The sequence below is a fragment of the Eubalaena glacialis genome, chromosome 4, assembly GCF_028564815.1.
Source record: "Eubalaena glacialis isolate mEubGla1 chromosome 4, mEubGla1.1.hap2.+ XY, whole genome shotgun sequence".
NCBI lineage: Eukaryota > Metazoa > Chordata > Mammalia > Artiodactyla > Balaenidae > Eubalaena > Eubalaena glacialis.
The window spans coordinates 101,786,735-101,908,630 of record NC_083719.1 but is presented as its reverse complement, the minus strand read 5'-3'; the positions used below and the strand labels follow the sequence as shown (position 1 = coordinate 101,908,630).

The 121,896-nt window shown below is 36.6% G+C and overlaps 1 protein-coding gene across 1 annotated transcript; it reads right to left on the bottom strand.

The window, feature by feature from the left end:
- Positions 1-212: 212 nt before the first annotated feature.
- On the bottom strand, positions 213-54,214 carry SNX2 (sorting nexin 2). Its single transcript, XM_061188088.1, has 15 exons — positions 54,045-54,214; positions 31,450-31,567; positions 26,535-26,698; positions 25,107-25,173; positions 24,729-24,772; positions 23,105-23,246; positions 19,233-19,311; positions 13,389-13,464; positions 12,324-12,437; positions 11,974-12,067; positions 10,421-10,626; positions 3,870-4,013; positions 2,582-2,662; positions 2,384-2,455; positions 213-648 (listed from the first exon to the last, which is right to left on the bottom strand). The coding sequence occupies exons 1-15, from the start codon at positions 54,150-54,152 to the stop codon at positions 598-600; spliced, it is 1,560 nt and encodes a 519-aa protein (XP_061044071.1). The 5' UTR covers positions 54,153-54,214; the 3' UTR covers positions 213-597.
- Between the last annotated feature and the right edge of the window lie 67,682 nt (positions 54,215-121,896).

Below are 121,896 nucleotides of genomic sequence, written 5' to 3'. Positions count from 1 at the left end.
TTGAGTCATTTAATAATGAAAGAGCTGTTTTTTCTGTGAATTAAAAAAATTAGTCATCATAGCATCACCTATATACATCTAAAAGAAAAAGTTTCTTCCTATTAAAATGCTTTTAAAAGATCCCTAATATGTTTACATACCCAAATAATCTGTTACTAATACTTCAGAAGAAATATCATTTTATTACTGTAATGACAAAATCATCATTTCCGTACAGGAATGTATAAGTGAACATTAATCAATGCACTGATAATTCACTTCATAAAGAGGGCGAACACACTACAGAACATATTGTGAAGAAAAAAGTATTGTAAAATTTTCTGGCCTTGCAGTGCACTTTTTAGTGCAAGTATTTAAGACACAGTAGTGTTCAATTCAGCAAAGTATTGCAGAACGTCATGCCACAGTCCACTTAATGCAAAGAGGGTCAGGACATGCAGCTTGTAATAAAATGTCAGAATATATACTTATAAAAAACCACATGTAATTCATAAAATATATAGTGGTTTATTTAGATGGTTTTAGATGATTTCACTATGGAATTCTGCATAACTGGAACAAGCATCCAAGATCTTCTTAACAGGAATAATCTTCTTGCTAGGCAATGGCTTTGGCCTCAGGTAGAAATGCCTCCCAGTATTTTATCAGCTGTGGATGATAACAAAAAATAAAAGACATTCTCATAATCTTTTTGTCGTTTATATAATATATCCTGTGAAGCATTTAAAAAAAAATCTATACAAATAACTAACAATGATTAACATTTACTAAAGTCTGGTTCTTAAAGGGATCATCTAAATTCCCTTATATTAAGTCTGTCAATATAATTCATATATAAATTATTTAAAAATATTAATTACTCCTGGGTAATTTTAGTTTTTGATGTAAGAAAAAAAATTTTTAAATACCAAAAAACTTAAGATTTCTTTAATTTATGAATTGTATATACAGAAACAGTTTGTTAGTGTAAGTTAAATAAGATTACCTTAAATAATAAAACTGCAATGAGCTTTTCCAATATAAAGTGATAACATCTCCTAATTCAGAGGATATTCACATTTTATGTTATTGCTAGCCAAAAAGAATGAGAAAAGGAGGAAGAAAAGAAAATATCCAAGCAAGAATGGGAAAAGAGACTGGAAGGAATTAGCTGCCAGTCTTTCCTGGATAGTCCAGAGTCCAGAGAACAGAATAGACTGACATATAAACTAACATTAAGTTTAAAACAATTCCTTTAAAAACAAGCTTATATAACCTTTTTTTTTTTTTTTTTTACAGATAGTTGCTTCATTTATTTAAAATTTATTTTTTTTAAAATTTATTTTATTTTTGGCTGCGTTGGGTCTTTGCTCTGCGCGCGGGCCCTCTCCAGTTGCAGCGAGTGGGGCCGCTCCTTGTTGCGGTGCGTGGGCCTCTCATTGCCGTGGCTTCTCTTGTTGCAGAACACGGGCTCTAGGTGCACAGGCTTCAGTAGCTGTGGCTCGCGGGCTCTAGAGCGCAGGCTCAGCAGCTGTGGTGCATGGGCCCAGTTGCTCCGCAGCGTGTGGGATCTTCCCGGAGCAGGGCTCAAACCCATGCCCCCTGCATTGGCAGGCGGATTCTTAACCACTGCATCACCAGGGAAGCCCCCGATTTCTTTTTATATTTAAAGAATCTGACTTTATGAACTAAGTATTTAAAATAAAAAACAAATATAATTTGAAGATATAATGTTATCACCTAATTTAAAAATTTAATCTATTGATATTATATAGTTTAAAAAAAATTGGAGGAAGAAATCCTTCTATTCAAGATATTAAATAATTTGATCTATTACTCGAATTTATATTAAAATACACAGGAACAAACCTCTGATATTATCTTGTTACAGACTTTTCTTTAATATAACATTAAAATCCATGGTTTTCTCTATTTAAGGAGACAAATGCCACTTGCAGTATACAATCAACACCAAACCCACACAAACTAAAGGAAAAATCAAAACAATATTTTTAAAAAAAACCTTTAAAATTTACTTTTTAGTTTAAGTTCTATCTGGTATGGAAGAGAAGAACTTACTACAAGAATGTACTCAAACAGCTATGATCAATAGGGAAGTAAAACTGGGAAGACTGAGAAAAAGGGAAAAGTAGTCCAGAGTGTTTCTCATAGTCTAAAACTGGGAAAAGTATCTCTCTCCTAGAGGTTAGCAGTAGAGGCAAAAAGGACCCGAGAATTTCCAATTATTTTTACTACCATTCTTCCTTTGCTGTCTTTGGTTTTCTCTACTCCATTTATTACTTCTCAAGTAAAGCTCATTTCATTGATTATCATCTTTAAAATAAAAAAGCATATCAAAAACAAATTCTAGAAGAAGTTTGTAAGTTATAAAAAATTACCTTACCTGTTGTTGTGTTTGTACTAATGATTCTAAGTACTTGATAATAACAGTTTTAAAATCTTTCACTCGTTGTTTCTGTTAAAGTACAATACATGGAAAAAATAAAACGTCCATTAGTACAAAACCAAATTTGATTTTACAATGATATTGTGGCAAAATGTGACCAAGTTGTTAAGAAAAGTGTGAAATTATTATACTTGCCTCAAATCTTCCCACTTCTTTTCGAATTGTTTTAGAGATCTGTTCAAAATCTCTTTCTCCTTGTTGCACTTTTGCCTCCCACTGACAAAAACAAACAAAAACATACAAATTTTTTAATCTTGTCTGGGAAAAATTTATAGAACTAGCTGTCATGACCACTCATTTGATTTATAATGCAGTGTCTAAAAATTCTGAAAGTTCAATATTGGCAAAGCCCAGTTTGGCATCATTCAAACGTGTATGTAACTTTCCAGTAGCGGAAATGCACACCAGCTTAATTTCCATTAATATTTTACTGTCAGACTTACGATTAGGATATTCTAGTGCTTAATGAACTACAGTCTCCACACCTTAATTTAGATGAAAAGATTTTGAGTATAAAATTCACTATCAAATAATTTAGCAGTGTTAGAGTGTAATTTTCTCATTTCTTTATATACCTTTAAATTATTTCAAAATATATCAATAATACTGGCTAATTTCAAGAATACATGTTCATCACAATTTATATGCCCATGGAAATAATTAATTAGAAAAATTATATGACAAACATTTAAAAAACATTTTTGTAATGGTGAAATGTACAGATTAAAAAAAAAATGTGCAATTACGGTCTACTGAACACCTATCGGTAAACATTAAATTCACTACAGAAACAATAAACGTTGTGATTAGTGACCAATGGAACAGCTAAAATAAAATAAATGAAGACTTAAGCAATGAAATGATATTTTCCCACTATGTAACCAAAACACTGGTACATACTCTTCAAAGAGCAGGTACATTTACTTTAAGTAATATAAAGGTTGTCCTACCTCTTCAATTTCCTTATTGAAGCATGGCAAAAAAAGTGTATAAATTATAATAAACTTATACAAATTTACTAAAATACCATATATAATACATATATATGGGGGATAATGTCGCCTGGACAGCTACATGTGGGACAAGTCTATCTCTAAAACCAATTTTAGACACAAAATAAGTAATTATCTGAAATCAAGTTAACCATCTCAAAAGAAATGTGTGATTATTAATTCAAGGTTAATTTAAATCTTTTCCTTGTACGCTTCTTTATCCATTCCATAAGTATGTGAAAGTAACAAAGGGATCTGGAGATTTTAATGATGATCAAAATGTTAAAGTAATTATAAAACAGTTCGTAAGTTATGAACAAATAGCTAAGTGTTGAATGGTTCAGAAAAAAATTTATGAAAAATTATGCATATATGAATGAGTCATGGAAAATTTGGGTAAAGAGATAAATAGAGCATTTTGTATTAATCACCTCTCTTATTTCATTTTTAGCTTGCTGTATTTTATCTGGTTTGTTAGCAACCATCATTTTTGCTTCAGTTTCACGTTTTTTGAGCAAAGTAATTTGAGCGTCTTCCCATTTCTGCCAGCACTTCATTCGATGGTCAAATACACCCTATAAGTGAATGACATAATATTACTAACTGGGAATTAACACTGAAATACTTTCAAAATACTAGAAGTGCTATAGTACTAAAAACAATAAAACCAAGTACTTATATACTACTCTAATATAATGAGATACTGAAAATAAACATGCCAATATCAAAGAAAACAGAGTTCTATATTCATTTGCTTAAAAACAAAAACCCGGTAATTGGATGAAATATAAGAGCTCAGAATAAAAAAACAAAAAACAAAACTATATATAAAATCCATTTCACTAGCCTTTGGGGTTTTTTTCTTTTTCTTAGTTCTCAGACCAGGGGGATCAAACCCATGCCCCCTGCACTGGGAATGCAGAGTCTTAACCACTGGACCACCAGGGAAGTCCCACCTTTAGAGTTTAAAATGTGGCTTATAATAAGATTTCTAACAGAGTTTTAAGCTTTGAAGAAAGATTTAATAGGAAAATGCTGGTGTCATATTTACAATTGAAAGTTTTCCTACTAAAATATCAAAAGCAGATTTAAGTGTTGGAAATATGCCAAAAAATTAGGAAATGTGAAAAGCCATAAGATAACAGAAAGTAAAGTAAAAATGTGGTGGAAGAGATTACCAATAGCAAATAAAAGAACAGGCAAAACAATGTAAAGATATAACAAAATGCGGGGGGCGGGGAGAGAGGTAGTCCTATACAAGATAAAAAGCGCAAATGGATGTATGTATCTAGTATGCAGAATTAAATGAAGAAACAGACAAAAAGACCGTAACAGAACAATTCAACCAACTCCATGACTTCTTTCAAGCGGTTTGGTAGAGCAAGAGCAAGAGCAAGTGAATGGAGGAAAGAAATGAAATATGAAGGTAAGACAGTAATTAGAAATTTCATTAAAAAAAAACTGATGGACAGACTGGAATACAACAATAATCCCTTTTCTAGCTTGATGTTGGGGATATATTCATTTTTTTTAGTATTTATTAATTGAACAAATGAAGCAAGCATTAATAACATGGGTGAAACAGAGTTATTTTCATTTATTCCAAATAGAGAGCTTTTGGGTCAAGAAACAGTAAATTAATACACGCTGTTATAGGAACCTGATGAAGAAGAAAGCACGTAGATAGTGTATTTTCAAAATGTAGGCTTTGGAACAAATCCAATTTGGATTCAAATACTAGTTTTGTCACTGTATGATCTTGGGGAAATTCATTTAATTTCTATAACCCACAGTTCTTCCAAATATAAAAGAGTGAAATGAGATCTAGATTTATGGACTAGAAATAAAATGAAAAGTATATAGCACGCAGGGTGACTTAACCTAGTGGATGTTTAATAATTAGTAAGTACTATTATGGATTATTTCTAGATAACATACACATATAAACGTAGTTGATTAACTCTAAGATTTCTACCGGAAGTGCAAATAATAATAAGTAATCGGAAAAAACCATAATTGGACTGTATTTACAGCATACAGCATATTTTGAAAATGTGGGCAATAATATTAAAAACTCTAAATTCACAGAGTTCTTAAAGACCGTACACATTTTAATTAGCCAGGACAAGAGACATCCTAGGCAAACTGGTAAGTTAAATGCACTCTATAGGCATTTAAATCCATTTTACTAGATTTGTCATCTCATATAATTTCTCTTCTCTCAGTAGTGAGTCTTACTGTTCTCTTTGTTTGCTTTTCTTATATTTAAAAGACTACATTCTCCCTAAAACATTTCTCATTATGAATTGATTTTGCTTCAGCCAAATTAATTTGGGCCAAAATCACAAAAGTAATACATCTAACACAAATACATTCAAAAAGTCACTATCATTTAAAACAAATAAACAATCCCTGTGCCTCACCCCCTACACATACACAAATTTTAAAAGTAATTTAAGACTTTAGGCCTAGTTTTCCTTTAAAGGAACATGGTCATATCAGCTCTTCATTTATAAATTCCTCTGTACAATTTGATTATTTAAAATATGTACCAATACAGTGCAACAGCGAACCAAAATGCCCTTTAATTTCACTATTTTGCTTAAGTTCTTAGTATATATCAACTGGCCTTTTCAGTGATACACCAACGTAAACTAATTTGGTCTCTGCCCGGTTTATTATCTCATAATATTCCAGAAATCACATGTTCACTGTGGTACAGATATAGGAGCTATGGTAAAGGCAAAGTTACTAAAGTCAGATTATTTTAGATAAAAAAATTAATCTTAACTCCATAAGAATTAACTTTTTCTTCATTTGGTTTCCTACCCTTGTAACACCAGAATATAAAAGAAAAAAAGAATCAGAACCATACCTGATCTTCTAAAAACGCTATCTCTTTTTTTTCCCATTGGGTATAGCTGTTTTACAATGTTGTGTTAGTTTCTACTGTACAGCGAAGTGGAGTTCCCTGAGCTATACAGCAGGTTGTCATTAGTTATCTATTTTATATGTATTAGTGTATATATGCCAATCCCAAAATATCAAATCATAACTTAATGTATGCCTCTGCATGTCAAGATACTAATCCACTCTGGTACAACCAGCTTCTTCTACAAGAGGGATACATTTACACTGGTGATTCACTTTAGACACCCCCCATCCCCCACCAATTTATGGTACACAATTGTATGCAAGCCTGTCTAGGTTAGACAAGGTTGCAGTTGTGGAGCAGTTTTCCTGGCCAACCAGGAAATTTGAGGCTGCAATTTTAATTTAATTAATACCATATTCTAATTCAGTGAATCTGAAAGTATGCTGCCTAGATTCCTGGAGTCCTGAAAGGATGCTGATTACTTACAGCCAAACGATGAAGATGTTAAACTCCTTGGGGAATCCATCTACTGGTTTTTAAAAAAATTATTTTATATATTTTATAAATTTGCATTCTCTGTAAGAATTCCTTATGAAGATTCTAGTGCTGAAAACACTGAAAGCTATTACCCTCAATCCCTGACCCCACTCTAGTGGCTCACAGAAGGCCAATACATGAAAATGCATCTAACGAGTTTACCACTTCATACACGTGAGCTAACTAACTGTATTACCCAAAATATGGAGTCCCAGATGTCAGAGCCTGTACAAAAGAGGGAAACAGGAGTTCCCTGGCTACAAGGCCAGGCCTGGGCAGTATTCTGAGTGGATGAACTTCATCACTTTCTTTAAGGCCCCAATTTCTCATGTTCTCAGTACCCCCACTTTGGCCCTAAATTCTAATTCCCAAAGTACTCCTAGTTTCAAAATTACCATCATTTTAAAAAGTACTCTCAATACGGATAAAACAAAGAGCTAAGTATTGAACAGTATTAAACAGGTATTAGAAATCAGTAAGACAAAAAATAAAACTGGGCATAAACATAAACAGTTCATAGAAAAAAGAAATGCAAATGGCTTATCATTTGTAAAAATGCTTAAATTCACAATAACTAAAGAAATTAAAACTTACACACACACACAAAAAACCATCATTGGGTGGGAGAAGAAGCAACACATATATTGGTGTGGGAGTATAAAGAGGTATAACCTCTTCAGACAGTAATATGGCAATGTTTATTGAAATTTAAACTTCATATACCCTTTGGCCAAGTAATTCTACTTCTAGGAATTTTATGCCCAAAGAATTATTATCAAAATACTTAATATTTAATATCGGACTCATCAAATAATTCCAGGTCCATCTATATACTAAATGATGGAATATGATACAACCATTTAAAAGAATGCAACACATATTTACGTAAGTTGATAAAGAGACCTTCTTAAAATAGAGTGGGTAAAAAAAGCAGGCAAAGAATCGTGTATATAGTATGTGCCTTTTTGAAGAAGGAAGGAAGAGATGAAGGGAGGGAGAAGGGGGTTGAGAAAAAGAAACACAGAAAGAAAGAAGGAAAGAAAAACAAAGAGAAAATTAGCTTCATAAGTGTGCACAGCTAATTCTGTAAAGACATCTAACAGAATTTCACCAAGGGAAGAGAAACTAGAGGTTTTAGTAAAAAGAAATTTTACCTTTTAGGGTTGTTAGAATTATTCTGTGCATGTATTATTTTTTCAAATACAAATGAATTAGTTTAAAATAAAAAACAAACAACAAATAAAGACCATAAAAATTGCCTTGTCATCTTACTCCATAATTTCTCAACTCCTTTATGAAGTTGACCTGGGCTAGGTTTCAGTAGAAAATCAATCTGAAAGAGCTTAATTCATCTTAAGGTATAACTTGACCATAGCTCTTTAACTCTTCTTTTAGTCAATGAATCACTAATTCAGTATTTCCCAAAGTGTGTTGCATATGTGTAAAAATATATTAAGTGGAAAAGAATTCCTGTTCATATGAATTTTGAAGCCTCTGGATTAAATAAAGTTAAATGTCTTTTTTTACTGCTAGACAGTCCTGAGCTTTTTAAATGCACTCTGAATCTGCAAGACAGGGATATTGCATACATCATCTCCAAAACTCAGCTGACTGTGGCACATCTTTCGGTGTCAGTGTTATGTAGAAAACATTCCGGGAAACACTGATATAACTGTAATTTCATGGAATGTAAAAAAACAGTAAGAAGGTAGAGGCAGTATGAGAAAAGCTGTTTTTGAGGGATGAGCATCCAACACACAGGGAGGCCAACCCTGTCAGGGAGCCTTGTCCCAGGTTAGCTCTTCTCAGCAGGTACTACTTCTCACAGACAGTGCCTAGTGTCCCTTTTTGAACCCACAGGTTTTCTGCAGGTGTTATACTTTTTAATAATAGCTCTCATGCTAGCGGGAGCTCTGGAATGAGGTGAGAGCAGGTGAGAAACAGGAACCATGATCCGTAAACTGAATTTCTGTATATCACAAGTTGCCTATATAAAATGAACTGATAACTATCTATATTAATATATTTAAATAGGTGAAAAGAAAAACTAACCACCAGGAATATAAAGAGTAACATCTAACAACATAAATGTCCATCAACAGAGGAATAGATAAAGAAGATGTAGAATATTACTCAGCCATAAAAAAGAAGATATGGAATATTACTCAGCCATAAAATAATCCATTTGTAGCAACATGGATGGACCTAGAGATTGTCATTCTGAGTGAAGTAAGTCAGACACAGAAAGACAAATATCATATGATATCGCTTATATGTGGAATCTAAAAAAAAAGGGTACAAATGAACTTATTTACAAAACAGCAGTAGAGTCATGGATGTAGCAAACAAACTTATGGTTACCAGGGGATAAGGGAGGTGGAGGGATAATCTGGGAGATTGGGACTGACATATACACACTACTATATATAAAATAGATAAGTAGTAAGAACCTGCTGTATAGTACAGGGAACTCTATCAATACTCTGTAATGGCCTATATGGGAAAAGAATCTAAAAAAGAAAAGAGTGGATATAAGTATATGTATAACGGATTCACTTTGCTGTTCACCTGAAACTAACACAACATTGTAAATCAACTACACTCCAATAAAAACTAAAAGAGTAACACCTAAGAATAAATACAAACAAAATTGGTAATGTAGACAAACCTAAACCTAAGAAAGTACCACTCTGAAATGCTAAGAACCCTCTAGTAATAACTGTCATCATTAGCCTGAGAACAGAATTGTCTATGATATGCAATGCATCAATGTTCTGATTATAAATACTAATTTAACTTTCTAGATGTTTGAATCCAAGGTAAACTTCCAGCTCCCCCCGACTCTCCATGAGAACTAATGTTCCTAACAGTAATTCAAAGACACCATAAGATCTTAAAAAGTATATTCCATAACATGTAACATAAAATAACAGTCAGTTCAGTTTCATTATCTGAATATTGGAGTTATCTATAAAATACTAATTTTCATTCATTAATGGGATTACTTTCTTAACTATTCAGAAACTTAAGACTGTTCATCCTTAAACATTACCACTAGATAACACAATTTTTTTATCTAATCCAGTCCCATCTCGTCTATAATTAGTTGGTGACATATACACAGAATGTTTGCTTACAGTCCAAATTCATGCCAAAGCCACCGTTAAACATATTTGTGCAATAATCAGTTCTGGTTTTTTCCTGCTTCTTATTATAACTTTACTAATGATAACAGAATCCAGTGGGTAGTTTCAGCTTATGCTAGAAGGAGTAAACAAATGCTATCAGTTAGCTGCAAACTTCTATATATAAATATATAAGTAAGTGTGTAATGGTTTTATTTTATTTGGCATCCTTAGATCTCTTAAAAACATCAATTCTGTCTATTGTACTGTCTAAGTCATAGGGGAGGAGAATATTAAGCTATAAATAATCATCTTGAAGCCATTTTATACTTACTAGTATGTAATTTACACACTTAAATGCATGCCTAATAGGATACCATATTCTTCTTATAAGCAAAACACTGAAGTATGAAGAATTCAAGGAAGATTACAAAATGAGGCTTACTTTCACTGCAGCAATAAGACGAATGTAGTCACTAAGTAGTTCTGAAAACATATAAAAGTCAGCAAAAGCTTGTTCTTGATGTAACTGGTCTATCTTCTCCTCAACCTCTGCAAGCTGAGACAAAGCTCTAGACAGTGCAGTATGATCTTCAGAATTACCTAACATGGCAGCACTTTTAGCAAAGGCAGCTGTGTTGGCTGAAAGTTCTGAAATAAAAAAGTATTCACTTTTAGTGTTCACTAGTGAAATTTTTCAATATTGCATTGATTTTTTTACTGTCGCTCTAAATTTTATCTATTCACAAACTGCTCAAATATTTTAAAATAATTAACATGCAACAATCAGTCATTAAAATGCCTTGGGCATATAAATGTTAACTGCTCAGAGCTCTACTGAAAATTTAAAAGAACCACTGCCTATATTCCCAGGGGATGAACTATGTTTAATAATATAATAATCTCCCTTCCCCTTCTCCCCTAAAGTGCTCACTGTTTCTCTGTCTAGTCCTAAAAAAGACAAAAAATATATTTTTCATATGGAAAGCACTGGGAACACTCACAATTGATTTATACTACATTATTTGGCCTTTAAACATTTACTATTGAAAATAATGTCTATAATTTTTGATAAGAATATTATTTAGCTCACAGGAGGAAAGCAAAGTAAAACTGTACATGCAGTTCACATAAATCTTATTCTTTTCTTCTTTGTGTGCAACAATGCATAGTGAAATATTAAGAATTTTTGAAAAGATTTTTCAATGTGATTATTTCAGATACATCAAATAAAGAAAAACAGATGTCAAGGACTAACAATTACATTGCTTGGATTGCTCTGTTGCTCTGCATTACGTAAAGTTCTCTTAAAGAACCATAAAATGTTCCCTAAGAGAAAGAATACAAATAGCAAAAACTGTTTTAAGTTACTTTCAATAATAAATGTACCAGTAGATTTTCTGTAATTATTTTTTGCAATGTATTGCTGGGAATGGCACATACTAAATTACTTATTAAGTGTTTTAGAAAGATGATTGTAAAAGCCATGTAATCTTCAAAAATAAAACCAAAAAACCTCACCATGGAATCAAAAAATTACAACTAAAATTTTCTATGAATTTTTAACACCCCCTTCCAGGTTTTTAAATATGGTGGTTGAAAAATGAAGAAAATACTCCAGAGTTCTCTAGGAAATATAGGTACAAAACTAACATTTTAAAGAAAAATTTCATCATTCATTTTTTGAATTTCATTCTTTAATTATATAAGAGTTACCAATAAGACATCTTCATTCATTCATTAAATATGTTTAACGAAGAGTTAATCATTCAGTTTTAATCCAAAATTCAAAATATACTTTTACAAGTCCAAGATTTTTCTCCTTCTAAACTAGAAGTTACATAAAATGAAACAGAAAATATTAAATAACAAAGTTGAAACAGAAAACATCCTCTTTAAAATATTCATAACTTTAAAATGTTCATTTTTAATAAAATTTAAATAAAATATCTAAATTAACTTACAGCGTTAAACATATAAATAACAAGACAAACAAACCTTTTCTATGACAGACCAAGGCTTCAACACTGGCATGAAGTTTCCTAAGTTGCTGATCCAGATTTTCAAATTGCTGCTGCTTTTCTTCGAACCACTAAGAAAAAAATGAAAAATGGAGCTAATTTAGCCAGAACAAACCACTTTAAATTAGGTTACCAATAAATAGCAAGCTACATTCCTTGTTTTAAAGCAACAAATTAACCATGTATAACCATGGTGGTCAACTGATGTGCTGAGAACTAAACTCAATAAGCAAATTAATATCCTATTTTCTACTTGTACAGCTTTAAAATGCAATTGTTGGGCTCATTAATTCATCTCATTATTCAAGTCAAAAAATCAGCTCTTACGGCATCCGATTCATTCATCTTGATTGTCATTTTGTTGACAGCGTCGGCAGCCTTGTTCACCATCCTCAATATTCCTGCTCCACTCAGAGCCTGTGTATTAACTGCTCGAGGCAGCTGGAATTGAATGACAAATAAGGGCAAACAAACCGGTTAAAAGCCTGGAGGTTTAACTGGCCACAGAAGGGACTGCCCCCACACACAGCCCCGAAAAACAAAAAAGAAAAAAGAAAAAAGAAAAAAGAAAAAAAGGAGGTTGTATTTTCTTCACTCTCATACATTTCAATAGTGAGATCTAATTTCTCAAATACACTACTTCTCAAAGGAAAACTTAAAAAATAGACTTTCCATTTGTTTTTCTTCTGCACGTTTACATTTAGATGGAACAACACTCTGTTTGTCAAAATATATTAAGAAATTGCCAAGCACTTTAACACTGGCCACCTGTTTGCCAGCAGAAATAAACTGTTTATAAGGAAAAAAGAAGAAAGTCTTGAGAAAAATCTCCTTATGCTTAGTTAGGACTGTGTGATTTTGAATTTTTTAAAAATTCTGGGGTTCAAGTAAATTTAAAAACAAATCTCAAACAGTAACAATTAGAGGATAAAATGTGCCAAATATAAAGAACAGCATGGTTATAATTAAAGCTCTTTCAAATCATAAATTTGCACTTCAAAACCTTAATAAGACTATTAGAATGTAGACACACAAATACACATTATTCAACAATCTCTAAAATGAGGTCTGAATAAACTTATTTCAACACAATGCCTAAGCAACAACTTAGGGCATTCAGAATTAGACTATTAATAAGCCATTCTTTTAAATCTGGTTTTAATTTTTCAAGAAAGGGAATGATCATCCTACAATTATCAATGCAAAGAAGATATTTTGCTAGTAATTTAAAGTAATTAAAGCTAATTAAAGCACTAAGCAAAAAAAAAAATCTTTGCCTTATTCCATCTATTAATGCAACTGTTTACTGAACACCTATTCTTATACAAATTATTACACTGATAATCATCAATGAGAACATTTACATATAAAAATTTAAAGTAGAAATAATACCTCTGAACTTTCCAAGAACTGCCTTAAATCAGGATCCTGTAGTAAAGTCGGATGCTTTACTGTTCTTTGAAGATACCTAGATTTAAGAATAAAATGCTCCTTTATTTATCAGTACCATCTGATTTTAAATCTTATTTCAACAAAATAAAAATTAAAAAATAAAAAAAAAGATGTCCTCTGTTTGCCTCCTATCATATCAGTTTGCCTTCACCCTAATTATGTAGAATCTTATAGTAATTTAATGATTAAAAAGCTTTTTGTTCATCTTTTGAAAATTCATAATTATGTAAAAAGAGACATGGTAGGGGGTGGGGGTAGGAATGGGGAGAGGTTAAATAACTTACCAAACTTCTCACTGTGAAGTATTAGAGTTATAAAAGGGTATATAGGTAAGTTTATCAAATAACGCTACCTTTTGGTGGGTCAGTATGTTTCCAGTTATTACTATATATATTCTAGTAATATATATATTACTATATAGTCCAGTCAAACTTTTTTTTTTTTTTAAATTGTCATCATTACCAAAATGGAGAACAGCCTACCAATTTCTTTTTCCTTGGCAGCGGATTTTAATTATCAAGTAAGTTTTGGTCCTTATTTGACAAGGATTAAATTTTCTTCAATATTTTTATTTTTAAGGTTTTGCTATTTTTGATGTCTTCCTTATATGACACCACATAAAATAAAAAGTAAAGAGAAACATCATTACTAAATCACTATTAGCCTAACTTTAGTAATTTTCCTTTACTAGAAAAGGTCCAGCCCTGACATTCATAATAAATTACCAATCTTTCATAAAAAAAAAGGTTCACTATTTGATGATCACTGATTACTTATCTAATCCCATTTTTAAAAAACTGCTCTTTCCCCGGATTAATAACACGCAGTAATATTTCAATTATAATATTTTGCCTAACAGTTAATATACCTTTATTTCTGCAGCATAAATGTAGTCAGTGATGACTTCTATCTCTATACAAGATTATAAAGTATGCCTAAAATAGTTTCTAAAAAAAGTGATAATCTTTTCTAAAGTCAAACACTATATATAATGGTTAAAATGACTAATCGCTGCTTAAATGTTAACTTCTGTTTTTGTATATTTAAATAAAATACACACCATATTAAACTTCACTTTAAGTCAAGAGACCACACAAGAAGTCATTATAACAGAAACAGAGCATTTAATAGATATGTACAATGCAATCTACACTGTGGTTTTAGAAAGTATTTGCGGCTTACTTTATAAAGGTAAAAAAGAGATGCAGTAGGAACACTAATCCTGTAAGTTTAAGAAATGTTGGTATTTTCCCACTGGAATTTTACTTACAATTTTAACACTGAAGTTCTCCAGCACTACTCTAGGTGAGTTATTTAGTTACTTAGACTGTGTACTACTTAAAGCAGTTTGTGTAAGTTGTTCATCTGAGTGCACACAACAGCTGATAAATAGCAAGCACTCAGACGTTCGTAAAATGAACAAGCAGGAAGACAAAACATCTAGTACCCAACCTTTAAGAAATATTCTAATATTTCAACCTAAATGGAAATACCTAATACTATTTATATTCTAAAATAGTTTTGTAAAGTGAGTTCTGCAGAATACTAGTCTCATACAATATTCCATGAAAAAGACTGGCTCTACAATCAAGAAAGTGTGAAATATATTACATACACATTCCTTTCTTTAAGACTTATAATGAACAGCAGCATATTAAATGCTGTGAGAAGTACTGCAGGAAAAAAACCTGGTTTAACTTTGTTACACCCTACATTTATAAACCTCAATTGACAACAGATTTCCTTTTGTCACCCTACCACATACTAGCAATCTGAGGAATCCATATTGGAAAATGGTATTCTAGAAAAAGATGGTAAAACTTTTCTTCTTAAGGGTTACATGAAAATAAAGAGCAATTAACCATTAAAAATAGGTATTAAACTTACATAATGTTAAAATTAAGAAAAGAAACATAAAATGGATTTTAAATTGATGACTATTTGTAAATAGTCATCAATTCAGAATTAAGGTCAGAGAGGGTTGGAGATATATAAAGGAAGGATACAGAACAAAAAGGAAAAGAATGTAAGAAAAATACATGAAAAGAGGTATGGAGAGAAGCAGAAACACTGAAGGAAGACAGAAGTGGAAGATGCAATGGAACTGATGAAAAATAAGTATCAGATTCAACAAGAGGTGGTCAGTAGTTGTTCTTGAGATTTGTGCTAAGGAAAAGTTACTGGTACATTTAGAATCACTTAGCGCTTTCAAATTCCTTACTTACCAAAACAAAATAAAGCAGGTTATACAAAATGCTTGAGAGGAACAGAGTTAAAGATATTTCTCTCGCTTAAGACTCAGACATGTGTGCTAAGAATGAGAGAATAGACAGGTAGAAAGAGCCTGGGTCCTTGATGACATTCATTTGTTCATTCAACATTTATTGAGCATTTACTACACATCAGTTACTGTTCTGAGTACTCAGAATGTATCAGTGAACAAAAGAGAACAAGATTCCTTCTCTAGTGGAGTTTTAATTTAATTTAATTAATTTATTTTTTAAGTGATTTATTTACTATTTATTTATTTATTTAATTTATTTTTGGCTGCGTCGGGTCTTAGTTGCGGCACGCGGGTTCTTCGTTGAGGCATGCGGGATCCTTCGTTGCAGCACATGGGTTTCTTTCTAGTTGTGGCGTGCAGGCTGCAGGGCATGTGGGCTCGGTAGTTGTGGCTTGTGGGTTCCAGAGCGCGTGGGCTCTGTAGTTTGTGGCACGTGGGCTCTCTCTAGTTGAGGCGCATGAGCTCAGTAGTTGTGGCGCGTGGGCTTGGTTGCCCCGTGGCATGTGGGATCTCAGTTCCCTGACCAGGGATTGAACCCACGTCCCCTGCATTATAAGGCGGATTCTTTACCACTGGACCACCAGGGAAGTCCCTGGAGCTTTAATTTTAGTAATAGAAGACAGACAATAAATCATAAACATAAAAATTATGTAGTATGTGATAAGGTGGCAAATGCTGTGGAAAAATGAAAGGACAAGTGGAGAAAGGACAAGTAAATGGGATCAAGGGTGTAAGGTGGTTGATGGCGATGTAAATAGAATAGGTCAGAATGAAACCAATAATCAAAATAGGCTTCACTGGCAAGGTGACATCTGAATGTTTGAATTTGAAAGAGGTAAGGGAATTAGCCACGCAGATACCTGGGAACAAAAGCTTTCTAGGCAGTGGGGACAGGGTAGGGGGTAGAACCCTAAGGTGGGAAGATGCCTGGGATCTTTGAGGAGCAGCAAAAAGGTGAGTGTGGCCTAGAGCAAAGTGATCAAGGAGGATATGAGATCAAGTAGGTAACAGAGTGAGCAGTGCAAGTCATGTAAGAATTTATAGGTCATTATAAGGACTCTGGCTTTTATTGACTGAAACTGGGTGGGTGGACGAATAGGAGTGGGCATATGATCTGATTCATGTTTTAAAAGGATGACCCTGGCTGCTATATTAGGAAAAAGAGTAGAGGTACAAGGATGGAAACAGGGAGACCAATGAGGAGTCTACCGCAGTTAATTCAGACATTTGGACTAGTAGTGAATGGGTGAAAAAATGGTTGTCCTGATATCAGAAGGAAGCCATAGGATTTCCTGATGGATTTGATAATACTGAACATCTGCCTACCTCCAAACTTCCTGATATGAACGAATGGATTAATCAACCGACACTAACTGTTTAGGCTTTGCCAGTTGGGTTTTCAGGTGCTTGTTATGATACACTTAACATTTTAGAGAAAAGGAACAATGAATTTAAGTTAAATAACTTGTCCAAGGCCTCACAGATAGTGTGTAGTGTGTAATGGAGTGCAGGCTTCAACAGAGAAAGGATTCTAAAACGCTACACACTGTATAATGCTACTTTACATTTCTTAGTTTATGTTTACAGAAGTGTATCCTTACTATAAAATAAATTCAATATGCTTGTAGGTAAGATATGAAGCACTCTTTAGAAAATCAAGTGAGCGATCTTCGGGATACTTAGAAGTAATTTCTGCTTACTTTACTGAGTGTGGCACAGGGGAATTACTTGGGTTCTTAACCACTCCCTTTCTCTTCTCATATTTCAATACCAGATGTTTATCCTTTTGTTCAAGATAGTTATCTGGATTCTCTAAGTTGTACAAACAAATAAATATGTAAATGAATACCAGAGTGTAAACAAAGAAATACTTCCTTGACCCGCCAGATCCAACTAGGTTATACATCCACAGATATGCCTACTCTAACGTTTAAATTTTAAGAAATGCCACAGAAAAATCACTTGAGAAAAATCATTCCAGTTCCTTTGCTTCTGTACCTTTACACCTATATTTTCTTTAGTTATCTTTTCTAATGCAAAATAAACTCACAGTACACTGTTTCCTTTTTTTTTTTCCCCACTACTGCAAATTCCACTAAGGCAGTATTTAACAAGTAACATTTATCAGTAAGAAACTATCTTCACATATGCACTAGGTCAAGCTTCAATATTTCCTTAAAACTCTCCTCAGTGTTACACAGTGAATGAAGATATGGTTTAAGTACTATGCAATGCATTCAAGTTAAAAGAAAGATGAATGTAGAATCAAATTATATGCCCTTGGTACAATAAATCTTCATTAAGTTCCTTATCAAGAATGCCATCCAAAATATTTCAAATTTACTCATAGAAAAATAGGACTGGAAAGGCTTCTCAAAAGGTCATGGTTATACTTTCAGGAAGGACTAAGCAAAATCAAGGCAGCACATTATCTACCTTTACTCTTAAAAACACTCATTCTATGCCCTCTTTCACAAGAGAATCAATTCTAATGCCTAAATTAAACTTCTTTCGATGCAGTTTAAATCCTTTTCCTCAGTAACTGCTGAGACTCGTAGACATAATCTCATCTTTTAAGTCTTTAAGATTTTAAGCTGCACACTAGCTTTTATTGCAAATTGTTCAAACCTGACTTTACTGTGGTATTTTTCTTAAAATTGAAACAATTTATTACTAAAACCCAGAAATACACTGCCTCAAAAAGAGTTTTACAAAATACTTTGTACCCTATAGATACATATACTATTTCCTAAAATCTGTCCTATCTATGCCAACCACTAATTTTAAGCCAAGAGAGAAAAAAAGACAGAGAATAAGCAAATTCCATTAAAATAACAAACAAAAACTACGAAATTAGAAAATGTATTAAGTCCAGGTAATTATCAACTTATGTACTATAAGTTGGGCTTTAAGATAGTTTTGAACTTGTTTTCTCACATTTTCGGCATAGCAAGGAAGAAATGTTAAGATTCTGGGAGTGGGATTCCTCCCATCCATTTCCCGTTTAGTCGGCCACAATGAACACAAGTCTTCAAAGCCATAGGAAATGTGTCAGGTCAAGAAGTCTAAAGCAAGGCACAGCATATGTATCTATCAGCCTTTAACTATACAGTCAACTCGAGCAATGACTAATACTTCTGTACACTCAAGTCAAAATCAATTATAAAGAATTGAAGGAGGGAGCACAAACCTAATTTTTCATTGTATTTAATAATATTTCAGTATCACTAAGTAATAATTCAAAGGAAAAATTAATTCAGATGAAAATAGGTATTACTTTGTTAGACTACTAATGAGAATAAAAATGGAACAAGTATACAGTACTGTGTTTCTGAATGAATCAATTTTCTTAATAAAAGCTTATAGCACTTACTAAGAGTAATCAAGTGGTACTTTGAGAATTTTAATACTTAAAATATACTTGTGCCATTTAATAGAATTAGACTTACATTAGTGAAGTAAAAACATGAGAGCAATAAAACACAGCTAATTAGAATTACCTTTCAAGAGCTGCTCTTCGTTTTTCTACAAATTCTGTGGATGATGAATCTTCTTTACCCACTTTGACCTTGGTCATGCCTTTGAAAAAATTGAAAGACTCATGATTTTTTATTACTGAGCAACATTCTTTTATAATCATTTCTGCATAATTTAAAATATATTTTAAATTTGAACTTGAAAAAAAGCTCCTAAAATTATAACTAGTATCATAGTTTTGAGAAATTAATATCTGTATATGGCAAGTACTTATAATGTAAGTTTTAAAAGAGTACAGCTAAAGCAGAGGTTGAGCTGTGTCTGTAGTTTTCTAACCTATAACTGTTGGGACTCTTTATCTGACATACATTAAACCCTTGGTAAGTTAAAATGTATTTGCATTTCAATATGCATAATGGAGTTCAAATTAGTAAATTTAAGCACATTTGATATTTTCATCTCTTATGAGCAATAATTAACGTTCTTTACTTTGGGGACTAGAAAAATAAAAATAAGTGTAATCCATTAATACGCTAAGTATTTCCTCTGTCGCAGATTCTAAGAACATGTTCTTGTTTATTTATCATAGCTGGTTTTATAACAGTTTGAAAAAATGAGCTCTTTCATAGAGACATTTAGAACTCTTCAAATTTAGAGAATAAAAATCATGCTAATCATTTCTGTATTAGCAATTTCAATTTTAACACTACTATCAGACTGCAGATTTTTCTTCTTTTCCCTGTTCTTTTTACTCTCAAAATTCGATTCTGTAGAAATGAAGTAATGACATATGTACAACATGGATGAACCTTAAAAATATTATGCTACGTTGACAGAAGCTTGTCACAAAGGACCATGTATTATATGATTCCCTGTTTTTTGAAATGTCCAGAATTGGAAAATCTATAGAGAAAGAAAGAAAATTAGTGATTGCCTAGGACTGGGGGTGGATGAGGAAATTAGAGGATGATGGCTAAGGGGTAATAGAAATATTCTAAAACTGACTGTGGTGAGGTATGCACAAGTCTGAATATACGAAAAGCTAATAATGAATTATACACTTTAAATGGATAAATTGTATGGCATGTGAATTATATCTCAATAAAGCCATTTAAAAATAGATCATGTAAAACCATGTAATTCTTATTCAGGTTGGTACACCTGGTGAAAAACCTTATATCACCTATGAATGTTTTAACATAATTCCTCTGAAATACAATAGTTTGAAAAGGAAAACTCATTCAAACACTTAAAATTACCTACCTTGAGTGGACTACTAGGTGTGGGATGTTAATTATTTCACATATTCTGTTTTTGTGAAAAAAAAAACCTTACCACTATATAATTTTTTGCTTTTTTTAATTCTGTGATCTTCTGCTCATGCTACTTCCTAGAGGTAAGTAACAATTACGGGTCACTGCGGTAAATAAAAACTTACTGTAAGCAGTTACTCCTTAACACTTTTCAACTTCTTTGTTGCTCTTTTTTAAAAGCTTCACGAAAATAGTGTTTTTAAGTCAACTAAGGTTCTATAAAAGCAGTAACAGTTATATGCTAATGAAAAGACCCCTCTTCCTTCAGTGGCAGTTACAGCTTCCCAGGAAAGAGAAGTTACTATTCTTATTACACCACTGTGTTTGTTACTTGAAAACCACTGGGTATGTAATTAAAAGGGCCTCTCATATTTAAAATTTCTCTTAGACAATATATTCATTTTTATTTTTAAAAATTGATGGACAATATGAAATTTTTTAAATGACTGCTTCTCTACTTGATTTTCTGCCAGGAACTTCACAGAACAACTTGTTACCCACCTTCAATAATTGTTCAGACTTTATGCACACATTTAGAGGAAACTTTAACTTGGCTTCATCTTTTATTTAACTACAATTATTTTTCCTGCTAATTTCTTTATTTATACTTTTTTTTTTTTAAACTGCATTTTATGTGGTTGCCTCAAATTCTTTCAATCTCCTTTTAATTCAATAATTTGTGGAAGGTTGAAGATTATTAGGGCAAAACATTAGTTTGAAACACAACAAACTTGGGCATAAAAATTTAGTTAAAAAAATTTTTTTTTTCTGGCTCAATGTTTAAGGACTAGTGTATCTAGCCATCAAAATGAGAAAAACTATTTTTTGTTTTTTTCTCTTTTGATATATAAAAATAGTTGTACAACTTAAAGAAAAAAGGATATTAATAACAAATAATTTATGATAAATGAAACTTAAGCTCACTACACAGATAATGGGAGGCCAAAAGATACCACTGCAACAGTTTAGAGGAGAGAGAAATAACATTATTAACTAGACCAGCAGTTCTCAGAGTATGGTTAGCATATTCGGAAGGTTTCTGAGACCCTTTGGGCTGGTGGGGGATATGTACAAAAATCGACCTTCATAATACTAAGCTGCTATTTGTGTCTTTTTTGCTCCCATTCTTTCATGAGAGCTCAGTGGAGTTTTACAAAAGTTATATGATGTGTTTTATCACAACAGGTAGAGTGTAGAAACAGATACGAAAATACAGCTATTTTCTATTAAGCCACAATTTAAAGAGATTTTGCGAAAATGTAAAAAACAAAAAATCAAAAGCAAGCCACTCTTATTAAATTTTTTTGTCTTATAAAAATTATTTTTCACAAAAATTTTTTTATTTGTTAACAGGTAATGAGTTTATTATTTTTAAGTGCATTAATAAATACAATTTAAAAATTCTCATATAATAGGGACTTCCCTGGTGGTGCAGTGGTTAAGAATCCGCCTGCCAATGCAGGGGACACGGGTTCGAGCCCCGGTCTGGGAATATCCCACATGCCGCGGAGCAACTAAGCCCGTGCGCCACAACTACTGAGCCTGCGCTCTACAGCCCACGAGCCACAACTACTGAGCCCACATGCCACAACTACTGAAGCCCGAGTGCCTAGAGCCTGTGCTCTACAACCAGAAGCCACCGCAATGAGAAGCCCACGCACTGCAATGAAGAGTAACCCCCGCTCGCCGCAACTAGAGAAAGCCCACGCACAGCAACAAAGACCCAAAGCTGTCAGAAATAAATAAATAAAATAAATTTATTAAAAAAAAAAAAATTTAAAAAAGAGAAAGAATATAATAAATACATTTAAATATATCAGGTTTCAAAAATCATAAAAGATATGGATAAAACTGCTTTTCAAATCAAATGTTTAAAAAAGTAAAAATAACTTAAAGATAAGTAAAATTCATTTTGAATATTTTTCAGAATAATAATCATGTATATAAAAAAAATAGAGATAAATAAAAACCTATGACTGAAAAGCTTGGAAAAAATACTACACAATTTTAAGACATGACAGATGTTTTTTAATGATGGGACAATGGAGGTTCTCCTCCTCTTTTGTAATATTCTGCATATTCTTAACTAAGTAAGCCTTTATTACCTGTAAAAGTAGAAATGTTTTTAAATGTTAAATTGAAGTACGTAATAAACTAAGATGAGTTTAAATAGCTCCTGTGTGAGCAAGGCTAGATCAAATCTTTTTGTACAATGTATAGCTAAGCACAACACCTCCAAACCCTTAGAAAAATGTTAATATACTAATAATATTGAATATTCTCTAAGTGTTACTCAGTAATAAGGTACTCTGATGACCCTAAAAGGGTTTTTAGTTGCTTTCACCTTGTCAAATATTTAACATCATTACATTATACAAATCAAATCCTCAAGTGTTAGAAAATAAAACTTAGCTATACACTCTTCAGTTGATGAATGACTATCATAAACAGAATACTTAAATTCAGTATCTCTAGATATTGAGATGTCATGATGGTGAATGATCATGGAATATACACATCTATACAGTTAAAACTGAACTAGTAAGAGTAACAACAATAAATTTTTTAAAATTCATACTTACCTACTATACTCTTTTCTGGAGCTGGTGGCACAATATAACCGACATGTAAATACTTGCTTGCTAACTTGCTATGCAAACCGAGAAAGTCACTAAATCTTCTTTTAACTGAAAATTCACTCTTACTGAACATGGAAAGAGAAGTCTACAAGTGAAGAAGAGGTATTTCAAATTTTGAATACTAAACAATTTTTTAGAAGTTAATGTAATACATAATTGCGAACATGCATATATACATATCACACACACTGATCTACTCTGAAAAAAATGCAGAGTAGCTAACTAATGTGATGTAAAGATTTCTAACAACTGAAAAAAACCCAAACCATAGATTTTTTTTTTTTTTTTTACAGAAACTTAAGAGGACAGAAAATGTTTGCTTTATTCTACCCTTAACTCATCTCATTGACTCTACCTGTATTTATGCTAATGATTCTTAAATCTTTACCTCTGGTCCAGATCTCCTCTGAGCTTCAGTCCAATAACACATAGCCCAAGGGAAACCTCCACTTAAATCTCACTGCCACCTCAATTTCACCATATTTTTCCCTGCTCGAACATAAGTTCCATGAGTGAAGGGCATTTTTTTGTGTTGTTTACTACTATACTATAGTCCTTGGAAAAGAGCCTGACCCCAAGGTATTTAATAAATAAGTATCTGTTCAATGAATTAACAAATCTGACTCCATACTGTGTTCCTCCCCTTGTGTTGCCTCTTCTCCAGGATCACTCCAACAATCACAAAGTTCCTCTAGACAAAAACTCAGGCATGGGAGGGAGGCTCAAGAGTGAGGGAATATGGGGATATATGTATACTTAACAGCTGATTCACTTTGTTGTACAACAGAAACTAACACAACATTGTAAAGCAATTATACTCCAAAAAAGATTAAAAAAAAAACACACACACTTAGGCACCCCCTTCCTCACTCCTTACATCCAAGCCCTACTGATTCTACCTCCTATACATCACAAGAAGCCATTTATTTCACTCATCCCTAAAACTAATTCCTTAGTATTAAGAATCACTGCTCACAGCTAGGACTGTTTCAGATCCTCTCTCTTTAAGATTTGAAGGCCTACAATCCCCTTTAAGGATTGCAACCGCCTCTTAACTCGAAATCCAGACCTTTACTTTGATCCTCCCAAACCATACTGAGTCAGAAAGAGCTTTCTAGAACAAAAATCAATTGTACCACATTCTTGTTTGAACCTCTTCAATGGCTCTCCATTATATATACTAAGCATGAAGGCCAAATTCCTAATGTGGCTGTTCATAATATAGGAAGGCTTACTGCCAAACAATTTAATCTGGCACCACTTCCTGCAGATCCTAGAAAGAACAATGCTTTCTTGATTTCTGGCTTTTACATAAGCAAATCCCTTTGCCCCTCTCCCACCCAAATCACTTCTCCTACCTTTGCCTAGATTAGATCCCTTCCCGCATGCTCTCCCAGAATACTTTACCTACCAAACCACTCAGAACTCATTGTAGCTATTTATATGCAACTTTTACTGGATGATAACCTTTGTAAAGACAGTGATCACTTACACTTTAATCACTGTAGTATCCTCATACTACACACGGTGAGGGCTCAGCATTTTTTTAAAGGAGCAAAAGGCTTACCTTTGTTGTTACTCTATAAGCCATGTAAGCATTCATGCCATCACCTACAAGAAAAGTCAAACTATTAAAAATCATAAGCTTAACCACATGCACACACACAAGGTAACTATGTGAGGTAATACATTAACTTGATTGTGGTAATCATTTTATAACATATATTAAATCATCACATTGTACATCCTAAATACACACAATTTTTATTTGTCAATTATACCTCAATAAAGCTGGGAAAAAAACAAAACAAGCTGCCACGAGTTTAAAAATAAAAGCACCATTTTAATATTGTAACAATGCACTTAGTTAAGAAAAACAGCACATTAACAACCAAGCTAATTATCAAAAAGGAGCAAGTACAAAATATAACAAATATTAACTTACCAACTTTCTCTGGATCTGATACACCAATTTCTATATCAAAAACATCTCCATTTGTTTCTTCCTCAATCTAGAAAAATTTTTTTTGTTATTAAAGATTCCAGTTTATATTATTGTCATAATACTAATAACTATAATTCTTTTATTAGGGTCACTGTCACATCAATTTGAAAAGTCACTCAGCACTCCATTTATGAAAAACAGTAAAAGCTTTCACATTTCCTGACTATGTAAAAAATACACACACACAAAGACAACAGGAAAAGGATCACTGGGAGAAGGAACAGAAAATCTTGTTTTCCTCCAACTCCTCAGATGTAGAGAAAATGTTGTAGTCTTCTGTAGGAATATTGTGGAATGTTTTTGTTCTATATACTCAATCTTCAGATTCAGATTATGAAAATAATTAATTCCTTGATTTTTTTTAATATTAGTATTTTTCAAAGTTGTATCTCTCCTCTTTAAAAACCAGGAGGTAGCCATTACTTTTGCCAGTAGAATCCTACATACTTGCAGGAATTATAAGCAACTTGAGCATCATGATTTCACCAATTACCTAGTAAACACATGTTCTTCTTGAAGCCAATGAAAGCACTATAAAGCTCACTGAAAAAAGAAGTAGGAAAAATGATAAACCTACGGGACTACAGAGAAGCACTTTTTATCCATTATAAATAAGCAATCCTTATTAATAGCAGTTCTGAGGGAAAGTTTTGTTACTTTCAAGAAGAAAACACAGAAACTTAAATCTTGCAAATTTTAAAAGCAATATTAATAGTCTAAGGCTACCAAAAATAAAAAGGCTGTTTTTCTAATGATAACTTTTTTCAAAGTTGCCCTCCTGTACAGATTTTTTAAAAGTAAGCCTTATTTGAACTGTAACACACATAAAGTATATAAATCCTAGGTAAACAGCTCAATAATTTTTACAAAGTAAACACATCTTCGTAACCAGAATGTAGATTAAGAAAAAACACCAGCATTACACCTTAGAAGGTCCGCATGCTTCCTCTCCACTCACAACACATCTCTTACTCTGCCGACATAACCATTAACATTTATTACATACTTTTATCAAATAAAATTACTCAAGATACCACTTTATTGTGATTAAGTTTTCAAAGCACTTTCAGACATTACCTTATTTGACCAAGAGAGGAAGGAACACTGAGAGGCACACATTACCATCATGAGATCACAAATGACAAACTGCTTGACTTGAGAAGGAAAGTGATGTGCCCAAGTTACTGGATGAAAAAGGGGTGGGATAAAATTAGAAGCCAAATCACCTGACCTCTTTAGTTCAGTGTTCTTTTCCAAACATTTCTAAAAGGCTTTGATTACAAATGACTAACAGTAAAGAAATGTTGGGTGGGGGACAAAAAATGTATTATTTACATATTAACTTAGAATATAAACATTTTTCCATACCTCCTCCCTGGATCTGTCAAAGATCACAGGAGCAGACATACTCTTTGATTCAATTCTGGGAGCAATGAGTGTCGTGGGGGTCACAGGTGTGACTGCAGGAGAAGGTTCTGAGGAGAGTATAGGTTCCCTTTCTGGACTGTCCAGAGAAACTTCTTCTGTAGCTTCTAGATAAAAATTAAACAAGTTAGTTGAGGACACTGGTAACAAACTCCCAATAGTCTACAGAGCAGTCAATAAATTATGAAAAATATTTTTATATGATCCACAATATCAAAATATTATTTTAAAATACTTGTTATAAATAATTTATGAATCCTTCCTTAATTGTTTATCAAAACTTTAAAACCAACAGTGACTTTGTTGATTTTAGGAAGAATTCCAGTAAGTCAGCATAATTATCTATACTAGTGGTAGGGATAAAGCCAGTAGGAAAGCAATGATGTGGATAATTCCACATTCATTTGTGTTTGGATCTGTAATATATCTAATACTTGTGGTAACTTACCTTCCAAAATCTTGTATTCAGGCCAACATTACTATTCTTTTATACATATGAACACAAATTTCATGGCAGAAAACTGCCCAGAACTATCCCAACTGGGATTAAAAATTTGTTATGGAAAGTCCACAATGTTAGTAATCTAAAGCAATTAACCGCTAAAGATTACTGGATATTAGCTGAATACACAAATACGACGCAAAACAAATAGGTGCTTAGGTTTTCATTTAAAGTGTTTGTTCATTTGAAAAATCTAAAATTAACTATATTTAAAAACAAATCAAATCAATAAACTGAATGTCTACAAGCTATGTAACATTGTGCTAAATGCAATGGAGAACCATAAAGAAATGTAAAATATCATACCTGCCCTCAGGGAGTTTATAATCTAGTTGGGAAAACAAGACATAAGCATGTGGAATGTTAAATAATAATAAAAGAAAAATAACAGCCAAGAGAACAATAAAAAGAAAATTACAAGACATTTAATTGCTGTACGAACTAAAGAATAAACGCTATCATTTGAGTTGAAGTGGGACAGAATAATTTAGGCTGGGGAAAATAAGGAATATTTTACGAAACTGAATTGAGAAGATCTGAATGAGTTTAGAGAAAAAATGAGGGAAGCATTCCATGAAAATGAAATACAGTTGACCCTTGAACAACACGGGGGTTAGGGCCACCAACCCTCCACACAGTCAAAAATCTGAGTATAACTTATAGTTGGGCCCTCCATATATGTGGCTCCTCTGTATTCGAGGTTCCACATCTTTGGATTCAATCAACGTCAGATCAAGTTGTACTGTAGTATCTGCTAATTAAAAAAAATTCATATTAGTGGACCCGAGCAGTTCAAACTCATACTGTTCAGGAGTCAACCATAATAGCATAAGCTAAAAGCAAAGCCAGAAAAGTGAAAATTACAATCAGTGGCCAAAATGATAATCTGTTGGTTTATAGAATGCTACCAGGAAAAGGCAGGCAGGACTATAAAGGAAACAGGATCAGATCAGCTGTTTCTAACCTGAGTTTCCTACATTCCTTGAGGTTTGGGAAGGTAGTAATGATAGTCAGTGAGTCATTTTAATACGTCAAAAAGTATATCCCTAGTAACATGTTATTTACCTGAAGTGGTATCTTACCTCTTGGATTAGGAGGTACAAACTACTATGCATAAAATAAATAAGCTACAAGGGTATACTGCACAGCACAAGGAATACAGCCAATATTTTATAACTATAAATGGAGTATAAACTTTAAAAATTGTGAATCACTATGTCGTAACGTGAAACTTATACAATATTGTACATCAACTATACCTCAATAAAAAAATAAGTAAAAATTTTTTAAAAAAGAAAATAAAATGGATATTTAGGTTCAGCATACCAATGTACAATTTGCTTTAAATTCTTCCCAAGAAAAATTATTATTTTAGTAAAAGTGATCTAACATACTACAAATTAATAAAAATTAATTAAAACCAGACCTAAAGATTCCATAAAATGCCCCATATGTAAGTACAAAGATTAGCATTTCCTTGGAAGAGATACTTCACAGATAAGTATAAATTGATTATGTCAATGTCATAATCTAAGTAATATTTCACTCATACCATAGACACCAGAGAATTTTTTAAACAAAGGAATACTCATTAAACTTAGATTTGGTATCATTTGCTGAAAAGCGTAAGTGAAATAAGCTAAATACCCTGGCAGAAACAAGTTCTAAAAGTCTAGGACAATTTCAATATTGGCAATTTGCTCACCCTCCCTTATTCTTCTAGGACAGTTTCCTAGTATGTTCAGTGTAGCTTAGTGCAGGATGTAAGTAACGGTGGAAAGGGGCTCTGTAGTCACCCATATTTGGTGAACACTCTTAAGTAAGCTAATAACAGTAACAAAAGTCACGCTTGAACTTTTTCTAATACCACTTCTCACATAATAGTATTTGAAATGCTACCCAAAATACATGAGCATACATACCAATTACAATCTAATCTTCTTATGGTTTTAAAACCAAATGGCTAAATCACTAGAGCAATATCTATAGTTTCTCCTCTGATACATGTCTTAGAACACCTAATGATGTCATTATGAAATGCAGCTGAGTTTAAGATAAAAGATAAAGCATAAAAAAGAGTCTGTAGGTAACAAAAGAAACAACTATTTTTACTGCTTAGTCCATGTCTCTCCTTAAAAACAAAGACAAACAAAACAAACACTGACATTGACCATATTTGTATCATTATATTTAGTATAGGCTGCACTAGGTAGACTAAAACCCAAAAAAAGATTTTTCTAATCAAGCTTAGTGGGCAAATATCACTGTATAATCCTCATGTGACAAACTGTTTGATCAGCTGGGTACACTGTAAACAAGAAAACCCTCTTTCCTTACACAAACACACACACACACAGTTCTGTTTTTAGAGTTTCAGCACACTCATTAACAGAATTCTGAGACTTAAAGGTGAAAGATCCTTTAATAAAACGGATAATCCAAGTGTTCTATGTATGACCCTCTACTATTAGAGGAATAGGCACAATTTTAGATTAGCACCTACTCAGCAGAGAAAGAACTTGTGTCATCTTTCAGATTGAAATATAAATGCCATGAAAAAGCTTTTAAGGACTGCCTGGAAAAAAGTCCATGAAAGGAAAGAAAAGGGAATATTACAACTTTGGTTAACTGTCATTATACTCTAAGTTGTAAGGTAGCTACAAAAAAGGGGGGGGGGGTAAGAAAATGATTGATATTTGGTATCACATTTTTAACTTTCTGACATGAATTCATAAAATACATGAATTCATCTGCAGTGAAAACTTTTCATATAACAAGCAGGAAATTATATAGACCTCTGTGATGGAGGACTGTATCTTTAAACATATTTGTAGGGGACTTCCCTGGTGGCGCAGTGCTTAAGAATCTGCCTGCCAGGACATCCCTGGTGGCACAGTGTTTAAAAATCCGCCTGCCAATGCAGGGGACACGGGTTCGATCCCTGGTCCGGGAAGATCCCACATGCCGCGGAGCAACTAAGCCCACGCACCACAACTACTGAGCCTCTGCACTGCAACTACTGAAGCCCACGCACTCTAGGGCCCGTATGCCGCAACTACTGAAGCCCGTGCGCCTAGAGCCCATGCTCCACAAGAGAAGCCACAGCACCACAACAAGGAGTAGCCCCCACTTGCCACAACTAGAGAAAGCCCTCGCACGGCAACGAAGACCCAACGCAGCCAAAAAAAAGAAAAAAAAGAAAAATTTGTAAAAAAAATATAGGATGGTTTGAATATTCAACCACTATAAAAGCTGAGGATGTATTATTAAGTTTTAACTCATAAAAGCCAGTTTAGGTAAATTAAGCTCTTAAACACACAAAGATTTACTATTTTAATTATTTGTGTCACTAATTCTAAGGAAGATTTTTCTTTTTAATATCCAAACATTAATTTGTACCTAAATTTTAATCTTAAAACAGATAACTGTTTTGAAGAGTCTAATTTTTTAAAAGGTAGACTGGACTACACCAAATCCTGCCCCCATATCAAAAATAAATTCCTGAAGCATCAATTTACTCACCTAAAATTCAATCAAAATGGAACATGTGGTAAATACTGAAGCATTTTATTAAAACAAATTTCAAATATATACAGACTATAAATTAAGTGATTGTTTTAAATTATTTTTTTATTTAAAAAAATTTATTTATTTTATTTATTTTTGGCTGCATTGGGTCTTCATTGCTGCGTGCAGGCTTTCTCTAGTTGTGGAGAGCGGGGGCTACTTTCTCTTGTGGTGCACGGGCTTCTCATTGCGGTGGCTTCTCTTGTTGGAGAGCATGGGCTCTAGGCATGCAAGCTTCAGTAGTTGTGGCTTGCAGGCTCTAGAGCGCAGGCTCAGTAGTTGTGGTGCACGGGCTTAGATGCTCCACAACATGTGGGATCCTCCCGGACCAGGGATCGAACCCATGTCCCCTGCATTGGCAGGCGGATTCTTAACCACTGCGCCACCAGGGAAGTCCCTAAATTAAGTGATTTTTAAATCCAGAGTTTAATTTTGCTTTGTGACAACTTGTAAGTAATAAGAAAATATAATCACTTGCTATTTCTCAAAGTATGGATGCCACAACCATTAGTTTGAGTCCAAGTACTGATCAAAATAATCAAATTATTAGTGTGACTTATTTTCACATGCTTAAAACCAGAAAGGATCACATTCGTGCTTCTTTCAACAGTCTTTATTTTTCACAAAGCAAATTAACTGAAATTTCCTATCCTCCTAAGTTGGTAACAAGAAGAGCTACCACTAATACTTTACACAAAATGTCAGTTTTGCTTTAGAGAATATTTTCTAACAGGATATATGCTATAATTGACAATTATTTATTTAAAAAATAAAGGTATTTATAATTACCTGCAAAAAGGTCTTCTCTGTCATCATCCAGCACAACTTCTGCAGGTTTTGGACCGTTGGAGTTCGTACTAATATCTTCTGTAATAAGACTAGCTGGATCTGGAGATGATGGACTTGACTGTTAAAAAAACAATAATTGACAATGGATTGCCATGTTTGTCTGTTATATCTCTATACACTACAGAAATAGAATATTCTCTTGATAAGAAAAGAGAAGACAAACAGCTATTTATAGTTCCTCCTTTGAGGGTAAGAATGAATCAAAAACATACTTTTACTCACTTTCTCCTTTCTTAACAAGAAGTCACTGAAGATTTAAAAATAAAATCTTTTCTAGTCACCCAGTTAGATATACTAATTTGCCATGTTGAGTTATAATTAACAAAAACAAATTTTAATGATTTACATAGTATACAATATTATGACATAATAATAAATATCAGATCTTGAAAACATGTTGCATGAGTAAGAAGTACAAACTGCTACTTTACTGTAAGAGGAAGCTTTAACAGTAGTTGAATTAAGACTACAAATATTCTAAAATTTCTATAGTTTCAAACTAAAAATATGCCCTCCCCCAAATATTTACATTTCAACTAAGCTAAGGGACTATTTTTGTACTTTTTAAAGTACAAAGTTCAGCAAAATGGAATGAAGATTGTAAAGCTTTCAGTTTTATCAGTTTTCTTATAGTAATAGTTAAAACCAATACTATTTCTTAAAAAAATAACAAAAAGGAAGTTGTATACATCAAAAGTGCACAGATAGATATTTACACAAACCCAACATCCCTGTGTAATCAGCACCCAGATCAAGAAAGAGAACATTATTGTCAACTCTAGAAGCTCCACTCATGCTCCCTCCCATTCTTTACCCTCTCTCCACCCAGGCTTCTACCAACATGAATTTGTTTTTCCTGTTTTCGCTCTTCATGGAACTGGAATCATACAAAATATATTCTTGTGTATTTGGTTTTTGATCTTAATGTTACGTATACGAGATTCTTCTATATTACTGTATGTAATAATAGGACACTCACTTTCGTTTCTGTAAATATTTCACTGTGTAAATACATCACAATTGATCCATTCTACCGTTTATGGGCATTTGGGTTTTCAAATTTCATTATCAGTTTTATACCACTACCAATAGTACTGTATAAACTTTCTAGTACATGTATCTTTTAGCTAACAGTGAACAAATGTCTGTTTGGTACGTACCTAGGAGTGGAATACCTAGATCACAGGGTAGGTGAATGTTCTGCTTTAGAAGATATCACTAAACATTCTTCTAAAGTGGTTATTTAATTTATATTCCCACCAGTAATATATGAAAATTTCAGTTGTTCCATACCCTTGTCAACACTTTACTATATTCCATCTTTTTCGTTTTAGCTATTATGGAGGGTGTAGAGTGTATCTTTTGTGGTTTGAATTTGCATTTCCCAGATGAATAATGAGGCTGAGCAATTTTTCATATGATTAACGGACATTTGGATATCTTCTTTTGGGAAGGGTCTCTTCAAGTATTTTCCCTATTTTTTTCTATTGTTCCTATTGATTTGTAATTCTTTACATATTCTAGATACAGGTTCTTTGTGAGATATGTATCACAAATATTTTTCTCCCAGTCCGTACTTAATGCCTTTCCACTTAATGGCAGGTATTGATGAATAGAAGTTCTTAATTTTAGTAAGAGTAAATTATCAACTTTGTTTTATGATTAGTAAATTTTTTGTAGGATGAATAATTTTTCTTTTTTTAAACACTGTCCAGGGAACACTGAGACATGTTTCTTCTTCTTCTTTTTTTTTTTTAAATATTTACTTATTTATTTGGTTGCACCAGGTCTTAGCTGTGGCATGCGAACTCTTAGTTGCAGCATGCCTGTGGGATCTAGTTCCCTGACCAGGGATCAAATCTGGGCCCCCTGCACTGGGAGTGTGGAGTCTAATCCATTGCACCGCCAGGGAAGTCCCTAAGGAGGAATAATCTTTTAAGGCCACTCCTAATTCATAAGATTTTCTGATCAGCTTTTTGAGTAAACTATCCTCTACAGCATGAGGACATTTCTTAAGAGCTTTCAAAAACAGTTTAAATTCCTTATGGGAAAATTTTAAAAAGCGGTTTTCCTTTCTCTCAGGAGCTCATGCTTATAGACCAAACTCTCACAAAGGTAGGCCTCTATTTACCTTAGCATTTTTTCTTGAAGAACTCTGGAAACAAATAAGCTTTTATTATAAGCTTCTTCTAGAAGATGTTCCTGACAACCTCAATCTCATCTGTAGCTGAGTCTGGTTAGGTGAGTGATATATATGCTTCCACAGCATATCTATTTCTTTTGCCATAATTTCTCTTACCACACTATATTATAATTATTATCTGTTTATAGACTACAAATTCTATAAGGAAAGAAGAATGTCTTATTTTGCTTATTACTTTTTCTCAGGTTCCTGGCCGCAAACACTCAATGACTATCTGTTAACTGAATTCTAAGAAAATAATTACAAATATGTGTAAGAATTGGCCACAAGTTTGTCAACCAGATTGTCTATAATACTGAAAGGTTTGAAATACCCTAAAGCACAGCTACATAAAAATAGCAGAGTGGCTCCAACACCCATTCATGATAAAAGCGCTCAGTAAACTAGGAATACAGGGGAACCTCCTCAATTTGAGAAATAGCTACAAAAAACCTAGAGCTAACATCACACTTAATGAGAAACTCAGAGCTATCTCACTAAGATCAGGAACAAGGCAAGGATTTCCCCTGTCACTACTGCTTTTCAACATCATATTGCAAGTCCAAGCTAATGCAGTAAGACAAAAAAAGGAAATAAAAGGTGTATAGATTGGGAAGAAATAAAACTCTGTGTTCACAGATGACATGATCCTCTAAGTAGAAAATCCAGAAGAACTGACAAAAAAGGCTCCCAGAACTAATAAGCAATTACAGCAAAGCTGTAGGATACAGGTTAACATACAAAAGTTAATCACTTCTATATACCAGCAACAAACAAACAGAATTTGAAATAAAAAAAAAAAAAAAACCCATTTACATCAGCACCCAAAACAACTGAATACTTAGGAATAAAACTAACAAAATATGTATCAATACAATATCCATATGAGGAAAACTAAAAAACTCTAATGAACAAAATTAAAGAACTAAATAAATGAAGAGATATTCTATATTCATGAATAGGAAGATTCAATATTGTCAAGATGTCAGTTCTTCCTGACTTGATCCACAGATTCAATGCAATACCAATCAAAATCCCGGCAAGTTATTTTGTGATTATCAATAAAATGATGCTAAAGTTTACACGGAGAAGCAAAAAACCCAGAAGAGACATTACTGAAGGAGAAGAACAAAATGGGAGAACTGAAGCTACCTGACTTCAAGACTTACCATAGGCTACAATAATCAACACAGTGTGGTAGTGGTGAAAGAATAGATTAATGGGACAGAATAGAGAGCCCAGACATAGATCCACATAATATGGCCAACTGATTTTTTGACAAATGAGCAAAGGCAATACAATGGAGAAAAATTAGTCTCTTCAACAAATAGTGCTGGAACAACTGGAAATCTACATGTAAAAAAAGAATCTAGACACAGACCTTACACCCTTCAGAAAAATCAACTCAAAATGGATCACAGACCTAAACGTAAAGCACAAAAGTATAAAGTTTCTAGAAGATAACATAGGAGAAAATCCAGATGACCTTGGGTTTCATAATGAGTTTTTAGATACAACAGAGGCACAATCCATGAAAGAAAGACTTGATAAGACAGACTCCACTAAAATTAAAATGAAAACTTCTGCTCTGCAAAAGACAGTGTCAAGAAAATGGAAAAACAAGCTGTAGACTGGGAGAAAATATCTGCAAAACACACAGCTGATAAAGCACTGTTATCCAAAATATACAAAATATACTCTTAAAATTCAACAATTAGAAAATGCACAACTCAGTTTAAAAATAGGACAAAAACCTTCAAGATACTTCACCAAAGATAAAAGCATGGCAAATAAGCATATGAAAACATGCCCCACATCATATATCATCAGATAAATGCAAATCAAAACAACAATGAGACACCACTATACCTCATAGTGGTACATTCTATATACCTATTAAAGTGGTCAAAATTTGGAACACTGACAACACCAAATGCTGATGAGGATGTGGAGCAACAGGAACTCTCATTCATTGCTGGTGGGAATGCAAAGTGGTACAGCCACTATGGAAGACAATTTGGCAGTACATTTGTAAGATGAGCATACTCTTATCATACGTTCCAGCAACCGTGATCTTTAGTATTCATCCAGAGGAGCTGAAAACTTATGCCCATACAAAAACATGCACATAATGTTTACAGCAGCTTTATTCATAATTGCAAAAACTTGGAAGCAATGAAGATGTTCTTCAGTAGGTGAATAGGTAAATAAACTACAGTACATCCAGACAATGGAATATTATTCAAACTAAAAGGAAATGAGCTTTCTAACCATGAAAAAATACAGAAGAAACTTAAATATTACTAAGTGAAAGAAGCCAGTCTGAAAAAGCTACATATTGTATAATTACAACTATAAGACACTGTGGAAAAGGCAAAACTATGGAGATAGTAAAAAGATCAGTGGGTTGGGGGAAGGAAGGGATGAATAGGCAGAGCAGAGAGGATTTTTAGGACAGTGAAACTACTCTGTATGATATTATAACAGTGAACACATGTCATTATACATTCGTCCAAACCCAGAGAATGTACAATACTAAGAGTGAACCTTAATGTAAACTATGGATCTTGGGTGATTATGATGTGTCAAAGTGGTTTCACCAATTGAAGCAAATGTACCACTATGGTGGAGGATGTTGATAATGAAGGAAAATGCATGTGTAAGGGCATTATATGGGAAATCTCTATACCTTCCATTCAATTTTGCTGTGAACTTAAAACTGCTCTAAAAAGTAATCTATTTTTCAAACAATGTAGTAGCAGAGTGGCATTTACTGACACAGAAAGATGCTTTTAATATGCCATTATATAAGAGAAATAGTTACACATGTGATCCAGTTTCCTGACACTACTCATTAAAAATAAATGTTTTCAGCAGTTGGCCCTCTGTTTCTGGAGGTTCCAACAGATTCAACCAACTGAAGATTGAAAATATTAAAAACGTAAATTCCAGAAAGTTCCAAAAAGCAAAACTGGAATTTGCCACACACCAGCAACCACTTACACAGCATTTACCTTGTACTTACAACTATTTACAAGCATTTACACTGACATAGGTATTATAAATAATCTAGAGATGATTTAAAGTATATGGGAGAAGATGTATGTAGATTATATGCAAATACTATGGCATTTTATATAAGAGACTTCCATAAAAGGGATTTTGGTATCAGTGGGATGTCCTGGAACCAATCCCCTGTGGATACTGAGGGAGAACTGTACTTGTTTTTAATGAGATACAGGCATTAAGGACCTACATATAATATACCTGTACCCTCAACTTCATTTTGAACAAAGATTTTATTTTTGAATACCAAAATTTCCTGGGGATCAAAACTCTGGATTCTAGTTCTGCCTGCACACTAACTTGTCTATGGTTACATAAATTTCCTTGAGTACCATTTTTTGTCTATTTAATGAGAATAAATAGATAAATAAATACATCAGAATTGCTATAAGTCTTTTTTTTTACCTACACATTTTACTATTTCACAATTTCTAAATCTAAAATCACCTAATTTGATTTCTTTTTGCATTTCTTAACCTTCCTTGATAATAACTTTGAAAAAACAAAGCAACAAAATTTGTAAAAATTAAATGCAACTTTAAAAATAGTCAGTCTCAACTCACTGCTATAATTTAATGCCTGTGTAATGAACCTGTGACCAAATCTCAAGAGAAAAGACAATCAACAGATCCCAACCCCAAAACAGCTCAGATGTTGGAAGTATTAATCAAACAAACTTTTAAAAGCTTTTCTAACTATGCTCCATGAGATCAAGATAAATACTTATGAAGTGAATGAAAAGAAAGATGTTCACAGCAAAGAAACAGAAACTACCAAAAAAAAAAAGAAAAGGAAAAAAAAAAGGAAAATTTCACAACTGAAAAAAATTATCTAAAGTAAAAAGTTCGCAGAATGGGTTCAATAAAAGAATGAAGATGACAGAAAAAAGTGTCAGTGAACTTGAAAATAAATCCACATAAGGTATCCAATCTGAATAATAGTGAAACAAAAGTTGAATAAAATGAACAAGGGGGACTCCCTTGGTGGTCCAGTGGTTAAGAATCCGCCTTCCAATGCAGGGGACACGGGTTCGATCCCTGGTTGGGGAACTAAGACCCCACATGCTGCAGGGCAACTAAGCCCACGTACCACAACTAGAGAGCCCTTGTGCCGCAACTACTGAGCCCATGCGCCACAACAAAAGATCCCGCATGTTGCAACTAAGACCTGACGCAGCCAAATAAATAAAAAAGTAAATATTAAAAAAAAATGAACAAAGCCTCAGGAGTCTGTAAGATAATATCAAAAAGTCTAACACTCATATCACTGAAGTTCCTGGACAGATGAAAAATTTTTGCAGAAATATTTACAGAAGAAATGGTTGAAAATTCCTGAAGTTGAAGGACATAAATTTATAGGAGCAAACCTCAAAGAGGATAAAACCAGAGAAAACTATGTTTACACACATCATCACACAACTAAAAATAAAAGTATTAGAAAAACAAATGAAAGTAGTGAGAGAAAAAACCCATTTTTACAGGGGGACACCAATTAAAATGACCGTAGATTTCTCATCAGAAATCACAAAGACTAAGAAAACAGTCTAAGAATACTTTCAAAGTGATGGAAGAAAGAACTGTCTACCCACAAATCTATAAACAGCAAAAATACCCTTCAGGAATAAAGGTAAAATAGTTTTCAGATGAAGTACAAATAAGATAATTCATCATCAATAAACCAGGTCTAAGAAAAACACTAAAGGAAATTCTTTACGCTTAAGAAAAATGATACAAGAGGAAACAATGAATGAAGAAAAAGCAACAGAAATGCTAAATATGTGAACAAAAAGAAACTACGTTTTCCCTCTTCAATTCTCTAAAATAGATGTGTATTCAAAGTAAAAATTGTAATACAGTCCATAATTATAATACATGTAGACTATTAACAACCTATAACGTATTCTTATCATAACTGAATGTTTATACTACTCTAATAGCTTGGGTATTCATTGTTCTCTGACAGCAAAGTCAGAGAATGAAAAACTGGCATGTTTATGTAACAAAAAGGACTCTTTTATATCATAGTTCAGTGCCTGAGAGTGGAGAACAAGATGGGAATGGTGTGGACAGGTGAGCAACGCCAGTAATGGCTGTGGTGGCAGCAGTCACCCCACTGTGGGGAGACTATGAGGCATGCACTTTCTATTGGTGCCCATCCATCAGCAGCATGGAGTGCCCTGCTCCACTGCTCACAGAGCAGTCATGGAGCAGTCACTCACTAAAGGCTCTCAGGACTCACTTATCTCTGCCCCTGCCTCTCCATGTCTCTTTCAGTTTCCTAGTGAGTGCAGGAAGAGTTGTTCTCCACTGGATGGAAAGGAGTAAGGAGAGAGTGGTCCATCAAACAAGGAAGTGATGGTGGAAGGGTACAGTGACAACTTCTGGGTGATGAGAATTATAGTTGTCTGAGACAGGCAATGAGGAAACATCACTGTTTTTAATAAATATATATTCTTTTCTTCCTCTATATCATCATTTAGTAGCTTGCTAGAGATTATTTTTATTAAAAGTTTCAAGGTTGCTAATATCTCTTCAAAAAAAACAAAACCAAAACAAAAAAACAAAAACAAACCAAAACAACTAGTGCTTTGGACTGCAACGAAGACTAAAGAAGCCCACCTAAGCCTCTTTCTCCCACTGATTAACACTAAAAGCTCTGGATAGAATACAGAAACAATGATCTAAAAGTAAAAAATAGGCAGGTTGGGGAGGGAGCCAAAAATGTGAAAAATGATCCTTATGGGGATGAATTTTATGATTTTGTTTCTTTTTCTTCTCTCTCCCACCTTTTCCTGAGGATGGCCCCAACTGCAGAACTACACTAGGAGTATGTGAAGAGACTCAAAACAACAACAACAACACACCACACAAAACAAAAAAACTTTGTCTATCTAGCTATAACACCAGGGCCCCTACAACCTGGAGAACGTAGGTGGAAAATTCTTTTTTCTCCCCCTTGCTTCCCAAACCTTTCCTCTCCTGTCCCTGCCCTAAGGCCACACCTAGTTGCTTAGCTGCATGACAAAGCATCTAAAACCCCAAAAGAAAATCTACTTTCCAGCCAGCTGAACCAGGAAAAGGGGGCCCAGTAGCCTGAAGAGCAGGAGACAGAAATCTTCATTAGTATTTTCTCTCCCTTCTTTCATTGCTTTGCTACAAGGGTAGCCCAAGCTGAGCTCCAGTCCACTATGTGACAGTGCAGACAGCTAAAACTCTGAGAGAAGCCTATGTTTCTGGGAAACAGCCTTGGAAGAAAGACATCAGCATCTCTTTCCCCCCAAAAGACCAGGTCTGTTTACTGTCCAGTATAAGTATCCTCTGGAGCAAAGATCAAGCAGACATTGCCTATTATAAATGATTTGGGTTCCCTAAGCTCAGGTTCCTCAGCTGTGACACAAACCAAAGGCTGGTGCAACACTGGCTTGGGCCCCTCCATTTATCATCCTGGCAAGAGAGGGGCAAGGGAAATGGTCACAAACATATTCATGCTATTGGGTTGGCCAAAAGGTTCATTCGTTTTTTCCCGCAAGATGGCTGTCATAGCACTTAGTTGTCTTTAACTTCATTCAAAACAATTTTGTTAGATGATATGTGACAGCTGTCATATCAGCGTGCATTTGAAAAAAGACATCAAAATTGGTGAATTTTTGTGTAGCCATTTTAATACTGAAGACGGAAAAAAAAAGTAACGTTTTCGGCATATTTTGCTTTATTATTTCAAGAAAAGTAAAAATGCAACTGAAACGCAAAAAAAGATTGGTGCAGTGTATGGAGAAGGTTCTGTGACTGATCAAATGTGTCAAAAGTGGTTTGCGAAGTTTCATGCTGGAGATTTCTCACTGGACGATGCTCCACGGTGGGGTAGACCAGGTGAAGTTGATAGCGATCAAATCAAGACATTAATTGAGAACAATCAACATTATACCACATGGGAGATAGCCGACATACTCAAAATATCCAAATCAAGTGGTGAAAATCATTTGCACCAGCTTGGTTATGCTCATCACTTTGATGTTTGGGTTCCACATAAGTTAAGCAGAAAAAACCTTCTTGACCGTATTTCTGCATGTGATTCTCTACTTAAACGTAATGAAAACATTCCATTTTTAAAAACAAATTGTGACAGGTGATGAAAACTGGATACTGTACAATAATGTGGAACGGAACAGATTGTGGGGCAAGTGAAATGAACCACCACCAACCACACCAAAGGCTGGTCGTCATTCAAAGAAGGTGATGTTGTGTATATGGTGGAATTGGAAGGGAGTCCTCTATTATGAGCTCCCTCCGGAAAACCAAACGATTAATTCCAACAAGTACTGCTCCTATTTAGACCAACAGAAAGCAGCACTCGATGAAAAGCATCCAGAATTAGTCAACAGAAAGCGCATAATCTTCCATCAGGATAACGTAAGACTGCATGTTCCTTTGATGACCAGGCAAAAACTGTTACAGCTCGGCTGGGAAGTTCTGATTCATCCGTTGTATTCACCACACATTGCACCTTCGGATTTCCATTTATTTTGGTCTTTACAAAATTCTCTTAATGGAAAAAATTTCAATTCCCTGGAAGACTGTAAAAAGCACCTAGAACAGTTCTTTGCTCAAAAACACAAAAAGTTTTGGGAAGATGGAATTATGAAGTTGCCTGAAAAATGGCAGAAGGTAGTGGAACAAAAGGGTGAATACGTTGCTCAATAAAGTTCTTGGTGAAAATGAAAAGCGTGTCTTTTATTTTTACTTAAAAACCGAAGGCACTTTTTGGCTAACCCAATACTTGCTATGCTTTGAGTAAGAAAGTCCTTTATCGTGTCAACTTCCAGCAACCATAAAACAAGTTAATCTGTTAGCTTACCAGGAGGGTAAAGTTTACCCTTTACAGTTCTTGAAAGAAAAAATTAGTGACCTTGAAGATAAATCATTAGGAAATCTCCAATCTGAGTAATAGACAGGAAAAAAGAAATGAAGAAAATGAACAGAACCCCAAGGATCTGTGAAACAGTATAAAAAGGTCTAACATTCATGTTACTGAAGTCCTAGAAAAGGAGCAACGCAAAACAATATTTCAAGAAATAATGGCTAAAAGCTCTCCAAATTTGGTGCAAGACATTAATTTACAGATCCAAAAAAATGAAAACTCCAAACAGGACAACTTCAGAGAAAACTAGATGCAGCCTCATTATTAAAAATGGCTGCAATCTGGGACTTCCCTGGTGGTCCTGTGGTTAAGAATCCACCTTTCAATGCAGGGGACACGGGTTCAATCCCTGGTCAGGGAACTAAGATCCCACATGCTGTGGGGCAACTAAACCCGTGCACTCTAGACCCCCCACGCCACAACTAGAGAGCCCTTGTGCCCACGTGCCACAACTAGAGAGCCCGTGTGCTGCAACTACTGAGCCCAGGTTCTGGAGCCCGTGCGCCACAACTAGAGAGCCAACGTGCCACAACTACTGAGCCTGTGCTCTGGAGCCTGCGTACCACAACAACAGAGCCCATGTGCTGCAATTACTGAGCCCACACGCTCTGGAGCTCACACATTGCATCTAGAGAGAAGCCCACGTGCCACAACGAAGAGCCCACATGACACAACTGAGACCCTATGCAGCCAAATAAATACATAAATAAAAATGTTAAAAAAAATAAAAAATAAAAGAAGAACCAAAGAAATGGTAACTGGGGAAATAAAACAGACCATTTTTCTTTTCTTAAGTTATTTAAAATGTGTATAACTACGAAAGCAAAAATTATAACAATGGTAAAGTTTTCAATGAACGGAGATGTAATACACATGAGAAACATAACATGAAAGGAGGAAGATAAATGGACCTATATGGTTGTAAGGCTCTGAATTTTGTTTGTCAAAGTACAATATTAACTCTAATTGGACTGTAAATGTTTAGGTATATATTTCCCTCTGTTTTCAGAGGGAAAAACAGAAGAGAAAAACAGTAATCAAATAAAACGCTAGATCTAATGCAATCACACCAATAATCACATTAAATGTAAATATTCAAACACACCAATTAAAAGACAGAAGTGGCCATATTGTGTACAAAAATAACAATGCACAACAATATGCTGCCTACAAAACCCTACTTTAAAGACATAGGTAAGTTAAAAGTAAAAGAATGGAAAAAACATGTCATGCTACCAAAGAAGAGCTGGAGTGTTACATTAACATCAGATAAAATAAACTTAAGAATAAGGAGTATTATCAGCAATAAAGAGGGGTATCATGTGATAAAAGGATCAATTTACCAAAAATTTATAATAATACTAAATTACAGTAATTGATACAATAAACAGATAATAAGGGAAGATAGAGAAGACCTGGAAAATACTATCAATCAACTTGACTTAACAGTTAGAGAACACTTCAACAATAACATTAGACTATATACATGTTTTTCAAGTGTACACAGACTGTTCACCATAACAGATCACATTCTGGGCCATCAGACAAACCTTAACAAATGTAAAAGAACTGGAATCATAAAACATTCTCTGACACTAATAAAAGAAACCTGTATGAGTAACAGAAAACTATCTGGAAAATCCTCAAATTTTGGAAATTAGCACACTTCTAAATAACCTATAAGTCAAACAGGAAGTCACAAGGGAAACTAGAAAATAGTTTAAATTGAATAAAAACAAAAACACAGTATCAAAATTTGTGGGATGCAGCTAAAGCAGTGCTTACAGAGAAATACATAGCTAAATACTAGCACTCAAAAAAAAAGTCTTAAACCAATGATCAAAGCTTGACAAAACAGAAGAGCAAACTAAACAGACAGCAAGCAGAAGGAAATTAATGAAATTAAAAAACAAAATAAAAAAGAAACCAAGAAACCAAAAACTGATTCTTTGGAAAGATTCCAATAAAATGACAAACCTTTAGCAACATTAAAATGAATGAATAAATAAGCAAACAAAGAGATGACATAAATCACCAATATAAGCAATGAAAAAGGAGGGGCATTACCCAGACTACACAGACACGGTAATAGGATAATGGAGTATTATGAAAAACCTATGCCCATGAATTTCACAGCTTACACTGAATGGACAAAATTCCTTGAAAGTCACATACCATCGAAGTTCAACAAGAAGAAATACTTCTGTATCTATCAGGTACACTGAATTTGAAGTTAAAAATCGTCCAGCAAACAAAACAACATGTTCAGATGATTTTACTAGCAAGTTCTGTCAACACTTAAGGCAGACATATGACTAATTCCACACAACCTCTTCAAGAATATAGAAGAGGGGGAAACACTCTCCAACTCATTTAATGAGGTAAGCATTTCTGATACCAAAATCAGACATTACGAGTAAAAGAAAACGACACACAAATATCTGTCACAAACACAGACACAATAGCAGCAAAACACTAGCAAATTGGATGCAGCAATATATAAAAAGGATAAATACATTATGACTGTGTGGGGTTTATGCCAGGAATTCAAGGTTTAGTCAACATTTGAAAATCAATCAATATAATCCAGTTTATCAATAAACTAAAGAGAATTATATGAACATCTTATTAGATGCAGAAAAATCATTTGCCAACATCAACATCATTCAGAGATACAAAAGTCAGAAAACAAGAAACAGAAGGAAACTTCTTTAACCCAATAAAGGTCATCTACCAAAAAAATCATATTTAAGGGAGAAAAAAATGAATATTTTCCTCCTATTAGCACGAAAGGGGAAAAGATACCCACTCTCACCATTTCTGTTCAGTATTACAATATTGGTTCTAGCTAGTGCATTAAGACAAGAAAAAGAAAGACATACAGATTGGAAAGAAAGAAAACTCTAATCAGAGACAACATGATTGTTTACATAGAAAATCCCAAAGGTTCTACAAAAAAACCTACTAGAACTAGAATGTTTAGCAACAGTTGCAGAAAACAGGGTAAATATGCCACCAATGAGCAAATGTAAAAGATATAAAGGCACCAAAAAAACATAAAATAGGTATAAACTAATAAAATATGTACTAGATCTGTATGCTGAGAACTATGAACACTGATGAAAAAAATCAAGACAGACCTAAAAGAAAAAAAAAAGGAGAGAAATAGTATACTTATGGCTTAAAGGCTCAATATTGTTAATATGTTAATTCTCCCACAAACTAATCAAAGGATTCATTACAATCTCAATTAAAATCTCAGCAGGAATTTTTGGTAGAAATCAATAAATAGATTCTAAAATTATATAGACAGGCAAAAGAACTAGAATAGCCAAAACTATTTTGAAAAGAACAAAGTCACTGGATTCACACTACCTGATTTCAAGACTCAGTTAATCAAGGTAATCAAGACCGCATAGAACTGGCAAAAAGAAAGTCAAAATATCAATGAAACAGAGTCCAGAAATAGACCCACACATATATGCTCTACTGATTTTTGACCAAGATGCAAAGACAACCCAATGAAGGAACTTTTAAAGTCTAGCTTCTCTAACTTAATATAAAACATCTGAAATTCACTGATGTTTGTTGCATGTACTGAAAAATACTATCAACTAACTTAATATTTATAGACCATTCCACCCAATATCAGACTAAATACATTCTTTTCAAGTGCACATATAATATTTACCACAGAAGACCATATTCTGAGCCATAAAACAAACTGTAAAATGATTATCTTTCAATAAATGGTGGTTGAACAAGATATTTATATTCAAAAAAATGAATCTCAACTCATAAGAAAATTAACTCAAAATCAATCTGAAGTCCAAATATAAAAGCTAAAACTATAAAACTTATAGAAAAAACATAAGCAAAACCTTTGTGACCTTGCGTTAATGTTAGCCAAGGATTTCATATGTAACATATGAAGTACTATCAATTAAAAAAGGATAAAACAAGCCACAGATTGGGAAAAAATATCTTCAAAACACACATCTGGCAAAGGATGTGTATTCAGAATACATGAAGAATTCTCAAAACTCAATAAGGAAACCCATTTTAAAATGGCTAAAAGATACGAAAGAACACTTCACCAAAGAAGACAATTTTCAGATAGTAAACACGTATGTGAAAAGATACGCACCATCATTAACCATTAAGGAATGTATAAAACCACAATTAGATAACACTACACACCTTGTAGAATGGCTAAAAATCACTGGTATGCTGGTATATGTTTAGCAATCAGGTCTTTGGGAGAGAAGACCCTGAATTTTAGCTTTTGCTGATTTCTGTGGCATAAACATACCCTCTGTGGCTGATTTCTCCTGACTGAATGTGGAGCTAGGAAGATATGTTACTTTCCACCATACGGATACAACAGACATATATAGAAACTAGTAAAACATAGTAAAAGAATTAGGAAGCCACAAGTTTTATATATTTATTACCTTTGTTTTTTTAATGTAATTTATTTATGTTTATATAATTTAATTTTTAACAATGGCTGTTTACTAACCAGCTTACAAAATTCCTGAAAATTTAAAGATCAGTTCTTTCAAGCCAGTATAAGCCAGCCCCAAGTGTGCCACTGCCTGAAATAAAACTGACACTAACAAGTGCTGACAAGGATGTGGAACAACTGAATTCTCAATCATTGAAGAAAACAGTCTGGCAGTTATCTTTTTCTTCTTTCTCTTTCTTTCTTAGAATCTTTTACACTTTTTTTAGATTTCAGAGATAAAATGAATGAGAACCTGACCAGAGACTAAAACAGGCAAATCAGATGCACTGAAGTTTCCTTCGGACTAGCCTTCAGGATTCAAACACTCAATAATACATACAAAGTGTGACTCTTTGAATAGGAATAAAGTTTCAATATATATATTTTTAAAGAAATTTATTTATTTATTTTATTTTTGGCTGCATTGGGTCTTTGTTGTTGCAGGCAGGCTTCCTCTAGTTGTGGTGAGCGGGGGCTACCCTTCGTTGCAGTGCACGGGCTTCCCATTGCGGTGGCTTCTCTTGTTGCGGAGCATGGGCTCTAGGCGTGCGGCTTCAGCAGTTGTGGCATGCCAGCTCAGTAGCTGTGTCTTGCAGGCTCTAGAGTGCAGGCTCAGTAGTTGTGGCGCGTGGGCTTAGCTGCTCCGCGGCATGTGGAATCTTCCCAGACCAGGGCTCGAACCTGTGTCCCCTGCATTGGTAGGCGGATTCTTAACCACTGTACCACCAGGGAAGTCCCTAAAACTTCAATATTAAAATAACTTTTATGATAGGAGGAAATACCATAACATACTTTTGTCTTGAAACATCATGCTTTCATTTTAATGAAACCATATATTATCAATTCTCAGACTTGGAGAACACTGTCCTAATGGACATGGTCTTGAGTTACATTACTAGTTATTATTATAACTTGAGTTATATTATTACTAGAGCCATTAACTTGCAAGACTAAAAGTAATTAACTTCATATCCCTATGCTTTATCTCCCTTGAACCTTTCTGGCAAAAAGTTTGGCAGTCTCTTAGAAAGTTAAACATGTATTTACCACACAACCAGCAATCCTACTTCTAAGTACTTTCCCAAAGGAGATGAAAACTGTTCATACAAAAATCTGTACATAGATGTTTACGTCGTCTCTAGTCATTAATGCCCAAAACTGTAAACAACATAAACATTCTTCAACAACAGTGATTCACAATACAATGGAATACTAAATTCAGCAACAAAAAGGAATGAATTACTGACACATGCAACAACATCAATAAATATTAGATACTTTAGGTTAAGTTAAAGAAGCTACATTCAGGAAGTTTCATACTGTTTTATTTATAAAAAATATAATTCCATTTATATGAGTCCATTTATATGAAATTCTGGAAAAGACAAAACTATAGGCAAAAAACAGATCAGTGGGTGCCAGAGGCTGGGAGTGGGAGGCGTTAACTACATGAGAGAATTTTTAGGAGGTGATGGAAGTGTCCTATATCTTGATTGAGGTGGTAGTGAACTTTACTGAGGTAAATTTTAACACAACTAAAAACTATCATTACAGGAAAAAAACACCAGAGTTCAATTTTATAGGAAAGTGGGCATTTGAAAAGTAACATTAAGGACAAATCTGGGGAGTTCCCTGGCAGTCCAGTGGTTAGGACTCCAAGCTTTCACTGCTGAGGGCCTGGGTTCAATCCCTGGTCAGGGAACTAAGATCCCACAAGCCGTGCAGCATGGCCAAAAAAAAAAACACAAAATTATTCTTTTTAAGAAAAAAACTGAAAAAAATTGAGCACCTCTGCCTCAAGCAACTACATAGAATAACATTTTTTACAGGCACTAAAAATAGTTCATTCCAAAACCCTTATATTTAATGGCTTCCAGGGAAAGTAGTCAATTAGAGTTATACCTCGTCATAAATCTCTTTCTAGTATTTTCCATGCTGTTGCCTTTAAATACCTGGTCACGAAATGTCTTTCCTCTTAAACATAGGTAATTCATAACGAAATTTTCAAAAAAATTAAAACATTTAAAGTTGGATGCCAACCCAAAGATTAGAAGACAGAATTAGGAAAACATGATATATGCTTTTACTACCTGTTGTGTTAGAACAATAGACACTAAACTTCAGTTCTTTATCAAAAGACTCTTTAGTCTTACTCTACTTGCTCTCTTGATAATGTCACCCACTTTTCAGGGTTTCAAAGATCATCTCTATGCCATTAAGTCACTCCAGTTTTCTATACTATTTCTGTACCATGTGCATATTTCAATTACACAGATATCACCTGGTATTGCAGGTGCTTGTTCACACAGGTGTGTTTATTATGTTGACTCCTGTTGGTTCATATACTCCATAAGGGCAAGGACTAGATTTCTACTAAACTAGTTTGGTTTAGTGTCACCATTCAATAAATTGTATTGAATCTGTATCTCTAGTCCATCAGTATTTCTAGCTGTCTGATAGTATCTGCACTGGTGTAACTTATTCCCAAATGAAATAAACTTATAATTCCTTCCCCTAGACATTGTAAGTCTTAAGATGTCTATCTTTTAATGTGCTATTGTGTCAACTTCCTTCTCTCCTTTATTATTTGCACTTTTTTTCTTGAGGCTTTTAACCTCAGATTTAAAATAACCTCTGGCTCATCAACCTACCAATGATACCTCGCACTCAAATCAGCTACCTAGGTGATCATGTTACTGCCCTGAAAATCTTCCAGACCTCTCACGTGCCTACAAAACAAATTTCAAAGCTGTTCACAATCTCACCACATTAACCTGTAACATCCTATATTCAGCCACTCAGAATTATTTATGGTTCCCTAAAATATGGACTGAACCTTAAGTGACACGTGCCATTCTCCCACGTCGAAATTTCATTCCACCCTTCAAAGTCTCTCTTAAATATTACCATCTCAATGGCTTTTCCTAGCCAACAGAAACACTTACTGTTCATCTACTTAAGATTTGAGGTTAGTACAAGAACCAGGTGTAAACATCTATAGTCAACCAATTTTCAGAAAGGATGCCAAGACCATTCAATGGAGAAACAGTCTTTTCATCAAATGGTGCTGTGACAACTGGATTGCCACATGCAAAACGATGAAGTTGGACTTTACCTCATACTATATACAAAAGTTAACTCAAAACAAATCAAACCCCTAAATGTAAGAGCCAAAACTATAAAACTCTTAGAAGAAAACACATATTCATGGAATTCATGGAAAAGACTCTGACAAGTACAGGTTTCTGGTAACTGACTATACTGCTGAACTGAATGAATAAGCATTTTCAGAACTCTAATGGAAAACTGATGAATTCATAAAAGTGCTAACAAAAGATCAAGATGAAAAAAATAATTAATTACATGGGACTGAGTGAACTGATGAGGATGATTATAATTTTTGTGACTTTCTTTTTGAATAAAAAAATGTGATGTAAATTTATGTAAAAAGAACTTAATGTAAAACAATGCCACTCTTCTCACATATTTTCTCTTGTTTTGGAAAATATAGATATTTTCTGTTAAAAACGTGATTTATGCTGACACGTAATAGGTTGATCATTGTTATTATAAATGAATTAATAAATTTAAAAAAAAACAGATATAAATCTTCATGACCTTGGATTGGGTAGGGGATTCTTATATATGATGTTGAAAGCATGACCAACAAAATAAAAAACAGATAAACTGGACTTCATCAAATTTTTTAAAAATTTGTGCTTCAGAGAACACTGTCAAGAACATGAAAAGACAATCCACAGAATGGGGGAAAAATTTTTGCAAATCATGTATCTGGTAAAGAACTTGTATCTATGATATACAAAAAATTCTTATAAATAAAAAGACAGGGCTTCCCTGGTGGCGCAGTGGTTAAGAATCCGCCTGCCAATGCAGGGGACACCGGTTTGAGCCCTGGTCCGGGAAGATCCCACATGCCACAGAACCACTAAGCCCGTGCGCCACAACTACTGAGCCTGTGCTCTAGAGCCCGCGAGCCACAACTACTGAGCCCGCACGCCACAACTACTGAAGCCTGCGCACCTAGGGCCCGTGCTCCGCAACAAGAGAAGCCGCCGCAATGAGAAGCCCGCGCCCTGCAACGAAGAGTAGCCCCCGCTCGCTGCAACTAGAGGAAGCCTGCGCGCAGCAACGAAGACCCAATGCAGCCAAAACTAAAATAAATAAATTTATAAAAAACAAAAATAAAAAATAAAAAGACAACCCAACTGAAAAATGAGCAAAGGCTCTGAACAGACATTTCACCAAAGATGTACAAACGGCCAATAAGCACATGCAAAGATGTCTTCAAGAAAATATAACCAAAACCACACTTAGATACCATTTCACATGCATTATGATGGATAGAATAAAAAAGTCGAATAATAACAAGTGTTGGTGAGGATGTGAAAAAACTGGTTCCCTCATACATGGCTGGTGGGAATGTAAAATGGTGTGGCCATTTTGGGAAACCACTCCAGCAATTCTTCAAATGATTAAATGTAGAGTCACCATATAATCCAGCAATTCTACTTGTACACAAATGTTTATTGCAGCATTATTTATAATAGTCAAAATGTGGAAACAACGCAAATGTCCAATGAATGACAAAATGGATAAACAAAATGTGGTATAGCCATACAATGAATTATTATTCAGGCATAAAAAAGAATTAAGTATAGACTTTGAAAACATTATGCCAAGTGAAAGAAGTCAGTCACAAAAGACCACGTTACATGATTTCATTCATATGAAGTCTAGAATAGGGACGTCTATAGAGACAGAAAATGAATTAGTAGTTGCCTAAGGTTGGGGGCAGAGGAGTTTAGGGAATGGGGACGGGGGTGAGAGGGTACGAGGTTTCTTTCTGAGGTGATGAAAATGTTGTAGTATCTGTGAATATACTAAAACCCATAAAATTGTACATATTAAATGCGTGAGTTATATGGTATGTGAACTATAACTCAATAAGGCTGCTTAAAAAAAGAACAGGTGAAACTAACACAACATTGTAAATCAACTATAATCCAATAAAGAAAAAAAAAAGAACAGGCATATAATATAAATTTCCTGACCTTTTTAAGGTGTTGTCTTACTACTTCATGCTGCCTTAGGGCAAGCACCTTTTAAGCTTAGGACTATATCATTAAAAAAAAAAAAAAAAAAAAAGGCAGTAAAAGTGGTATTCCTAAACAATGTAAAGCCTCTCAGGTACAAAAAAAGAACAAGCTTTTGCCAGATTTTTTCCCTTCTCATTCCCTTCCCTGCCCCCATGCCAGCCCTTCTCCACTCTGTTCCATAGTCACAACAGAAACATACACTAGGGGTTTTAAATATGCTTTAGCTACTGAACATAGCTTTATGTGACTGTTCTTAATTTTGAAAGGAAAGGAGTCTAATATTGGGATAAAAACATACTCATAGCATACATATACACTAAGTTGTATAGTCATTACAAGCTTAACAATTATGACATGGAAGCTGTGTATAATTTGATTTTCACTTACATGGATTTCAACTGATTTTTTTCCTCCAAATGCCCTCAAATGAAAAAGTTTCTACATGAATAATATTTTTAAAACTCTTACTTTTTTTAAAAATAGAAAGACATTAATTTGTACACCTTTCTTACAATTTACGGCTTAGGTAATAACTATTCAAAGCAGATGACCTGTGTCAGAATCACCTGGGGCTTTGCAACTCATTGTTGTCCTCGGACTAGAAGCAATGTCATGAGGAGAGTTTGTTAAAAATGCAGAATTTGGCTTATCCCAGACCTATAGAATCAGAATTTGCTTTAACAAGATCTCTAGGTTAACTTACGTATAATGTTTGAAAAACAATGATCTAGAACACTTATAAAACATGCAGACTCTAGTGAGGCAAAGGCATCTGCATTTTAAACAAGAATCCTATGGTTTCTCCTACACACTGAAGTTTGAGAAGCACTATTCAAAAGAAAAGGGGCATACTGAAAAAACATTCCTCTAGAGAAGCTTTGGTATACTAATAAATGCTGCTATATATCCTTCCCCAAATAGTTTGAAAAGCCAAAAAAAATTTCTGAATTTGTAAGTCTCACAGTTATACTACCTTAAAATTAATACCCTGAATGAGTCTCATGAAATAAGGGGTTTAGATGAACAATCAAAACCAACTTTTTAAAAAGTTTTCATAACGCAGTAACCAAAATAAATTTATTCATACTCAAAATTTTGTAGACTTTTACTGAAAAAAGTCAAATACCTTATTAAAAAGTCCCATCCAAATGCGAAATATAAATGATAGTTCCTTTTACTCAACTTTAAAAGACTTCAATTAAACAGAATGCTTAGTGTTCACAATATTCTAGTTTACACTATGTTAATTAAGTTTATTCTGATCCTTGCTGGTGGAAAACCTTTGTAGCCCTCACAGGGAATACAGGTCTTAGGATCATGCATAGTCACTAACTTTCAATACGTGTTAAGGCAGCTGTAGAGTATACATAAAGGACTACAAGGATATTGGCCCCAAAAGGTAATTTGCTGTGCAAGATAATTTTTACTAATTCTTAGGGGATGCTGGTTTTGACAATTAATTCAGCAAACATTTGCTAAATACAATCAATGGTCAAGATTCTGTGAGGAAACAAAGATGATCAAGGCACTATCCCTAGCCCCAAGAAGCATATAATCCTGAGGACAGGTGGGGTTTGGGCAGGAACCTGCATATACAATTAGCAGAATGTGGTCAGTACTGAAAACGGGTGCCGCAAGTTCCCAGTTTCAGCTAAGTGAATGCCAAATAATGGTTATTTTACAGTAATTTCCAATTGATTTGCTGCAGAGTTCAACAAGTTAGGAAAGCTTACTAAAAAGCAGTTTATAAGGAAGTACAGCCCAAGATAAACAATTCTCTGGGAAATTTGCTTATATTTTAATACACATATACACACTGAAAGTTGGGCTATGAAGTGTGTGTGCGCTCATCAAAGGCAAAGCAATTCAAATATGAACTGGATACAGGAGGCCCAGTACAGTTAAGTTCATAGAGGGCGTTTCCTTTGACAAAAACAGGAACAGTTAGCTTCAGAGACCGCTGATCATGCGAGAAAAGAGGAAAAAGGAGTGAGGATCTGTTTTTATTTCTCCCCTGGTAACTTAAAAAAAAACCCAAAAACCTCCCCCACCGCCCAGCAGTTTCCTGAACTATTCCCTCCCTTCAACTTTATATTTTATCAACACTACGATCCTTAAAAAGCTTAGGAACTAAGGAAGACAAGCAAAACCGGTCAAATGCATTTACCTATTTAACAGTCCGAAACAGGTACCTCCCTCAAGGGGAACTAGCAGTCCATGAAGGGCCAGGACCGGGAAAAGTGCATTCACACGCTCCCTCCAGCGCCTCGGCCACTGAGCACTCTCTTCACTGCTCTCCCCTTTCGGAGGCACACCCTCCCTTGGGAAGGGAAAAGCAAGCACCTCTTAAAAGGGGCTGCGGAGGTCGCCCGGCAGCGCGGTGAGCTTTGCGGGGACCCAGGGCAAAACCTTCTCTGCTCTGGAAGAAGAGGTGCAAGTGACACTGACGAGGGCCAGCTGAACGGGGAAAGGGCACTGCGATGCTCTGTCCGGTCCCGGCCCCTCAGGGGATCAGGTCGGCCCCCCGGCCCGCAGTTTGCTCTCTTAAGCAGGCCTAGCCGCCCAGGCCAACTCCAGCCCAATGACAGGTCCCCGAGGTGGGGCCCGCGTCACAGGTGTCGCCCCAACCAGGTCCTTGCAAACCTGGGGGGGGGTGGGGAGGGACAAGTCGGGGTACGGCAAAGGCACCGAAAGGTGAGACGCGCGGCAGCGACGGAGCGCAGCACCCACGGCGACGCGGTCTCACCTCTAAGGTGGAGACAGTGCTGGTGAACAGGTCCTCTCCGTCCTCCAGCTCCTCAAAGTCGGTGGGTTTCCCGACCCCCAGCGGAGGAGGTTCCCTCTCAGCCGCCATCTTCGCTCGCCCAGACTACTGCGCGAGCGGGACCTCGCGGACCCGTCACGTGAGCACGCACGGCTAGGCTGGCGCGCGGGCCGCTGGGCTCCCCCGCCTCCCCGGCCCGCCGCGCGCGGCCCCGCCCCCGGCCTCGAGACTGCGCCCGCCCGGCGCGCGCCGCGCTCAGCCCCGCCCGTTCGCTCCTCTTTCCACCTCCACGTCTGGGTCGCGGCCACCTTTTCACCGCCCACTTGCTGTACTGACTTTTGTGGAAGAAACTTGGACTTTTATTGCCACGTCCCTTTCTTAGCAGGACTAGGCCAAACGATTTCTGTTGTCGTTACCAGTTTTAAAATCTCCTTTAGGAAGTGGGAGAGCTTGGGGACCAGTCTTTGGGCTTGGATTATGCACAGACTGAGGGCAAGATTGAGGATTGGCGGAAGAGAGACGCGTCTCTTAGATCTCTAGGCTGTCCCATAGAACTTTCTGACATGATGGAAATGTTCTATATCAGTAGCATCCAGTAGAGTAGCCGGTGGCCGAGCACTTGAAATGAGACTAGTGTGACTGAGAACTGAGTTTTAAGTTGTACTTAATTTTAATTAATTTAAATCTAAATAGTCTGCATGTGGATAGAGGCTACCTATTGGACAATGCAGCTCCAAATAACAGAAACCACCCTGAATAACTTGTCTGAGATTTACTCCAATTTCATCACAAGGCAGCACACAATATTTTTCCTCAATAAAGTAAGAGTCAGAAAGGCTGGAAAAATGACAATTAGGAAAATTAGTGGATGATTGGTAAGAGCATCATACGCAATTCCCTCTGCCAATTAATAGATCTTCATTGTCGGAGGGTCTCTTGAAGACTTTCAGCTTCAATTTCCTCACCTCACTGCATAGGATTACTGTCAGGATCAAACGAGAAAAAATGTGAAATTATTCTGAAAACTAAAGATTGCTATGCCAATGCAAGGTTTGTTCGTGGAAAAATAAAAGGGCATTGCAGGTAGCAACCTGAAGTTACAATTTTGCTGGAGAAGAAATCTTCACAGGGATTCTTTATAAATTAAGTATATAGAAGCCCTCAGCCCTCACTGGCCTGGGAGTTAGAAGGCCTGGGTTCTACTGGTTATGTGCCAGACTTACTGAGCATCACTGTAATTATTATTTTTTTAAGGGTATTGGAGCAGAAGGTTTTCTAGTCGCTAGGATTTCTTCCACCCCTAAATTTCTGAATTTCTATGATTATTGTCAAGAAGTATCAACCCAAACCATAACTAATTTAAGTAAGTATACCAAGTCATTGCTTGGTATCAAATGTTGCCTGGGTGAGTTGGATGCATGGGCCAGTTGTCACTGTCATGCTCCCATCACCATTGCCACTGCCGTCGGCCTGTCTGGAATCAGATGTTGAGGCACATTCCCTGGCCTGCATTCCACCACCTATGGACAGTCTGTAGCCTGTCACTGATCAGAAACTTTCATCTCTTTTGAAAGCTCACATTGTGGCTTGAGGTGATTCTTCTCTGTATCCTTTTTACCTGTGCCTCTGTTTATTGCTTACTACTTTCTGTCTTATGCTATGGTCATTTATATTCCCAGCATATCTTTTTTATTGGACATTTGAATTAGTTGAAATATAGGTCCAGCCGCTTGTGACAGAGAACCACATTCAAAGTGGCTTTAGAAAAATGCAGTGTAATTATCCCTCATGTGGGAGGATGAAGGCTCCATGAGCTCATCCAGGGATTGCAGGCTCCTTCTTTGGTCCTCCTCTCCCTAGGGTGGAATCTCTTCCTCATGGTCCACGTTGGCTAACCACCACAAACCACATTCCAGCAGGCAGAAAAGGAGTAAAGGGTAATGCAATGACATCCCCTTTCCTTTAAGGGCGTAGTCCAGAAATTGCACGCACCACTTCTCTCCACGTCCCTTTGATCAGCTCCTTAGTTACGTGGCCATCCCTAGCTACAGGAGACTAGAAAATGCCATCATTATGCCACCCCCTAAAAACTAGGGGTTCCCTTACTCTGGAAGAAATGAAGACTATTGTAGGAAACCAGCAGTCTCTGTTATAAAGCATCTATTCACTCTTTTTATAGTAGCATACCTGAATTTCCTTCTGGGTAACCATTCTTTCCTACTCTAGCCTGGAAGTCTCCTCCAGCTCAGGAATGGAGTGTATGACCTAGGCTTAAGCCAAACCTAGCATTGACTCCCTTGGCCCTAGTGATTGGTGGGAGGTCAGATTCAGCCTCATTTCCCCAAGCTCTTAGCAGCTTTGATTGTCTTTCTTTCCCTATTCAAGCTAAATTCTACCAGGACTTTAAGAATTGTCTTGCTCTTTTTCTTGGCTCTTTTTCTTCCTTGGTCCTTTGCTTTTCTGTTTTTTCTTTTCTGAAATCCCAAATTCAGTCATCAGCTTCTCTAATCTTATATCCATATTGCTAAGAGCATTTGAAAAGTAAACCCCAACCTCAACTGGAGAGCCTGTAAGTCCATGATTTCTAACACCAACTCCCCACTGCCTAGATACCACCATTTGTTTCTTTTCCAAATCCTTCAACTATTCTTTCCAGTAAAGGTTCTCTTTTCTCCTCAAGTATCCCATCACCTTTTCTCCTCATTTTCATCAAATGACTTAGCCTGCTCATTCAATGACAAAATAAAATCTGCCAGTTGAATCCTTCAGCCTTCAAGTAGGATGGAAATTCTCTTCTCTCTGTGCTCCCATCACTCACTGTGTATGTTTCTATAACACCTATTATATTGTACTGTGATCATGGCCACTTTTCTATCACCCCTGAAAGTCTGCAGGATCGTTGCATTCCAGGGCTATTTCTTATTTGACTTTGGATCCTGGGTAGCCCTCAGCTAGTGATCTATAACTGTAAAACAAATTATAGCAAACTTAGCAGCTTAAAAACACAAATATTTATTTTCTCATGATTTCGGTGGGTCAGAAATCCAGGTGCAATTTACCTGAGTGCCTCTGATTCAGAGTCTCTCACAAGGCTTCAGTAAAGATATCTAGCAGAGCTGCAGTCAATTCAAGCAAGACTCACCTGGGAGAGGATCTGCTTCCATGCTCACTCACGTGACTGGTGGCAGGTCTCAGGTCCTTGCTGGCTGTTGCCTGGAGATTGAGTTCCTTGGCACACAAGCCTCTCCATAAGGCTTTTCAAACAACATGTCACTTGCTTCCCCTAGAGTAGGAACTCTAAGAAAGACAGAGTAAGCCCAGAAAGGACAGAGAGGGTGAAGAAGACAGAAGCCAGAGTCTTTCTGTAACCTAATCTCAGAAGTGGCATCTCATCACTTTTGCTGTATTCTGTTCATTAGAAGCTCACACTCAAGGAGAGGGATAAAACTGGGGTGTGACTAACAGGAGGCAGGGATCTTGGGGGCCATTTTAGAGGTTGCCACAAACCACAATAGTATTTATTGCTCAATAAAATAGTATGCTATTAACACCTTCAATGAATAGATGAATGAATATGAAACTCAAAAGAGAGGGCTAAGTGGAAGATATAGATTTGGTAGTTTAAGCCACTAGTATATGATAGGACCCAGGAAGTCTGGGAAACACAACCCTTAGGATCATTAAAGAAGCAGGTAAAGGAAGAGGTGCCATAAAGAAAACTAAAAAGCAACGAAGAGATAGGAAGCAATGTAGGAGAGAGGGCAAAAGGAAGAACAAAGAAGAAGTGTTTATCAGTATTCATTGCCTTGGGTATGTTAATAAGATGGTAACTGAAAAGGTGAATGAGATGTTAATAAGATGGTAACTGAAAAGGTGAATGATTAATGAGTACAAAAAATGAATACAACAAGTTGTGATGGTTAATTTTATGTGTTGCCTTGGCTGGACCATGGTGCCCAGATATTTGGTCAAGTATTATACTGGATGTTTCTGTGAAAGTGTTTTTGGGATGAGATGAACATGTAGATCAGTGGCCTTTTAGTAACACAGATTACCCACCATAAAGTGGGTGGGTCTCATCCAATCTGTTGAAGGCCTTAACAGAACAAAGACTGACCTCCCCACAAGCAAGAAGGAATTTTAGCAGACTACTGCCTTTGGACTTGAACTGCAACCCTTTGCTGAGTCTCCAGCCTGCTGGCCTACCTCATCAGATTTTGGACTCACTAAGCCTCTACAGTTGCATGAGCCAATTCCTTAAAATAAATCTCTCTCTATATATGTAACACATCCTGTTGTCTGTTTCTATGGCAGATCCAGACAAATACACACGTACAGACTGTTCTTTTAAAATATATAAATGGAAGCAACGACAGAATAGGTCAGTAACTTGCTGAAGACACAGGTTTATTTTTTTTTTGCATGTTTTAATTAGATTTAAACATGTTTATATATTAGGGAAAAAGGTGAAAAGAGAACAATAGGTTGAGAATATAATATAGAGAAATAATCAGAATGGATAAGGTCTAAAAGCATACAGGCAGGAATGGGATAAAAAGCAAGCAGAGGAATGTGCCTTAAAAAAGAGAAGGTATACTTCTTCCTTTGTGAATGGAGAAAGGGCCATTTAGAGCCTGTTTTAGCTATTGTGCATAACAAACCATTCCAAAACTTAGTCATTGAAAATGACAACCATTTCTTATTTCTCATGAGTCTGCAGGTCGGCAGCGTAGTTCTGCTGGACCAGATTTGGCAAATCTTCTTGTAGGGTTTGTTCATGTATCTGTGGTCAGCTGAGGGATTGACTGGGGGCTGGCTGGACAAGGCTGGTTTGGGGTAGGACAGTTTAGCTCTGCTGCATGTGCTCTCATTCTCCTAGACTGGGCTTCCTTTCAAGGCTATGGCAGGGTTCCAAAAAAGAAGGTGGACCCATACAAGTACTTTTTCAAGATTTCACAAAAGAAAGTCACATAACCTAGCCCAGGATCAGAATGGGAAGGGGCTATAAAATTGTAGGGCAAAGAGTGTATAAAAAGGAAGCCATTAATTTGGGCCATTAGTGCAGTCAGTTTACCACAGGGGGATGCACTTACAGACCTGTTTATAAATATAGGCGCAGGAAACGCAAAAGTCCACACCCAAGATATCTATATATTTATATATACATATAGGTACATAGATATTTATACGTATATTTAAATTCATAGTTTATTTATTTATTTATTTATTGGGGTAGGAAAGGTTAATTTCTAAGAGAAAAGAAGTCAGTACCAGCACAGGTGGCAATTCAAAGTATTTTCAGTAGATCTTTTGAAGATTTGGTGAGGACATTCACCAGGGACATGTAAGGAACTGGCAGATAGTACTGGAAGCCTATAGAGGTGGAAGCCATATGTTTCTGGTAGCAATAATCCCAACACTTGTGTGATTTTCTCCTGTAGTCTGGAATTGGAGGTGTAGGAGTGCAAGAGGATGATAGGATTGATTCGAGGCTAGATATTTTGAGGATGAGCTTGGTGGAGGGAAAAGGCAGCTAAGAATTTTGGGGCCCCCTCAACAGCGAGCAGTGACCAAAAATAGATGGTATCCAATGACAAGGAGGGATAGCAGGTGGAGTGTATTCCAAAGAAGAAGAGATTTTTTTCCAAGGGGATTAAAAAGTGATAGTATTTAAGTGATATTTAGAACCCAGTATGAGCTATATTTTTGGTGAAAAGTGACATATTAGTCAAGGCAAGGAGGTTGAAGGAACTTTCTGGGCAGAAATTCACAATGTAAGAACATTTGGACGGGAATTGGGCATCTAGGAGGCATAGTGAGAGTGAAGACAGCAGTCAGGCATAGATGGAAGGATGTGTGTGAGGTGAGGGGAACAAGTCGAGAAGACCCTGGAGAGACCTTGTCCTTGAACATAGCTTCTGGTGAGTGACGTGACATACAGGGTAGCAGCTATGAAAAAATAAGATTCATTATGATCTTCTTTGCAATTATATTGGGAGAGTAATCATTTGGTTGCTTAACTTTAACAATAGTTAAGTAAAAATATTTAAGCTTCTTTTTGAAAGATAATGAAAGACTTCACATTTGTTGAAGGAAGGAAGGAAGGAAGGAAGGAAGTCAGTCAAGCACAGTGTTTTCTTTCTCACAGGTCATACATGCCAACAAACTACCATTACTCTGAAAGTATCAGTGATTCCCTAAACAGTGACATTACTACTAGCTGTAAAATGATTATATAGTTATGACCCCTATGTCTCAGTCACAGAGTCCTATGGAATAAAACAACCTTTCAAAATAACTGTTTCTTCACTTCTATTTCTTTTTTTCTTTTCAAAAATAATTAAGTTTAAATTTAAGTATAGTTGATTTACAATGTTTCATGTGTACAGCAAAGTTATACGTATATACATATATATGTATTCTTTTTCAGATTCTGTTCCATTATAGGTTATTACAAGATATTGAATATAGTTCCCTATGCTATACAGTTGGTCCTTGTTGTTTATCTATTTTGTATATAGTAGTGTATATATGTTAATCCCAAATTCCTAATTTATCCCTCCCCTCCTTCCCCTTTGGTAACGATAAACTTTTCTATGTCTGTGAGTCTATTTCTATTTTGTAAATAAGTTCATTTGTAACATTATTTTAGATTTCACATATAAGTGATATCATGATATTTGTCTTTCTCTGTCTGACTTACTTTACTTAGTATGATAATCTCTAGGTCCATCCTCTTCACCTATATTTCTTCTTTTTTTTCTTTTTTTTAGTTTTATTTCTTGAACACCCTAAAGGAAGACATCAAGATCATAACACTCCAAACAAACAAAAAGCCTTTACCCTTTTCCCTCCCTCCCTTTTCTCATACTGTAAACGACCCCTGTGCCTCTCTCACCCCAAAATGCCCCTGAAAAAACCCTCACCCTATGTTTCTGGGCCGTGTTTTCCTGCTACGCACCTGCCACCCACTTCCCTGGCTCCAAGTGTCCACAGGTGCACTACCACACCATGGCCAGCTTCACGGCCATGAGAGCTATGTAGCCAACACGGCACCTTGCACTCAGAAGCACCTCATGTTTAGTTTAATGCTTTGCTGTCACTGGTCTTGAAATTCTTAACAAGTTCATTTTGCACTGGGCCCTGCAGATTATATAGCTGGTCCTGGCAACAGTCTTCCAGTTATGACAGCGCCAGAGGACAGCAGGAGGATTGGGTGTCCCAGGTCCCCCAGGGCAGGGGAAGACTCTCAAGTCAAGAGAATTGCCTGAGTGGCTTTGGTGGCTTCACCCATGCCTCTCACCTCTCTACTGCTGGGAGGATCAGTAGTGAATGTTGTAGACACTTACATATTAATAATTTTTGTCCCATCATATGTTCTTCTGAGGATAAGAAGTCAAGTTCAGGCATAAGTTATGTCATGTAGGTGTATATGGTTAACTTTACAAGAACTAAAGCATATAAAGAAAGGCTTAAAGCAATTTTTCAGTACAATAGAACATTGGCAACAAAATAAGGAGGATAATATTTGATATTTCTAAGAGATGCATTTATGAATACAGACTTCGAGGGACAGAGTTATTTACCTGGTTGAGCTGAAATGGGGACGGAAACTATTAAACGTGGAGAAAAGATCTAAGGAAATAAGATACAGCATTGGGGGTCAGGTAAAGAAACTGGGCCAAAACCAAAACGAAATAAAACAAAACTAAAAAAGAGTTACTGCAACCTCTTTTTTTTTTTTTTTCCAATTCTAGTCATGAACCTTGTCTCCTACATCAGACAGTTTCTTGTGCCAATGAAAGATTATATCTTTTTGTCTTTCATCGTCCTTCACGTGGTACCTTACACATTGTACTCCTCAATCAATATTTGTTGTTTAATTGAAAATAAATCTACAAAAGAAACAAAGCCAATTCTTTTAGATCAAAGGAAGCAGACTTTCAGGCTGCAGCCTTGACACAGATGGGTTTTATTTGGCCCACATCGTTTTTTATATTTTAATCAACTGGTAATATTTAAAAATCAGGAGATTTCACATAAAAATCCAGATTTCTGGCTTCTCTTTAAAAAATTAAAAGATTTGGCTACATATGGTCGAGACCTCTATGGGCATATGCTATCCTGTTCTTCACAGTCCCCAGTTCACCATGCTGTCCTCCCAACATGGATGAATCCCCCCACCCCTCTGTGGCAGAGACTGTGAGTTGATCCCCTAAATTCAAATCCAACCATACCCCATTCTTCCTTAATAATAAGCAACAGGTTTCAGCAGGCATCATGGTAACTCAGAATAAAGAGAACTTTTCCTCCTCTTACAGCCAAGGGTGGCCGTATAACTAAGTTCTGGCCATCCTATATAATGTAAACAGAGTTTTATATACAACTTCTTTAAAAAAAAAAAAAAAGTGCCCTTTCACCCACTTCCTCCTTCTGCAGGCTGGAATTTAAATGTAATTGCTGGCACTCCAACAGCCATTTGCGATCATAAAGTAAACTTGGGACTGGTAGAGCAATCAATTAGAGGGGGCCTGAGTCCCTGGCTCTGAGAATATGCTGTATCAGCTCAGGGCTGCCTACCTCCAGGCTTTTATATCAGACAGAAACACACTTCTATTTGGTTTAAGCCATCATTGTTTGGGAATTTCTGTCACATACAGCCAAACCTAATCCCAAATAATACAACTACAAATCATCTCTGATAAGCAGGATTTTTCTTCTTTATCATGGCTACTATTATTAAAAAGTAAACACTATGAAAAATCATAGTCTTTGGAAAGAAGGATGTGTGCAGTAGATCTCATAATTTGGGAGGGATACTTGTACATTTCATGAATACAAATTGGTTGAGTCTCCTCTGTCTTTGCTAATATTGTGTGGTGGTGAAGCACGCAGGCTTTGGAGTTTCTGAATATCTCTATGCTTCGAGTCTCTCATCTATAAGAGGAGGATAATAAAAACAGGAACTTCCTTAATGTTTTTTTGGAAAGATTAGATGAGATAATGTACACAGCCAAACAGAAAAGTCTCATTCCTTAAATTCTAGTCAGATGAGACAGAATGATGGCCTGGAGATGGCAAGGCACATGGAGACACACATTTCACTTCCTGCGCACACCGCTCTTTTCACATTAAGAAGTATTAAAGACGGGAGTGATAGTGAAAAGTTTTCATCAGACCACAGAAGAGCTCAGTCTGTTGTTATTTCAAGACAGCATATATATGATCTATTTAAAGTTAAGACTAATGAAGAAATCTCAAATATTATTGTTTTTATATCACACTTAAATCATCCCTAAAAGCGGTGTATCTGATGACATTTGAATGGGAATTATATTTTCTTGATCAAAGCACCATTATTAGACAAGTAAATCCTCAAAAGAGCCCTGAGTTTACCAAGAAACTTAATTCCTGCTGTTGGAGTGAGCTCCTGGTCAGAAAAGTTCTCATGAACTAGAACAATGTACATACAAAAAGTAGATATTTCTCCTTCAATCAATAGAGAAATTTCCATATATTTGCATAATATCTCTGTATTTTTGGAAACCAGTGTGCCAGTAAACTAGAATCAGAAGAAATTCCATCCATTTGGTAGTTTTTATGAAATAAAAAAAATTTTCCTTAAGCCAATATCTAACACTTTTCTAAAATAATCTCCAGAGAAGCCTGAAACTTTAAAAATATCTTTAGTTGAAAGTAAACATAGGGCTTAGAAGAAATAAAGGAGGTGGTGCCATTTTAAGGAAGTAATTTAAAAGTGGTTTTATCTCGGCAAACAGAGTATAAATGGAAAATATTTGCTTAGATGGAAAAAAAATATTATTCATAGAGTCAGTATGTAATTTACATAGAGTTAGATTGGGACATTTTTGTTCATTACTCAGTGTCCACAGTGAAAATATCTTATTCTTCAGTGTGTTTTATATGAAAGTTGTCATTTTACCAGTGAAAGAGCAGTCTTTACATATCATTCCCTTGTCCTCTATGTTTAAAGGAATATTCTAATTAAATAAAAAACCTAAATCTTCTCTATATTTGTGATATAATGATTCATGAATAAGTTATATAAAATGGCCCTAAAAAGGATCTGAGAAACCATATTTTAACTGGTAGAGATTATACTAATAATTTTTTTTCCAACAATTTTTTTAAACTCCCTGAAAATGTGATTGTGGGGACAATTTTTTTTTAATTAATTAATTTATTTATTTTTTTGGCTGTGTTGGGTCTTCGTTTCTGTGCGAGGGCTTTCTCTAGTTGTGGCGAGCGGGGGCCACTCTTCATCGCGGTGCGCGGGCCTCTCACTATCGCGGCCTCTCTTGTTGCGGAGCACAGGCTCCAGACGCGCAGGCTCAGTAGTTGTGGCTCACGGGCTCAGTCGCTCCGCGGCATGTGGGATCTTCCCAGACCAGGGCCTGAACCCGTGTCCCCTGCATTGGCAGGCAGACTCTCAACCACTGCGCCACCAGGGAAGCCTCCGGGACATTTTTTAAAATTATAGTTGTCAGTTTGTTTTTGTGAGAATTCCCTAGGATAATCTCTTGGTATGGGGCCAAGACCCTCCAGGTAAATACCATTTATAATGAGGCTTTCTATCTTTGAGGCCAGATTCTCAAAGTATTTGAAGCCATAGACTTTAGATATAAAATAGGTTGATGGTATGTGATTAAATACAGCTGTTTAAGTGTCAAAGTTCTATCTAAATTTTAGTGTGTGATTGACTTTTGGATATATGTTTTCAAAGGCTTGGAGAGTCCCTTTTGCCTGGCAGCCCCTTCCCTGAATGCCTGGCTTCCCTTGATGTGATGGGCAGACCTGTCCCTGTTTCCTGCCTCTGTCAATAAGAGGACCACAGCCAGCCAGCCCAGTGGGAGGGAGGGAACAATGACCATCTCTTGGGATAGCATAATGCAACAGAGCACACACCCAGTTCATGCTGCCACTGTCACAGTTACTTGCTAATTTAAGTTGACCTTGTTTGTTGGGGCAAAGTCAGACTCAATTCCCCTGAAGGCTTTTTGGCTGTCTGAATGTCTCCACCCACCTACCTCCTCCACTTGCCTAAGTGGCTAGAGAAACTAACTCTTGGCTAAAGATCACTAAAGATCATTTTCTTTCTCCCTCATTTGGTCATGAGAGTATGGTGAGATAACAATCTGTTTATGCTTTTTCCACACTCTGTGGGACTATGTCCTTGTGTAAAAGTTGACTTATGGAAAGCAGGTATTCTCAAGTTCCACTGAGTACCAGAATCCCCTGGAGGGCTTGACAAAACACAGATTTCTGGGCTTTACCCTCAGCATTTCTGATTCAAAGAATCTGAGGTGGGGACAAGAATTTGCTTTTCTAAACAGTTGTCCATAATATTGGTGCTATTGTTGAGTATCAGACTTTGAGAACCACTGATCTAGAGGATAAAAGCCTTTGGATCTGCCTCTGGAACTAGAAGGTTAGTTCTTTAACCAACTGATATGTAGTTTTATGTCTATCAGATCTTTCGGTATTTAAGTGTGTTGTCATAATATACACCTTAGGGATTCTTATTGTGTTAATCAAGTAAGTGCTCTTTGATGATGTTCAAAACCTAAGGCTGTGGATAGAGACCTGAGTTTATGTGCAGGGGGAGCAAACAGCCTCCCTCATGATTTGCCTCCTTTTTCACTTGCTTCTCATTTGGTTCTTCAGCCAGTGTGATCTAAAATTTCTAGTCACTTTCTAGTTTAAATAACAAAGGCCAGGGACTTCCCTGGTGGCACAGTGGTTAAGAATTCGCCTGCCAATGCAGGGGACACAGGTTCAAGCCCTGGTCCAGGAAGATCCCACATGCCGTGGAGCAACTAAGCCTGTGGGCCAAAACTACTGAGCCTGAGCTCTAGAGCCAACGAGCCACAACTACTGAGCCTGAGTGCTGCAACTACTGAAGCCCGTGCACCTAGAGCCCATGCTCTGCAACAAGAGAGGCCACCGTGATGAGAAGCCCGTGCACCGCAACGAAGAGTAGCCCCCGCTCAATGTGACTAGAGAAAGCCCACGCACAGCAACAAAGACCCAACGCAGCCAAAAATAAAGAAATTAATTAATTAATTAATCAAAATAAAGAAATAAAATTAAAATGATAATTTAGTCATTTTTAAAAACATGTTTTTAGACTTGCCTGAAAGTAATTTAAGGAGTGCCTCTTTAAGAACATCATTAAGATGCGGCATGAGGCCAGCTCTCTGTGGGCCTAACGTGGATGGAAGATGCAAAGAATATTAGGTTGGAGAGGCTGCTGTGGAGTCTCCTGAGAGCCGTGTGGCTAACAGTGTCTTGGTGCACCGGCCAGGTGTCAGGCTTGTGCCTCTGAGGTGGGAGAGCCGAGTTCAGGACATTGGTCGACCAGAGACCTCCCGGTCCATGTACTATCAAACAGCGAAAGCTCTCCCAGAGAGCTCAGTCTCAACACTAAGACCGAGCTCCACTCAACAACCAGCAAGCCACAGTGCTGGACACCCTATGCAAAACAACCAGCAAGACAGGAACACAACCCCACCCATTACCAGAGAGGCTGCCTACAATCATAATAAGGTCACAGACACCGCAAAACACACCACTGGAGGCGGTCCTGCCCACCAGAAAGACAAGACACAGCCTGATTCACCAGAACACAGGCACCAGTCCCCTCCACCAGGAAGCCTACACAATCCACTGAACCAATCTTAGCCACTGGGGACAAACACCAAAAAAAACGGGAACAACGAACCTGCAGCCTGCGAAAAGGAGACTCCCAAATACAGTAAGTTAAGCAAAATGAAAAGACAGAGAAACACACAACAGATGAAGGAGCAAGGTAAAAACCTACCAGACCAAAAAAATGAATAGGAAATAGGCAGTCTACCTGAAAAAGAATTCAGAGTAATGATAGTAAAGATGATACAAAGTCTTGGAAATAGACTGGAGAAAATACAAGAAACGTTTAACAAGGACCTAGAAGAACGAAAGAGCAAACAAACAATGATGAACAATGCAATAAATAAAATTAAAAATACTCGAGAAGGAATCAAAAGCAGAATAACTGAGGCAGAAAAACGGATAAGTGACCTGGAAGATAAAATAGTGGAAATAACTACCACAGAGTAGAATAAAGAAAAAAGAATGAAAAGAATTGAGGACGGTCTTAGAGACCTCTGGGACAACATTAAACACACCAACATTCGAATTATAGGGGTCCCAGAAGAAGAATAGAAAAAGAAAGGGACTGAGAAAATATTTGAAGAGATTATAGTTGAAAACTTCCCTAATATGGGAAAGGAAATAGTCAATCAAGTCCAGGAAGCACAGAGAGTCCCATACAGGATAAATCCAAGGAGAAACATGCCAAGACACATATTAATGAAACTATCAAAAATTAAATACAAAGAAAAAATACTAAAAGCAGCAAGGGAAAAACAACAAATAACATACAAGGGAATCACAATAAGGTTAACAGCTGAACTTTCAGCAGAAACTCTGCAAGCCAGAAGGGAGTGGTGGGACATAATTAAAGTGATGAAAGGGAAAAACCTGCAACCAAGATTACTCTACCCAGCAAAGATCTCATTCAGATTCGATGGAGAAATTAAAACCTTTACAGACAAGCAAAAGCTAAGAGAATTCAGCACCACCAAACCAGCTTTACAAGAAATGCTAAAGGAACTTCTCTAGGCAAGAAACACAAGGGAAGGAAAATACCTACAACAACAAACACAAAACAATTAAAAAAATAGTAATAGGAGCATACATGTCGATAATTACCTTAAATGTAAATGGATTAATCCTCCAACCAAAAGACATAAACTGGCTGAATGGATACAAAAACAAGACCCATATATATGCTGTCTACAAGAGACCCACTTCAGACCTAGGGACACATACAGACTGAAAGTGAGGAGAAGGAAAAAGATATTCCATGCAAATGGAAATCAAAACAAAGCTGGAGTAGCAATGCTCATATCAGACAAAACAGACTTTAAAATCAAGACTATTACAAGAGACAAAGAAGGACACTACATAATGATCAAGGGATCAATCCAAGAAGAAGATATAACAATTGTAAATATTTATGCACCCAACATAGGAGCACCTCAATACATAAGGCAAATGCTAACAGCCATAAAAGGGGAAATCGACAGTAACACAGTCCTAGTAGGGGACTTTAACACTCCACCCTCACCAATGGACAGATCGTCTAAAATGAAAATAAATAAGGAAACACAAGCTTTAAATGATACATTAAACAAGATGGACTTAATTGATACTTATAGGACATTCCATCCAAAAACAACACAATACACTTTCTTCTCAAGTGCTCATGGAACATTCTCCAGGAAAAATCATATCTTGAGTCACAAATCAAGCCTTGGTAAATTTAAGAAAATTGACATCGTATCAAGTAGCTTTTCCGACCACAACGCTATGAGACTACATATCAATTACAGGAAAAACTTAGTAAAAAATACCAACACATGGAGGCTAAACAATACACTACTAAATAACCAAGAGATCACTGAAGAAATCAAATAAGAAATCAAAAAACACCTAGAAACAAATGACAATGAAAACACGACGACCCAAAACCTATGGGATGCAGCAAAAGCAGTTCTAAGAGGGAAGTTTATAGCAATACAACCCTACCTCAAGAACAAAGAAACATCTCAAATAAACAACCTAACCTTACACCTAAAGCAATTAGAGAAAGAAGAACAAAAAACCCCCAAAGTTAGCAGAAGGAAAGAAATCATAAAGATCAGATCAGAAATAAATGAAAAAGAAATGAAGGAAACAATAGCAAAGATCAATAAAACTAAAAGCTGGTTCTTTGAGAAGATAAACAAAATTGATAAACCATTAGCCAGACTCATCAAGAAAAAAAGGGAGAAGACTCAAATCAATAGAACTGGAAATGAAAAAGAAGAAGTAACAACTGACACTGCAGAAATACAAAGGATCATGAGAGATTACTAGAAGAAACTGTATGCCAATTAATGGACAACCTGGAAGAAATGGACAAATTCTTAGAAAAGCACAACCTTCCGAGACTGAACCAGGAAGAAATAGAAAATATTAACAGACCAATCACAAGCACTGAAATTGAGACTGTGATTAAAAATCTTCCAACAAACAAAAGCCCAGGACCAGATGGCTTCACAGGCGAATTCTATCAAATATTTAGAGAAGAGGTAACCCCTATCCTTCTCAAAATCTTCCAAAATATAGCAGAGGGAGGAACACTCCCAAACTCATTCTATGAGGCCACCATCACCCTGATACCAAAACAACACAAAGATGTCAGAAAGAAGGAAAACTACAGGCCAATATCACGGATGAACATAGATGCAAAAATCCTCAACAAAATACTAGCAAACAATCCAACAGCACATTAAAAGGATCATACACCATGATCAAGTGAGGTTTATCCTGGGAATGCAAGGATTCTTCAATGTATGCAAATCAATCACTGTGATACACCATATTAACAAATTGAAGGATAAAAATCAAATGATCATCTCAATAGATGCAGAAAAAGCTTTTGACAAAATTCAACACCCATTTTTGATAAAAACCCTCGGGAAAGTAGGCATAGAGGGAACTTACCTCAACATAATAAAGGCCATATATGACAAACCCACAGCCAACATCATTCTCAATGGTGAAAAACTGAAACCATTTCCTCGAAGATCAGGAACAAAACAAGGTTGTCCGTTCTCACCCTATTATTCAACATAGTTTTGGAAGTTTTAGCCACAGCAATCAGAGAAGAAAAAGAAATAAAAGGAATCCAAATCAGAAAAGAAGAAGTAAAGCTGTCACTGTTTGCAGATGACATGACACTATACATAGAGAATCCTAAAGAATCTACCAGAAAACTACTAGAGCTAATCAATGAATTTGGTAAAGTAGCAGGATACAAAATTAATGCACAGATATCTCTTGCATTCCTATACACTAATGATGAAAAATCTGAAAGAGAAATTAAGAAAACACTCCCATTTACGATTGCAACAAAAAGAATAAAATACCTAGGAATAAACCTACCTAAGGAGACAAAAGACCTGTATGCAGAAAACTATAAGACACTGTTGAAAGAAATTAAAGTTGATACGAAGAGATGGAGAGATATAGCATGTTCTTGGATTGGAAAAATCAACAATGTGAAAATGACTACACCACCCAAAGCAATCTACAGATTCAATGCAATCCCTATCAAACTATCAATGGCATTTTTCACAGAACTAGAACAAAAAATTTCACAATTTGTACAGAAAGACAAAAGACCCCGAATAGCCAAAGCAATCTTGAGAAAGAAAAACAGAGCTGGAGGAATCAGGCTCTCGGACTTCAGACTCTACTACAAAGCTACAGTAATCAAGACAGTATGGTACTGGCACTAAAACAGAAATATAGATCAACGGAACAGGAGAGAAAGCCCAGAGATAAACCCATGTACCTATGGTCACCTTATTTTTGATAAAGGAGGCAAGAACATACAATGGAGAAAAGACAGCCTCTTCAATAAGTGGTGCTGGGAAAACTGGACAGCTACATGTAAAAGAATGAAATTAGAACACTCCCTAACACCATACACAAAAATAAACTCAAAATGGATTAAAGACCTAAATGTAAGGCCAGACACAATAAAACTCTTAGAGGAAAACATAGGCAGAACACTCTATGACATACATCACAGAAAGATCATTTTTGACCCACCTCTGAGAGAAATGGAAATAAAAAGAAAAATAAACACATGGGACCTAATGAAACTTAAAAGCTTTTGCACAGCAAAGGAAACAATAAACAAGATGAAAAGACAACCCTCAGAATGGGAGAAAATATTTGCAAATGAAGCAACTGACAAAGGGTTAATTTCCAAAATATACAGGCTGCTCATGCAGCTCAATATCAAAAAATCAAACAACCCAATCCAAAAATGGGCAGAAGATCTTAATAGACTTTTCTTCAAAGAAGGTATACAGATTGCCAACAAACATATGAAAGGATGCTCAACTTCACTAATCATTAGAGAAATGCAAATCAAAACTACAATGAAGTATCACCTCACACCAGTCAGATTGGCCATCATCAAAATATCTGCAAACAATAAATGCTGGAGAGGGTGTGGAGATAAGGGAACACTCTTGCACTGTTGGTGGGAATGTAAATTGATACAGCCACTATGGAGAACAGTATGGAGGTTCCTTAAAAAACTAAAAATAGAACTACCATATGACCCAGCAATCCCACTACTGGGCATATACCCTGAGAAAACCATAATTCAAAAAGAGTCATGTACCACAGTGTTCATTGCAGCTCTATTTACAATAACCAGGACATGGAAGCAACCTAAGTGTCCATCAACAGATGAATGGGTAAAGAAGATGTGGCACATATATACAATGGAATATTACTCAGCCATAAAGAGAAACGAAATTCAGTTATTTGTAGTGAGGTGGATGGGCCTAGAGTCTGTCATACAGAGTGAAGTAAGTCAGAAAGAGAAAAACAAATACCGTATGTTAACACATATATATGGAATCTAAAAAAAACAAAACAAAAAAACAAATGGTTCTGAAGAACCTAGGGGCAGGACAGGAATAAAGACACAGATGTAGAGAATGGACTTGAGGACACGGGGAGGGGGAAGGGTAAGCTGGGACGAAGTGAGAGAGTGGCGTGGACTAATATATACTACCCAATGTAAAATAGATAGCTAGTGGGAAGCAGCCGCAGAGCACAGGGAGATCAGCTCAGTACTTTGTGACCACTTAGAGGGGAGGGGTAAGGAGGTTGGGAGAGAGAGGCAAGAGGGAGGAGATATAGGGATATATGTATATGTATAGCTTATTCACTTTGTTATAATGCAGAAACTAACACACCATTGTAAAGCAATTATACTCTAATAAAGATGTTAAAAAAAAAAAGAAAATGAAAAAACAAACAAACATGTTTTTAAGATGATGCATTTAGAGAATGCCTGGAAGGAACTATATTGACTTAATAATAATTAAAATAATAATAGCAACTAAAATTTTTATTGAGTGCTTACTCATAAATATTTTATATGTTATATGAAGTAAATGCTAAATATTTTATATGTTATATCATTTCATCTTCACAAAAATCCTATGAAGTCTGCTATCTCCATTGAAAATGTTTTTATTGATGTTGAATCATGTTCAGAACCAGATTTTAATAAAAAAATTTTAATATATTAAATCACAGGGTAAGGAAGGTTTACATTTCACATAAGCTGGAAACCCAGAACCATAACTCTGAACAAATAGCCTCTTGTTTCCTGATCTTGCTTTTCTACTGCTGCATTTTCACTCCTGCTTCGAACGTCTCTTCTATTCCTTTCCCCCGTAGTTGAAATTCTGCTCGTTATCCTGGTCAAATTCAAATGACACCTCCTCCATGTTGTGTGTTCTCACTTCATCTTCTTTTGAACAGTCACATATAATGAAGAGGTGAATGTGTTTGGATATGGAATAGCAGGTGTTCATTCTGATTTTTGCCACATATTGGCTGTGGAACTTTGAGCAATTAATATCTGTTTCTGTGCTTGAAAAATGGGACTAATAATATACTAGTATACTGACCTGTTTTTATCTTATGAATTTATAAATCAGTAACTAACTGAACGTCCTCTGTGTTGTCTTCTAGAAAGCTCAGAGATTAATTGGCAAGCCCTCTCTAGGAAATGTACCGGATCTCATGGCATTTCACCTCTGTACTACTTCCTTGTACCATTTTCCTCTAGACTTACCTGAAAATAATAACTTAAAAAAATTAATTTACAAACATAATTCAACTCTGTCCATACATATTAGAAAATACAAAGCCCCTACCTCCAGCCCCACTCACCCACTGAAGAATAATCACTTCTAATATACACATTTTCTCATTCATATCTATTTATCCTCTACCTATCAATCTACCAATTTAAAATGGTATTCTACTATTTGTATTGTTGTGTAACCTGATTTTTTTTCATTTAGGAATATATTGTGAACATTTTCCCATGTCAATAGTTTTCTAGAAATGAATATTTATCACCTGTGGAGTTTTCCACTCTAAGGCTCCACCATGATTACTTAAAATTTGAGCAGGTGGAAGGGGATGGAACTCAGCACAGAGGGGAAGGTCTGATTTTAGGTAGGGGGAGAAATGTTCCTTCCACTCTAACAGGAAGAAATGGTATATGCAGATAAAGGTAGACTGTAAATATATATTATATATAATATATATAAATATATAATATATGTATATACACACATATATGTGTGTGTGTGTATATATATATATATATATATATATACATATATATTTTTTTCCCCTCCTTAGACCATAAAGTAAGATAAGAAGAAGCATGGGGATGGTGACCTGAAAGCAGAAAGCAGTCAAATCTCCACTGCCAGCGTTAAGTTCAAAGGAAAAAATGGCAGCAGCTTGAATGGAATTTTGTGAATAAACCTAATCAATTGCTTGGGAATCACTGTTTAAAAAGAAAAAAGTGTGTCTTACTCAAACCTGGAAATTAAACTGGATTTAAAATAAGCAGTTATTTAGGACAGTTATAGTGAGTGAAGCATCTGATGGTATGTAGGACTTTTCATATTGCTGTATTCATGTATAGTATTTAAATATATTACTTCATACTTTTAATGAATTTTTGTTAAAGTCTTACTGAGTGGAAAGGCATGCTATGCATTTTTACTCAGGTAAGCACTAGTATGAGAAATACCAGTTCTCTTTCCTGCTTCTAACTTTATCCTAGCTGTTTGCTCTAAGTACTCTGTGTTAAAGAGAAAAACCACAGGCACCAAATGGCGTCACTGGTGCCAAACCATGATACCAAACCTATTTAATACCTAACCTATTGCAGTTTTGAATTTCACCAGAAAGGTAATCTTAATCAACCAGTCTGGAATTTTCTGGTCAGCACCTATAAGGTAATCTGCTCTGTGGGTCCTCTTTATTCCCTAGAGGAAGAAGAGGCAATATGCACGATAAAACCTGGTCCACCATATTCTTCCCCCCCCAAAAATGTGTCCTGGCCCAAAATAATCCTTTCTTTTCTTTTGCTAATAACTTCCTTGCCCCACACTCCTTCTGCCTTTATAATAACCTTCCATTTTGTATAACTCCTCGGAGCACCCTTCTGGTTGCTAGATGAGGTGCTACCTGATTCATAAATAGTTGAATAAAGTCAATTAGATCTTCAAATGTACTCAGTTGAATTTTGTTTTTTTAACACCTGTCATTTGCAGATTGCTCTGTTCCTCTGCAGTAAACAAGGGTGATTAAACACTAGATTTTTCCTTGCTAATAAGGAATGAAAAATTGCTCTAGCTTCTACTGAAGTTTTGAAGCCCTGAGTACTATGGCTGTGCTATTCTTGGCTATCAGTTCTGTTGTCAGGCCCCCTTAATTACTTCTGGAGAGATGGCAGAAGGATTGCTTGCCTTCCTTATGCCCAGGTCTCCAGGGCTCATGTTTGTCCCTTACTTTTCCACAAAGGCGAAACTCACCTCGAACCTCTGCTAGCCAGGTTTCTGTGTCATTCTTTTCAGCCATTTCCTGGGAACTGGGCCCTGACCTACCTCTTTCATGGGGTGTATTTTTCCACTGACTTCCCTGGCTCTCTATGACCTTCCGGCACCCCGACTGCAACCCCTGAAGGTGTGCCTCTTATCTGATCCTAGATCAGACCCTTTGCTCCCACCCTTCCATTAGCTTCCCAATTATCTGCCTACCTTGAGGTCTCTACAGCCACTCCCAAACCACTGCAGGACATTTTGCTAAAAGAATCATGAGTCTGTGCCTAATTTGCTGGCAAAAATACCCATTAGGAAATAATCCCTGGAGCATAAGTCTAGAAACTCAAAAGTACAAAGAACAAAAACATGATACACATTGGATCAGTGAAGTTCACACAACAAACAGAAGCCCTATGATCAATTTTTTACCAAGGAATCTATTCAGAAGTATTGAGAATAGTACAGTGATGTATGAAAAACTATGTTCTTGAGTTGATTCAGAGATGAAGATGAACATGTTTACATTTATGCAAAATGCAGTCTGTCCAAGTTAACCTTTAAATGACCAAAAAAAAAATATTTCTGGCTGAGTGACTGAAGTCTACAGCAATAAAAATGTACTCACCTTCTGCTTCTATAACAGCCTGTGTTCTTCTGTTGTAGAAGAAAGGTGAATTCTTTCTGTAGATAACATCTACATTACTTGCTTATTTGACTTTACAATTACTAGCTCTCAAGTGTAAACATGTGAGATAAGCAGTCACATGGCTAAAAGACCTGAACAATATAATCCTCTAATGCCATTAGTTTTGTTAAATGTTACAATAAAAAAATCAAAATCAACTAACAGATATTGACACAAAAGGTCAATGTTTCTATGCTTGTATATGCCAGTCCTTAACTAAATGAGTTTATTTCCTTACAAAAGGTTTATTTTTGGCATGTAGAAATGTGGAAAGTATCATGATAAGCATGATACTGGGATACTCAGCTTAATGAGATAAAGGCTTGTCCAGGGAGGTTTTGGGAGAAGAAATGATGGGAGGGGGGATGGAAGGAGTAGTCAGCAAAAGCCTTAAGGGTGACAGAAGGAGAAATGATAGTCATAAACTCACATTAGCAGTTAAGGATACTAGATAAGTAGGCAAAAACAAGTTAATATATATTCATCTGAGTCACAAGACCCAGGGGTTTACAACTAAGTGAGAATGAGAATTTTGAAAGAGCCCAAAGTTCAAGTTGCAAGACCAAAGAATGTCACTACTTCATTAAATTCAGTAACCAACTAGATGTTGGAAGTATAACTATGACAGATAAGATTATTCAATCAAAATTTTATAATGATTATGTTGATGGTGTAATTTTGGAGTAAAAAAGGGAAATACAAATTTCACTTAGTAGCCATTATCCCATACCATTTCTAGTGAGAAAGAGGAGTGGGCAAAAGACAAATGGACAATTTAGCCACCAATATATGTACTGTGTGGTTCTGAGCGGACCTCTTATAGGGAATGAATGAAGAAAGGGTAGCAAATTCTTCCTAGACGTTCTCAGGTAAGGAACAATTTCTACCTCCCACGCATTACTTACTGTGTGCCGTTCACAGATGAAGCTGGGAATTTGACCCTATGTCATGTTTTTCCTGTTCCTCCAGATTGAGGAGAGGAGGTTGGAACTGTGCACCCTGATTATCTTAATGCAAGGCAACTTTCTCTCCCTGTCTCTTTTCTCATTCTTTTCTACGGTCAGGGTCAGGGAGAAGTATCCTATATGTGAATAGCTTGTAATTTTCTTCATACTCCAGGTCCTTGCCCTTGTCAAATTAAATCTGATCTCTTAAAATGGCAAGGTCAGTCAGTTTGTACCACCAAAGTTGTTCTGGAAGGGGATGCATCCCAGATATTTGCCAATCTCGACATTGAGACAGGCTAGGACCTGGGACCCTTTATTGGAGTACTTGCACCTGGACTAATGTCTCCTCAAGCAACAGAATACAAAGAAACTGCAAGGGACTAAAAATAACTGCACGCATGCTCAGTCAGTGCAATTATGAACAATGAGATACAAAAAGGCCACAAACCAACTGCCATTCCTGAGGTACCTGGAGGGTACTGCACATGATCCTGCACACAGCACCACCAAGGGGGTGGGCAGACCCCCTAAGCCACCTCCCAACCTCACCCCATGTAAGGAACCAGGCTGCCCTCCTCAGAGAGCGAGCAAGGGCACCTGTTTCTTATTTTTGCTCCCTTGTGCTGTAGCAATAAAGTCCCAATAAAGACTTGCTTGAATTCTTCTTCTGGCCTCTTATCAATTTCTATTGATTAAAGAGTCCAAGGACCCAAGTTGGCAACAGCATAGCAGTGACATACTTCATTTCCACTGGTCACATTCCATTGGTCAGAACTCATTACACGGCCCCAGCTACATGCACAGAGGCTTTGAAATGAGGTCCTTGGCTGAAATGAAGTCTCTGACTCCTTCCTCTCAGACTCTGGGAGCATCCTGTGTAATCTCTCCTTAAAATTCCATTAGGTTGTTGGCTGAAGTGGTCCTCACACAAATTTTATGTGGCCCATATATTGTTGGTCAGGACAATATAGAAATCTTTTCAGTTAGTTGTCAATATTTAAACATACGGAGATTTCAACATTTAAAAAGTCTACATTTTGGGTTTCTCTTAAAAAAGTCAGATTCTCTGGCAAAGCTAGGCCTATATTTATGCATGGTAACAAATGACTATAGCTGGATCCTGTGTAATTTCCAGTCTGCTTCAATCCCCTTTAACAATCCCAGTTAGTCCATCCAGTTAGTTTCACTGTTTTGGATTATTTGCTTTGGCACTGCTGGCATTTGAGCTTGTGTTTCTGGAGCAGAAAGCCAAATTATGGTGTGGCGTGGCTGGAGGTGGAGGAGAGCTTCTTGCTTTGCCCTATGTATTGGTTTGTCAGCACTACTGTAACAAAGTACCACAAACTGGATGATTTAAACAACAAACATTTAATGTCTCAGTTCTAGAGGCTAGAAGTTTCATATCAAGGTGTTGGCAGTGTTTGTTCTTTCTGAGGGCTATGAGGGAAAGATCTGTTCCAGGCCTCTCTCCCTGGCTTGTAGATGGCCATCTTCACGTTCACATGGCATTTTCTCTGTATGTGTATCTCTGTGTCCAAATTTCCTCTTTTTATAAGGACATCAGTCATATTGAATTAGGGCCTGCCTACCTTAATGAGCTCACTTTAACTTGAATACCTCTGCAAGGATCCTATCTCCACACAAGGTCACATTCTGAGGAGCTGGGAGTTAGGACTTCAACATATGGATTTGGATGGCACACAGTTCAACTCGTAATACCTTATTTACTCACTTGGTTTCATGTGCATTTCACGATTACATAGAGGAAAAAAAAAACTCTCAAAATAATCTCAACTAGAAAATGGATCATCCTATACCACTGTGTTGAAAAAAAATGCTGGCATATCTTACAGGAGAGTTGAGATGCAATATCGAAATTAATCTCTTTTCCTTGCAAGGAATGCCACATTTTTGGTTTTCACTGTGCAGCTCACATGGTCTATTCTGAGGCCCAGAAGAATCTCTCCATTCCATGGGGAAAGGCTTTTTCATATGGGAAGGGGCAGTGCAAAGGATGCTGTTGTGGATGAAGAAGGTCGCCTGCCACATCAGTAAACAAAAGATGTTGGGGCCGTCACGCCCGCAGCCCCTGCAGCCATCCCCAGCTGGGCACCCTGAGGGATTCAGGATGGAAAAAAGCAGGATACTGGCCCCTGATAGTTAAGATGCATATTAAAGGAATGATTTCAATGAGCCCAGACTCTTGCATCTTCCCATAGATAGAAAAGCACTAAATTCATTAACTTTAGATGTCTGGTTTTCTTTAATTAACAGTAATCTTCTGATGTTCCAACTACCTCCTTTCTGTTGCAAAAGCTCCTCTATATCCTGGCTCCTACCTTACCTCTTTGGAGCAGTCCCTCAGAGCTAGCTGAGAGGCTGCCTTCCAGGCTTCAGTCCTCACAAAGTCTGCCAAATAAAACGTAATTCTCAACTTTTAGGTTGTGCATTGTTTTTCAGTTGACACTGTGTTCCTTGACAAAAGAAAGAAGCAAACTTATTACTATAGCTCTGCTCAATCTTGCATGAACTTTTCTTCTTTCCCAGGAAGAAAAATATGTTCCTTTTCATGTAATCGTCTACCCACACCTCCTATCCCCAAAGCAGTTGTGAAGCTACCACACATATCCAGTGGGCTGTCAAGTCTTCCAGTAACAGGACTTCCCCCACAGAGCAAGCTATAAAATGTCGCCAAAGTTCAGTTGTGGTAAATTGAACTGTTGACTGAGGTTAAGTGGAAGCGTTCCTTAACTGCCACTCTCATTTTTTCAACTTCTCTCACCAAAGCATTCACTGACTTCTCTGAGGGGGCATGGGGGCCTTTCTGGGTGGAGACATGGGCCTGGGATAGCCAGGACAGGCCCCAGTGGCTTGAATGAAAGAGCTCGCAGCAGCCGGGCACGATGGCACAAAGCAAGGCACACCCTTCCTCTTTTGCATCCCTTCGCTAATAAAACACAGTGAGCTCTCAAAACTCTGTTGATAATATGCTTGGGAGCTCAAAGAGCCAAACCCCAGTGGACTGATTTAGATACAAAGGGCTATTGAATTGTTATTAGGAGTGGGAAAAAAGGCCCAGTGTTTGAGTCTTCATGAAGGCAAGTTGTCAGTTTAACTGTTGTGTGTGTGTGTGTGTTTTCTATTAGCCCATGGTTTGACTCGCTTCAAACAGATCAGTTGTTTGGAGACACATAAGCATAGTCCCACAAAAAAGACTATTTAAAAATCTTTAAAGTCAAATCAGAGGGTTATGAAGATAGACAAACCCCAAGGAAAATATTACAAAACATTCTGCTTACTTAGAAAGATCAAAATTCAAACTTCTTGGAGTTATTGAGACAATTCAAGAGCACTTGGTGCCACAGAAGTCACATGATTCATTTCCTTCCTCATGATATGAGAATATGAGAGGCTGACACCTTCTTCCATTAGCGTCGGTTGAAAAAGAGCATCTGGGAAGTACTCTCTGGCTGCAGAGGTGCTGAGTAGCTGAATGTAACTGTAGAATTCTGTAACTCTGCACAAATGAGATAGTCTGTGATTTGGTCTTAGAACAATGATAGGAAATAACCCATCATCTCTTCTCCAGAGAAGAGTTTTCCTTAAAAAACCATGTGACTACATCCTCCTTTAACCCAAGCCTCTGCTGCCTGGTAATTCCCTAACCTTCTGTCCTTCTGGAGTCACCCTTTTCTTTCATAACCAAATAACACTCCCAAGCTCCCATCCCATTCGCTGCAGTCTGGAGACGCCTTAATAAATCCTCCTGAAGAGAGGAATGCCCAGGTCACTTTTGCATCCATTCCCACTGCTGCCTGTTCCTACAGAGCCTACTGGTTCCTTACATTACTCTTGGCTCCTTGTTCTCCTACCTCTATGTTTCAAATATAGGACTATCAGACTTCTACTGAAGGCTGGGAGACAACAGAGGATAATTGCAGTTCAGGGTATTAGACATTCCTGTCCTAAAACTTCTCAGCTGTCTTCAACATATAAAAATCTCTTCTCAAACAACTTTCTTTCCAGCCTCTGCCTGCCATCATATTGCTTGGGTCCCTCTCTCTTTTAGGTTATCCCGAACTCCCCTCCTTCAGCTGCCACTAAGGCAACAATACCCAAGTCTCTTGATATAGTGTCTATGACTGTAGGCTTAGCTTGTCTGCTAGGTTATGAGAAAAGCTGCTTTGGGTGTATCTTGTTCTAGCTCTCAAACCCTGGCCAAAATCTCTTATTGATATGCAACTTCATCTAGCTGAGAAAATATTTCCCCAAACTTGCTCTAAGGAGCAAATCGCAAATTATGTTTATACTACAATTTTTCTTTAGTGGGCAGGTGTATTTTTATCTCTGGGAAAATTTGGAATTAAATATGGAAGTGATGAAGTAGATAATCCATATTGTTAATATATTTTTGTTAAGGAATCATCTATATTTAGATATTTAAAACATTTTAGATAATTTGGCCTGTTAGAAGGACCCTATCATTCCAGTTTAAAGTGAGTAACTGAATAACAGTTTTACATTTGTGATGTTAAGTTAAAATTTAAGTTTAGAAAGAGTACAATTAGAACATTTAAGAGAATTTAAGATTCATCTTACTTATAAATGTAACTTATTTGATTCTTTTATAAGAATCACTTAAGGAGTGTGGGGTTTCTTTATGGGGTGATGCAAATGTTCTAAGGTTGACTGTGATGATGGTTACACAACTCTGTGAATATCCTGAGTTATACACTTTAAATTGCACACTTTAATTGTACTCTTTAAATGGGTGAACTGTGTGGTATGACTCATATCTCATAAAGCTGAGAAGAAAAGAATCACTTGACTTCTTGAGAAGGTTTGTTTGTGAGTCCATTGTAATACTGAAAAATAAAATATAATACGTTTATAAATTCAGTGTCAGAATATTTTTTTCCCGTTTCTGTGCCAGAATATTTTAAAGCATTAGATTAACTAAGTTATAAAAGCTTCCTTAAAACTGATTGTTAAAATTTGCCAAATAGAATAATAGGATTTATAAATTATAATTAAAGTTTAAGGCAAAAGTAGGTTTTTAATGTTAATAAATTGAATAATAATAAAAAACAATATCTCATGCATGCTTAGAACTTCCCTATGGAGTGAAGAGGATGAAATTTATAGGATCCTTTAGTCATTACAACATCAATTAGCAGTACTGAGATCTCTGTATGATGGATTAACAAAAATTCCAACAAAATTGGGGTTGAAAATCTAGTAATTCTGAAATTAGAGTCAACAACTTTAACTGGTACCAGCTCAGGCCAGTTATATTTTACAGAATCGAAGCTGACAAAATGCTAACTGTATCTGTTTTCTTCACTGTAAAACAGAAAGAAAATGACCTACCTTCTACGACTGCTGTGATGATTAACTAAGGCAGTACATTTAAATGGCTGTGTTATTGGCACAGAGAAGGTGCTGCATAAATATTATCTATTATTATTAGCTGGTCAATGACAGAACATCCTAGGTAAATGCATAGAGTGGACAACTGATGTCTTCGTTATTATTTTTGGGCATTTAGTGTCCATTCTCCCTTCCCAAGTCTTGATTTCCTTTTTGAGAAGTTACCCATTTCCCAATGTGCAGTACCCTTGGTGGAACTATATAGGTGCTTGTCCTCATGGGCAGGCAAGTAATCCAAGCTAGACTGACTGGATCCCCAACCTTTACCTCTGGGGAATTTGATTCTTGAGTGAGGTGGTGCAAGAAAGGAAAATGTTTTCTCATCCAAGGTATGAGTAGTATTAGTCCGCAGTCACGCATTGTGTGGTGAGCCTGGGGCCATAGGTGGTCAGCAGGGCCAACGGTCAGACAGCTGAGCAGGACGCGGCACAGAGGACAGCGAGGACAAGCTGGGACCCGCCAGGCGCCTCTGCATCTGTCTGTTACTGTATCTGACAACCTGCCAAGAGGTTCTTCTTTGCTCAGCTTTAACTTGGAACAATACAGAGAAGGGGATTCTGAGAAAGAAAGCTCCTAAATAAATCAAGTTGACAACTACATATTCCAGTATAGTTTTTAAGAAAATAAATGGAGATGATATACATGGACGTGTCAGTGCAGGACCCGGCCCACAGTTAGTGTTTACTAAAATCTCATTTATTTATCACTGTGTTTGTAAATCAAGTGACCTGTGCTAATAGTATTGAGACTTGAAGTCATTGTTTATGATCATTTTAAACATGTGAATAGCTGACACACTTTTTTTTAGAGTGAATAGCATTGCTGGTCCCCTGTACCTCTTCCTATGAACATATTTGGAAACTGTTTATATGGATAAGATAACTTAATTTGGTTAAATATCAAAAACAATAAATACAAGTTGTTCATTTCTTGTATTTAGATTTATTTTCACTAGCCTTGTAATTGTATCTTTAGTTTTAAAAATAAGAATAATGGTCTTTTTCTCATTTTCCTATCAAACTTGTGGTTTGTATTTGTTAGAGCAAGACCTTTTCCTTATGCTATGTTTTCTTCACCCTGATATCTTTCTTTCAGCTTTCCAGCATAGACTTCATTATTTATTAAATTACGCCAATTTACTGCCCGTGTTCTTCTTGACTGTACTTTTCTTACAAAAGAGGTAGTGAATTAGCTTTTAGATAAGACTCTCAGTAAGCATAATTGTATCAGAAGGGTTCTAGCAGGAAACAGAAGGCAGGCTCAGCTGGGATTTGGAAGAGAATTTATTGAAGGGGCCATTTACAGAGATGAAGATAGGGCTACGGGAACCAACAAGAAATGCTGAAGCACCCAGGGACCAGCCACAATTGAAAGCTATTACTGCCCTAGACTTGAAGGCAACAGGGGAGGAAATGGCCTGGTAGGTGCTGGAACCAAGCAAGAGGAGTCGTCCAACAGGAGCTGTAGCTGTAAAGGGACGAAGCCTCCTCCACAACTTTCTACTGAAGCAGGGCAGGAGTGAAGGAAGAAACGTCCACCTTTTTCGCCTGCTCACTGATCTCCTGCCAATGCCCCCTCATTGGCTGAGCCCCATTAGCAGCGAGAGGAAAATGGGGTGTAGGTGATGCAGTCTACAGAGGGCGGCTCCCCTGGGGAGCAGAGGACTCACTCACGTGCAATTGTGTACGTGTGAGCGCTAAGCGGGTTCTGTGGGCGCCCCCTGGGACAGTGTCCGAGAAGCCCCAGAATAGGAAGCAAGAGATACTTGGAACAGGCTGAACGGGAAGCTGGCGGAGCTGTCACTGGTCACCGCAGCTGCGCCAGGATTAGGAGGTGGGGCTAAGAGGCTGAGCAGTGGTGCACAGGAGGTGTCTGGTACAATTCTGTAACAGCACTGAGCATCAGCTCTGGTCTTTCTTCCCAACTAGACTATGGTAGATGGTGTGAGTGGAAGGTTCACGTCTGCTTTATTTATCAGTGTATACCCCATTTGTCTTTTCATGATTTCTTGCATTGAGTGAAAACCACAAGTAATCTCAAAAAAACACTTTTCTCTATTAGGATAGTTTTAACCTTCGCCTCATAAAACCATTATAGTAGAACAGAAGTTAATTAGCAGAACACATAAATCAATTTATTGTGCTTCACCTCCAGTTATTAAAGAGTTAACGTCAGCAGTAGACAGGAAGAAAAAAAGCAGCAATGGATAGGATTTCTCTACAGGGGGATAATACGCTGAAAAATTGGTTTTCTTTTTTATAATTTTTAGACATACCAGTTCTTCTGTTTCAGGTATTAATTAATCCAATAAATTTTTATGGAACAGCTTTTAGGTTTTTTGTTTGTCGTTGTTATTATTATTATTATTTTGAAGCAGCTTTTAGGTTGGAGGTAATGTACTAGCTATTTGGGGGATAAAAGGATAAAAAGAACCAGACATATTTGTGTTTTGTTTTTTGTTTGGTAGAAAAAATAGTCTTATTGTTTTAATTTGTTACCTTTAATTACTAGTGGGTTAAAATTTTCCCATATACATGTATTTTGTATGAGTTGTGTATTTATGTCACTAGCTCATATTCTCCATGTTTGTTTGTAAAGTCTCTTTATATATTAAGAATACAAATCCCCTGTCTGTCATATTTCTTTTTGCAAACTTTTAATCCTGGTTTGTTTCAGTTTAATTTTGATATTGCATAGGGAGTTTAATTTGTACAAAAGGTTTTTCTCCTTTCTTTTTCTTTTTTATTGTAGTATAATTGATTTACAAGGTTGTGTTAATTTCTGCTGTACAGCAAAGCGATTCAGTTAAACATATATATATATATATATATACATATATACATTCTTTTTTTTCCAATATATTCTTTTCCATTATGGTTTATCATAGGATATTGAAGAAATACAAATGGTCAATAGGCACGTGAAAAGATGCTCAACATCGCTAATTATTAGAGAAAGGCAAATCAAAACTACAATGAGGTACTACCTCACACTGATCAGAATGGCCATCATTAAAAACTCTACAAATAACAAATGCTTGAGAGGATGTGGTGAAAAGGGAACACTTCTACACTATTGGCGGGAATGTAAGTTGGTACAGCCCCTGTGGAAAACAGTATGGAGGTTCTTCAGAAAACTAAAAATAGAATTGCCATATGATCTAGCAATCCCACTCCTGGGCATACATCCAGACAAAACTCTCATTCAAAAAGATACATGCACCCCTATGTTCATACCAGCTCAATTCACAATAGCCACGACATGGAAGCAACTTAAGTGTCCATCAACAGATGAATGGATAAAGAAGATGTGGTACGTATATACAATGGAATACTACTCAGCTATAAAAAAGAATAAAATAATATCATTTTCAGCAACGTGGATGCAACTAGAGATTATCATACTAAGTGAAGTAATTCAGAAAGAGAACTACAAATACCATATGATATCACTTACATGTGGAATCTAAAATATGACATAAATGAAACTACGAAAAAGGAACAGACTCACATAGATAACAGACTTGTGGTTGCTAAGGGGGAGGGGGTTGGGGGAGGGGTGGGGTGGGAGGTTAGGGTTCCCAGATGAAAACTATTATATAGAGAATGGATAAACAATAAGGCCTTACTGTATAGCACAGAGAACTATATTCAGTATCCTATGATAAACCAGACTTGGTTCTTGACTGAAGCTGTGTATAGTTTTGTAAGAGAATTAGCTAGCAGGACCTCATGAATGACTCGTAAAGGGTGATAAATGAGAGGGATCCCAGTCTTGCAAACATCCCTGCTTGGGCACCAGACATGTGACTGAATCATCTTGCATGTTCCAGCCCCAGCTACCATCTGACTGAAGATTCCAAACAAAATCATCAGGAGAACCACCTGACTGAGCCCAGTCAAACCAAAGAATCATGCTTAAGCTGTTAAATTTGGGGTGGTTTGTTAGAGAGTGTTAGAAAATGGAAACATCCAGGTGCAACAGCAGTTGTCTTCTGGATGAGGGGTCCTCCTGGGTATCCCCAGGGGCCCAGGGCCCTGCATCTGAGTATCTGCTACTCTGGAATGGGGGGAAATACCTCAAAGTATTTTGAAGAATGCTGGTCTCCAGCCACTTACTCTGGTGGTTATCTAGTAGCTAATGCTTCTCCTTTAATTTTATATTCTTTGCCTAGGGGGTTAGTGTGATTGAGATCCACACCCACTCTTCTGAGTAGTCCTCTTTGGTACATATTTCAGGATGGACATACTTTGAATTTTATACTGTCTGCTCTCCTTTTTACAGGGAATCATAAATATTTCGCTGCTAGCAATTAATTTTGTTTTCCAGTTTTCCTAAAGATATACTACTTCTTGTGTATACAATTCTGTTCTTATTCTGTTCTTTTCCAAGATATTCTTTTGGAGAAGGAAATAGTTTCTTGCAGTTAATCTGCCTTCTTGATACAGTTCTGTTTATCCTTTTTTATTTCCCCCTAGGTTTTGTGATCTAATTCATTGATTTTCTGCCATATTCAACTTGATTTTTAAAATTAATTAATTAATTAATATTTTGGCTGTGTTGGGTCCTCGCTGCTGTGCGCGGGCTTTCCCTAGTTGCAGCGAGCGGGGGCTACTCTCTGTTGCCGTGCGCGGGCTTCTCACTGTGGTGGCTTCTCTTGTTGTGGAGCACAGGCTGTAGGCACGAAGGCTTCAGTAGTGTGGCTTGCGGTCTCTAGAGTGCAGGCTCAGTAGTTGTGGTGCACGGGCTTAGTTGCTCCGTGGCATGTTAGAGTTTCTTCCCAGACCAGGGCTCATACCTGTGTCCCCTGCATTGGCAAGTGGGTTCTTAACCACTGTGCCACCAGGGAAGTCCCTCAACTTGCTTTTAACTGCCTATATTCGTAGACAGAAGAACACCAATGTTTAAAAGACTGGACTCTGAGTCAGACTACTTTGAATTGAATTCAGGGTGAACCACTTACTAGTGTATGTCTTAGCCAAGATATTTAACCTCATTCAAACCCTTTTACAGCCTAAGGAGGAAATGGAGAAAGTAGCAATGCCTAACTTACAGAGTTGTTTTGAAAGCATTAAGTGGGAGCACACATATAGAGTTCTGAGTGCATTGGCTGGCACTTGGGAGGCACTTGATAAATGGTTGATGCTATTACAGGAGACTTTAAAATCAGCGCTGATAACTTTAATGTCTCCCTTTTTATTTATCAAGTCAGAGCACATTCAAAAATGAAAACCTCCCTCTAAATCATATCACCCAGAGAAAATTATTGTTAACACTTTGGTGTTATTCATATTCATGTGTAACAAAACATTATTATAGTTTCCATACTGCTATGTGGCTCACTTTTTCATTTCGTGTTCTACCATGAACATTTTTACAAATAAATATTATTCCACACAATTATGTTTACTGGCTACATACTATTCTAAATAATAAACAGCATAATTATTTTTAATGATTACCTCTATAGACACACAATAATTCCCTCCTAACCAGCTCTCTGATTTTGGACATTTAGGCTATCTCCAATTTTCTTGTTTTGTAGACTATTGTGAACTCAGTAGTTCACTTAATAAACGTGTTTGTACCCATGTTTGACTTTTTTCAGCATAAATTTTGAGAAACTGGGTTGTTCTGTAAAAGAGTATCAAAAACTAATGTTAATTATTTTAAAATAGTTACCTAATGTTAAAATGCCTCTCATATGCGGTGTATCTCATTAGTAACAGCATGTAAGCTCCGGAGGACAGGAATTTTGGTCTGTATTGTTCACAATTGTATCCTAGGTCTATAGAGCAGTGTGAACAAAAAAACCCTGCTTTTCAGTGAAGGAGACAAAATAATATTGTGAATACATATTAGTATGAACCAAGAGCAGTGAGATGATTTTGAAGACCTCTGCTAACAATACAGAAATTTATTGAGAAAAAAAGGAACAAGTGTTGTTTGTTTGTTTTTAAAAGGAGACTACAATATCTTAACTACTTCAGAAAAGGACATCTGGACAAAATTTATAAAAATGGAGAAAAGGGAATGGCTGTTGTGTAGGCAGTCAACAATGTCTGCTGCACAAGTAAAAACATAGTTTTCCTAAATTTTGAATTATAATAAACATGTTATTTACAATTAAGTTTTAGCAATATTCTTGATTGCTCTATTAATCTGTAGGAGGAAAATTATTTTTGAAAGAATTAAGATGTTGTAGTCTCCTTAAACACACACACACACACACACACACACACACACTTCTGGCCCATGAGATATGAGGAGAAGCTTGCTAGGTGTGTAAGGGGTGGATTCCGGGAAACTTTTTCTTGATCTTAAAAAGAGACTCAGGGAAGAAAAAGGTCTTTTCTTTTCTTTTCTCTTCTTTTCTGTCTCTGAATACTGTATTCATTTCTAGAATGATCCGTGGAGGGACTTAGTGTAAGGATGAGGCTGATGTGCTGAGAAGGCAAAACAGAAAGATGGAAAGAATAAGGGTCCTTGGAAATGTCTTTGGGCTGCTAACTTTACCAATCCTGAGCCCATCCTATCTCATGACTTCCTATCACATGAGAATCAGTTTTCCAATTTTCCTATTGTTCAGAACATTAAGACAAGGCCTTCTGTTCCCAGAAGTGGAAAGTGTTCTAATTAATTCCAAATATTTTGGAGTAAGTCATGTGTGTGGTACAATTACAGCCATTTGATAATTCTTAGAGCATGAGTTTTAATGACAATAGATGTATACAGCTATATATTTAGCAGATATGGTATACAGTTGGTTAAAATGTTTATAAAACACTTATAATATGGTAGGCATTAGCCTCAGCTTTGGGAACCCAAAGGAAAGTAAAACAGGGCCCTTTCCCTCTGGGAGAAAAACATGATTGTTTCCCAGTATTTTTTATTTTTAGCATATGTTTCCAAGAATGAAAAAATGAGCTTTGCTTAATACTTGTTAATGCAGTTTATTTCTTTTTTAAAGATATTTAATGTGATCATAAAGAAATCATGCTATTTTAAAACCCTAGAAAGAGAACTAAGAACATATGTGAAAGGCTCAAAGACAAATTCTTATTTATGAAAATTGCTATATATATATATATATATATATATATATATATATATGTATTTTCTGAAGTTCTGTACAAGAATGTTACCTTTGAAAAGACCAAAGGAAGCATATTATTTTGGATTCATAGCACATCCCACTCAAGAGGTAAATTTGTATATTAATGTCCTAATAAATTTTTTAGCACATATTTTATGAGAAAGGTGAAATATTATACTATTTTTGATAGCTAATCAATAAGGTAGGCATTTAGTTTTACTACTTTCTGGGTTATTAGGCTGCTGAGTGAAAGCAATATAGCTAGTTAAAAGAGGTATCCATTTAATAAAAGGCATGTAGAATATTAATTGGTCGTTACGATATATACCATGTTCCTAGTTGCCTTCTCTGATTTCCTTAGCTTGACATTTAAAAAATTAAGTTCCAATGTTCTCAGGCACCTTTCTCCTTCCCTTATTGATCTTCCTTTATATCTGTCACTGACCAAGATTTAAACATGACACATAAATCATACATATAAAGTTACAAGGCTAAAAGAGTAATAGAACAAGTAATAAGATAAACCTGCGAGACTCTGGTTAAAAACCTCTTTGTGTGAGGGAGTTGTTTTCCAGTGACTGATGCTGTATTGCGAGCCCAGTCCATGAATTCATACCCTCGTGCATTAGACCATAAGGCGTGCTATCGAAGGAACTGAGTTTTTTATTGCTCTTAGAGTTCATTGCATCATTTCCATGCCTCCCAACTAGAGGGCAGTGTTGGCACCTCCAGGTCACCATACCAACTAACTTGCCAATAGTATTTTAGAAGGTCTTTCAGGGCCTTTTACTCTTCAATTCTGCTTCTGATCATGTCACAAATGCCTCTTAGTGGAAGATTCTTGCCTTTCAGGCTGTTTCTGATCCTTCAGAGATAATGTCAGGACTCACTGCAGTCTTTACAACAAAACTATGGTCCCTTCTACAGATATGGAAGTTCTGCCCAACTGTTCTGAGATAGGTTAGTGGACCCCACCGGTATCTGTTGTGCATATACAATGTACAGACCAAGTAATTTGTGAAAGGTGCTCTGGGGGATAAAAAGAGAAGCAGGAGACCCAGTCCCCGCTGTCACTGGGTGAAAGCTGAATAGCTTCCACATGCCATTCTAGGCTCATTCCACACTCTTCTCCAACCTGCTGTCTGTCCCAGGAAGCTGACTGGTAGGGATTCCATCAGTGAGTTCCTGTGGTTCCTGGCTCCTGGTTGGGGTTAGCCAATGGGTTTTCCCGACAAGAAATCAGAGGAAGGGAGGAGAAGAGGTCAGGGTATGACCCTGGTGACCTCCTTGCGAAGTCACCTTAAGTTGGCTGTAACAGAAAGTCTCAGCTCCTCCCAAAGAGGCTCCCTGTTTACAACACTCTCTCCTTCTGGTAACCATTTCTCCCTGTGAGCCTATGGTGTGACAGCACCCTTTAGCTAGCCCAGGTTTCTAGGCTATCTCTTGTGGTTCCTCTATATGGTGCCCAGACCCATGTAACAAGTTCATTGTGAATTATCCCAGCGTGTGTGTGTGCCATCAGTGTAGTGTTGGGAGCCTGACTGTTATAGTGGGCTTGTGAGACATACAGACAGAGATTCATAAAGACAGAAATTGTGCAGGTGAACCAATATAATAGGATTCTATAAAAAGGAGCAATTCATGCTACCATTGGATGATGGAGGAGTTTTCTTTGAGGAGGGGGGTTTGTAAAATGTGCAGGGGAAAATGAAGCACTGATCTTTGTTTCTCATGATCATGTTTGAGCACAGGTCTCCATCTACTGTGCACGTTTTGAAAAAAGAGTGGAAGATAAGGCAAGATGTTAAAGATAGTCATCAGTAGCAGCCAAGTACATTTATCAAGTGCCTAATTTAATGTGAGAAATCTGGTGATAAGCATTCTTTTTTATGTTAACAAACTCTTATCTTCACTATTCCTCATATTACCTGAAAGATGATAAAAAACATCTTTTTGCTCCTTCACTATTTTCTATAAATTTGTTCCTTGTTCCTAAGGGATAGAGAATGGAAATAAGTTATACCCCATAGGTTGTGAATTTATCATCTATACCTCTAATTCTCATTTGCTCAGTTAGAAAATCTGTCTGTGACTGTCCGATAGACAATCATAATTACAGCTCTATTAAAAATGTTCATCAGAATGCTTACATAATTCATTTAGTCAGCAAATATTTACAGAGGGCCTATTACGTGCCAGCCACTCTTCTGGGCTGTAGGCAGAGAACAGTGAACAAACAAACAAAATCCCTGTCCTCTCGAAGCTCACATTTAAGTGGGGCAAGACTGACAGTAAACCAAACAAAAAGTAAGATATATAGAATGTTAGTGCCATAGAGAAAAATATTGCAGAGGAGAAGGACAGTAAGTGCTAAAGGCTAGATTGTGATTTTGTACTAAGGGGAGGCGGCTTTGTAATGTGACTCAGCTAGGCTGAATTTTCCCCTTCCCTGTATGTTTCTTGTGTAATATTCAGAGGGAAGACGTGAAACAGCTACCATATTGTTTTTTATGCTTGAAGGGTCCGTACAGGTGTTATTGTAGCTCACGTGTGTTGCAGCTTATCTGGGGGCTCACTTCATTAATAGGGGGCAGTGGCCAGGCCTGCATTCTGCTTCAGCTTCTCTGTCTCCTGGGCCAGGTGTGTGTTTAGTTCTGTGATGAAGAGGACCAGCTTCTCATGTAGGACACCCACATCAACAGGTTGGAGGCAGTGAGAACTGATATGGGTTCCAATGCGTCCTGTTGGATTCCAGTTGGTCCTTGTTCTCCCCAGTTTTATATCTATCTTTCCTTCCCACTCTCTGATCTGTGGACATCAAGCCCCAACACCAGATGTAAAGAAAACAGCCTTAGAGAGACTCCTTAACAAGCTCCCACAATTGTATAAAGTCAAATCCCTATAAGAAATCAACCTCTCTCTCTCTCTCCCCCCTCCTACATGTGTCTGTCTGTCTATCTATCTATCTATCTATCTATCTATCTATCTATCTATCTATCTATCTATCTATCTAGTTTCAAGTGATTATGCTCATTTAATTGAACACTGTCTGAAACAGATGGCCTAACTGAAAAGCTGGTATCTTAGCAAAGATCTAAAGGAGGTGAGAGAGCAAGCTGTGCATACTGGCATTTGGCATAAGAGCATTTTCATGCAGAGAGAGGAGCAAAGGAAAGGCCCTAAAGCGGGAGCAGGTGTGACTGGTGTGACTGAGAAACAGCAAGGAAGCCAGTGAGGCAGGATCACAATAAGGGTAGGGAGAGGAGCTGGGATGAGTTCAGAGAGGTAAAGGAGAGGGAGAGGGGCAACGCTAGGTTGTGTAGAGCCTTGTAGGCCACTGAATGCATTAGCTTTTACTTTGAGTGAGACGGGGAGCTATTGGAGGTTTTTGGAGCAGAAGAGTGACCTGATTTGGCTGAAATTTTAGCAGGATGCCTCTGGCAGCTGTGGGGAGAATTAACTGTAAGGGAGAAAGAGTGGGAAGCAGCGAGACCAGTTAAGAGGCTATTGCAGGATTCTGGCAAGAGATAATGATGATTTGGAGCAGGGTGAGCATTAGTGGTGATGAGAAACATTGGATTTTGGATATTATTTGCAGGTGGAGTCAACAGGATTTGTTGGTGATTTTTTAATGAAGAATGTAAGGTAAAGAGAAGAATTAAGGATAATTCTAGGGTTTTTGGCCTGAGCAGCTAGGTAAATAGTAAGATGGGGAATGGTCAGGGAGGAGGGTTTGTGGGAGAAAACTGAGGATTCGGTTTTAGATATGATAATTTTGAAACATCTATTTCACATTCAAGTGGATGGTCTAGAGTTCAGATGAGGAGAGATCCAGGCTGGAGAAATAAATCTGTGAGGTGTTACAGTGGAATTTAAACCATGGGGCAGACTGAGATTACCTAGGGAGCTGGTGACCTTGATAAGGATTATTTCAGTGGAGTCGTGGGGATCAAAGCTTAGTTAGCACGTATATAAGAGAAAATAGGAGCCGAGGAATTGAACACAGAAAACTTAGGGAACCCTCCTACATTGCTGGTGGCAGTGTTAACTGGTGCAGCCACTATGGAAAACAGTACGGAGGTTCCTTAAAAAATGAAAAATAGAACTACCGTATGATCCAGCAATCCCACTCCTGGGCATATGCGCAGAAAAGATGAAAATTCAAAAAGATACATTCACCCCAATGTTCACAGAAGCACTATTTATAATAGCCAAGACGTGGAAGCAACTTAAGTGTCCATCAACAGATGAATGGATAAAGAAGATGTGGTATGTATATACAATGGAATATTACTCAGCCATAAAAAGAATGAGATATTGACATTTGCAGCAACATGGATGGACCTAGAGATTACCATACTAAATGAAGTAAGTCAGAAACAGAAAGATGAATATCATATGATATCACCTATATGTGGAATCTAAAAAATAATACAAATGAACTTATTTATAAAACAGAAACAGACTCAGACATAGAAAACAAACTTATGGTTACCAAACAGGAAATGAGGGGAGGGATAAATTAGAAATTTGGCATTAGCAGATACATACTACCATATATAAAATAGATGACAAGGACCTACTGTATAGTCCAGGGAACTATATTCAATATCTTGTAATAACCTACATGGGAAAAGAATCTGAAAAAGAATATATATATATATTTATGTATATACATATTTATGTATATATATATATTTATGTATATAGGTATACATATAGCTGAATCATTTTGCTGTACACCTGAAAGTAACACAGTATTGTAAATCAGCTATACTTCAATTAAAAAAAAAAAAAAGTCTACCTTCTCTAGGAAAGCTTCACTTAGAGACTAATTCAGGTAAGCTCTCTTCCCCTACACATTCTTTTTCGGACCATCATTGCGGCAGGTAACCCACAGTGCCTTGGGTTGTGAATATTTGGACACACTTTTTTATCTCCTTATCCTTCAGAGATAAGACTGCTGTTACTCACCATTGTACATCCCATAATCAGCACACACTGCTTTGCTTCAAGTATTTAATAAATGTGTGGTAAAATAGGAAAAAAAAAAGGTAGCAAACCTTGACAATGCTCTTGAGGAGTTTTCCTTTCATTAATATTGATTTATAACCACAGTCAATGTATACTTAAAACACCACCAATCATTTGTATCTTATAGACACTTTCATTAAAGAATCAAGGATGACATGTTATTTAAATTTTGTTTATATGTATGCCTTTCCTACTAGCCAACCAGCTCCCAGAGAGAAGAACCTGTTTTTCTTATCTTTCTTTTCTTGCCAAGCACAATGCATGAAATAGAGGTTTATTGAATAATAACCTTTATTAATAACCTTAATAATAATCTTTCATTAAGTGTTTCTCTGAGTTTTATCTATTTCTATGCAGTTCTTGGGAATATTTAAGAGTTCAACTGGGAATGGTTTTCATACGATCACAGCAGTTATAGAACACATCAGTATTTAGAGATTAGGTGAAAAGCTTGTCCATTTGAAAAATAAATGTTGCCAGTTACAGATGGATAGTAGCTCTTTTTAAAGAATTTTATGATTTTTTAGATCAGAATAGGGAGCAGAAGAATAGTCAGAGATGAATTCAAAAATTAAAGGAGGAATGCTAGTTTGTATATTCTTTATGAACGTAAAATTGTAGAATGTCTTAATTATATATTTAAACTATTTTTATCTTGATGTAGGATAGGAAAATGTGTATAATATTACTTGTACTTCTGATATCTTATTTACTTAATCCAAGATTTAAAGTTTAAAGAAGCATAAATAGCTGAACTGTGTTATTAGAACTCTGAGGAACCTAGCAGAAAGAGTAATTGTTAGAGAAGAGATCCAAATAACACAAAGTAAACACAAACATTAGAATGAGGGAAACATTAAGACATTATAGAGCCAAAGAAACAGAAATCATGTTGCCATAATCAATGTAGATATACCTAACGTGGAAAATACTTGTTATGAATACTGCAATGCCTTGTTTTGGGGATGCTGTGGACTGAACTATGCCCCTCCAAAATTTGTATTTTGAAACCCTAAACCTCAACGTGACTGTATTTGGAGATGGGAGCCTTTTAGAGGTAATTAAGGTTAAATGAGGTCAGAAGGGTGCATTCCTTACCTGATGGGATTCTTATTCTCATAAAAGGAGGAAGAGATACCAGAGAGCTCTCTCTCTACCATGTGAGGACACAGTGAGAAGGTGGCTGTCCCCAAGACAGGAAAGGAGTCCTCACCAGAAACCAAACCCTGCTGGAATGTTGATCTTGCACTTCTGGGCTCCAGAACTGTAAGAAAATAAGTTTCTGTTGTTTAAGTCACCTAGTCTACAGCATTTTCTATGGCAGCCCAAGCTGGCTAAGACAGAGGACAATACTTAAAAATGGAAAAGATACAGTACTATTTTTATTGATACATTAAAAAGCCCCAGAGCCCTTATAATGGAATGTGTACATAATGCCAGGTACATTTAATTTCACTTAATCTTCAAAATAATTCCTTGAGATAGGGATTGTGATTTCTTTTTAGTGCAGTTAGTAAGCGGAGGAGTCAAGCTTCATACTTCCTTCATTTGATATCAAAAGACAGATTCTTAGCCATCCATTTTATTCATTTTCCAAAAAGTATTAGAGTCCTTACTATGTGGCAGGAATTAAAGTGGATATAGACATGATTTTGGACCTGTTTCCTGCCCTCGAGGGACTTACAGTTTGGAGGTGTTAGGGTCTGTGCCAGTATGCTATATCTGACATCCTGAAAGCCTAGGTCAGATATGGAGAGGAAAACATCCAGTGGTAAGATTTGACGTGAAAGATGAGAATAGGAATCTGAAGCATTCTCATGAATTCTAGAGCAGTGCTTCTCAAAATATACTGTTCAGGGATTTCCCTGGCAGTCCAGTGGTTAAGACTCTGTGCTTCTACTGCAGGGGGCACGGGTCTGACCCCTGGTCAGGGAACTAAGATCCCACATGCTGTGGAGTGTAGCCTATATATATATATATGTGTATATGTATATATATATATATATATGTGTATATGTATATATATATATATACATACATACTGTTCATATCAATCACCTGGGAATTCTGTTAAAATATAGCTTCTGATTCAGTAGGTATTGGGTAGGGCCTGAAAGTCTGCATATGTGACAAGCTGCCAGTCAGTACAGAAGGTTCTGGGGACCACATTGGGAGTATCAGGAGACAGATGCAATCCTTATTGCAGCCTAGAAAGAACCCAGCCATTGGTCTTACATGAACACACATATTTGAGCTCACTAATGGGTTAGGAAACAGGGCCCCTTTGGAAAGAAAACATGTGTTCTTTTACTTAATTATTCCTTATTGAACACCATGTTTTAATTAAATCAGGTTTATATGGTTCTGCATAACCCCAAGTGATCAGTTTGACAGAATTTTAAGTTTCACAATTAATGTGTTTTTTTTTTTTTCATTAGAGGTGCAGGTTTTGACTTCTTCATTTGAAATCACTGTGATATCCCTATGCAGAAGGTATAGAAAGAAATTAAAGAAATTCCCCAAACAAAAGCATTATATACATAATGAAGTGTTTTTCTATGTTCTGAACAGTTGGCTATGCGATTAACTTTATTTCAGCTATGGAAACTGAAGCTTGCTACCTTTTTCCTTCCTTCCTTCCTTCTATCCTTCCTTCCTTCCTTCCCATAACCCCATCAGCTAGTGTCAGCAATTTTCAACTTTTTCGCCAATGTTGCTTTATCTATCCCCCCAACTTTTGGTTACTTTGTTAGATTATTTACACATACTACTATATTTAAAATAGATAACCAACAAGGACCTACTGTATATATAGCACAGGGAACTCTGCTCAATATTCTGTATTAACCTAAATGGGAAAAGAATTTGAAAAAGAATAGATATATGTATATGTATAACTGAACCACTTTACTGTACAAACTAACACAACATTGTAAATCAACTATAGTCCAATATAAAATAAAAATTTTAAAAAGCAAAAAAAAAATTAAAAAATAAAAACAAATCCCAGATACCATAGCATTTCAATTGTAAATACTTTAGCATGTAACTGTAAGAAATAAGGGCATACATATACTCACCTACAATGTCATTGTCCCACTGAATGTGTCTAACGATTCTTTAATATCACCTAATACCCAGTCCTTGAAATTTTCACAACTGTGGAAGAAGTCTTTTTACAATTGATATGTTGGAATCATTTTTATTTAGTTGTTAATATCTCTTAAATCTCTTTTAATCTGTAACTATACCCTTACACCATTTATTGGCTGAAGAAATCAAATCTTGTTCTTTAGATTGTCCCACATTCTGGAATTGACTGATTGTTCCCTTGTTGTGTTGTTTAATTTGTTCCTCTATCCATTCCTCACCCCTCCCTAATTTCCTATAAATTAGTAGTTAGACCTAGATATTTGATTAGATTCTGGAATGGTTTTACAGGAGAGGAGGCAAGAATACTTTAGAGGATTGCTTCGCATTTGTGGTAGCTGACCACAAAGATGGCCCCCATTGACCCCTACTTTTTCATATTAATGTCCTTGTGTAGTCAGTTCTCTCCCACACTGAATAGAAGAACTGACTTGTGAGCCAATGGGACATAGCAGAAGTGATGCTATGTGACATAAAATATTTTGTAGAGTCTTCTTCTCTTCCTTTTGGATCACTCAATCAATCTGGGGGCAGCCAGATGTTAGGGCAGATGCACACACTCCAGTGGCCCTAACAGCCAACAGCCATGTGAGTGAGGCATCATGGAAGTGGACCCTCCAGCCCCAGGCAGGCACTCAGATGACTGTTACCTTAGCTGATGTCTTGACTGCAACCTCAAGATTCCTTGAGCTAAAACTCCCCAGCTAAACCACTGCTGAATTCTCGATCAGAGAAACTGTATGAGATGATAAACGTTTACTGTTGTTTTAAGCCACTAAGCTTTGGAGTAATATGTTATACAGTAATAGAAGAAAAAAAATCACCAATGTGTCACAGTTTGCTTGACATACTTTTAATGATGCTAAGATTGATCAATGGTTTCAGGTGTTGTCAACCTGACCTACCCATTATAAAGTTCTCCATGAATATTTCACCTAATGGTATTAATGGTCATTGATGTTCACTGACCAGATTTATTATTTTATTGGGGTTGCATATAATTTCTTCCATATTTATTAGTTGAGATTCTTAAAAACTTGGAAGTTTTATGCAGGCTAAATTAAGAGACATTTAAATTTTTAAAATATTTATGTTATTTTTATATCTCCTTCATAGTTGGCCTAAATGAATTAAAAATTAGTGCCTTCAAACTAGAACATTTAAAATTAAAATGACATGGGTGTAAGGTGAGGGGATATTTATGAAATGATGCTAAATAACTAATCTGTTCTGTTTTTCAATGATGCAACTGGCTGCTTTGATGTTAAGTGGTGAATGAGATGTGAGATTCAGCGAAAATAGTGCTGGGTTGTAGTTGCCAGTGAGTGCTGATGTTTATTGGATGAATAGGTCTAATATGACTACCAGCACTTTCTGTTCCATTCAGCTTTAAAGAGTCTCCTGGGCTAAGTGTTTTGCAAAGCAGCAAACATTACTGCCTATGTAGTTCTTATTGTAATCACTTTAATACGATTTTATGTAATCACTTCTGGGCTATAAAATGGTGCATTTCCCAAAGCTATAAAGTCATCTAAAATTATGGCTAAAAGTATACACTGTAACTTTCCACAACTCCAGAAATTATTCCCAGCAAGCTCTAGTTATGAGAATGGATTTCCCCCACTCTTTAAAAGCATCACCTGCCACATATTATATTTTCTAAATAAGTAAATCTATTACAATATTTTATTTCTTAGGATTGGGAATAGTTAAATGCCAGTATTTTGCTTTAAATGGTTTTCAACCACTTCCTCAGGGAAAGCTTTTCTATATAGTAAGATTTTATTTCACATTTTGTGAAAACACACTTTTTGGGGAAAGGAGACTGAGTTCTCACATTTTAAATGTTCATGTTAGAAGTGTGTATTCTTAACTCATATTAGCTTTGACCAGTTACCACTGTCAACTTACTTGTAGGGTTTGCCCTCCATTCAGTTGTTCTATTTCCCAAACATTTATTGAATATTTTCTAGAGGCAAAGCTTTATGCTCATAAGATATGAGTTCGTAGAGTTACAAATGTGAAAGAGTGAAGATATAATGCCCAGTGTTCATTCAAAATGGCCAATTAGTTTCATTTTATGAGCAAACTTGGATTGGTTATTTAGGACTTCCAGGAGTGCTATATGGAAAAGAAATCTAGGGCCACATTAAAGGTCAGCAGACAGAACTGCCACCATCAAAGTGATATCTTCCATGGTCTAGAGAGTGGAAATTGGTGGTAAAATTGCAAATTTTAATATAAAAATTACGAGAAAATTTAGGAGAAAGGATCATTATTTCTCAATTGCTTCACAGAAGAAATAACTATGAATTAGCCTCGGAAAAGGAGAATTTAGATACCAAAGAATGAAGAGGGGAAGGGACATTCCAGGCAGTAGGAATCTGGAAGATCACAGAATAGAGATAAGCAATCCAGAAGAGTCGAATGGTGAGGCTGGAGCAAAGTTTGCCTGGACAGATGTGGGAGACAAGGTTGGAAAGAACATAAACTGACTTAAAGAGGACTGAAATCATTATCTCATTAGGTATCCAAATGGCTGGGCTTGATATTTTATATACTTGTATATCAGACCATAAATGCTTATGAGCCTAAATGATTCTATATTTAAAAAATATAAACAGTACTCAAAATGTCTCTTACTAACATGTTATGCCAGTACTATCATAGTGAACACAACGTTGCCCAATGTACGTTCCTGCCCTATCTAGTATCTTCCTTTGGGAAACCACTCCCCTCTGCTCAGCCTTATTTGTATTGGAAGGACCATTTCCCCTGTTCCATTATATCCTGGGAGATAACCTCAGGATGAAGCCAAAACACAGAGGAGGACAGAATTGACATTTGGAGATGAACTGAGCATATAGAACATTGCATAAGCCCCTGGAGCAAGTTATCCCTGAAGCTAGACAGTCCCTGAGCCTGCAAACAAATGAACCAACAAATTCCTTTTCTTAATTAAGTTTGAGTTGGATTTGCCATCATATGCAATGGAAAGAGTCCTAACTTATAGAATGATTAAAATCATCACAGTTATAAGTTCTTTTTGGGTTACAATGAAAGTTCTTCCTGTGACTTAAATGTGTCCTTATTAACTTGCTCCTGAAGCTATTTTGATGGGTAGCCTCTACGGAAACAGGGACCAGTCACTCTTTCACCCAGTGAATTTTACATCTTTGTATAATGATAGGTTTCCCCAACTGTTCTTGGAATGGGGTGTTTTCGTTGACTTTCTTGATGAAGCCTAGTTTTTAATTCCCTTTTTGTTTTATTTTCAATGAACATTGCGTCAATTTTCCTCATTTACTAAAACTGCAATTAGAACACAAAAGGTTCAACTAAGACTCAGTTCACGGAGAAATAAGTTCATGTCTGTCCCATATTTGAGCAATATTATAAAATTCAAACACCATGTTTATCTTTTTAACAAATAGCACCATGCAACACATTATATTTCACCTACCATCTCTTCAGATTCATAGCCAAACTTTTGGGTGTATCACAGTTATTCAAAGGTGTGAATCAAAGGCTACTTGGTTCATTGTATCCTAAAGTTGTCTGTGGTTCCACCGAATCTGCCTTTGGATTGGTAGGTTACAGAGCTTCTCTGGGATCTGAAACTGCTCTCACTGATTTCACTCAGGAGAAATTGATTTTCTTTAAATCATACAAACACTGTGGGTTTTAAAAATATCGGGAGAAAAATAAATACAGTATGCTAACACATATATATGGAATCTAAGGAAAAAAAAAAGGTCATGAAGAACCTAGTGGCAAGACGGGAATAAAGACACAGACCTACTAGAGAATGGACTTGAGGATGTGGGGAGGGGGAAGGGTAAGCTGGGACAAAGTGAGAGAGTGGCATGGACATATATACACTACCAAACGTAAAATAGATAGCTAGTGGGAGGCAACCGTATAGCACAGGGAGATCAGCTCGGTGCTTTGTGACCACCTAGAGGGGTGGGATAGGGAGGGTGGGAGGGAGGGAGATGCAAGAGGGAAGAGATATGGGAACATATGTATATGTATAACTGATTCACTTTGTTATAAAGCAGAAACTAACACACCATTGTAAAGCAATTATACTCCAATAAAGATGTTAAAAACAAACAAACAAAAAAAAAACATCGGGAGATGCTCAACAAACAAGGAGGAATGAAGGGAAATTATCTTATTTTTCAATCAGTTGTCACTTTACTTTGGACATTTTGGGGGAAGATTTACTACAAAAGTTACTTTTGAAGAAGTTAAGTGATCTCATCCCCACCTGAAAAACTTAACTCTTCTCATCTGGTACTATAATGATCAGTAAAGAGTGTTATTTAAACTGATTAAAATAGCTTTATTGTAAAACCTAATCGCTAGATATAGTTATCTCCAGGATAACTATTTTCACTGTCACTAATTTAAAAGGGCATTTATGGCCACATTGAAAAAAGATACTTAAACATAGAAAATTAAATCTATAAAGCATCTTCAAACAGGTTAAAAAAAAAAAGGCCTGGGCATCCATAAAAATGTTCAATAGCCTACTAAAGAGTCTTTAGTTGCTCTCTTATGTACTATTAACTGCTAAAATAGTCATCATTTTAAAGAAATTATATGTTTAGATTTAAACATTATTTTGCTCACAAAGTTGCAATTTGGGAGGGGGTCTGTATTAGTTTTCTATGTCTGCTATAACAAGTTATCACACATTTGATGGCTTAAAACAACACAAATTTACTACCTCACAGTTCTGGAGGTTAGATGCAATACAGTTCTCACAAGGCTAAGATCAAGTGTTGCAGGGCTGTATTCCCTTCTGGAATCCCTAAGAGGGAATCCATTTCTTTGCCTTTTCCAGCATCTAGAGATCGCCTGCCTTCCTTGGCTCATGGACCCTTCCTCCATCTTCAAAGCCAGCAACAGCAGGTCAAGTCATTCTCCCAGTGAATCACTCTGACCTTCTCTGCTGCTTCTCTCTTTCAAGGATCCTTGTGATTACATTGGACCCACCTAAAAAAATCCAGGATGAATCTCTCTAGTTTAAGGTCCGCTGATTAGAAATCTGAATTCCATCTGCAACCTTAATTCCTCTTTGCCACATAAGACAACATACTCATAAGTTCTGAAGATTAGGAAGTAAATACTTCTCCATCATTCGGCTTACTACAGGCTCAATGGAGATGATGGCCCATCTCTGCTCCGCACAGCATTAGCTGGTGCAGATGCACTGGGTCTGGAGGATCCACTTCATGACAGCTCACTCATGTGGGCAGCAGGTTGGTGCTGAGTGTCAACTGGGAGCTCAGTTCCTCTCCATGTGGGCTTCCCTATGGAGCTGCGTTGGCTTCCTCACAACATGGTGGCTGGCTTATAAGGACTATATTCCAAAGGACAAGAAATGGAAGCTGCTGTCTCTTAAGACACAGTATCATTTCCATCATATTCAACTGGTCAACATAGAGTGCCCATTTAGATTCAAGGGGAAGGGGCATAGACCCCCAACTCTCAATGGCAGGAATATAAAAAAATGTGATCACCTTTTAGTCTCCATATTCCTCACTGGGAAAATAGGGATAATCTTTACTTACAGTATTGTTGTGAGAGTAAGAAATGAGGCATGCAATTTGGGTAATAACATTCCTACTACATGTATAACAATAAATGCAAGGGAAAACTCTCAATGTCTGTTGAATATTTGGATATGTATGAATAGATAAATGCCGTGGTTAATATTTGTGGGTGTGAAAAAAAATGTAAAAAGATCACTTTGCAAAACTGGTGAAGCTTACAGTCCTTCTCCACAGAAAAATGTATACACGCACTTATGTACACTCTTTGGACGACCATTTCAAGGGATTTCCAGACGAGCTAAAGAGCCTTAGCACTAAGACACAGAGTAACAGTAGATGAGAACACTGCGGGGCAGCTGTGCATGTGCTGTGGGGCATAATTTGGGTTTATTTCCTTTTTAGATCTGGGGCCAGAGAGAGTTTTCATATCTGCTTCCAAGATAGCCTGCTTTGCTTTTTTTTGTTAAATCAGAGATATGGGGAAAAGATGTTCCACTAGAAGTATTAAATGTGCTTCGTCTGTTGTTTAATTTTCTCTCCTCATATAAAGGAAATGCTATTAGATAGCAATCATCTTTAAGAAAGGAAGGGGCTGAATATTTCTATTTTTCTTAAAGCTCTAATCTTTCATTGTACTTTTTAATTTCATTTCCATTCTGGCTTAGTGTATACATGGATAATTGCACTTTTATGCAATTAATCATTAATTGTTTCAATAGCATTTAAAAAAATTTAAATAAAAGCTTTATTTTTCCCTAATGATCAAAGTCATAGATACTCCTGAGAATTTAAACAATACAGAGATAAAATAAAAGGGGAAAAGTCTTTATAATGTGGAAGGATAACCACTACTAATGGTCTGGAAGATGTCCTTCCAGACTTATTACCATGTTTATATACACATAAAACAAAAATAGGACCAGGATTGTGGATACTATGCAGCTGTTTTCTTTTTTCCCTAAATATATTAGGCACAGCTTTCTATGCTAGTGCTTGTTGATCTAGCTGTTTTTTCTTTCTTTTTCTTTTTTTATTGAGGTATAGTTGATGTATAATATTACATAAGTTTCAGGTGTACAACGTAGTTATTCACAATTTTTAAAGGTTACACTCCATTTATAGTTATAATAAGATATTGCCTATATTCCCTGTGCTGTACAATATATACTTGAGGCTTATTTATGTTATTTTTAGTAGTTTGTGCCTCTTAATCCCCTATTCCTGTCTTGCCTCTCCCTCCTTCTTTCTCCCCACTGGTAACCACTAGTTTGTTCTCTATATCTGTAAATGTGTTTCTTTTTTGTTATATTCATTAGTTTGTTTTATTTTTTAGATTCCACATATAAGTGATATCGTGTAGTACTTGTCTCTGTCTGACTTATCTCATTAAGCATAATACCCTCCAAGTCCACCCATGTTGTTGCAAATGGCAAAATTTCATTCTTTTTTTATGGCTGAGTAGTATTCTATTGGCTATATATACCACATCTTCTTTATCCATTCATCTGCTGAGGGACACTTAGGTTGCTTCCATATCTTGGCTGTTGTAAACAATGCTGCCATGAACGTTAGGGTGCATGTATCTTTTCGAATTAATGTCTTCATTTTCTTCAGATATATACACAGGAGTGGAATTATTGGATCATGTGGTAGTTCAATTTTTAGTTTTTTGAGGAACCTCCATTCCACAGTGGCTGAATCAATTTATATTCCCACCAACAGTGTACAAGGGTTCCCTTTTGTCCACATTCTCGCCAACATTTTTATTTGTTGTCTTTTTGATGATGGCCATTCTGGCAGGTGTGAGGTGATACCTCACTGTGGTTTTGATTTGCATTTCTCTGATGATTTACAATGTTGAGCATCTAAACTTGTGCCTGTTGGTCATCTGCATATCTTCTTTGGAAAAATGTCGATTCAGGTCTTCTGCCCATTCTTTAATTGGGTTGTTTGTTTCTTTGATGTTGAGTTGTATGAGCTGTTTATATATTTTGGATATTAACCCCTTGTTGGTGATATCATTTGTAAATATTTTTCCCATTCAGTTCTACCTCATTCTTTTTAGTGGTTGGATACTTTTCTGTTATGTGAATGTATCAGAATATATTTTACCAAAAAATAAAACCCTTACTTAGAAGACTTGGGCAGGAGGGGGCCTATAATATATCACTGAATACATGGGTAAAGGAGATTATTTTATGTCTCTTCTTCCCTCCCCTCTTCTCTAATTTATCTTCATACTAGTTTCACTGGAAGACTCCAGTAGGATACGTGCCTTGATGATTGCCCCTTGTCATTCATTTGTTTTTACGCTGCCACAGTCTACAGGTGCTTTCTGCTGAGGAAAGAGCTCTGAGACTCCAGAGACCTGGGATCGAATCTAAATCCAAAGCTCCATGTATAACTCTGGGCAATTTCCTTACTTCTCTGGACTTCACTTTACAGAAGTGAATGCAAAAAGAGGTAAGTGCAAAAGAGATAAGTGGATTACATGGTCTCTGAGGCGCCTAGCCATCTCTAGTTGAGTTTCTTGAGTCTACCATGTGCTAAGCACTGCACGAGGGACTTTCCAGGTTGTCTTTATACTAATCCCAAAAGGTAGATTATAGAATCCCCATTTTTCACACAGAGAGAGTTGAGGGAGATAGAATGTAAGAACCCAGAAGGCAAAAGGGAGACTGGCATTATTGGAACAGGACTGAGCAAGGAAAAGAATTGGAGATCCCAAGCTCTTCGAAGCAGCTTTACCTAAACTGAAACCCTGGAGCTCACAAGTACTTGACAGTTTATAGTCCAGTTTCACAAATATTCTCTCAGTTCTGCTTCCCCAAATTCTGTGGGTAGGTAAAAATGATATTTTTATTCTCATTTTAAAAGTGATAAAACAGAGAAGTTAAGTGGCTTGTGCAAGGTCATATAGAGAGGAAGTGGTCTTAGAATTAATTTCTGGTGAGCAAATCACAAAGCCAGGCTTTCTGACCTAATTATGGTGATCATTTTCATAATTCATATTGCATTATGTAAATTGACTGTGCTTATTCCCCAGGTACTATAGAGAAAAGGACCCTGAAACTTATAACTGAGAAGCATACATTGGTAAGAAAATATTTTTAGAAATCAATATACAAAATTTACCTAGACTACTCCATTTTATATTCTTAAAATTCAGTTACAATTTTATTTTATAACCATTGTTTTAATTACTGCCTCTTTTCATCTTTAAATAATATTACATTTAGGATATTGGCAATAAGTATTCTTTAAAATGAGTAACGGACTCTGTTCAGCAGACGAAGAGTTGTCAAGGGAATAAGAAGAAAGAAATATTTACCAATAAAGTGAATATCTAGTTTTAGTTCAGTTTGTGAACAGATGACAGGCCCCTAAGTCCATGAAGGGACCATATTGCTTCATGTGTTTTTAAGGTAAGTACAAGTCATGTTATTTAAACAAACTCCCTAATCAAGTAGAACTTAATGTTTCTATTGCAGGACCTTTAATAGCTGCTTTTCATCCTAATTTCATTTCCATTGTTGCATTTTAAAAGAAAGCTTCCCATATATAAAACACACAGGAATTTCCCATCTAAGAGGACTGTGAAATGGGAATGTGCTTACTTGTTGCCCTGAAGTCTCCCTTCTGGGCATTATAGCTCAAGTTCTGCTTAGAAAACAGGCAAGAGACCTCTGAAGTCTCTTAGGACACATTCCATCTCTATGTATAAACACTGTGCCTACTTGGGATTGGTTTTATGATCTCACTTTTTAAACCTCTACTTTTATCCCGACCAGTCCTGGTTTCAATTATGTAATTGGCTCGGATCTCTTAATGAGCTTCCACCACGACACCCTCTTAGGAATAGCCTTGCTCTCCTTTTCTTCCTTCCCCTTCCCCAATCACCAGTCATTTTAGAGACTCTTTCCTTGCCAAGGGCTTCGCACTATTTTCTCTAATCTTACTAAGTACTTTTTCTCATTTCCAAGTAGGTTTTTTCCTACCTCTATGCACTTCTTCCATTAGAATTTTTTTTTGTCTCCTCAAACAAAGGGAGAATTTGTTGTTTGCCCAAGTAATTCTTTTTTCTTTTTTTTTTTAAATTTCAGCTTTATTGATTTAGCTTATCATATGGTAGCTATTCTTAATTTTTTGAGGAAACTCCATACTGTTTTCACAGTGGCTGCACCAATTTACATTCCCACCAGCAGTGCCCAAGGGTTCCCTTTTCTCCATACCCTCCCCAGCACTCGTTATCTCTTGTTTTTTTGATTCTAACAGGTGTGAGGTGATATTTCATTGTGGTTATGTGTTGCATTTCCTGGATGATTAGTGATGTTGAGCACCGTTTCATGTACTTGTTCGCCATTTGTATGTCTTCTTTTGAAAAATGTCTATTCAAGCCCTCTGCCCATTTTTAATTAGATTTTTTATTGAGTGGCATGAGTTCTTTATAATTTTTGGATATTAACCCCTTATCAGATGGATGGTTTGCAAATATTTACTCCCATTCCATAGGTGCCTTTTCATTCTGTTTCCTTTGTTGTTCAGAAGTTTTCTGTTTGAATTAGTCCGAGGTGTTGATTTTGTTGCTTGTGTACTAAGACCAATGTCAAGGAGCTTTCCCCGCATGTTTTCTTGTAGGAGTTTATAGTTTCAGGTCTAATGTCTAAGTACTTAATCTATTTTGAGTTAATTTCTGTGAGTGGGGTAAGACTGGGTTCCAGTTTCATTCTCTTACATGTGGATATACAGTCTTCCCAACACCGTTTATTGAAGAATAAACAACACCGTTTATTGAAGAATAAACTGCATTTCTGCATTGACTCTTATTGGCTCCCTTATCAAATATTAGTTAACCACGTATGCATGGGTTTATTCCTGGGCTCTTGATTCTGTTCCATTGGTCTATGTTTCTATGCCAGTACCATACTGTTTTGTTTTGTTTTTTTTAACATCTTTATTGGAGTAAAATTGCTTTACAGTGGTGTGTTAGTTTCTGCTGTATAACAAAGTGAATCAGCTATACATATACATATATCCACATATCTCCTCCCTCTGGCATCTCCCTCCCACCCTCCCTATCCCACCTCTCTAGGTGGTCACAAAGCACCGAGCTGATCTCCCTGTGCTATGCAGCTGCTTCCCACTAGCTACCTATTTTACATTTGGTAGTGTATATATGTCGGTGTTACTCTCTCACTTCATCCCAGCTTACACTTCCCACTCCCTGTGTCCTCAAGTCCATTCTCTACATCTGTGTCTTTATTCCTGTCCTGACCCTAGGTTCTTCAAAAGCATTTTTTCTTTTTTTTAGATTCCATATATATGTGTTAGCATACGGTATTTGTTTTCCTCTTCCTGACTTACTTCACTCTGTATGACAGACTCTAGGTCCATCCACCTCACTACAAATAACTCAATTTCGTTTCTTTTTATGGCTGAGTAATACTCCATTGTCTATATGTGCCACATCGTCTTTATCCATTCATCTGTCGATGAACATTTAGGTTGCTTCTATGTCCTGGCTATTGTAAATAGAGCTGCAATGAACATTGTGGTACATGACTCTTTTTGAATTATGGTTTTCTCAGGGTATATGCCCAGTAGTGGGATTGCTGGGTCATATGGTAGTTCTATTTTTAGTTTTTTAAGGAACCTCCATACTGTTCTCCATAGTGGCTGTATCAATTTACATTCCCATCAACAGTGCAAGAGGGTTCCCTTATCTCCACACCCTCTCCAGCATTTATTGTTTGTAGATTTTTTGATGATGGTCATTCAGACTGGTGTGAGGTGATACCTCATTGTAGTTTTGAGTTGCATTTCTCTAATGATTAGTGATGGTGAGGATCCTTTCATGTGTTTGTTGGTGATCTGTATATCTTCTTTGGAGAAATGTCTATTTAGGTCTTCTGCCCATTTTTGGATTGGGTTGTTCCTTTTTTTGCTATTGAGCTGCATGAGCTGCTTGTAAATTTTGGAGATTAATCCTTTGTCAGTTGCTTCATTTACAAATATTTTCTCCCATTCTGAGGGTTGTCTTTTCATCTTGTTTATGGTTTCCCTTGCTGTGCAAAAGCTTTTAAGTTTCATTAGGTCCCATTTGTTTATTTTTGTTTTTATTTCCGTTTCTCTAGGAGGTGGGTCAAAAAGGATCTTGCTGTGATTTATGTCATAGAGTGTTCTGTCTATGTTTTCCTCTAAGAGTTTGATAGTGTCTCATCTTACATTTAGGTCTTTAATCCGTTTTGAGTTTATTTTTGTGTATAGTGTTAGGGAGTGTCATAATTTCATTCTTTTACATGTAGCTGTCCAGTTTTCCCAGCACCACTTATTGAAGAGGCTGTCTTTCCTCTGTTGTATATTCTTGCCTCCTTTATCAAAAATAAGGTGACCATATGTGCATGGTTTATCTCTGGGCTTTCTATCCTGTTCCATTGATCTATATTTCTGTTTTTGTGCCAGTACCATACTGTCTTGATTACTGTAGCTTTGTAGTAGAGTCTGAAGTCCGGGAGCCTGATTCCTCCAGCTCCATTTTTCTTTCTCAAGATTGCTTTGGCTATTCAGGGTCTTTTGTGTTTCCATACATATTGTGAAATTTTTAGTTCTAGTTCTGTGAAAAATGCCATTGGTAGTTTGATAGGGATTGCATTGAATCTGTAGATTGCTTTGGGTAGGATAGTCATTTTCACAATGTTGATTCTTCCAATCCAAGAACATGGTATATCTCTCCATCTGTTTGTATCATCTTTAATTTCTTTCATCAGTGTCTTATAGTTTTCTGCATACAGGTCTTCTGTCTCCTTAGGTAGGTTTATTCCTAGGTATTTTATTCTTTTTGTTGTGATGGTAAATGGGATTAGTTCCTTAATTTCTCTTTCAGATTTTTCATCCTTAGTGTATAGGAATGCAAGAGATTTCTGTGAATTAATTTTGTATCCTGCTAATTTAACAAATTCATTGATTAGCTCTAGTAGTTTGCTGGTAGCATCTTTAGGTTCCTCTATGCATAGTATCATGTGTCTGCAAACAGTGACAGCTTTACTTCTTCTTTTCCGATTCGGATTCCTTTTATTTCTTTTTCTTCTCTGACTGCTATGCCTAAAACTTCCAAAACTATGTTGAATAATAGTGGTGAGAGTGGACAACCTTGTATTGTTCCTGATCTTAGAGGAAATGCTTTCAGTTTTTCACCATTGAGAATGATGTTGACTGTGGGTTTGTCATATATGGCCTTTATTATGTTGAGGAAAGTTCCCTCTATGCCTACTTTCTGCAGGACTTTTATCATAAATGGGTGTTGAATTTTGTCGAAAGCTTTCTCTGCATCTATTGAGATGATCATATGGTTTTTCTCCTTCAATTTGTTAATATGGTTTATCACATGATTGATTTGCATATATTGAAGAATCCTTGCATTTCTGGGATAAACCCCACTTCATCATGGTGCATGATCCTTTTAATGTGCTGTTGAATTCTGTCTGCTAGTACTTTGTTGAGGGTTTTTGCATCTATGTTCATCATTAATATTGTCCTGTAGTTTTCTTTTTTTGTGACATCTTTGTGTGGTTTTGGTATCAGGGTGATGGTGGCCTCGTACAATGAGTTTGGGAGTATTCCTCCCTCTGCTATATTTTGGAAGAGTTTGAGAAGGATAGGTGTTAGCTCTTCTCTAAATGTTTGATAGAATTCGCCTGTGAAGTGATCTGGTCCTGGACTTTTGTTTGTTGGAAGATTTTTAATCACAGTTTCCATTTCAGTGCTTGTGATTGGTCTGTTTATATTTTCTATTTCTTCCTGGTTCAGTTTCGGAAGGTGGTGCTTTTCTAAGAATTTGTCCATTTCTTCCAGGTTGTCCATTTTATTGGCATATAGTTGCTTGTAGTAATCTCTCATAATCCTTTGTATTTCTTCAATATCAGTTGTTAGTTCTCCTTTTTCATTTCTAATTCTGTTGATTTTGAGTCTTTTCCCTTTTTTTCTTGATGAGTCTGGCTAACGGTTTATCAATATTGTTTATCTTCTCAAAGAAGCAGCTTTTAGTTTTCTTGATCTTTGCTATTGTTCACTTCATTTCTTTTTCATCTATTTCTGATCTGATCTTTATGATTTCTTTCCTTCTGTTAACTTTGGGTTTTTTTTTTGTTGTTGTTTTTCTTATTTCTCTAACTGCTTTCAGTGTAAGGTTAGGTTGTTTATTTGAGATGTTTCCTGTTTCTTGAGATAGGATTGTATTGCTATAAACTTCCCTCTTAGAACTGCTTTTGCTGCATCCCATAGGTTTTGGGTCATCGTGTTTTCATTGTCATTTGTGTCTAAGTATTTTTTGATTTCCTCTTTGATTTCTTCAGTGATCTCTTGGTTATTTAGTAGTATATTGTTTAGCCTCCATGTGTTTGTATTTTTTACTAAGTTTTTCCTGTAATTGATATCTAGTCTCATAGTGCTGCAGTTGGAAAAGATACTTGATATGATTTCAATTTTCTTAAATTTACCAAGGCTTGATTTGTGACCCAAGATATGATCTATCCTGGAGAATGTTCCATGTGCACTTGAGAAGAAATTGTATTCTGTTGTTTTTGGATGGAAAGTCCTATAAATGTCAATTAAGTCCATCTTGTTTAATGTATCATTTAAAGCTTGTGTTTCCTTATTTATTTTCATTTAGGATGACGTGTCCATTGGTGAAAGTGGGGTGATAAAGTCCCCTACTATGATTGTGTTACTGTCGATTTTCCCTCTTTTGGCTGTTAGCATTTCCCTTATGTATTGAGGTGCTCCTATGTTGGGTGCATAAATATTTACAATTGTTATATCTTCTTCTTGGATTGATCCCTTGATCATTATGTAGTGTCCTTTTTTGTCTCTTGTAATAGTCTTTATTTTAAAGTCTATTTTGTCTGATATGAGCATTGCTACTCCAGCTTTCTTTTGATTTTCATTTGCATGGAATATCTTTTTCCATCTCTTCACTTTCAGTCTGTATGTGTCCCTAGGTCTGAAGTGGGTCTCTTGTAGACAGCATCTATATGGGTCTTGTTTTTGTATCCATTCAGCCAGTCTATGTCTTTTGTTTGGAGCATTTAATCCATTTACATTTAAGGTAATTATCGATATGTGTTTTCCTATTACCATTTTCTTAATTGTTTTGGGTTTGTTATTGTAGGTGCCTAGAGAAGTTCCTTTAGCATTTGTTGTAAAGCTAGTTTGGTGGTGCTGGATTCTCTTAGCTTTTGCTTGTCTGTAAAGGTTGTAATTTCCCTGTCAAATCTGAATGAGATCCTTGCTGGGTAGAGTAATGTTGGTTGTAGGATTTTCCCTTTCATCACTTTAATTATGTCCTGCCACTCCCTTCTGGCTTGCAGAGTTTCTGCTGAAAGTTCAGCTGTTAACCTTATGGGGATTCACTTGTATGTTATTTGTTGCTTTTCCCTTGCTGCTTTTAATAACTTTTCTTTGTATTTAATTTTTGATAGTTTGATTAATATGTGTCTTAGTGTGTTTCTCCTTGGATTTATCCTGGATGGGACTCTCTGTGCTTCCTGGACTTGATTGACTCTTTCCTTCCCCATGTTAGGGAAGTTTTCAACTATAATCTCCTCAAATATTTTCTGGGTCCCTTTTTTTTCTCTTCTTCTTCTGGGACCCCTATAATTCGAATGTTGGTGCTTTTAATGTTGTCCCTGAGGTCTCTGAGACTGTCCTCAATTCTTTTCATTCTTTTTTCTTTATTCTGCTCTGTGGTAGTTATTTCCACTATTTTATCTTCCAGGTCACTTATCCATTCTTCTGCCTCAGTTATTTCTGCTATTGATTCCTTCTAGAGAATTTTTAATTTCATTTATTGTGTTGTTCATCATTGTTTGTTTGCTCTTTAGTTCTTCTAGGTTCTTGTTAAACAGTTCTTGTATTTTTTCCATTCTGTTTCCAAGATTTTGGATCATCTTTACTATCGTTACTCTGAATTGTTTTTCAGGTAGACTGCCTATTTCCTCTTCATTTGTTTGGTCTGGTGGGTTTTTACCTTGTTCCTTCATCTGCTGTGTATTTCTCTGTCTTCTCATTTTGCTTAACTTACTGTGTTTGGGGCCTCCTTTCACAGGCTGCAGGTTCGTAGTTCCCATTGTTTTTGGTGTCTGCCCTCAGTGGGTAAGGTTCGTTAAGTGGGTTGTGTAGGCTTCCTGGTGGAGGGGACTGGTGCCTATGTTCTGGTGGATGAGGCTGGATCTTGTCTTTCTGTTGGGCAGGACCGCATCTGGTGGTGTGTTTTGGGGTGTCTGTGAGCTTATTATGATTTTAGGCAGCCTCTCTGCTAATGGGTGGGGTTGTGTCCCTATCTTGCTAGTTGTTTGGCATAGGGTGTCCAGCACTGTAGCTTGCTTGTTGTTGAGTGGAGCTGGGTTTTAGCATTGAGATGGAGGTCTCTGGGAGAGCTTTTGCCATTTGATATTATGTGTAACCAGGAGGTCTCTGGTGGACCAATGTCCTGAACTTGGCTCTCCCACCTCAGAGGCTCAGGCCTTATCCCTAGCTGGAGCACCAAGGTCCTGTCAGCCACACAGCTCAGAAGAAAAGGGAGAAAACAAGAAAGAAAGAAAGAAAGAAAATAGAAAATAAAAATAAATTATTAAAAATAAACAAAATTAAAAAGTAATAAAAAGAAAAGAGAAAAAAAAGGAAGAAAGAAGAGAGCAACAAAACAAAAAACAAATTCACCAAGATAACAAGAGCTAAAACCTATACAAAAAATAACAAAACAAAACAACAACAAAAAACAGACAGACAGAACCCATAGGACAAATGGTAAAAGCACAGCTATACAGACAAAATCACACAAAGAAGCATACACATACACACTCACAAGAAGAGAAAAAGGAAAAAATATATATTTATATATTAAAAAAATAAAGGAAGAGCACAAACAAATCAATAAACAAAACTACCAATGATAATAAACTCTAAATATTCAACTACGATAAACATAAAACCAGAAACAAATTAGATGCAGAAAGCAAACCCCGAGACCACAGTTGCTCCCAAAGTCCACGGCCTCAATTTTGGGATAATCCGTTGTCTATTCAGGTATTCCAGAGATTCAGGGAACGTCAAGTTGATTGTGGAGATTTAATCTGCTGCTCCTGAGGCTGCTGGGAGAAATTTCCCTTTCTCTTCTTTGTTCGCACAGCTCCTGGGGTTCAGCTTTGGATATGGCCCCGCCTCTGCATGTAGGTTGCCTGAAGGCATCTGTTCTTCGTTCAGACAGGACGGGGTTAAAGTAGCAGCTGATTAGGGGGCTCTGGCTCACTCAGGCCAGGGGGAGGGACAGGTATGGAATGTAGGGCGAGCCTGTGGCGGCAGAGGCCGGCATGACATTGCAACAGCCTGAGGCATGCCGTGTGTTCTCCCTGGGAAGTTGTCCCTGGATCACGGGACCCTGACAGTGGCGGGCCACACAGGCTCTCAGGAGGCGAGGTGTGGATAGTGACCTGTGCTTGCACACAGGTTTCTTGGTGGCTGTAGCAGCAGCCTTAGCATTTCATGCCCATCTCTGGTGTCTGCTGATAGCTGCAGCTCGCGCTGGTCTCTGGAGCTCGTTTAGGCGGTGCTCTGAATCCCCTCTCCTCGCGCACCCTGAAACAATGGTCTCTTGCCTCTTAGGCAGTTCCAGACTTTCTCCCGGACTCCCTCCTGGCTAGCTGTGGCACGTTAGCCCCCTTCAGGCTGTGTTCATGCAGACAACCCCAGTCCTCTCCCTGGGATCTGACCTCCAAGCTGGAGCATCAGCTCCCAGCCCCCACCCGCCCCGGGTGGGTGAGCAGACAAGCCTCTCAGGCTGGTGAGTGCTGGCCATCACCATTCCTCTGTGTGCAGATCTCTCCGCTTTGCCCTCCACACCCCTGTTGCTGCGCTCTCCTCCGTGTCTCCGAAGCTTCCCCCCCCCCCGCCACCCCCTGTCTCCGCCAGTGAAGGGGCTTCCTAGTGTGTGGAAACTTTTCCTCCTTCACAGCTCCCTCCCAGAGGTACAGGTCCTGTCCCTATTTTTTGTCTCTGTTTTTTCTTTTTTCTTTTGCACTACCCAGGTACGTGGGGAGTTACTTGCCTTTTGGGAGGTCTGAGGTCTTCTGCCAGCATTCAGTATGTGTTCAGTAGGAGTTGTTCCACATGTAGATGTATTTCTGATGTATTTGTGGGGAGGAAGGTGATCTCCACATCTTACTCCTCCACCATCTTGAAGGTCTCCTACCATACTGTTTTGACAACTATTACTTTGTGATATAAGGAAGTGTGATGCTTTTAGCGTCATTCTTTCTCAAGATTGTTTTGGATATTAGGGGTCTTTTGTGGTTCCATACAATTTCAGAATTGAAAAATGCCATTGGAATTTTGATAGGGATTGCATTCAATCTATAGATGGCTTTGGGTAGTATGGACATTTTAACAATATTAACTCTTCTGACCCATGAACATGAATAGCTTTCCATTTATTTGTGTTTTCTTTAATTTCTTTTATCAGCGTCTCATAGTTTTCAGTGTATAGATCTTTCACTTCTTTGGTTAAATTTACTCATCCACATTTCATTGTTTTTGATGCTATTGTAAATAGTATTGTTTTCTCTATTTATTTTTCAGATAGTTCATTGTTACTGTGTAGAAACTCAACTGATTTTTGCATGCTGATTTTGTATGCTGAAATTTTACTGAATTTATTAATTCTAACAGTTTTTTTGGTGACATCTTTAGGATTTTCTATGTACAAGATCATATCATCAGTAAAGAGAAACAATTTTACTTCTTTTCTGATTTGGAGGCCTACGATTTCTTTTTGGTGCCTAACTGATCTGGCTAGGACTTCCAATACTATGTTGAATAAGAGTGGTGAAAGTGGGCCTCCATGTTTTGTTCCTGATCTTAGAGGAAAGTCTTTCAATCTTTCACCATGAGTATGATGTAAGCTGTGGGTTTGCTGTATATGGCTTTTATTATGTTGAAGTATGTTACTTCTTTTTTTTTGGCTGCACCGTGTGGCTTGCAGGATCTTAGTTCTCCAACCAGGGATCAAACCCGGGCCCCTGGCAGTGAGAGTGCCGAGTCCTAACCACTGAACCATCAGGGAATTCCCGAGTATGCTTCTTCTGTACTCAATTTGTTGAGAGCTTTTATCATAAAAAGATGTTGATTTTGTCAAATGCTTTTTCTGCATCTATTGAGACGATCATATAATTTTTGTCTTTCATTCTATTAATAGGTGTATCACATTTATTGATTTATGTATGTTGAGCCATCCTTGCATCCCATGGATAAATCCTACTTGACCATGGTGTATGGTCCTTTTAATATGCTGTTGAATGTGGTATGTTAGTATTTTATAGAGAATTTTTGCCTCTATATTCATCAGGGATATTGGCCTGTAGTTTTCTTTTCTTGTAGTGTCCTTTGCTGGCTTTGGTATCAGGGTAATGCTGGCCTTGTAAAATGAGTTTGGGAATGTTGTCTCCTCTTCTATTTTTGGGGAGAGTTTGAGAAGAATTGGCATTCATTCTTCTTTAAGTGTTTGGTAGAATTCACCAGTGAAGCCATCTGGTCCTGCATTTTTCTTTTTTGGGAGGTTTTTGATTACTGATTCAATCTCCTTACTTGTTACTGGTCTGTTTAGATTTTCTATTTCTTCATGATTCAGATTTGGTAGATTGGGTGTATGTTTCTAAGAATTTTTTCATTTTTTCCCTAGGTTGTCCAATTTGTTGATGTATACTTCATTGTAGTCTCTTACGATCTTTTGTACTTCTATGGTATTGGTTGCAATGTTTCCTTTTCCATTTATAATTTTATTTTGAGTTCTTGTCCTTTTTCTCTTGGTAAGTCTAGCTGAAGGTTTGTCAGTTTTATTAACTTTTTCAAAAAATCAACTCCTGGCTTTGCTGATATTTTCTATCTTTTCTGGTTTCTATTTCATTTATTTTGGATCTGATCTTTATCTCCTCCCTTCTGCTAACTTTGGGCTGAGTTTGTTCTTGTTTTACTAGTTCCTTGATGTATAAAGGTTGTTTATTTGAAATCTTTCTTTTTTTCTTAACATAGCCTATAAACTTTCCTCATAGAACTTCTTTTGCTTCAGCCCATATGTTATGTTTTCATTTTTGTTTGTTTCAAGATATTTTTTGATTTCCCATTAATTTTATCTTTGACTTGTTTGTTGTTCAGGAGTGTGCTGTTTAATTTCCACATATTTGAAAACTTTCCAGTTTTTCTCCTCTTATTGATTGTGGTCAAAAGAGATGCTTGGTATGATTTCAATCTTTTAAAATTTGCTAAGACTTGTTTTGTGATCTAATGTATGATCTATTTTGGAGAAAGTTCCATGTATGCTTTAGAAGAATGTGCATTCTGCTGCTGTTGGATGGAATGTTCTATGTATCTCTGTTAGATCTGTTTGGTCAATTTGGTCTAAAGTATACTTTAGGTCCAATGTTTCCTTATTGATTTTCTGTCTGGATGATCTATCCATTACTGAAAGTGGAGTATTGAAGTTCCCTACAGTTACTGTATTGCTGTCTATTAATTCCTTCAGATCTGTTAATACTTACTTAATATATTTAAGTGTTCTGATGTTGGATGCATATATATTTACAATTGTTATATCCTCTTGATAAATTGACCCTTTTATCATTATATAATGACCTTCTTTGCCTTGTGTTACAGTTTTTGACTTACATTCTATTTTGTCTGATATAGGTAAAGCTACATCTGCTTTCTTTTGTTTTCCATGTGTGGGGACTATCTCTCCCCATAACTTCATTTTGACATAATGTTTGTCCTTCTTTTTTTTTTTGGCTTGTGGGATCTTAGTTCCCTGACCAGGGAAAGAACCTGCACCCTTGGCAGTGAAAGCAAGAAGTATAACCACTGGCCTGCCAGGGAATTCCCCCAATGTGTGTCCTTGAAGCTGAAGTGAATCTCTTGTAGGCAGCATATAGTTGGGTGTTGTTTTTTTTTTCACTCTGCCACTGTATGTCTTTTGATTGGAAAATTTAATCCATTTACATTTAAAATAATTATTGATAGGTATGGACTTATTATGGCCATCTTGTCAATTACAGGGCTTTTAGTAGTTCCTCTGTTCCTTTTTTTCCACACTATCTTCCTTTGTGAATTTATGATTTTCTGTAGTGATATACTTTGTTTCTTTCTCTTTATCTTGTGTGTATCTAGTATAGGTTTTTGTTTTGTGGTTAACATGAGGCTTACTTGAAACATCTTATAGATACAAGTCTATTTTCAACTGATAACAACTTAACTATGACCACATACACAAACTCCACATTTTTACTAACAACCCCTCAACCATGTTATGTTTTTGATGCCACAATTTACATTTTTTTATATTGTGCATCTGCTAACAAATTATTGTAGCGATAGTTATTTTTAAAATGTTTGTTATTTAACCTTTATACTTAAGTGGTTAACACATCACCATATTATAATATTAGAGTATTTTGAATCTGACTATATGCTTACCTTTACCAGTGTGTTGTATATTTTCATATGTTTTCATGTTATTACTTAGCATCCTTTCCTTTCAGCTTGAAGAACTCCTTTCAGCATTTCCTGTAAGGCAGGTCTAATGGTGATGACTTCCCTCAGCTTTCATTTTTCTGGGAAAATCTTTATCTTGCTTTCGTTTCTGAAGGAAAACTTTACTAGGTATAGTGTTCTTGGTTGGCAGTTTCTTTCACAAACAGCTATGGGAGACCTAGCTGTTGGTGTCCACTGCCAGCTGCAGGGATTCACCATAGGTGCATGGCAGTGGAAGCCACTGTTGGAAGTTTGGCTGAGAGCATGCAGGTGCATAGATGGAGAGGCCAGCTGTAGGCGAGCCCAGTGGTTCAGGCTAGTCACTGGAGACAGGGATGAAGCTGGGCACAGAAGTAGCTGTGGGGGCCTTGGTTTTGGGTGTGCAGTCCTATGCTTAAGAAAGTTGGGGACCACATTCTAACTTCCTCTTACAGCTGCTCTTTAGAGCTACCTCTTAGTATTGTTTCAGTGTTTGGTACAGAAGAGTTGGCTTTTCCAACCATTTGAGGGCCCACTTACCATACTCTACTCAATTTAGAATTCAGACGAGACAGAGAAGGCCTCTTATTTTAAAAATTAATTAATTAATTAATTTTTATTTTTGGCTATGTTGGGTCTTCATTGCTGTGCGTGGGCTTTCTCTAATTGTGGTGAACAGGGGTTACTCTTCATTGTGGTGTGTGGGCTTCTCATTGTGGTGGCTTCTCTTGTTGCGGAGCACAGGCTCTAGGTGCGTGGGATTCAGTAGTTGTGGCTCATGGGCTCTACAGCGCAGGCTCAGTAGTTGTGGCACATGGGCTTAGTTGCTCCGTGGCATGTGGGATCTTCCCGGACCAGGGATCGAACCCATGTCCCCTGCATTGGCAGGCGGATTCTTAACCACTGTGCCACCAGGGAAGTCCCGAGAAGGGCTCTTTTAATGAAACTGATTTCTTCTTTCTGATGGGAAACCATCTCTGACTTCATCTCTTTAGTAAAACTTTCCTTAATGTGGCAAGGAGTAGCCAATACACAGAAAAATTCTTAATTTTTTTGTAACTAATTCTCTTAAAGTTATAGGCTCTAAGAGTTTGTGGCTTATCTCCCAAAGTATGGCAGGCCACAGTTTAACCAAATATTTGTCCCAGCATAACAAGAGTCACCAACTTTCCACCCTGGATTATCTGAGTTTTTGCCACTTTATACCCAAATGATAAGCTAATATCACATATATCTTTTGTTATAGCAGTACCACTTTTAGATAGTAACTCTATATTAGTTAAATATAGGTTTAACTGCTGAAACAAAGGTCACCAAATACCAGTGGCTTAAGAAAGAAGAAGTTTATTTCTTTCTCATGTTGCAGCCTGTGTAAGCTGATCATACCTAATATGGCATCTCTATGATGTTAAGGCCTAGGTCCCTTCTATCATGTTGACTTTAATATGTGACTTCTTTAACATATGACTTTCATGTTTTTGCCCAAGATGGCTTCTCTAGCTCTTGCTGGAATGTACATGTCCCAGCCATCAGGAAGAAGAAAAAGGGGATGTGAAGAGCATGACCCATTTCTTTTTGAATATAACCAGGGAGCTGTAAATGTGACTTTTACTCATAACCCATTGGCCAGAACTTGGTCACACTGTCACACCTAAATTTAAAGGAGTTTAGAAAGTATAGCTTTACTCTGGGTGGCTATGTGCCCAGTTAACATATTGGGGCTCCACCAATTAAGAAAGAGGAGTAGAATGGATGTTGGAAAGAGCTAGCAATTTTTGCCACATTACTTGAATCTAAATCATATTTCTTTAAAAATCTGAAGTCTGTAACCCTACAGTAATGAGTTATGTTGGCTCCTCAGTTTTCTTCATTGGGTCTGAAATATTTTATCCTCCAAAATACTCAGACTAGAGATTTAGCTAACCCTTTGGAACTCTCTGAATGTTGAAAATAATCCCTTAAAAAGAGAGCTTTTGTTACTCTCTACCAAGAATCACATAATTCAATATTTTGTTGAAATGGTAGATGGAATCTGCTGGTCTCCAAGGAAACCTTATTTCTTGATGTATGAGGAAATATAATAACAAGGAGGCCAGAAGTTAGCTGGGGAAATTGCAACAAAGTTTGCCTCAGCCAAAGTTTAAAATGGTCCTGTAAGACTTAAAAAAAATTTGTTTTTCAAATAACTTACTTTCTGGCAAGGATCTTGGTATCAGTCAGGGTTCTCCAGAGAAATAGAACCAATATTTTATATATGTATACACACACCTGTGTGTGTGTGTATACATATTATATATATTTAATAAGGAATTGGCTCACATAATTATAAAGATGGAGAAGTCCTACAATCTGCTATCTGTGAGTTGGAGAACCAGGAGAGCCATGGTATAATTCCATTCAAGTTTGAAGGCTCAAGACCCAGAAGCACTGATGTCCCAGCTCAAGCAGAGGCAGCAAATTCACCCTTCCTCTGCCTTTTGTTCTATTGGGGCCCTCAATGAATTAGATGATGCCTACCCACATTGGTGAGGGGGCTCTTCTTTACTTAGTCTACTGATTCAAATGTTAATCTTTTCCAGAAACATCCTCCCAGACACACCCAGAAAGAATGTTTTTTCAGTTATTTGGTCATCCCTTAGTCCAGTCAAGTTGACACATAAAATTAATCACCACAATCTGCAAGTACAACAATCAGAAAGAAGCTTAAATATAAGAAAAACTCAGGACTAACTCTACAGTTAGAAATATTCTGTTTAACTCTCTCCCCTTCTGTACAAACAGAGAATGGTTATTTGGAGAAGTTGTTGATTCTAGGGCAGGAGCAGGAAAAGCACAAGATCAGCTTGAAATATCTTGTGGTGCCAGAAAGTAAGGAGGTGCTCAAAAAGTGATGTGCAGTCATGTCAAAAGGACACAGGAATATTGTAAATCAACTATACTTCAATTAAAAAAAATTTTTTTAAATGCAAAAAAAAAAAGGGACACAGGAACCAACTGGAAGGAGTAACTTAATGGTCAAATCTGAAACAGTTGAGCAAAAAAATTTAAAGTAATTAATTATAACCCATAAGATAAAGTAAATATTCATGAGTCCATATTGATATAAATAATCAAATAGGGACTTCCCTGGCCGTCCAGCCGTTGAGACTCCGTGCTTCCACTGCAGGGGGCGCGGGTTCCATCCCTGGTCAGGGAACTAAGATCCCGCATGCCGTATGGTGCGGCCAAAAAGTTAAAAAAAAAAAATCAAATAAATAAATATAAGTTCTTCCTTATAGTACAATTCTAATGAATGAATGTAGAAGCACTGAAGGAAATAGAGAATCACCATTTGACAAACACCTCAGTAATAGCCATTTTAGGCAAGGATCATTAATGGATGCTAAAATTAGTGGGTGAAAGTTTGATGAGAAACAGGATATTTGCAGAGGCTCAGAAGTATCTCTCCATGAAATACTGATTAGTTACAGTGAGGAATTAATGCAGTGGGGAAACTTGGTAGACCTGACCTTAACAAAGAGATCAAAGTGAACATCATCAGGAATGAGCCTTATTACATCAAGTTCCCCCTGATAAGGGGCTCTGAGAAGGTCACAACATAAATTCTGTGCTATTCTTGCCAAAAATTGCATAACCTGAATTTCATCATGAAGAAATATCAGACAAACCAAAATTAAGAAACATGCTACAAACTAGCCAATACTCTTCAAAAATGTCAATGTTAAGAAAGATAAGAAAAGAGTACAAAACTGTCCAGATTGCAGGAGAAAATGCGATATGACATCTAAATGCAATGTGAGCTACTGGATTGGACCCAGAAA

Coding starts and splice junctions, on each gene's coding strand:
- SNX2 (XM_061188088.1), bottom strand. CDS start 54,152: ATGGCGGCTGAGAGGGAACCTCCTCCGCTGGGGGTCGGGAAACCCACC. Junction 31,568..54,044: donor GCACTGTCTCCACCTTAGAG/GTGAGACCGCGT, acceptor TTTTTTTAACAG/TCAAGTCCATCATCTCCAGA. Junction 23,247..24,728: donor CTTATAGAGTAACAACAAAG/GTAAGCCTTTTG, acceptor CTTCACTTGTAG/ACTTCTCTTTCCATGTTCAG.